Source organism: Salvia hispanica, chromosome 4, assembly GCF_023119035.1.
Source record: "Salvia hispanica cultivar TCC Black 2014 chromosome 4, UniMelb_Shisp_WGS_1.0, whole genome shotgun sequence".
Lineage (NCBI taxonomy): Eukaryota > Viridiplantae > Streptophyta > Magnoliopsida > Lamiales > Lamiaceae > Salvia > Salvia hispanica.
The window spans coordinates 20294742-20407388 of NC_062968.1; the positions used below are offsets into that span (position 1 = coordinate 20294742).

General features: G+C 33.7%; 15 protein-coding genes and 2 non-coding genes across 24 annotated transcripts; 6 read left to right on the forward strand and 11 right to left on the reverse strand.

Moving 5' to 3' along the window:
- Positions 1 to 2056: 2056 nt before the first annotated feature.
- Positions 2057 to 2800, forward strand: LOC125220600 (leucine-rich repeat extensin-like protein 3). The gene has a single exon (XM_048122753.1). The coding sequence runs from the start codon at positions 2057 to 2059 to the stop codon at positions 2798 to 2800; it is 744 nt and encodes a 247-aa protein (XP_047978710.1).
- A 7523-nt stretch (positions 2801 to 10323) lies between these two features.
- Positions 10324 to 10802, reverse strand: LOC125220601 (zinc finger protein AZF2-like). The gene has a single exon (XM_048122754.1). The coding sequence runs from the start codon at positions 10800 to 10802 to the stop codon at positions 10356 to 10358; it is 447 nt and encodes a 148-aa protein (XP_047978711.1). The 3' UTR covers positions 10324 to 10355.
- A 22294-nt stretch (positions 10803 to 33096) lies between these two features.
- LOC125217727 (transcription factor bHLH84-like) lies at positions 33097 to 34522 on the forward strand. The gene is made up of 5 exons (XM_048119250.1): positions 33097 to 33529; positions 33610 to 33849; positions 34105 to 34170; positions 34266 to 34331; positions 34410 to 34522. The coding sequence occupies exons 1-5, from the start codon at positions 33137 to 33139 to the stop codon at positions 34497 to 34499; spliced, it is 855 nt and encodes a 284-aa protein (XP_047975207.1). The 5' UTR covers positions 33097 to 33136; the 3' UTR covers positions 34500 to 34522.
- An 8382-nt stretch (positions 34523 to 42904) lies between these two features.
- LOC125224571 (2S seed storage albumin protein-like) lies at positions 42905 to 43346 on the reverse strand. Its single transcript, XM_048127990.1, has one exon. The coding sequence runs from the start codon at positions 43266 to 43268 to the stop codon at positions 42981 to 42983; it is 288 nt and encodes a 95-aa protein (XP_047983947.1). The 5' UTR covers positions 43269 to 43346; the 3' UTR covers positions 42905 to 42980.
- A 904-nt stretch (positions 43347 to 44250) lies between these two features.
- On the reverse strand, positions 44251 to 48222 carry LOC125221960 (vacuolar-sorting receptor 3-like). The gene is made up of 12 exons (XM_048124316.1): positions 47755 to 48222; positions 46722 to 47414; positions 46555 to 46643; positions 46398 to 46467; positions 46240 to 46323; positions 46084 to 46160; positions 45930 to 46011; positions 45730 to 45812; positions 45583 to 45649; positions 44978 to 45106; positions 44785 to 44894; positions 44251 to 44663 (listed from the first exon to the last, which is right to left on the reverse strand). The coding sequence occupies exons 1-12, from the start codon at positions 48062 to 48064 to the stop codon at positions 44565 to 44567; spliced, it is 1893 nt and encodes a 630-aa protein (XP_047980273.1). The 5' UTR covers positions 48065 to 48222; the 3' UTR covers positions 44251 to 44564.
- Positions 48223 to 52965: 4743 nt separating this feature from the next.
- On the forward strand, positions 52966 to 56023 carry LOC125218223 (dual-specificity RNA methyltransferase RlmN). Of its 2 annotated transcripts, none has more exons than XM_048119856.1 (8): positions 52966 to 53266; positions 53747 to 53857; positions 53964 to 54098; positions 54599 to 54703; positions 54904 to 55073; positions 55169 to 55268; positions 55357 to 55583; positions 55815 to 56023. In XM_048119856.1, exons 1-7 carry the CDS (start codon positions 53006 to 53008, stop codon positions 55573 to 55575), a joined length of 1101 nt encoding a protein of 366 aa, XP_047975813.1. In that variant the 5' UTR covers positions 52966 to 53005; the 3' UTR covers positions 55576 to 55583; positions 55815 to 56023. The 2 variants fall into 2 exon arrangements, with proteins under 2 accessions (XP_047975813.1, XP_047975812.1); XM_048119855.1 differs by having other exon boundaries at positions 55823 to 56023.
- Positions 56024 to 59610: 3587 nt separating this feature from the next.
- LOC125220602 (serpin-ZX-like) lies at positions 59611 to 60775 on the reverse strand. Its single transcript, XM_048122755.1, has 2 exons — positions 60350 to 60775; positions 59611 to 59970 (listed from the first exon to the last, which is right to left on the reverse strand). Exons 1-2 carry the CDS (start codon positions 60773 to 60775, stop codon positions 59611 to 59613), a joined length of 786 nt encoding a protein of 261 aa, XP_047978712.1.
- Positions 60776 to 62594: 1819 nt separating this feature from the next.
- On the reverse strand, positions 62595 to 65213 carry LOC125220603 (serpin-Z10-like). Its single transcript, XM_048122756.1, has 3 exons — positions 65159 to 65213; positions 64387 to 65102; positions 62595 to 62828 (listed from the first exon to the last, which is right to left on the reverse strand). Exons 1-3 carry the CDS (start codon positions 65211 to 65213, stop codon positions 62595 to 62597), a joined length of 1005 nt encoding a protein of 334 aa, XP_047978713.1.
- Positions 65214 to 65878: 665 nt separating this feature from the next.
- On the reverse strand, positions 65879 to 65950 carry TRNAP-UGG. The gene has a single exon. It is a non-coding gene; the product is annotated as a tRNA-Pro (tRNA).
- Positions 65951 to 67009: 1059 nt separating this feature from the next.
- On the reverse strand, positions 67010 to 67081 carry TRNAP-CGG. Its single transcript has one exon. It is a non-coding gene; the product is annotated as a tRNA-Pro (tRNA).
- Positions 67082 to 68427: 1346 nt separating this feature from the next.
- LOC125219763 (putative late blight resistance protein homolog R1B-16) lies at positions 68428 to 71492 on the reverse strand. 2 transcript variants are annotated; one of them, XM_048121818.1, is made up of 3 exons: positions 71104 to 71492; positions 68768 to 71035; positions 68428 to 68692 (listed from the first exon to the last, which is right to left on the reverse strand). In XM_048121818.1, the coding sequence occupies exon 2, from the start codon at positions 69813 to 69815 to the stop codon at positions 68826 to 68828; it is 990 nt and encodes a 329-aa protein (XP_047977775.1). In that variant the 5' UTR covers positions 69816 to 71035; positions 71104 to 71492; the 3' UTR covers positions 68428 to 68692; positions 68768 to 68825. The 2 variants fall into 2 exon arrangements, with proteins under 2 accessions (XP_047977775.1, XP_047977776.1); XM_048121819.1 differs by having other exon boundaries at positions 68768 to 71492.
- On the reverse strand, positions 70164 to 70574 carry LOC125220604 (putative late blight resistance protein homolog R1A-10). Its single transcript, XM_048122758.1, has one exon. It carries the CDS (start codon positions 70572 to 70574, stop codon positions 70164 to 70166), a length of 411 nt encoding a protein of 136 aa, XP_047978715.1.
- A 170-nt stretch (positions 71493 to 71662) lies between the features above and the next one.
- Positions 71663 to 75763, reverse strand: LOC125222908 (telomere repeat-binding factor 1-like). Of its 4 annotated transcripts, none has more exons than XM_048125789.1 (8): positions 75626 to 75728; positions 75471 to 75559; positions 74983 to 75145; positions 74663 to 74877; positions 74167 to 74251; positions 72722 to 72805; positions 72228 to 72578; positions 71663 to 72075 (listed from the first exon to the last, which is right to left on the reverse strand). In XM_048125789.1, the coding sequence occupies exons 3-8, from the start codon at positions 75130 to 75132 to the stop codon at positions 72052 to 72054; spliced, it is 909 nt and encodes a 302-aa protein (XP_047981746.1). In that variant the 5' UTR covers positions 75133 to 75145; positions 75471 to 75559; positions 75626 to 75728; the 3' UTR covers positions 71663 to 72051. The 4 variants fall into 4 exon arrangements, with proteins under 4 accessions (XP_047981746.1, XP_047981748.1, XP_047981747.1 ...); XM_048125791.1 differs by having other exon boundaries at positions 75471 to 75532; positions 75626 to 75705; XM_048125790.1 differs by lacking the exon at positions 75471 to 75559 and having other exon boundaries at positions 75626 to 75763.
- Positions 75764 to 77927: 2164 nt separating this feature from the next.
- On the reverse strand, positions 77928 to 79182 carry LOC125222909 (cysteine-rich and transmembrane domain-containing protein WIH2-like). The gene is made up of 3 exons (XM_048125794.1): positions 78992 to 79182; positions 78669 to 78912; positions 77928 to 78112 (listed from the first exon to the last, which is right to left on the reverse strand). Exons 1-3 carry the CDS (start codon positions 79047 to 79049, stop codon positions 78067 to 78069), a joined length of 348 nt encoding a protein of 115 aa, XP_047981751.1. The 5' UTR covers positions 79050 to 79182; the 3' UTR covers positions 77928 to 78066.
- Positions 79183 to 81121: 1939 nt separating this feature from the next.
- On the forward strand, positions 81122 to 85121 carry LOC125222907 (nucleobase-ascorbate transporter 4). The gene is made up of 14 exons (XM_048125788.1): positions 81122 to 81302; positions 81427 to 81524; positions 81624 to 81800; positions 81889 to 81989; positions 82077 to 82152; positions 82568 to 82627; positions 82765 to 82949; positions 83372 to 83468; positions 83677 to 83763; positions 83849 to 83907; positions 84015 to 84106; positions 84205 to 84282; positions 84395 to 84555; positions 84648 to 85121. The coding sequence occupies exons 1-14, from the start codon at positions 81203 to 81205 to the stop codon at positions 84864 to 84866; spliced, it is 1590 nt and encodes a 529-aa protein (XP_047981745.1). The 5' UTR covers positions 81122 to 81202; the 3' UTR covers positions 84867 to 85121.
- A 2618-nt stretch (positions 85122 to 87739) lies between these two features.
- On the forward strand, positions 87740 to 89562 carry LOC125219767 (cyclin-D1-1-like). Of its 2 annotated transcripts, none has more exons than XM_048121823.1 (5): positions 87740 to 88153; positions 88237 to 88323; positions 88407 to 88701; positions 88782 to 88891; positions 89003 to 89562. In XM_048121823.1, the coding sequence occupies exons 1-5, from the start codon at positions 87929 to 87931 to the stop codon at positions 89213 to 89215; spliced, it is 930 nt and encodes a 309-aa protein (XP_047977780.1). In that variant the 5' UTR covers positions 87740 to 87928; the 3' UTR covers positions 89216 to 89562. The 2 variants fall into 2 exon arrangements, with proteins under 2 accessions (XP_047977780.1, XP_047977781.1); XM_048121824.1 differs by having other exon boundaries at positions 88782 to 88931; positions 89003 to 89132.
- A 12686-nt stretch (positions 89563 to 102248) lies between these two features.
- LOC125185506 (protein SOB FIVE-LIKE 5-like) lies at positions 102249 to 103664 on the forward strand. Of its 2 annotated transcripts, none has more exons than XM_048082042.1 (4): positions 102249 to 102776; positions 102954 to 103025; positions 103128 to 103201; positions 103287 to 103664. In XM_048082042.1, the coding sequence occupies exons 1-4, from the start codon at positions 102435 to 102437 to the stop codon at positions 103312 to 103314; spliced, it is 516 nt and encodes a 171-aa protein (XP_047937999.1). In that variant the 5' UTR covers positions 102249 to 102434; the 3' UTR covers positions 103315 to 103664. The 2 variants fall into 2 exon arrangements, with proteins under 2 accessions (XP_047937999.1, XP_047938000.1); XM_048082043.1 differs by having other exon boundaries at positions 102253 to 102776; positions 103290 to 103664.
- Positions 103665 to 112647: the final 8983 nt, after the last annotated feature.

A 112647-nucleotide genomic window follows, 5' to 3' on the forward strand; every position in this document is an offset into this window, starting at 1 on the left:
ATCTCTAAATTTAAGGGTTTTAATTATGTTTCTTTTACACCGTGGAAATGGAGTTTTCTAACAATATAACTACATATCAAATATTAAATTTAAGGATTTTAATTATGTTACTTTCTTTTACTACGTTTGAGAAAATGGTGGAGTTTTGGGGTTAGAAACGAGTACACATGCTAGTTACAAACTCGAAAAAAAGCAGAGAGATGCAAATTATATATAAATTGGAAATTATAGAAGAAACGAAAGAAGAGTCGAGTAGAGGAGTCATCATTCGGCAAGATGAAATACGCTCCAATAATACTTATGATTGATATTTATGTGTTGTCCCCTAAAATAAAATGATAATTAACACAACAATTTGTGAAGGACCAAGAAACTACAAGGAAGATAAAGGATTATGTTGATATACTATATTAATATTTAAAAAATTTGTATATAAAACCCACTTATCGACAAATATATCATTTGGGAGGAGATGTTACCTGCTAGTCTTAAGATAAAGTTAAAAAAGTCTAAATCATGATTGGGAAAAATAGGTCACAAAAGAGGGTTATTTCAAAAGTTAAAATTTGTGGATAATAACATATGAGTACATGCATGTAACTCTTTTCAAGTAATAATCAACCTAATTGGATAATATGCAAGCAAGCTAATGCTGAGATTGCATAAATTTGACCAACATATATTTCAAACTAAAATTGACCCCCTATCTACCCATTATTCAAGCACGTGAATTAACATGTTACTTAACACCTTGGTCTACGCCTCCAGCGTGCCCTAGTGTAACAACTAAACATTTTCTTTAATTATCAACTATTTATATATGTTGTGACACCATCATGGATCCATTATAATGTTTAAAAACAAAGTTGTTAGACCCAAGTGCAAGAGAGGAAGCACCTTGTATCCTATTAACAAAATTTGTTACTATAATACTTATGTGCTTTGCAAAAAAAATTAAAACACGAACGTAATTATTTGAGATTTATGTTACATAATGTAACAGTTTCATAATATTTGAAGTTTTAAGAATATACTCCATTCCTTTTTATTGAATAATATCACAAGTGTCGAAATATAAAATTACTGATTGTAATATTACTTAACTCGTTAATATAAACCAACTAACCCTAGTTAATTATGTTCAATTGTGGCTATTCATCAATTCTACACACTACGGCCCAAGTGTTGTTTTTTTAATAAAAATACTCAATTCATTTTATTCCCGGTGGAACATTTCTTGTTCTTCACAAAAATTTATATTGTTTTGTCAATTAAGTAGAGAGAGAATAAATTAGATAAAATAATTATTTTAAAAATGTGTCATTGAAAATAGAACAGAGAGTATTGAATAATGATTTCTCATTTATTTTTTGACCGTGGTAATTAGAACTCTGTCTAAATGAGATGTTGTCCGACTCGATATATAAGCTAAATACTAAATACTAATGAACTCCGATTATTACTTAATTAATTGATGACCTCCACTTGAATGTGGATACAGCTCATTCAATCATATAATTTCAGTGGGGATAGGAAACAAAAGCAAGATTAAAAATTCCAAATCAATAAAAATATTACTCGTACCTGTCTCTAAAATTTTGTCACATATTTTCATTTTCATCCGTCCCATAAAATTTGTCACATTTCACTTTTTACTATTTTTTGGTAATAGTCCCACATTCTACATACTAACTTATTCTCACCTCACATTTTAATATAAAACTAATATTTTAAAAGTGAGACTCACATCCTACCAACCTTTTCAACTCACTCTAAATTACATTTCTTAAAACGCATACTTGGTCAAACTGTGACAAAATTTAGGAGACGGAGGGAGTAGTCTTCAATCAGTATATTGAATACCACCACTTGTTGGTAAAAAAAGCATATAGCTTACATAAGTGCTTTTGATTTTTCTTGCAAAGCATTTAGTCTCCTATAGTGGTTTAGGTGTGTACAAATACTATATATATATTTCCCATAACCCTAATCCCATTATCCACTTCTTTAAATTCAACTATTTGGAAAGTGATTAATCACTAATCCAAAGCTCACAATGCCCTCCACTAGAAGCATCAAGTTAGATAACTACTACTACTCCTCCCCTCCACCACCACCACCACCCTCCACTCCTCCTCCTCCGCCCCCGCCGCCGACATACAGCCCACCCCCACCCCCTCCTCCTAGCCCCCCACCCCCTCCCCCACCATGCTACAACAAAAAACACTGTGGCGGCGGCGGGGGCCACCATCACCACCACCCACCCACCTCCCCACCAACCGCGCCGCCAGAATACCCGCCAAAAACGCCACCTGGCGGCCCGGCTGCCCCGCCAAAACCCACCCACCCACCAAAACCTAGCCCACCAGAAAAGCCGCCAAAACCCGAAACTCCGGCATATCCGCCGGGAAAGCCGCCGAAGCCCGGAACTCCGGCGAAGCCGCCTAAGCCGGCTTATCCACCTCACTCGTCGCCGCCGGAATATCCACCATATCCATACCCTCACTACCCGCCGATATCCCCATCAGTCCCCCACACTCCGATCACTCCGTTCCCGCCGCCCAGCGTGCTGACGCCTCCCGGCGGCGGCGGCGGAGGGCACGACCACACGACGATCATCGCCGTGTGCGTCTCCCTCGGCGGCGCCTTCTTCCTCGCCTTCCTCGCGGTGGGGCTCTTCTGCTTGGCCAAGAAGAAGAAGAAGCCGGTCATGGTTCCCGCGGCGCATCCGCACGGAGGAGAGGGAGGCGGCCCACACGGCGGCGGCGCGGCGCATGGAGGCGGGCATGATTACAGTTAATTAAGCGTGCGATTAAATTAAATTAAATGTGTGAATGAATGTTTGTGTGTTTTCTCTCAAGTCAATGCTGTTACTTCTTGTGATTTTTTTATTTGTTGCATTGATTTCGAATAAATCTTCATTTGTATATGTCGTTTGGATTTATATTAGTAAAATGTTAATGTTGGAATTGTATTGATAATGTACAATATTTGATCTAATCAATTGCTTGTATTAATGGCACATATATAATACTCCTGTGTATTGACATTTTTAATATCCTGCGTTGATGAGTTAGCAGAGTCAGTAACTTAAGAAAGTTAGCATTTGATCACAACCCTAATACTCCATATATTCAATGTTTTTTGTCGATTTAAATGTCAGACGGCTTAGAGATTAGTAGTGTAATAAAAAATGTCGAACCTAAATTTGAAATTCCCTCTTAATTACTGCAAAAGAATGTTATAGAGGTATCTACTTCATTGATAAAATTTTCTACGTCTAGATATTTTTCTTTACTCAAATTAATACATTTGCATATTGCTCGTTTAGGCAACAATATAACACGCAACGATAACAATTTTCGAATTGATATGCAATTACTTAAAAAAGAATATGATTAATGTTTCTTTTGAAGATTTTTGTGTAGAATCTCATAATTTTAACAAATTAAATGGCAAATGGGCCTAAAAATACAATTGGATTGTGATTTCAGTCTTTATTTATTAGCGTCACTTAAACACATTTGAGATTTGCGGAGGTAGGCAATTATATGGTGGAATTATTTAATAAATTGATTATAACAAGATAACTAATACATTGTCGGGACATGTTTCAATGGTGAAGACTAATATTTTTATAATGCATTTTCCCCTCAAGGGCGGCATGTGCATTTTTGGATCTATGATCCAACGGCTTTGTCTATTGACTTTTTGTCACACACATTACTTGGAGCATTGTATTAGCATTTAAATTATTCTTTATATATACTTTTTAATTCTTATTTTTTCCACTATATATTGATTACGTGAAGCAAAATTACAAAACGATATGTTTTTATTATATATGTTGACGTGTTAATAAATTTGAAAATTCCAATTTTTCATGACTTAGTTAAATGAACTTAATGCCCATGAGTTTTTGGGTAAAGTGAGTACTTTCAATAGCAAATGTAGGTACTATGGTCTCATTAATATTTCTCTTTATCGTATGCATGCTATTTCTGTTCATAATTAATAATCCTAATTTTCTTTTATTTTAGCGTGGCTATGAATTTTAGCTATCTTCAATTTTAGGTTTAGATTTTTTAAACTAATTGAGAATTGAGATGCAATTTCAGCCACTCATTCAAAATATTTAATGAAATATTAATAACATGTAGTTTATGTCAACTGGGGGTATTATCGTCAATAGTTTGCACATCAAATGTCAACAACTTTATTCAATAAATACTTTTTTTAATTTTATTTTTTTAAACTTTTTTTTAATTTTAAAAAAGTTATATTTTTTTAATATTTTTTTTGTCAACTACATATACAATTCATGTCAACTACACATCAAATGTCAACAACTTTATTCAATAAATACTTTTTGACATGAATTGTACATGTAGTTGACGTTATATTGTGTAGTTGACATGAATTGTATAGGTAGTTAACATGTATTGTATACATAGTTGACATTATATGTGTGTAGTTCACATGAATTGTGTCTGTAGTTGACATGGATTGTACACATAGTTGACATTATATGTGTGTAGTTGACATGAATTGTATATGTAATTGACATTATATGTATGTAGTTGACATGGATTGTACACATAGTTGACATTATATGTGTTTAGTTGACATGAATTGTATATGTAGTTGAATAATAAAAAAAATAAAAAAATAAAAAAAGTTTAAAAAATAAAAAATAAATAAATTAAAAATATAAAATAAATATTTATTGAATAAAATGTACCATGATATTACCATTCTGCTCTTTCATATTTAATTAATCTAAAAATATTTTCAATGTAGCAAAATCTGGACGACTCATTTAATAAAAATAAGTGACTGATATTGCATCTCATTTCTCAATTAGCATAAAAAATCTCAATTAATCACACTCCTTAAAACACATATATATTCAATACTAAAATTATTAGTGATGAACGGATGAAGTAGTAGGATTATAATTTTACGTGTTCAATTTCTTAGTCTATGTATAATTTGATTTTGTTCCTTAGAGCCAAATATTTTGTGATTTGTTAATATAGAAAAGTAGGGACCACAGCCCCACCACTCAAATTCTTTGATTTAAATATTGCAATATTAAATTTTAAGATACCATTAATGTCTATCTGGATACACTGCATAAAGCGACAACAGAATAAACAGAGAGTGAAAATCATACAAAGCAAAGAATTAAAAAAGAACTAAGAAATATAGAATGAGAGGCGTGTCGTAGATGAGAATTGAGATCTATGATTAGATGGTTGCTAATTACTAGTATAAGATATACTACTACTACTACTGCTACATTCATTAAGAGTGGAATTAAAGTTTTTGTGTCAAATAATTGATCAATTACATGTGCTTTTCTTAACGGTAATAGTTATTAAACTAAATCAAGAATCAGAAAATTAAATCAAATTGCATATTATAATGATATAAATTAAATTTAAAAACATTTTGAATTTTCGAAAGTACATAGTCTCTCGTTCTTAAATACTCACAAAAAATAGAGCATTGGTGTATGACACGAGTTTTAACGTAGAATTGGTAAAGTAAGAGAGAAGAAGAAAAAGTTAGTGAGAAGTAGTGTTAGTGAAATGATGTATAGAGTTATTATTTGTTGAAAACTTTCCATAAATTAATGTGCTCTATTTTTTGTGGACGGCCAAAAATAATAAATGTGCTCTATCTTTTGTGGATGGAGGAAATAATTACTACTACTCCCTCCGTCCTATAAAAGTTGAGGCAAAACTTTTGGGCACGGAGATTAAGAATTTATATTAAATAAATAGGAGAGATGAAAAAAGTAGGAAAGATAAGAGAGAGTAAAGTAAATAATGGAATAAAATAAGAGTGATTAGATGTTTTGTCTTTTGTTAAAAAAGGAAATGACTCAACTTTGTTGGGACGGACTAAAAAGGAATACGACTCAACTTTTATGGGACGGAGGGAGTACTATTTAATTTTTTTACAATTTTGTTACATCAATATATCAAATTCTTTATCATTTCTGCAGTTTTACTAGTACTATTACATAACTTATCAGTTTCTCCAATTATAAGATATACTCCATTTATTATTAAAATAGGATAATTTATTCGTTCACGCTACATTTAATTATTTCTATTAAAACTCGCATTATTTCATTTATAGTTATTCTTTTTTTTATTTACTGATTTTTTGTGACTGGTTGCTGTTTTAACGTGCATCATCATTTGAGCCCAATCAACTTGTAGGTCCAAAACATAACTTTTATTTCTAATTAAGTGCATTACAAAATGGCCCAATTAGCCATTTTCATAAAATTATGTAAAATTAAATAGAGATGCCGTTTAACTAACAAAGTTCATACATTTAGAAAATTTAGTAACAATTACAAAAGAGTAATAACCTAGCTATAACGGGAAATATTTATTCCCCATTAAACAAAATGATTATCTAAAGTCTAAGCTCTTAATTGTATCACATCTTTGAACCAGATTATACTAAAATTTTGATTTTATTATAATAAAAACTATAGTAGTAATTTACATTTATATCCTACACATATTAATACATATAACTAAAATAAAAATTACAAATGTCACAAAACCAATTTTATAAGAATAGGCCCTTCATTAATGAAATACTACTACTTAGTAAATAAATTTTTGTCCCTTGCCACAATTCTTCTTCCACGTATACATCACTCTCAATTGCTTCGTTAAATAAATACTATCAAATTAATAGAGAAAATTTACCTATTTAATTTCCTTGAAGGAAAATCCTTGATGCTTTTGTCATTCCGTGTTGTATGTGTGTGGTAGAAAGATAAACAGACATGTTCAAATTAAGCTATATATAATAATTTATTAATAAGTATATTTGGTTTTGAGACAGCTTAACAACTTTGCTAATCTCCACAAGTAATTAATATATATACTTTAAATTTATTCACAAAACGCGCGTTCAGACATATATACACAAATTTATTTATTCATTATTGACATTCAATACTAGTCAAACTCTCCTTAAGTTGTAGCTTCCAAGTTTTATATTTCCCAATAATAAAAAATCATTTCACTCTAAAAAATGAAAATAAAGTCAATTGAAAAAAAATACTCTTAATTGAGCATGCCATAAAATATACTGAACTCAAATCTCTAATCCTCAATTTTAATTCAAAATCTCTTTATTTAATATTTAGACTAACAACACTGAAAAAAACAGTTAGTAATATTTTTTAATCTAGGACGCTAATTTATGTTTCTTAATATACTACCAACTTAACATTTCAAAAAGCATTTTTAGAGCATTAGTAATGGAGGAGCCCTTTCATAGGTCCCTTTTTTTTGTTTTTTATTTCCACGTCAACATTTTTGCACACTTTTTCTTATGGGCCTATCTTTCTGCAATTGAAGAGCCTATCACACTTTCTGTTTCATTTTCACGTCATCAATATTTTGTTTTAATTTTTTTTTCACTTCTATATTTAATATGTTATCAACTTAATTAAATTAAAATATAAAAATAATACTACAATAAATAAATTTTAATTGATCCCAAATATGTGACAACTTATTAATTAACTAGATGAAAACCTAAACTAGACCATCTCCAATCTATAGTCCATTTATTTAATAAAATTATTGGCTCACTAATAAGCCCAATAGAATTAATAAAATTAGTTTAAATACAAATTATGGTTACTTCTTCTTCCTCCTCCTCCTCCTCGAAAAACCGATCATAGGGCCGATCGTCGGCACTATCACCACAATGGAGGGCCGATCGACGGCCCTATGGGATCGGCCAAGGCCAATACAACGACTCTAATGGGGGAGTGGAATGGGGCGATGATCGACCCCTCTTCCACAATGAGGGGCCTATGGGGAAGCCGATCATATGCTCGATTGATCGCCTCCCATTGCTAAAGCTCTTATTGTTAGTGTCCCAACTAAAAATAGAGTGGGCAAATAGAAACGTTCTAAAAAAGCAAAAGATGAAGTTAATCTGTCCTTAATTTAGGGACACTTTCTTTTGCGTCCTAAATTATTGTTAAATTTTTAAGATTTTCCAACGCAAGTGTTCGTGTCTCAATTTTTGTGTCCTTAAAAGATACTCTCTCCGTCTCCCAAAGTTTTTCCCAATTTGACCCGGCATAGGTTTTAAGAAATTGTTTGACTTTGTATTAAATGAAGGTGTGTAGTGAAATAAGGGTCTCACGTTGAGGAGATTGAGGGTGTATTTAATGTCTATGTTTGTTAAGATTCCAAGTGAGGCAAATTTTTTGAGACGGACGAAATTGATAAAATGAAACAAACTTAGGAGACAGAGAGAGTAAGTATTTTTTTATAGTACAACTGTACAAGTAGAAGACATATAAGAGCATCTCCAATAGCGTCTAGCCCACTGGCTAGCTGATCCGCGTCGCTAGCCGGTCGGCTAGCCGAACTATTGGAATCGGTCAGCGCAAAATCGGCGAGAGAATAGGCAAGCGCACGCCGATTTGCGAGCGCTGGCCGATGATCTCGCCGATGCGCTGGCGGCCATTGTAGCGTGCCGATCGGCCAGCGCTATTTTTTAATTTTTTTTATGCATTTTTTTTATTTATTGCATTTTTTTAATGTATTTTTTTATGAATTTTTTTAATTATGTAATTTTTAAATAGGCACACAGAAGACGGGCTAGACCCAATACAAAATTAAGACCTAAAACAGAAACATGTCATAGCGTCGGGCCGGGGGCCTCTCCGCGCCCCCAGACCCCCATGGCAAGGGGGCGTTGCCCCCCTTGACCCCCTGACTCGATGACTGGCCGTTCGGCTAGCGGCAAACTATAACGAATTTAAGGCATACTAACATTTTTTAATGTATTTTTTTAATAAATTAATGAGGAGTTGAGTGGGGCGGTGGCTCGTGTGTGGAAGCCCGGATTTTTTTTTATTATGTAATTTTTTTTATTTTTAGTTAATGTACTTTTTTTTTATTTAAATAAAATTAACGAATTTTTTCCGTATATGTGTCGTAAATTTAATTCCGTATTTTGTGTTTAATTCCGTAAATGTAGTTGTTTTTGAATTATTTTTATTGCGGCTAGCCTGTGGCTGGCCTTAGGCTAGCCTATTTGAATAAAATGATGATGTAACAGGTGGAATTTTAGTGCTGATAACATGGCAGGGAGAGAGAGTGGTCAGTCTGTGGTTAGTCTATGGCTGGCCTAAAGCCATTGAAGATGCTCTAAGAGCACATGCAGCTAAATAAAGGTGACATGTAAAGCGCAATAAAAGAGAATTAGAAGTACCTAAAATTTACTTGATCAATATTTCAACAACAATAAATTAGGAGGCACACAATTGGTGGCTACACAACTTGTAACATCTTACGATTTTATCACGTGGGGTTTCTATTTTTCAACAACAATTTCAGTATATCTTCTAGCATATCATAATAATTCCCTATTTTCAAGAGACGTGTCACTGACCAATACAGTACTCCCTCCGTCCAATAGAAATTGACCCTTTAGGGTTGACACGAGTTTTAATGCGTAATTTGGTAAAGTAAAAGAAAATGAGAAAAAGTAGTTGAAATTATGTAGTAGATGGTGAGCCCATAAAATGAAAAAATAAAAAAGAAGTAGAAAAAGATTACTATAAATGGATATGTGACTATCTCTAGCGGACAAACGAAAAAGGAAATATGGCCAATTTCTATGGGACATAGAGAGTAATTTCGATTTCTTTTTATCTTCCATATACTATAGTTGCATGTTTGTGATGCTCACCAACCTCAAATTTTCAATGAAACTCATTATATTGCAATTGATTCAATCAAATCAACAATAGCAAAGAAATACTACTAATAACACAACATTAATAACTAATATCGACTCATTTTATTGACACAATAACTAATATCGACACAACAATAACAAATTCCATTAACTAATATCGACTCATTTTATCATTTTAGAACGATCCACAAAAGTAATACTCCCTCCGTCCCATTGAAGATGACTCACTTTCCTTTTTGGTTTGTCCCAACCAAGATGACCTATTACTTAAAATGGAAATACCTTTATCTCTACTTTATTTACTCTCTCTTACTTTACTCTCTCCTCTTAACACACAAAAATTAACTGCATAAAATCCCGTGCCGCCCAAGGAAGGGGTCATCTTCCTTGGGACGGAGGGAGTAATATATTTTGTTATTTTTGGATAATTCACAATTTAAAATACTATTTTTTGTTCTATATAATATTTAATACGACTGACCAATTACTATTTCTGTGTAACACATTTTTTAAAATCCGTACCGACTCAAACTGAGTTTTTGAATAGCGGACGGAGGGAGTATCTATTGGAATAAAGGCGGCAGCACACTCTACAGTACTTCTTCATCCGACGGCAGACTGTTCAAGTCGAGATCCCGGACGCGGCTCCTGGCCGCACTGCCGCCGATCACGCCTTCATAGTGCCTCCGCTTGTGTCCCCCGAGAGCCTGCCCGGACGGGAAAATTTTATGGCAAACCGAGCACTCGTGCCGCCTCCCGCTAGGGCTCAACGCGGAGCTATTGATTTCCTCGGCCGGAGCCTTGGCCCGGTGGCTGGCCTTGTGGCCGCCCAGCGCTTGGTACGAAGGGAAAGCCCTGCCGCACACACTACACTTGTACGATGAGGGAGCGGCGCCGCCGTGGGCGAGCATGACGAGGCAGAAGGCGAGATATTCGTCTTGGGATTGTTCGCGGCGCTTGGATTTCGGCCAGTCGGAGACGTCGTCGTCGAAGCTGATCGGCGGTGCCGCGGCGGTGGTCAGAGCGTCGAGAGCCATCTCAGTGAGTGAGTGATGAGAAATGTAGGGAATTTTGAGATATTTATATGAGTCAGTGAGAGTGTGGCAGTATTATCTAATTCTTTGAATTAAAAAAAAATAGGATTATGATTTAATTAATCCATACTGAAAAGTTAGACTGTGGACTCAGTATTTAATTCTATTTGAAGTCATGCTTGTGAAAATAAGCACGTGATATTAGGTAGTCATGTGCATTTAAAAACATTTAATTGTGATACAACAAAAATCTATAGTTTTGTTTGCATAATTTATGTATTAATAAATGCATAATAAAATTGATTTGCAAAATTAAAAAATGAAATATCACTTAGCGCGTGCAGTCTTTGGTTTTGCACACTGTACTTAATTCGCTAAGTACTAAATCAGTAAATTGTGTATGCACGAATTATTATTGCAGCAAGATCTGCCCTCTGTTGTCAACTGCACTATATTTTGATGGAAAAGGAAGTGAATAAATTGAGTGGGCGTAGAATTAGGGTAATATTTATATACGGATTATCAAGATTATCACAATGAGAGATAGAGAGGGGATATGAGAGATAGAGAGGGGATTATATGGAGTTTAGAATTTCCAAGTAATTAAAATAACTCTCTCATCAATAAATTAGAAATGATAAAAAAATTCAGGTGAAATAATTGCATTCATCGAATTAATAATTAAAGTAATGTGAATAATTAATTTACTCCTCCGGATTTTGTTTTGGGCAATTAAGAAAAAAATATAATTTGCAATCTGATTTGGGGAGTGTGAAATCTGATGGCCTGCGCGAAATTATATTTAGAGATATGTTTTAATTAAAGGATATATTTGGAATACAATGCTTTTTTCCTTTTAAGATTTTGATTTATTAATTCAGATTAATTATCTACGTGTGAGAGGGAAAATTTTAATTATTTTATCAAAGGAAAAGACCACAAATATTTTTTACTCTTTTGAATGAGCAGAAAACTGTGATGCAATTTTCATTGAATCATTTGTTACGAACGGCAATGTAAGAAAATTTTTCTATGAAAGTAGGATATATACATGATATTTATAAACTCTTGCTGTGAAATTTTCTTTTTATAACAATAATAAGTACTAGCAGATATTATATTTATAAACTAAATAAACACTTTCATATGGGTGCGTTAAAATGACAACACCTACTAAAATAACATCATACCATCATTCCTAGCCAATCATTTGTACACGTGGACGAGAAATAGCTGTCATGTAACAATCATAAAAAATGTTCAAAAGTAAATTTTCTCGGCCAACAATATCCAATACACTAGACAACAATTTACAGTATTTTTTTTCTCCGCCAGCAATATCCAATACGCTAGACAACAATCTATAGATCGTTGTGTAGCGTTTATACTATTGTTGTATAGCGTTTATAATATTGCTGGATACGTGCAGTGTCACTTTAAGAGGTGTTGTCATTTAAACACAAATCCACTTTCATATCTATAAAAAAAACTTCTTTGTATAGCAATAATAATAATTTCACACATAACATATATACATGTGTATGTTTGAAGAGTTCCTATATTTTCTTATATATAGAGAAGCCTAGTTTATATATAAAGTTTGATCTATTTTCAATAACAAACCTTCTTTCATGCCATATTTTCTTTTTAATTATTGAAGGTTGAGTCCTTTTTGAAAAATAAGAGATGTTAGTGAAATATAGAAATGTCTTTGAATATAAATCATCTGGAATTTTATATGTATCACGCACATATTTCAAGAATATTCAAACATTAAGATTTAGGTCAGTTGATTGGTATAAGAATAACAATCCATTTTTATTTAGAATCTGATAGCGTGAATTGCATTTGATTAGAAAAATAAAATGAAATAATCTTGTGTTACGAATCAGATAGTAAAATTTATACATTATCATAAGAGAAAGTCCAGCCTATTAACCAACTCATCCTGATCAATCTCATTTGATCTATAAATCAACTCATGTCAAAATACTATGTTAAGAGAGAACTAATCCATTTAGGTAGCGATTGGTATATAGATAATATTGGGATATAATATGAGATAAAGTTAAAATAGAATTTATCTAGGAGTGAGATGGATAATTGTAAGATATAGTGTGATCATAGCACCTTGAAGTGAGTCGAGATACATTGTCACATACCATGTTTTTAAGAAAAAAAACATTTATCGAACAATATATAACAATAAACATGACCTATAATAATCAGCAGTACGAGTAATAAAGAGAGTAAAGTAGAATAGAATAAAATATGTGTGATTAGACGCTTTGTTTTTTTGCCAAATAAGGAAATGACTCGACTTACTTGGGATATCCCGAAAATAAATGACTCAACTTAATTGAGACGTAGGAAGATGGTTGCATTTCGAAGTAATAGTACATGACATGTGATGATTTAGAGCTAATTAGATCGATTTTTGTAGTATGGGACAAGTAAAACCAAATCTTACTCAACCACTCGTCTTTCATTCAATAAATTCATTCTTATCTAGTGTTAATGAAGTCTATGATGATAGAATAAGAATAATACTTAACCACGGCTCTTTAATAATTCACACTTAATCGTTAAACAAGCTTACCCATATGAGAAACATAAGAGCTGACGTCAGCATGAAATGAAGGAATTAAGATTCCATAAGTGTGTGTATGTTAGTGACATTGTCCTAACAAATGAATAATGTATCTCATGGAGTATATACTAAAGATTTGAAAAGGAAATACATTTTCATCGCGTGACTCATGTTTAATCAAATAATCAAACTTTGTAGACATTCATACATTTTTTAATCCAGAAAACTAACAAGAAATGAGGGTTTCCAAATGAAAGCTCTCAAACTTTTTATCCATGTTAATTAGTATTATTTGATTATTTGCATTGTTGTATACAATTATTTTGATCCTAATTAATCTAAAACTATTATTAACATTATTAGTTCTATAGATTATTTAAAAATTCTATATGAACATTCATTTTATCGAAAATTTCGAATGAATGAATAAGCTTTGTAAATATTCATAAAAAAATTTCATCTGGAAAACTAGCAAGAAATGGGGGCTTCCAAATGAAAGCTCTCAAACTTATTGGTTTGGTCTATGTGAGCATTATTTGTTATATTTTATACTTTTATTTTGATTCTAATATCTCTAAAACTATTATTGAAGCTCATTATGAATGTCTTATGTATAAAGAACATAAATTAGGACTGTGTTTAGAAAAGAATTACTCCACCAAATATCTGGTTAAGGCTACTGGACTCAACTCCTCAAATGAAACAAAGCCCAACGAGGCCCAAATAATATTCTTATTTAACTTATGAGTTATGTAAATGTTAGTACTAAATATTGATGCATTTGTCATATTGCAATCATAATTGTTATTTATTTTAGTGAAAGACACACTTTGAAACCTGAATTATATACTAACCATAACCATACAAAAATAGTCTTGATAGGAGATGACACTAGTTTTATAACAAAATCAGAAAAATAAGAGATTAATTTTGGTGGATGATCTAAAATAAAAAATTATGACTCTTTCATCCAACAAATAGTATCGACATTTAAAGTTCCATTTAATTCTTTTAGATGGATGTAATAAATAATTCGGGTGTCAAAGTGTGTGTGGGAGAGACTGATTGAACTCCCAAATCATAACTTCCTTGTAATCATTAATTAATTTTTATTTGAGAATTTAACAAAAGGTCCTAAACAAAATTAAGTGTTAATACAATTAGTGAGAGCATTATCTTTGATTGCTTTATATCAGACGTCACGTTGAAACCATCCCTTAAAAGTTAAAGTCGGCACATCAAATATTTTGTCAAGGCTACTGAACGTTAGAACCCAATAAATAGGAAACCCACATTTATAAAGCCCAACAACAGCCCAAATATTACTATTTGGGGCTCTTATATAGTCCACTTACTTATATTTATTAAAAAACCTCTTTTTTTTTTTTTGACAGTCATGATAATGTCCGAATTAAAACAAAAATGTGAACGAGTCTCATGTCACTCGACCATACTCATTGGATTGAAAGATCATTTTAATTAGATATACTTGGAGTACTGGATAATATGTACGTGAATAGTTGTATGTATGATCATGTCCTCTCCTATGTCCTATAAACGGGATCGCCAAATTCTCTTTTAAAATACACTCTATAATTTCATTAGAATAACTATACATTCCTTCCGTTCAATTAAAACTGACTCATTTTTTTGGGATGTCTCACTGAAATATACTCATTTCCTCTTTTAGGTAAAAGCAACACACTTACTCTTTTTTACTTTATTCTTTCTCCACTTAACTTATCAACCATCAATTCCTTAAAACTCGTGCCGGAAAGAAATATACTCCCTCTGTCCAATTAGAAATGAAACGTTTTCCTTTTTAATTTGTCTCATTAAAAATGAAACGTTTCCTAAAATGAAAACATCTCTATCTCTACTTTTTCATCTCTCTTACTTTACTCTCTCTTCATTAACTCACAAAACAACACTACATATATAAAAACCTGTGCCGATTCCCTAATGTTGCATATTTAATGGGACGGAGGGCTCTTATAATGGGACATGATCAAAATATGGTAGGATATATCCTGCTATTTCCCGGCGACGACTGTGGGTGTGGAACTGGCTTGATCAACATGCCGTTGATGAAGAACACGTTCTATCCCACTGTCGAGAAAGCTGGTGGCAACGATATTGAGTGGCATTTCTGTTATAATAAAAACATATTGGGTATAAAATTGGTATAGCTGAAAAGGAAAATGAAATCAAGGATGTGATCGGTCGGAAGGAAAACCGGCACTTATGATTCTAATCAGCTGGCAACAACTTTTGCCATTGTCCATACTAATAACATGCTGTAGTACTATTTTCTTATAAGAAATTTAATACTCCCTCCGTCCATGAAAATTTGTCCCAGTTTTTCATTTTCGTCCGTCTCTCAAAATTTGTCTCATTTCACTTTTACCATTTTTGGAGTGGACCTCATATGCCACTAACTCATTCCTACTCACATTTTATTATAAAACTAATACTTTAAAAGTAGGACCCACAATCCACTAACCTTTTCAACTCACTTTCCATTACATTTCTTAAAACCCGTGCCCGGTCAAACTGGGACGAATTTTCATGGACGGAGGGAGTAATATATTATGAATGATTTAATTATATTTATTTAATCGCCACTTGACATTTGACACCGTCAAAGTGTATTTCAGTATCAGTAGTGAACTTTTTCATATATGTGAAAGGGAGCAAAACATATCCCATATCGGAGAATGAACAAGACTTGCAAATGTATAAATGGGCTACCCATACTCCATTAGTATGAGGCCTTTTGGGGAGTACCCCAAGAGCAAAACCGTGAGGGCTTTGCCCAAAGCGGACAATATCATACTAATGTGGAGTTCGGGCGTGCACCACCGAGACCCAACAGTGGTATCAGAGCCCTGGTTCAGGGCTAGGCCTGTATGGCTCGGGGTTCGGTGGTTGCGCTTGCAAGTTCTCCGATGTGACGGTCTCGACCAAGACCTGTGGTGACCAGGTGACCTGTAACATGGGGTAGACATGTGGTCTGTGGTCTGGTGGTCTTGGTTTGAGGGGAGGATTGAAAGGGAGCAAACCATATCTCACATAGGAGAATGAACAAGACTTGCAAGTGTATAAATGAGCTACCACTACTCCATTAGTATGAGGCCTTTTGGGGATACCAAGAGTAAAACCGTGAGGGCTTTGCCCAAAGCAGACAATATTATACTAATGTGCCACCGAGACCCAACAATATGCTTCTATCAAAATGTATTTCACGGTATATAAGAAAAATAGTCGTTGTTGACAATAGAAATTTTAATGCACAAAATTTTTAATGCAAAAATTGATAAAATAAAAAGAGAGAAAAAAAGTGATCAAAATGTATTTAATGATAGCAGAGATACAAAACATACTATAAATAGATAAATTGTATACTGATTTTGGCGGACAATACAAATTACAAAAAAATACTATGATTATTTCTTATGGACGGAAAAAATACTAGCTCCCTTCGATTATACAACTAACCTTTCGGCGGGTCTGATCCTAACGTATTACTACTATTTCTGTCCCTAAGAGCATCTCCAATGGGAGAAGATATATAGAAAATGTATATCCTCTATATGTCTTCTCAAAAAGTAAAATATTCTATTCTAAAAAAGAAATACTCCAAAGGAAAAGGGTATACCGAAAGGTAAATGATTTTTTAAACATAAAATGATAATAGTACAAAATGCATTAAAAAAATATAAAATGTGATACCTTCTCAAATACCTTCTCCCTTGGAGAAGAGTTTTTCATGAAATGAAGGCAAATATGGTAGTTATAAGATTTTACCTCTCCATTGATGGAGAGATAAAGATACCTATTCAAAATGGGAAAAAATATAATACCTTCTCAAATATCTCTCCCCTTGGATAATGATTTTTAATGAAAAAAAGGTAAATATGGTAGTTATATTAGTTTACCTCTCCATTTACCTCTCTCCTTGGAGATGCTCTAATAATTTGTCATCATTTGATTCGACACGAGTTTTAAGAAATATAATACTCCCTCCGTCCCATAAAAATTGAGTCGTATTCCTTTTTAGTCCGTCCCATAAAAGTTGAGTCATTTGCTTTTTTAATAAAAGACAAAATATCTAATCACTCTTACTTTATTCCATCAATTACTTTACTCTCTCTTATCTTTCCTACTTTTTTCATCTCTCCTATTTATTTAATATAAATTCTTAATCTCCGTGCCCAAAAGTTTTGTCTCAACTTTTATGGGACGGAGGGAGTATATAGAAAGTGAGTTGAAAAAGTTAGTGCTAAGTAGGCGGATCCTACTTTAATATGTTGGTTTTATAATAAAATGTGAATGAGAATGAGTTAATGGAATGCGAGATCCATTATAAAAATAGTAAAAATGAAAGGTAACAAATTTTCAGAGACGGACGAAAATGGAAATAAGTGACAAATTTTCAGGGACACGGGGAGGATGATAAATTTGATTTTTTAAGCTTGGTGAAAGATTAGTACTACTATTAGAAAGAGAATATTCCAACTAGGCCGTTTCAACGGCATCTTATTACTGTTAATGCTGAAACCATTTCTCCAAAATGTACAATAAAAGTAAAAATAACAAACACAAACAAAATGACAATAAATGACCTCATTTGGTTCCCCTTTGTATTTAGTTGTGCACGTATTATATAATAACAAAAATCCAACTAAACAAATACAAAGTCTATATAAACCCATAGAAACTTCATGATTTTGCAAAGAAAAACAAGAAGGAAATAGGGTTTTGGGGTAGCAAGAATGTCTAGAGGTAGCACAATATTATTTGCTCTTCTTATGGGTTTTGCAGTGTGGTGCTATGTTAGTAGTCCTCACTCCAATCATATCCAAATTGGAAATGATTTTATCTTGAAAGAGAATGGCATGAGTTTCCCAGCCACAGTTGAAGATAATGTTATTCACAGGAAATTATTTGGCTGCTGCGGTTGTCGGAATGCAGGAAGAGCTTGTGTGTTCTGCTGCTCGACTACTAGTGCCAAAAATGGGACCGTGTGATTAATGTTGTATGTGTGTCTTAATCCTAAATAAACTACTTATGTTGTTTTCTTCGATTGATCCGTGAATCAATCGAATCGAATCGTGTATCTAGTTGTGTTCAGTGGTTGTGTCACATTCTCATCAGATTTGTACTCACCTTGATGTATTGTGTTCAGTGGTTAAGTTTGTTGTGAGTTCTATCAAATTTGAAAGCTTATGTTTGGAATGTTAATTTGTTACTACTAAATAGACTTTGACTATGATGTTAATTCTTATACATTTCATAACTATACAATCCCATCATTAAAAAATAGGCGCACAAGCAATCAAAAACATAAATGAGACAAACCCAGTAATTATTTACCAAGTTCGATACTGTATGTATCGATTTACGTGTAGGGTTGCCAAGCTAGAGATTTTACCGTGATTTTCTAATGCAATTTATAGCAAGAGAACATTTTAGTGTTTGAATACTAATTAGCCATTAGTTAATTCCATTTATTATTGGTGCTTTAATCTTATAACTAATTCATTTCGATATCTTTGTTCTTCTCTGTTGTAAGTTTAATATCAAAAAAATTATAACAAAAATATGATTAATATTCCATATGAATTGATATTGATATTTCTAGTTTTATGATTAATGCTCAAGATGTATTGATAATATTCGAAGAATTAAAAAACTTTTCATCCATAGGTACAATTCTATATTACTATTTCGAATTACAAGTATATTACACAACAAAATGAAAAGCTCATAAAATGGAAATTAACATGGGCTGCTGGGCTTTGCATTTTTTACAATAGGATGGGGTTTCTATTGTTTTTTTGTTTCTCGATCGATATATTAGCTTTTGATTGAATAAAAAAAATTGATTTAGCTTTTGGAATACCCCAATAACCCCATTGCAAATCATTTTTACTAATAAGTTTAGGAAACTTAGGTTTGAGTCACATAGATATGAATCTATGATTGATAAATTGATCAGATTTAATCAAATGTTCGATATACATAACTAGGTCCATAATAGATAGCCCAATCCACACATAATTATCTTTTAATGATTTTTTAAGTTGAATTGATTATTTGATCATCCTCGAACCTACGTGACAAAATTACATAAATACTCTTAATTATACAATTATATGTGTTTTGTTTGTCCTCGATTTTGAAACATCTCTTATAAATATTGCCATAAGGTCCTATATGATTTTCCATTATTATTTGTTAGGTACCTCTTTCTTTAAAAAAATTGATAAATTTTAGCTTCCCCAAATCAACATTTTGGCTCCACCCCTGAATTATGTGTGATGGAACCATGATTTAAGCTTTGACATTTGTATGGGTTAATTCATAAAAGAAATTAATTAATGGATGAATTTTTCCCTATTTAATCACAAATTGTGCAAGTCAAATGGGTTTTGTCAAAACTATTTTAGTGTTTGAAATTGTGAATGTCAACCATTTTTAAATTAATAAAAACAGTATTACCCTTTCTTTTTTTTTTTTTTTTTTATAATTAAATCAAATATATTAACAAACGATTTATGGAGTCACTTTCTATCATAGGAATAAATAGTATTTTGAAGAAAAAACTAATTGAAAAGAAGAGGAAAATTAGAACAGGCAAGGTCTTTTACTCTTTTTTTCCTTTTTCATCTTATTGACCAAACTTTATTCTTTATACTACTCAAAAATTGAACATCCAAATTAAACTTTCTTGGTATATATTCTTATTAATAAATAGTCATCTAAAAAAAAGGAAATGAATATATGTTACATGCCATTATTAATAAGTGTCAATCATAAAGTTTTATTGTAAGATTAAATGTCTTAACTTGATCGTCAATTCGCATATGATCATCCATTGTTACTGATAAAATCAAATAGATATATTACTTTTCACTGGCTAATTGAATTATTTATCAAGACCTATATTTGATACGTTTCAGAAATTAAGTACCTCCATTTTACATTAAAATAAAAATTTCGCTATTATTGTAAATCCAATTTCGAAGGCAATGCAGTGACATCACTGATTCCGTCATTTTATGGTTTTTTAATTGTTTGACTTTTAGTTTTACCTATAGTATAATAAAAATATTTAACGTTCCTCGTTGATTTTTATAATAGCTCTTCATATTGCATGACTCAAACAATAATGCCATCTCATATTATTTGAAACTTAATCATAAATTAGAATATGAAAAGGTAATAAAAGAGTCGAAATGACCAGATAGATTGCGACATTATAATTAGAAAATAAATATTCAGAATAATATACAATTCATCAATCATTATTTTCCTAATAATTTGTTTTTCAGTTATTTTTCATTTGCTAATACACAATTATCATACTGGTGGAAGAATAAAATCATGTTGTAGACCTCACCACATCTTGGGGTATTGATTATTTTCTCCTAATTAAGTCGTAAGTAATGGACAAAACTACTGAATGCTCTTTCCTAAATTTAATTTAAATATTTATTTTTTTGTTTTATAAAAATATTTGAACTGTTTTTATACTGCTATCCTATACTCGTTAAATTTAGCCATAAGCATTTCTTTATATAAAAAACATAAGAGTATAAAGTGATCATCCATATATATATTCTCATGAATTGCATTCCCTCCTCCAAAATTAAACAAAAAACAATCAAATAGAGAGGTTGATAACATGTTTGAATTTTGAAATTTGTATGTCAAATTGGAAATGACATCATGAATATTTTTCCCCATTTACTATTACAAGTCGTTTCTTCGATTGGTTTTGTCAAAATTAATTTAGTGTTTGGAATTGTGAATGTCAACCACTTTTAAATTAATAAAAACAGGTTTGAATATGCAGTCCTTTTCTTTCATGCCATAGCAGTGGAAATATTATAGGAATAAGTTTTTAAAAATACTACTACATGCTTAAATAAACAGAGTGAAGAGAAAATAGAACAAGCAAAGGTTTTATTATGGATACATACTTTTGTGTTTCCTATACTCTACAAGATTCAAATTTCAAACTAGTTGTATTTCGCCATAAAGTTCTAAAGATTGTAAGAGATATATTATATATTACCTTTTTTTAACAATTAAATGTGAATGAAATACGACTGTTATAATACCTGAAATTAATAAAATCTATATTTATCAGATGCCACTGAAATAGAATATTTATTAGTATAAATTTAAGTTCTAGTACTACTCAATTAGTCAAAGTGTTGGCAACGCGGCAATTAGAGATGGTTAACTTAGATTAGTATTGTTATAGTCTTAATTTTTTTTTTTAATTGAGTAGCTGTTGGACTTAGAAAGCACAACCACCAAATTAAAACACATTATTATAATTTCAATAACTTACTATTAGAGATCGATAATGCATATGATGATGCATGCCGTTTTTCTTTCATTGTCTTTCTGTTAAGAAACCACGGAATCATATAAATGAACGAAACTCAGAGAGAGACAAATGAGATTAAAAAAAATATACTAATAATTAATTGTAACTATTTTTGTTTAAAATAATTAAGAACCTCATTTTGAAATATTTACCTCGATTTTAGTTTTTCAAATAGTTGTCATTGGAGTGGAGCAGGCCGGGGTGGCTAAATCGCCCAATCATTGATTTTATTTCTTGCCTGTAAAAAAGTTAATTTACATTATAAATGGCTTGAAACCAAAATTTAAATAGAGCATCATTTGTTGGAAAATATTAGACTGGCACATGGCAAACTTAATGTGCGTTGCTATTTTAAAGTGATTCTATTAAAGTGATCAACTAAAGTTTAAATTATGGGATAATTAAGTGTATTAATTGTTATGAATTTAAAGTGTAGATACAAAAAGCAACTTATCATTATAATAAAGAAGATTGACGCATAATAATATCACCAAATTTTCCAAAAAAAAATTCCATAAACTTTAAACTTGACCTATAATATCACGAACATAAATAGTAATTGAAATTTCACACCGACAACAAAATCCAGCTACATCTCCTTTGTCATCACATCATACTCCGTGTAAGATATGATTACGCTGAAAAATGATAGTAATGTTATTGCAAAATCCCTATAAGGAAAATATGATTATTAATCTAGTTTTAATGTAGCCGGATTTCAATCTTGTAATTGATCATTTCTATAATGAATGACGAACTTTACATTTCACATTAGGAACCTAAAAATATAATTTTACAATTTTTTTTTATTATATTTCTCTAAAATACCATTTAAAGTTAAACATCCAAAAAATAGTAAAATGTCCTATTTTTTAAAAATTGTTGGGGGCTATGAGTGTTTTGTCTACATATTTATAATCATATAAGTTGAAATTAATTAATACTAATTCCAAAGAATATACATTTAACTATAAAAAAATCTATATATTTACGCTTTGATTAAAGAAGACTAGATAAATATGATAGAAATGTCATATCTTGAGATAAATTTAGAAGTCGCGAGCGAAACAAAAGGACCCAAGAATTAGTGTTCTTTAAAGAAATGATCCAAATCGACTTTGTGTTATTTTACTAATATATGTGTAAAATATGATACTACCTCCGTCTCGCATTAGGAGTCACATTTATTTTTTCACTCATTTTATAAAAATGAATAAATAATTAAAATAGCGAAACACTAGTAAAGTAATAGAGAAAATAATGTAAAATTATCCAAATCGACTTTGTGTTATAGTTTACTAATATATGTGTAAAATATGATACTACCTTCGTCCTGCATTAAGAGTCACATTTACTTTTCTACACTCGTTCTATATTATTCTCTCTCTTACTTTACTATTTCTCCATTTTAACTATTTATTATCATTTTTATAAAATGAGCGTAGAAAAGTAAATGTGACTCCTAATGCGGGACAAAGGTAGTACTCTCTCTGTCCCATAAAAATATAAGCAATGAGTATGTCACGAGAATTAAGACAATATTGCTAAAGTTAAGAGAGAGTGGAGAATGATATGATAAAGTAAGAGAGAGGAGGAAAATGATAGTTAAAGTAGTGTCAGTGGATAGTGGAATGCACATAATTTTGTGGAACGGACGAAAATAAAAAATGCACATATTTTTATGGGACGGAGGAGCATTAATTTGTCCTTTTAATAGTAAGAAAGGTGTATATGCATAATTATTTTCTCATTTTCTTAATTTTTGTCTTTTGAGCGACTAACAGTTATATTTATGGTTGTTGTGTGAACTCAATTAATATGCCTTGCTACAATACTCTGAGAATCTGTTTATTGGATTGTGTGATTAATAGTGCTAATCATGATCATCGCATTAATTAGTTAACTTAATAATTTCTGCGGTATAAATCGTTGACTATAATAGTTTATTTATTTATTAAATACTCCCTCCGTCCGCGAATAGATATCCTGTTTTTCGATTTTAGTCCATCCACGAATAAGAGTCCCGGTTCATAATTACCATAAATAGCAAAGAGGCTCCACATTACACCAACTCATTCCACTCACATATCATTTAAAACTAATATATATAAGTGGAACTCATATTGCACTATCTTTCTTCCACCTACTTTTCTTAACATTTATTAAAACCTGTGCCGGAATGGAATGCGACTCCTATTCGCGGACCGATGGAGTATTTTTTAAATCTGACGGCGTTTGTTGTTCTAAATATAGGACCACCTGATTGACGTACAGTATAGGCATGTACTATCTTCAATTACATTGTACTACGTTGAAAACTAAGATGAATTTTTTCTGAAATATTTACACATGATAACATCGATCATTTACAGTTCAATTATAGATTAACTGTATAATCCTTTTTTTAGATGAAGTATATTTCATGGAATATTCCGTATTAGTTGACAATTTATCTGAACTAGTTAGAGGATCACGAGCTTGAGATATGCCATTAGTCTTCTCAATCTCTTTAATTAGGTTTGAGTTAATAATAACATCATTCTCTAAAAAATACAATGGATAACATTAATTTGAAATCAATAATAATAATAACATCATTCTCAAAAAATACAGTGGATAACATTAATTTAAAATCAATAAAAAATAGAAGGGGTGAAAAAACGTCTAGAAAAACTAGGAGTATATGAAAATCAGTGGCGGATCCAGGGAGGGACAGGACGGGGCGATCGCCCCTCATCGGCGACCCGCTACCTGGACGTATATTTTCCATAAACACCCCTTCTGATAGCTTCCGACGACACCCCTTCCCCCTTCGTTAGCTTTCTTTAAATTTTATTTTGCCTCTTTCGTTTTAGGATCCTGATCCGCCACTGATGAAAATTAACCCTTATTATTATTATTATTATTATTATTATTATTATTATTATTATTATTATTATTATTATTGTTATTGTTGTTGTTGTTGTTATTTCAACCCATGGTGTTACATGTTGGAACGAGACAATCATAGATCAAGGAATCGACAACAAGATTCAAGAAGGAACTAAAATAAAGAAGAATCAAATTAATAAAGATCATTGCAATACACAGAAAATAAAATCATTCCATACTAGTAAGAAACTTATAATTTAGAACATCCCGAATATGATGTATAAACTAATCAAACTCAATGTTGCAAGTTAAAAATATCAAAATGTCTGATACTCAATTTGAGAATTTGAGGAGTGTTTATATCAAACAATCAATGATAATAATGGAGAAAATAAAAAAGACTCAAATCAAATTCTGTACAAACATAAAATAAAAGAAAATATTTCCATATTTATATTGTTATGCAAGGTCATGAAAAATCCAATTCAATATAATGTAGTCCTTAAAGCATTTTCGAGTCTTTTATTTTTGGCATTTTATTTGTATCAATACATTTATCTAATATTGTCATAGATCTTTATAATTGTAGGACAAAAAATAGTTTACCATTCACAAATTATAAATCGATTCTCATATGAGCCTCTATCTAAACACACAAATCATATACTCACAATAGAGTCTCCAATTTATATTATCTCAATGTAATGATTTTAATTTTTATATACACACCTAATTTCATATAAATCTACATTTACTTGTTTGGTGTATAAATAAATTAACATTGCAAGGAAGAACATAAGCACGAACATAAGGCTTTTGGTCGAATGGATGACTTTTAATTTACATTACATTACTTTCAGTGAGATTTTATACTGATTTTTCATTTTATAATCGAAAATATCACTCTAATATTATTCCATTCTGAAATAAATTAAAACGAAAAATCTCAATGGAATCAATAGCATTAATTTGTCGTCTTAATTATTATTATAGGTGACAACTTCTAAAATTAGGCAACATGCAAAAGTCAATGTGTGTGGACTGTTCCACATTTAGGCTTTAACATTCTAAATTAGTTCCATAAATCTAAAGACAGTACTTATAATACATCTTTGATTAAAATATACATAGTTTGTAAATTTTTAATTGTAATCTTCACTAACAATAAAGTATATTTCACAGAATATGCCGTAATGGACAATTATTTGATCTCAAAATTAGTTGTAAAAAGATGTAGTAGGAGGAACACCATGAGCTCGATTCTTATTGCCATTAAATAAATTTATATAAATCGTGATCTTCTAAGTTAATTAGCGCACTGCATCAATGAGGGGCCAGCCTTTCACTGCTATTATTTGATCTTTTTATTTTTAGTTATCGATTATTTAATCTAAAATAGATAATATCATACACTAATATTGAGTTTTAATATGCATCAACTAATCCTCATATGTTACAAATAATGTTATAAATATGTAATTATCCGAACTAGTCATCTGAGTCCCATTATATGCAAATCCACTCCTTATTGCAGAATTGCAAAACTAGACTAATTAGGGTTTTTAGATCTAGTTTTTTATGGATGAGATGGGCAAATGTATAAATTATTTTCGTCTTCATCACAAGCCTATTTTACTTCAGCTCAGGACAAATAAGTCATAAAATATTAAGAGGATTTAACTTCATTCCAGTAGGTTTTTACTTCATTCCAATAGAAATATTACTTCATTCCAATTCATGCAGGATGTTTCGCGGACGGAGACATCAAGACCATCTCGTCGATGTTGTGATCGTCCTGAAATTCCAGCTATGACAACAAAATGAAGTGATAGCCTAATTGAATGGTATAATAAGCACATAAAATGATGTAATAAACTATTTGAATAAAGTATGTGTATAAGCATTTGAAGTCCTACTGGAATGAAGTAAAAACCTTGTCCAATGAAGTATTAACCATTTTAAATAAAGTAATAAATCTACTAGAATATAATGAATTGTATTTTTAAAAGTGAATAAAGTAAAAAACCAATTCAATGAATTCGAATGAAGCATGTGTTGAATTATTTCAAAACCTATTGGAAGTAAGTAAAAACATACTGTAGTTTCTAGGTATTACGTACTGAAATGAAGTAATAAACCTACTAAAATAAAGTAAAATGAGCTTGTAACGAAGACCGAAATAATTTACACATCAGCGAATTCTTATCAAAAAATTAGATTTAATAGCTCTAATTTGGTCTATAGTTTGATCTTTAAAATTAGTTCGACATTTATCACAACTCCTAATCTTTCTTATACAATATTTATATAAAAAGAGTATGGTTTTAAAATTGGTTTTACCTATTTTATTGCTTAATTACTACTACCTCCGTCCCATTAAAGATGACCCACTTTCCTTTTTGGTTTGTCCCAACCAAGATGACCCATTACTTAAAATAGAAATCCCTTTATCTCTACTTTATCCCCTTTCTCTTACTTTACTCTCTCCATTTAACACACAAACAAAATAAAGTTGCATAAAATCCCGTGTCGCCCAAGAAATGGGTCATCTTCCTTGGGACGGAGGGAGTGCTACAATGTAACCCCCCGTAATAAATGTGAAAACAGAGCACTGCGACTCCACTTTTGTTGACGGTGAATCATCTTAATTTTATCAGATAAAGTAATAATACAAACATATTGATTTGGTCATATTTATGTTGGATGTAAATTTATATTTGATCACAAAATTACCATCGACCATCTTAATGGCTATGAGCTTTATAATTTATTGATTTGTTGCTCGGACTTGGGCTGTTTATTCAACACCTTATGCCGGCGACCACCTTGGTAGGTACATTTTCTTCTATCTGCAAAACTATAACTATATTTGTCATAATAAGACTAGTACTCCTACTATAGTACATATTTTTTCAGGGATATGATCAGTTGCTAATTATTTGTTAACGGTTAATTATGTCAACAGTCTATGTTATACTCCATTCATCTACAAAAATAGATTAATTTTATCATTTTGAGTCGTCCACCAAAATTAGATTAATTCTAAAAATGGAAAATTTTAAACCAATACTAACCGTACATATCATTCTAAATGTGGACCCCATAATCCACTAACACTATTTTCCACCACATTTTCCTGTCTCTCTCTCTTACTTTACCAATTGTACATTAAAACTCGTGTCATTTACAACTTTTTCTATTTTTTATAGGCGGAGGGAGTAGATGTTAGCACGAATGCATTTGTATGTGAACTAAATTTTGTTGACATATACTCCCTTCGTCCCGCAATAGGAGTCATATTTAGTTATGGCATGGGTTTTAAGAAATGAAAAAAAATGGGTTGAATAAGTTAGTGGAATATATGAGTCTCACTTATATGTATTAGTTTTATAATAAAACGTGAGTGAAATAAGTTAGTGGAATGTGATATTACTTACTCCCTCCGTCCCAAGATAGATGTCACACTTGGGAGATGACACGAGATTTTAGGAGATGTTATTTTGTGTGTTAAGTGGTGAGAGAAAATATAATTTTATAATTGATGTGAGAGAGAACTTTTTCCAAAAGAAGAAATGTGACATCTTTTGTAAGACAAACTAAAAAGGAAAGTGTGACACCTACCTTGGGACGGAGGGATTACTATTTATGGTAAAAATGAAATATGACTCTTATTGTAGGACGGACCGAAATGGCAAAATAAGACTCTTATTGTGGGACGGAGAGAGTTCTTCGAGCTGACATGTAAAATAGATGTCAACACGAAGTCATTTATATATCAACAAAATTTTGTTGACATATAACATAGATTTTTTTGCAATATTATGACACTATTGGATATTTTACTGCAGCCGTTAGTCTAAACGACTTTGTTTAACTAAATCAAGATTTTACTACATTAGGGATTGGACTTAACAAATTAACTACCATGCACGTGCTGTTAAATAGGTAATGAACTGATGTTTGCTACGTCAACATGGGCCTGAAGCCCTCAAACTCTTTTAATGGCTCGAATATATGTATATATATTTAATCTAGTAGTAGTATTTTTTTTCTTCTTCTAATTTGTTTTGCATTTATAAAGCACAGATGCTTGTTTACGCTTTAACCTCACAGGATCAAAGAAACTTGGCATTTTTGGTGGAAGAGATAAAACTAGCATTGGCTCCTTTTCTCCATTAGTATTACTTTTTCTATCACCAATGGTTTTTGGATAGAATCCACATTCGCATATCAAATACACTTCAATAAATACTACCGTATCTAGCTAATCCTTTATAAAATCTAACATTGTACTCATAGAAGCCATATGTTTGAGCCCGAATATATCGTTGAAGGTACTAGACATGGATGATGTTATTCAGATATTAACGAGTACAAATGATTGCATATTAAAAAAATATATATGTGAACTGTTCCATATGGAAGTATTGAGATATTCTCATATAAATTGTCTCACATCTTAAATTTCAAATAAAAAGAGATCAAATTAAGTAGTGATCACTAATCACTTCTCTTATTGCAAATTAATTTTAAGATGGAATCTCACTTAGGTACACTGTGTTGTGGTATACCATGTGCATTGGAAGGTAATTTTATGTTGATTATGTATCAAATTATATATCTATAATCTATGCGTTTTATTGAGATGTCCTTTACATCATAAATTAGGTATTTCTTATATTTGTTAATTTTGTTATCAGACTGCGTCCGCCTTTCATTACAATTTTTTTTCATTAATTCTATAGAAACTAACAACTACTATTAATTTGTTTTTGTATATGAATAGTTGTATTGGGTTAACAGTTGATAATAAAATAAATGAAGTTGATTACTATTATAAGTTTGAGTTGGAATGAAGTGTTGTCATTATCTAATTCTAGCCATTGTGGGTAGATCAAGAATGTAATAATGCAAATGATTCGAAGACCAAAACCAAACGTGCAGGCCATTGTAGAATATTCTCCTCCCAACAACCACTGATTTTCTTTGCTTACTTCATCTTACCATTAATCTATGCTTTCAAAATCTAAGATTTTGGTAGCTCCTATCTCCTTTTATAATAATATTATTGCTAGTGTCCCATAAATTTATTCATGCATTATGCATGTTTTTTTAATGTCTAACGTCATTTTATTGAACCAAGATCGTGCGTTTGTTAATTCATCGCTCATCTGGCGACATCAATAATTAATAATAATAATAATAATAATAATAATAATAATAATAATAATAATAATAATTAGTAATAATTAATAATATATCCGTTTTGTTATTGTAGAGAATAAATAGTCACTAGGGTAGCTATTTTTTAATCTTACTTTTGTTACTATAATGATTTACAATGACAATATTTTTAGGTATGAATTGATCTTTATTTTACTTACGATTTATAAGTACTAAAATTTCTTAGTTGTGAAATGAATTTTATTTTGATTGTTTATTCACAATTTAACCATCAAACTTCTGGTCGTTACCAATTGATCGTATTTCACGTACAGTTTACTACCAAGTGCTCTTAATCTTAAATTAATTAATCAAATTCAAAGCTAATTCAGTGAATAAAGAGCAGATTATAAGTACTACTACTTTGAACCAAAAAAACATCTCTTTTAGCTATGAACCAAAAAAACATCTACTAAGTGAGATTACATATTAGTTTTGTTTAAATTTAATCCAAACCCAATACCATAATTTCTTAACATAGAATCACAAAATAATTTAATGTATATACCGCAAAAAAACAGAGATATACTTTGTTTGAGAGCCCCTATATGTAAAACATTGTTTAGGGTCATGTTTTAACATATTTACGGATATGGGATCCCAAAATATTTATAAGAATAAAACACTATTTTTAGTCATTCGTTCACAAATATTTAGTGTGAATTCTTCGCTAGAATATCAATGCCGCACCAGAATTTGATCAAACTTTATGAAAAGCGGAATTTCATTGTTTTCTACTTTCTAGTACAATTCAATTTCATTACGAATTAAGTTTATATGTCTAGTGCAGTATTGAGTATTCTCACGTTCTTATGAGCAAACACTAACATATCTGGTCTCCATTAACCCTAACATACACATGAATTTAATCTATTTCGTCTTGGATAAATTCTAATTTAAATAATACTTAAAAAAGCCGCTATCTCGGACAACCTCAACCCATATAGATCGGATCATTGACTAATATTATCGTTAATTTTGGTTCAGATAGTTTATGATTTAATATGATACTAAAAATATTTGGAAAAATAAATCTTGTTTTATTTTGTTTTTATCTATTGCTCAACAAAAAAATTTAATATAATTCCAATTAATAAATTACACTAAATTTAGGAATCTTCAAAAGTAGAATAATCGACTAACTTCATGGGAATGATGGAGTATTTCTTTTTTAGTTGGAACTATATAGACATTACAATATAATAGAAACTTATTGAGAGAACACATTATATTATATTGTTTATATTACATAAATATAAAATTGTTAATAGTTTTTACAATTATGAATGTTGAAAATGATGTAATCACATTTAAAAATGATCTCGACGCGTATTTGAAATCGAAGCAAGAAAATCGGCGAAAATCTTGGGTTCAATCGACCCTACACACACTTCAAGATTTTTATATATGTTTGAGGGAATTAGCAACTCGATTTCGTTTTTTCTTTTTTTATTTTCTTTGCTTTTTCCCAACATTTTTTATGGCTGACCTTTTTTTTTTTTCTTTTTCAGTGTGATTAAAGGACGTGTTTCTCCTATGTTTGGTTGCTGTCTAGTGATGTTAAAATTTTCATGGATCCAAAATTCTACTACTTATCAATTAATTAATATATTAGTGTAATGTAAAACGGAACTGTGAATAATCCATGAATTTGAGACGGTGATTTAATTCAATCTGGTGAAACATATGTTCAAAAGAATTTTAGTTGTTAAAATGGCTTGATGATGTAGGATAAAGTTTCAATATTTGAGGTAGAGGTGCCCACGGTTCCGGTTTTGGAAATTGCCGAACATGAACCAAACCGCGAGGGTGTATCGCAGTTACGATTACGGTTCCGGTTCCAAAACCGGCAGTTTTCCGGCGGTTTTTCACGGTTCTGAACTGCCAGTTTCTAGCAGTTTTTTGCGGTTCTGGCTAGGTTTCATGGTTTTTCGACAATTTTTAACGGTTCTGGCACGGTTTGGGTTCAAAACTTTTTGAACCTGAACCGAACCACAGTTCTAAAATCTGCGGTTTCGGTTAGTGTAATTTCTCACAGTCACGGTTTCGCGGTTAACCGCTGGAAATGTAAACCTTGGGCACCTCTAGTTTGAGGGTTAGTATTAAAAAGCTAATTAGTAATCAAATTTGACAATTTGTTGTGCTAATTAGCATTTGAAGTACTTATAGTCGACCAGGTTCAGTGAACCGTCCATTCTAAACGTGAAAGAAATAAAGTGATATAATCATATTATAAGTCTACATGGCACCATTAAAGGAATTCTTCTTAATAATTTGAGAGATACGATTAATGATAAATATTATCCAAGTTAATCAATCAATTGTTTGTTTTAATGGATTTTATTATTTTGAGCGTGTTTGATCAGTGTATATCTTCACATATATATTCAATGCTATCTTATCATTAGAACTTAGAAGTGAACACTCCTTGAATGCTTTGTTGGATAGATTGCATGTTTTTTATAAGTATCAGTAACATTAAATGCTCTAACCAAAAGGTGGTGAAAAATATTACTAAATGATGCATACAAGAAATAAAAACGGCAGCATAACGCTTCAAGACAAGATCTTCACAATAAAACCAAAAAACAGCAAGGTAATTATCATTTTTTTCAATAATGCTAAAAATTTGTGACAAAGTAGATTTTTTTAGGGATCAAACTATGATGGATAAACCCCAATCAAGGTTCAGAGACAGAAGCTAAGATGAAAAAGATTATGTCTGCTCATAGACGATATATTGTTCTTAATAATATCAGTCTCACACCCCCACGACCACTCATTAATTAATATATGCCTAATTAATCAAATATCATTTTCATTGGATTAATCATGGCCAGAATTGTTTATTAATTTCGAAAAAGACTTGCACGTTCTAGTTGCCAGGTGTCGTTCAGAAAACTCCAATCCAAACACCATATTTTGGTTAAATTTCTTGCCATCAACAATAATTAACCCTATGTCAGTTACTCATTTGATTAATTAGACTTCATTATATTCTTAATTATTCCTGTTTTGAGCTTCTTCAAGCGCCGAAAGGTTGCTTTAAAATCCTCCTCATTATTGCTTGAATAAGTCTTCTATGAGTTGTCATATTTTGTTACTATGATCATAATTAAATATTTGCACCAATAATTGGCTAGCTACAAGTGTATATAAATATGTACTTTTTTGTGATCAGCACAAGTCAGTTTTGTAAGTAACAAAAACTCCAATTAATTCTCTTCACTTGAAAACACAAGAATTGATATGGAATACGAAATGCCTCAAGTAGAGTGGAACGGAGTGATGTGCTCAGACGAGGAGGCCGAGTTCATGTCACAGCTTCTAGGGAACTTCACTCTCCCGAATGAGTTCCCGGCCACTTTCCCGGCTAGCCGGGGAATCGATGAGGCCACAATGTGTTCATTATCACAAGGGAGTAGTAGTGGCTTTGATCACTTCCCCTTCTCCAATCTCTCTCCACACACACCTACTTCTCTCCCTAACAACAATTTGATCACATTAATGGATTACTGCACCAATGACTACTTGAACCGGGACGCCAGCAACGAGAGCTCACAGTCGTCCAAACACGAACAAACGATGAAGGTGGAGGAGAAGATTAGCCACTCCAAGAAAAGATCTCGTGTTCCTTGTCAAGTAAGTGCTAGCTAGGTTAAAATGACCTAATTTTTGTTGATTGAATTTATTTTCTTACATTTAATTTGATGCAATGGCAGATTCCAAGGAGCAACAAGAGCATGAAATGCAGCAATGAAGATTACCCTAATATTAGCAGCAATGCAGTGGTTTGTAGAAAGCAACAGTCCTCGAGCAGCTGCTGCTCGGAAGATGAGTCGAATGAGGTCATTGGGACGACTTCCTGCTCCGGTTCCAAGGGCGGGCGGGCTCCCAATCCCAATGGCAAAACACGTGCCAGTAGGGGTTCGGCTACCGATCCACAGAGCCTCTATGCAAGGGTATACATTCTTCAGTGAACGAATAAAATATTCATTTTTCTAACGTAAAGAAAAAAAGGATAAAATTAGACGCTCTGGCAATTTTACCCTTACTATTATAGTAAGCGCAACTAATCACAAAATTTTAAATTTTATTTAAATTTTATGCAAAAAGTTATGCACACATTATGCAAAATTTAGAAAAATACAGCTCATACCAATCTTTTTTTCTGCATTCGCTCCTGTGCTAAAACATACATTGATTTACTCGTGCAGAAAAGAAGAGAGAGAATCAACGAGAGGCTCAGAATCTTGCAAACCCTAGTCCCCAATGGAACAAAAGTAAGGATTGCACAAATACAAATTCATATATATGTAAATGTAACTTTTTTTCCAAAGGAAATGAGACTAAAAGAAATTCCTATTAATGATCTTAGGTTGACATCAGCACGATGCTGGAAGAGGCTGTCGAGTACGTGAAGTTCTTGCAACTCCAGATTAAGGTATTTGCGAAACCCAAATTTTATCAATCTAAAACGACGTAGTTTTGTTTGGATTTGTAACACTTTCGGTTTATGCAGTTGTTGAGCTCCGATGATCAATGGATGTATGCTCCAATTGCCTACAATGGCATGGACATTGGACTAAACTTGAGACAACAATCTTCGTGAAGAATACATGATATGTCAATAAACATATATATAAAAATCTTTGATGGTTTTTTTTTTCTTTTTATTGCATGAAAATTAAATAATTAGAACATAACAGAAAGAGCGGCGGGTTGTATCTGAGTGCGGCTTATTATATTCATCATTCTTGTTTATTAATTGAAGCCAAAAATCAGTGGCTGATGTTTGATCTTGATGAATCGGACATTGTTTAAATTTTTATTTTTTTTATGGCGAGAGCCATGAAGATGGAATTGTATAGGTTGTGATTAAACAGTGGGATTATTCTTTTGTATTAAATTGTCACATTATTACATGTAATTATTTGTGTCTAGCATAATTGTGAACTTGTATTTCTCGATTGTGTGAGAGGAATTTGATTTTTACTAATTTATAGGCGCGAATATATATAAAAATATATTTCTAGTGAAAATGTCTACAGCATTGTTATCGTGCAAATGCATAATTAAATTTGAACTACTCGCTAAGCAAGGAATATATAATATAATGGCGGCTTGATAGGGGAGATTAGGGTTAATTGTTGTTCCTTTTCCCCCTCACATTAAAAAAACAAATAAACACTTCGTTTACTTTTCAAAATTGAAAATTTTGTCCCGAGATCTTTAGGGGAAAAAGTAAAACTTCGGGATTTAAAACATAAATAAAATAAATCGAGGACATTTTTTTAAAGACGCTAAAGTTAATTTGGGAATTAGATCCATATATTGATGGAAAATAAATCAGCAAATTTCCCACTATTTGAAATTCCAATTAAATCTTGAAGAAATTTTAATATTACACAAAACAATTTTGTTTATACTCATTAAAAGCATCATCGTTTTTTGTATTTACCGGTTTGATCGCATGCATAATTTGACGCGTCGCGTAGAATTCAATTTAGGAGAAAATCAAATCCGTAGTGGTCAAGTTTTAAGTGCGTGAAAAACACCAAATTCGGCCATAATTTATGATTTTAGGAATCATTATCCCTAAAATTAATTAACTATTTTTTTATTGAGAAAAAAGCAACAAATAGGTGTCAAAAACACCATGTTTTACATGTTTGTATCGTATATTATCACTATAACAAATTTATTTTAAGGACAAAAAATTAGAGACTTAATTACTTGCATTGAAATTTTTTAAAAAATTGTCAAAATTGAGGATGTAAAGAAAAGCTATCTTATGTCGAGGACACAATTGTCCACTACACCTTAATCTTTTATATTTCTGGAATGATTTTGTTTTTTTAATTTTAGTTGGGACATCAAATTAGAGTTTGAACTGACAAAAAAAATCCACTACACCTTAATCTTTTATATTTCTGGAATGATTTCGTTTTTTTAATTTTAGTTGGGACATCAAATTAGAGTTTGAACTGACAAAAAAAAATATCCTGTTTTTTTAATTTTAGTTGGGACATCAAATTAGAGTTTGAACTGACAAAAAAAATATCCTTAATCATTCATGTGCTATCTACTTATAACCCTTATGTCAATAGTGGAGATTTGAAATCTAATTGAACAAACAAGCGATATTTTTGTACAATTCTTCACAAGAACGATGTATGTAAAGACTAAAGACATGTATCGATGATTTAATCATTTTCCGATCGATCACTTGTAACTAAATAAAGCTGATTGAGATTGGAACTTGTTTAATAGAAAGAAGAAGAAAAAGGAAAGACAATAAAAATGTTGGAATCTGCGTTCTTTTGTATAGAGAAAATAAGCGAAAAAAGAAAAATACTTTAATATATTGCATTCATAAAAAAGAAAAACGAATAGAAAAAAATACTCCTATATATCATATTAAAGATCTTTAAATGATCTTTCATTTAAAATACACATCGTATTTTACCAGGAATAAATCATAGTATGAAAAAAAAATCTGTTTAAATGAGCTAGGAAAAATAACAAGAAAATTAGAGATGTAACTAATTGGAGATTTTGGAATTGTATATAAAAAAAATTAAAAGGAAGTGTTCTGATCATGTCGATGTTGTAACATTATTGTATAATACATCATCAATATAAAAAAGTGAGTTTAGCTAGGTTTAGCTCGGATAGGAATTCTGGGTTCATGTCGTCATTATTAGAATAATAAAAATTGTAACAAATCATGATACTATAAAATTAATCAAACATTCAATCTAGATTCAAATCTAAAGTACTCATTCAATTAATTCCAGACAATTTTGATGTCCACACACCACACTCACTATGAATCTTGGACCAAGTAGTTGATCAAATGGTATCTCATTAATTAAGATTGATTATTATGATACTTACTAATCAGACGCCAGATCTAATCATTCATCCATATTAATTCAACCACCAGTCCTTATACAACTATGAGGTTTAATTTTATTTGATCCACATTTGTACGTGCACGAACTTGTTAATTAAATACAATAATTTTGATTTAAAGGCGCAACAATTAAAAATCTGGGTTCTAATAAGAGCTAGGGCATCAAGCCAGGAGGGGGAAGCCCTGACAATTAAAGAGAACCTAATTTTCCCTGAAAATAATCGATATATAGATTTTTTTAAAATGTTACTGGAGGAAATGAACCAATAAGAATATTCGATCTGGTATTAATAAAGTATGAATAAATTCTTGATTCAGATTTGGACCCATAATACTGATATGAAAAAAGTATCTCTCCATGTACTCATATTTATAGGCTCTCTCATCAAGATCCATGTTTTAATGTATATAAGTACAAATCTACATACAAAAAAATCCGGCAACATGGGTTTGATTAGTTATAAAAAGCTCCACCATTGATTAATAAATTTCTACATTGATATTCTCTTCAAATACAATATCATTATAATGTATATGAACTACATGACCTTGATTTTAGGCATTGCTTAAATAAATTGGCTAATATTTACTATTCACTTTGAGTCAAATAGAAGTTGCGGACAGGTGCAGTATATGTCATTTTTATTGATTGGTAGTAGCCAATTGGCGTTGTTTAGGTCTTTCGTTTTGATTTTGTTTATGGTCTTAATTTTCTCTTTTCTTATTTTTGAGGTAATCAGATTATCCTTCAATTATCTTGTTTGAACAAATTATGTGGCTCGTTGTATGCTGCGGTATCAATACAATTTTTGTTTTTTGCGGTATCAAACCATACTTATTATGTGTTTTTTGGATTTTCATCATTTTTACCATCAAAACACCACACTATTAAACAAATGTAAGTACAAGAAAGTCAGAAAACGAATTTGGAAGAGGGTAATATATACTTATAAGGAAATATATATCAAAACAGTTGTGGAAACTAGATTCCATAATATACAAATGATTAGAATCCAATCTCATCATCAACTCCATTCATTCATACATAACTACATATCTCAACACATTATATATGTCAGTAGTAATCTTCAGATATCTACATATTCAATACGCAACAAGTGTACACTATCATGAGTTATTCAATTTAATAAAATCAATAACATCTTGAGAAGTTGCATGTTATTAAATGAGTTCCAAATTTTCCCCATAGATCCGTGGCATTAACAAATACTCCGTCCGTTCCTTTGTAATTGAAGCGTTATTTTTGGACACAGAAGATTAAGAAAAGAGTGTTTAGTTAGAAAATATTAAATGTGTTGTATTCTGTAATGAAAGGACATGACTCAATTATAATGGGATAGTCCAAAAATGAATATAACCCAATTACATTAGGACAGAAGTAGTAGACCATACTTCTATTAATTCATGTTTGACTCTCTCTTTCTATCTCTCTCTCTGTGTGCAAGAAGAAACATGCTATCACGATGAAGACACACTACCAAGAGAAGAAACACAAAAGAAAAAGGATTGAATTGATTTAGGAGGCACAAGCTGTCACATGCTACCAAATCTTTTTCTTATAGACTATAGTAGTAATAACCTCAAACAAAATACTGACTCAAACATGTCGCATATTAAAAGACATCAGGGTGATACTCATTCCAACTGTATTTCCAAAATATCATTAAAATAATATTATAAGTATACCTTCAAAACCATTGTTGGAGATGGAAGGACAGGTACACGAGCCCCCACATCACCCTTGCACAAGAACAATAATTCATGATAATAGTGCAGCACGATCGCATATTATTGAGATATTCACATATGAATTGTTTTCGCACCGAAAATGTGAAGTAGTAAAAGCTAACATGGTAGAAAACAGATCACCCATTCACACACGAACTATCACCATTTATTTTAGGATATTGAAACCGCACTCATTGGCGGACACAAGAAGAAGGGATAAGGGGCTTAAGCCCCTCCCAAAAGATATTTTTAATCATTTTTTCTACTACTGTAATTTTCAGATTGGTTGAAAATCTTGTTAAGCCCCTGTGAAAATGTGTCAATAAAGATTAAATTATTAAAAAGAAAATTTCAAATTTAGGGTGAATTCGGAAAGAAGATTCCGTTAAACAAAACCTAGTTTTTGTTTTCTATAAATAGAAAAAACGTTAATATGATAGAGCAACAATAAAGCATCTAAGTCCTTCCTTCAAGCGGCCGCACTAGGGTTTGGTTGATCTCCCCTTCACACCGTATCAAGCCTCTGTAAAGCCTAACGTGGTAGAAGAATAGATCAACTAAATATAGTTATAAAAACTCTTCATTATATTAAGAGATTAATTAACATGAATTTCACACCTTTTCAATGTGGGAGAGGATAACATCTCTCTTTGGATAACAACAAAGACAAAGAGTGATGAAAAAAAGATTATATTATGGAGATCTAGCTATTAGACTTAGTCTAATTAGATATGTCTCATCAATTCTATCTTTTAGTACTTTGTATCATATCTGTCATAGACTCAGGAACAAAAACCATTTTGCAATCACCAAATAATCCACATGTTGTCTTTCAAATCACAGATTTTGTTTCTCAAATTATAATCCTAAATGAATAAATCAATGGTGCTATGTAAAGTATGTTGGTGTTGATAGTATATTGTGTGAGTTCATTTTCTAATATGTCTGTAGGGCATTGCCTTATTGCATGTGGTGTCTATATTGGAAATCAAATTTTCCAGGACATGAAAGGGAAATACCGTTTACTATAAATGTCTTAGGACTCTGTTTGGTAGCATGGAATTGAAGGTGTTGAATTTTAATTGGAGCTTTTAATTCCAAATCCAACATTTGGCACCACAAAATATTTGGATTTTGGAATTGAATCAAAATTTCAAATCCTCTTAATTCCTCAATTTGAATTCTATATCCAAAGCAGATTATTTGGAATTCCAAGCAATTATAAAATTGGACAATTTCATACATTGCAACACACTACACATACACACACTGCACACACTCATGTTAGGATCGTCGAATGCAACATTAGTTTAATATTGTCCGTGCAACATTAGTTTGATATTGTCCGCTTTGGGTCAAGCCCGTACGGATTTGTTTTTGGGTCATTCCCAAAAGGCCTCAAACTAATTGGAGTTGGACAAAAATTATATACACCTTCCAACTTATCGAGACCACATCGGGACGCAGTCGACACGAACATGGGTCGTTCCAGCCCTGGCCCCTGGATCATCCAGGGCCCGACTCTAAACTCGAGTCTTTCAGGGCCCGACCCTTACCGGGGCTCATCCAGGCCCGACCCATAGCCACCTGGGCTCTGATACCACTGTTAGGATCGTCGACTGCAACATTAGTTTGATATTGTCCGCTTTGGGTCAAGCTCGCACGGATTTGTTTTTGGATCATTCCCAAAAGGCCTCAAACTAATTGGAGTTGGACAGGCATTATATACACCTTCCAACTTCCTTTCCACATCTGATGTGGGATGGGTTTGTACCCAACAACTCAGACCATACACATAGTGCACATACACAACACAATGTGTGCACACACACACGGCGCACACATTGCATACACACACATTGCATACACACACACACATAATTCATTCACATTTCACACACACGTATGACACACTGCACACAATAACACACCGTGCACACACTACATACACAATACACACTTAGAGCATCCGCAGCGGTGAAGGCTGCGGTGCTCGTCCTTCCGTGCCGCTGAGCACGGTGCCGTCCGCCCGCCGATGATGCTCGTCCGTCCGTGCCGCTGAGCAGCACACGTGGCGACGCCTGATTCGCCAACGGCATAGCCGTTGGCTTATTTAAATTTTATTATTTTTTTTAAAAATGCGAAATTAATTGAAAAAAATGTTTTTAAATAAAAAAAATATTTTCCCACTTCCCAAAAAAAATATATCCGTTTTCTTCCCACTTTTAATTTATTTTTCAATTTTTTTCTCCCAAAATTCACATTTTCATCTATAAATACCTCCACTTCAACACAAAAAAATCACATTCTCATTTATTCTATTATCATCTACATTCTCTCATCTTTTTTCCTCATACTCTCTCATGTAAATTCCCACCACACTACACAATGTCCGGCTCCGGCGATCACCCCTCCGGCAATCGTGGTTGGAACCACGATTGGTTCGACTCCGTGGCGAATTCCCTAGTCCGGAAACACAATTTACGGCCCCTCCTCAAACCCAAGGTTCGCAAGCTCCGGGTGGCTACCGTCCTTACCCGGTGCACGACCTAAACGCCTCCGGGTTCGGGTGGACACCCGAACCCGGATCGGGAGGGAGCAACGGCTCTACTCCTACTCCTACTTTTGTTCCTACTCCAACTCATCATGTTCGTGGCACCCGCACCCCGTACACTCCGGGTGAGATGATGGCGATGTTCAAAGCCTACTTGGCAGTCTCCGAAGATCCGGAAGTTAGCACGAACCAGACCGGGGAAACGTATTGGTGGCGTATCACTCGTCTGTACAATGAAACCCGGCCGGAGGGAACCATCTATCGCAATGATAGTATGGTGCGCAATTACATCTTCAGATGCAACGAGGCAATCAGTAAGTTCCAGGGGTATTTACCTCAAGGAAGAGCGGTCGGCGGGGAGCGGCACGAGTGAGCTCGACATCATCACTGCCGCATTGGCGACCTACCAACGCACGGAGTTCAAACCGTTCAAGTACCTCAATTGTTGGCAGGAGGGCCGCCAACATCCAAAGTATAGGGGCGGCATAGTAGCATCCTCCTCCAGCTCCTCTAGCAAACGGTCGAGGTTAGTAGCCCTATCCGACGGCGCCTCCGATGATGTGGCTACCCAGCTTGCCGAGCTAACTTGGGTAGCCCCGACGCCGGCCCGAGCAGTTCCCGCCGGCCGCAAGGAAAGAAGAAGGCGACGACCACCCGCCGCCGCGCCTCGACTCCATCCGCCCCCGCCCCCACCCCCGCTCCCTTTGTGCCTCCTCCACCCCCGAACAACACGTTGTGGACCCTCTTGGGTCAACTCTATTTGAACGATACGTCTAATATGACTCCGGATCAACTTGCAACACATGAGCAAATGATCCGGGGTCTCAAGAGGCAATTGGGGTTAGAGGACTAGTCTTCCACGGGTGTAATTTTTATTTTCTAGGATTTAATTATGTATTTTTATTTTTTAGTATTTTTATTATGTAATTTTTATTTTTTAGGATTTAATGTAATTTTTATTTTTTAATGTATTTTTATAATGTAGAAATGTTTTTAATAATTGGAGTATTTAAATTGAATAATAGAATGGTGGGACCCTTAAGCTTGTCCTTAGCTAAGAGCAAGGATGTGGGTGTTGTGCTCTTAGCTAAGGACAAGGAGTAAAAGTGGGTCCGGGCCCACTTCCGTGCTCTTAGCTAAGAGCACGGATGGAGATGCTCTTACACACTACATAGACAATACACGATGTGTTAGGATTTTTTTACAATACACGATATGTTGGGATTTATAAAAATAAAATTATTCTAGTTGCTTGTATGTTGTACTCCCTTCGTCCCATACTAGATGTCATACTTTTCTTTTTAGTTTGTCCTATAAAAGATGTCACATTTCCTTTTAAGAAAAAAGTTATCTCTCACATTAATATAAATATACTATTTTCTCTTTCCACCTAACATACAAAACAAACCTCCGAAAATCTCGTCCATCTCACAAGTGTGACATCTTTTATAGGACGGAGGAAGTATAATTCTAGTTGCTTGTATGTTGTATTATAAATTTCTTGTTTCTCCACTTTAGGAGATGAAATTTATTTATCACTTGGTTTGTCACATGTACACCCAATAGTCCAATACACACACTATACACATTACTCATACTACATGCACTCCACACACACATATAGGCATTAATCACCCACACAGTGGCCTGACGATTAAGTAGGAAAGAAGATGATGGAATTCTTGTGTAATCACGCTCGGTCGATTGGGTGTAAAAATGTGATTCTTGATTGAAAAATTGAATATTTGGTTTGTTTGATGGAATTTCGATTGCTGCGTTGTTGTTTTTTCTTTGATTTATGCCATAACGTTTATGTTTATTTGGAAGGTGAGTAAACACACAAAAAACATCGTCACCGATCTAATATTTGGTCAAACAAAGAGGAGGCGGAAGTGGCATTGGTGCTCGCCAAGGCCGCATCGGCGCGGGAGGGCGCGTGCCTGCTGGTAGACCTGCTCGGATTGGCCGGTCTGGTAGCGGCGTGTGCTCTGCTGCACCTGGCTGACGGCCTGCCTGATGGCCTCGCAGCCGCACTGCTGGCGGTCCATCTGCTTCAGCTCCTGGCAGCAGGCTTGAAGGTACGACTCGAGGTTGTCCTCGAAGTCGTTCCTCTGCTGCAAGAAGCGCTGGCCCGGCGCCCCTGCACCTGCTGCCTGCATTCATGGTGGTTCTCGTCGGAGAGCTGCTGCGAGTGCGGCCTTGGTTGCCATTGTTAAGATGTGAGAGACTGAGAAAGAAAGGTGAGTTTGTTGGTGGTGTTTAATAGAGGATTGGAAGGGGTTTTACGTGTTGATTGATGAGGAAGAGTGAGCCTCCAAGCTTACACATCGATTCACATGCAAATGTTGCCAATTTCCACGTCCTCGCCTATCTCATTTTCTCGTTTTCATTTGTCAAGAGACATATTCAGAGTTCATGACATTAGATTAGTGTTCAACGGAGTAATAATAACAAAATTTAAACAGATTTGAGTGCCTTTATTATGTTTTATTTAATTTTATTTTGTGTGTCATGACATAATAGAACAATTGTGTAATCGAAATCAACAGAAAAGTAAAGAGACGCAGAATTTACGTGGTTCACCAACGTTGTGTTGACTACGTCCACAGGCAGAAACGGAGAACATATGTTACTCATTCAGATTACATAGTTATGTGTCGTACTTATATATAAATAGGTACACGGACGACGCGCTAGGCCCAGTACAACAATTTGGGCCTAAAATATAAATATATCATAGCGTCGGGACCCCGTTCGGCTAGCGGCAAACTATACAGATTCAAGGCTACTAATATTGTGGAACCAGCTTATCTTACCATAAATACCAAATTTTTGATATACGGTTCTCTCTTTCGGTGAGGTAAAATAATAGTATGATTTTTTCTCATACTAAATTTTTGACCATATATGTTTAAGACTGAAAATGAACTTTGGTGTATATGTGAGTACATACGTAGGTTCAAGACAAAAATCGATTAAATTATCAAATTATCAGGTATATCAATTAATCTATCATCGCGCGAGCGTAACAATAAGCATCACACAGCTAGCACACTCAAACCCCTACTAAACTTGAGATGTTATGCATCAATTGTGCAAAAATACTTTAACATCATTTCATCTAATAAAAACACATTCATCTAAAAAAGTTGCATATTTATTAAAATGAGCTCCCAACACACCATTTAATCCGTGGCATATGGCAACATACATACCATTATTAACTGCTACACACTAATGCTACAACTAACAATGTTCGAACTCACCCTGCATCGACAAACATCCAAGATACATGCCACCCCGACTCAGGCATTCGCATACATAAACACGTCACAGTGATTCTCAACGTATCTATAATCAACAATTCGTTCCAAAACTGTATAAATTCGACCTTCAAAACCATTGTTGGAGATGCAAATCGAGCCCCCACATCACCGTTGCATTCAGAATCACGGTCAAGCACGATCTATATCTACGTGATTTGGTACTTCGTTCTGGCTGTCCAGAGGCATGTATTGGGCCATTATAGCCCTGATCTCCGAGTCCATATACGACTGAAGTGGAAAACATGTTATATTAGTAAGAGGGTTGAGATTCGAATGCGTTTCAACTACATAGTTCTTAGTCATGAGGCAGGAATTTGTGGGAATCTGATGGATAGATCGAAAAACTTACCCTCAGCCTCTGTTTGTACACGAGATAACCACCACCACCGGCCAAACCCAATACGATCAAAACAAGCCAAACAGCGCCCCAGCCATACTTCACCTCTGAGGCACTCGTACCTGCAGAAGAAATGATATACGAATGAAATAAGGAAAACTCGTACAGATAGATAGTAAAAGACAATTCTTGGAGTCGAACTAACTGATGCAGGTATCTTGGTCCCTCATATACAGCAGGCCGCTGCTACATGTGCACTCGTAGCTCCCCCATGTGTTTTTGCAGTTGCATTCGTTGCATTGGCAAGCTTTCTTCTCCTTACATTCATTAATATCTGTGTGTTAAAATGTAAAAGGTTATAAATTGTGAGGAAGTGTTTACTTTGCATGATAAATTAGACGCAATGGATTGAATATTTGAAGGCTAACATGAAAAACAAGAACAAAATTGCTCAAAACAGCATAGACAAAGCGATGAAAAAGACGATTTCTAGCAATCTAACAAGCTTAATCTTTTAAAATATGACTCACCAATTCATGTCTTTCTTTTTCTAGACCTCGTAAGTTACTCGGAAAAAAAAATTTGGCATCTCAACAGATTGCGTAAAATTTGTAAGGGATGTTAGTCTTGAATAATATTGAAGCTGTAATTTAATCGAAAAGATTGTAATTTCTAGCAAATATTGTAAATTCATTATCCAATTTGGTTCACATGGTTTTATTAGGTGGGGCATTATCGGGAAGAGAACCGTCTAGCATGGTGAACTGAGCTTCGAAGAAACATACGAATGTTGTGCAGATAGTTCTTTACCTTCACAATGTTTAACACCATCGCCTTTGAATCCTGGAGGGCATTTGCATTTTCCATCATCACTATCCTGTTAAAAATGTACTCAAAAAATTCATTCATACCCATTTTTAAGCTTCGGATGATGACACGGTTTGAAGGTTAACTAACCACACAAGCAGAGAAAGTGACCCCGTCTCTCTTTTCACCCCAGCAGCCTCCGTTATTTATTCTGCATCGCCCAGGCCCACTTGCTGCACATGCAGAACGAATGTGAATAGTTTTCGATGCTCAAGAGGGGAAGATAAGTTAGTCCATCCCAACTACTTGGTGTTCGGTAAACAAATAAACAACAATGATCCTTAACATACCAGAACAAGATCTGTAACCATCTCCCCTAAATTGCACGCCGTTAACTACTGGGCATTCACACACTCTTCCTCGAAATGTGTCCTGAACACCAAAAACGTAAGAAAGGGAAAAACTTGAGACAAAACAATGTTTATTTTTATTTAAATAAATCACCTTGCAAGCTGTGACATTTGCTGCCTTGTCTTCCCAGCAGCCACCATTATTGTGCAAGCACTCATTTGTTTCTACATCTGCAGCTAGAAAGTTTCAGTTTCGATTTCATAGTCATATCATCGCACTCAACCTTTTAATTACTCAGGAAAAGCATACCGCCATTTAAACAAACAGATGGCTCCGTAGTTTCTTCAAAACCAGCACATATAGCTTTCGAGACAGCACCTTTCTCCAACTTCCCTGAAAGCAGACACGTCAAGAGAAGGCGGTATTTGACTATCTTGAAGCATTTCTACATAAGGTTGCTAACAGACCTCGATACTGGCGATTGTTCACGACAAGGGTAGGCAAAATGGTTACATCGCCACGCGATCCTTTACCAATCTACAATTTTGGCATATGAAATGATTGTTAACAGGCAATAACATAATACAAAGACTATTTTCCCGAAAGAGACATGCAAATACTCACTTGAGCTTCTTGCTCTTCTTTCAGAACGGGATTGTCCGCATCAGCATCAGGGTCGCCCATGCACTTTTCGATTTTACTCAGATCAAGACCTGACATAGAAGCAACAATAAGATAAGTTCATTTTGTTTGTGGTAAACCATCATGTTTATAAACAGAGTGTAATCTACCTAAAGATTTGATAACCTCTTCGGCACACTCCTTGCCGTATTTCTTCTCCTTCATGGGGCATCTGATATGGAAGTCAGTAACATAGTCCCACCAAATCCACGGCTTTCGGGTCTCATTTGCCACTCTGAAAACACATAGCTGTCTCAAGTTCTCAAGCACCACATCCTTTCCATCATAACCAGAGCTGAAATCTTGCTCCGGGTCCGGAGCACAGTATCTCCCATGGTTGAGGCATTGCGACTTGCATTGCTTGCTCACAGTGAATGCCTCAGGGCAGTACCACGTGATATAGTGCGGAGTAAACTGAGTATAGCCACCTTGCTCGAGCATTATAGCTGCACCCTTAAAATCCTTCAAGAACTCCATCAACATATCACACTTAACCCCACACTCGTCATTGCTGTTAGTCCACAGTTCATACTCCACTCGTTCATCCGGATGGGGGACGGATTCCCTCCAGTCGAGGTTCACATTCACTACATCTCCATTACCAAGTGCTTTCTTTAGCTTCTCACCGAAACTCTTATCAATCAGCGCAGAAGGTATTGTTATATTCGCAATATACTCTGCAGCTGCACGATCCTCTTCGGGCGAGTCCATCGTGATCAATGGCTCATCGCGGTGGTCAGCCACTAGAACAGCAGCTGCGCCAGCATTCTGAGCATTCCAAACTTTCAAAGCAAAGAAGCAATCTGCAACAAAGAGTACAACACCATAAACTCCCCAACTCCTCTGTTCAATAAGCTAAACTAACTACAGAAAGTTCCTAAATCAAGAATGCCTCAGCAATCACAAGACAGGGAATCTTGAAATTACTTGGAACAGAAACTATCTCAACAATCACAAGGGTATATCAGGAAATAAGTTAGTTTTACCTAAATTAAACCGTCAAGCACAAAACTGAAATTCACATGAAAAACCCCTAAAAAGATGCGAAGATATGCATGATAATTAACTAACTCAACCTCAATTATAAAATATGCCATAAATTAAATACCAAAAAATAAGAAATTGAATAAAACACAGAAATACCTCCACGATCAACGAGAACAAAGGTGGGTAAAGCTCCAGGCTTGGACTTGAAAGAAATCCCAGAATCCTCAAATTTTTGGCAGCCCTTTCTATTATCCTTTGGATAAACCACAGTTCCAGCCATGCTTCCACCATATTGTGGAATCCCAAAGTTACCGATGGCACTATCGTAATTTCCCTTAATGCTTTCCGGGGATAGTACTTTCAGGCTGTTCTTCTCCACCAGAAACCGACCCATCGCTGATTCCGCCCAAATCAGAAGTAGAAAAGGCAGCAAGATTGCAGCTTTCGATCTTCCAGAACGCCCCATTTCCTGCAACAAGCAAAAATGCCAGGATTTTGGTTGGGTTCGTTCCTTTTTGGCTAGATTTCTTGCTAAAGCTAAAACACGCAGTGAGTGTGTGTTTGTGCGTGAGGTTTCTAGGGTGTGGAGAGTTGAAAATGGTGGAAATCCTAGAGTATAATAAACAGTGTAGATTTTGATGGAGTTGTCTGTTTCTGTCTTGATAGTGGAGCTAGAGACACGTTTTTGGTGATTCATGGATTAATTTATTTCCGCATTCAATATCTAATCGAACAACAACACGAATACAGTTGCGTTTTATGTTTTATCCAAACCTATTATCCCAAACAAAATATAGACGCCCGAAAAATGTTAAAATAAAAAACTATTATTGATCCTTTTAATTTTAAAAAAATAATAGCTTTTTTTTCAATTCGGGAAACAATGATAGAAGTTAGAACAGTTTTTTTTTTAATGGTAGTAATTGAAATCATTTTAAAAGTTTTGTTAGTTATTGGTTTTAAGATGATATTTTATACACTTTTTATCACTCCGTATAAAAATAAATGAGAAATTATTGTTGCTCCTTTTGTTTAAAATGTAACACATTTTTTGACAATATTTTGAAAACAAAAATCATTTTAATTCTGAAATCACAATCTTATCAGCTCCTTATTTATGTGTCTTTTAAAGATTTACTAGTTACTTCATTTGTTTTTTTTAATAGATGCGTCTTTTCTTTTTTTGCAGGATATTTAAAATTGTGTCTTAAGTGAATAGTGAATAAAATAAGATATAAGATTATTTTTTGTCAAAAATAAAAATAACACAATTATATTGGAAATTCCTAAAGTAGAAAAATAAATCAATTAAATGAAACGGATTGAATACTTTTTGGAGAGAGTATGACTCGATAATCATTGTACTATATTCTATTCTAGAAAATTAACTAATTAACAGCTTTGAGAATTGGACTTAATAGTGGAATGAATTTACTTCCCACTTTCAATTTATATAAATATTGTTGCAAATATTTTAGTTCAAACAAAATTTAACACAATATTCTAATTTTTTACATCAAACATAAATTAAATATATTATGGTTTTTTAAAGTAACCAAATACACATGTATAACTAAAAATCGAAATATGAACTACTCCCTCCGTCACTTTGATCGGGCACGGGTTTTAAAAATTGTAATGAAAAATGAGTTGAAAAAGTTAGTGAAACGTGAGTCCTACCTTTATATATTAGTTTTATAATAAAATGAGAGTAGGAATGAGTTGGTGAAATATGAGGTCCACTGCCAAAAATAGTAAAAGTGAAATGGGACAAATTATGTAAGATGGTCCGAAACGAAAAATTGGGATGAATTATATAAGACGGAGGGAGTAAGTAATTACCAAATTCGCCGTAGATTCAAATACACCACTCATAATAATAAGGCAAAAGAATTGGGCCCATCGTTCAAAACATCAAATTAATGAATTTGTTTTCTTTTATTTTCTATGAAAATGTAGTGACTCGATACCGACTGAAATAATAATCAAAAGCCTCAAAAATAAAAATAATGTTCTAAAACTGAACTATTGTATGGTCGAGGAGTTTGAAAGATACTTTTATAGATGTATATTTGTAGAGGTTGCTATCTCCACTTATGGATGTGATTGTTTCAACGTGTTTCTCGTGGGTATTAATCATGAGACTTACATCTTTTATCTTTAGAAAATGTCTAATTAAGTAAAAGATAAGTCTAAAATATGTACAACTACTAATATTCGGGTAAAACGTCATTTTTAGTCACTCTTTTCTTTAAAATTCTCTTAATTCCTTTAAAACAAGTTGATTTTTTAAAAAATTCTTAGTAAGTAATGTTAATTATAGTATACCAATCACAATTCACAACAAATCACCAATGACTTTATCATTCGTCCATAAAAATAGAATCTCCGAAATTAAACACATGTAATAATTGTCTTCCTCAATCAGTAACATTAGAATGATAAATTAAATATGAGCTCGACTGTGACACATCAACTCCTTTGCTAGTAGTACTATTATTACTCTCATTTAAATACACTATGGATGAGAGGAGAAATCACGTTCTCCACCTGCCCTATTTATTGAAAATGTACACATGAATTTTATTAGTAGAAAATATACTTCCTTCGTCTCAATGTAAGTTAATGAGCTCATTTTTTTAGGCACGATATATAATCCTCTTCGTCTCAATGTAAGTTAATGAGCTCATTTTTTTAAGCACGATATATAATCTCCTGCACCTAAAGTGGGCATAATTTAAATCTGAACTATAAATTCAAATCAGCAATTTCCCTCTAACGATTCAAATCTGCATTACTGTTGATCACAACATCCCACCAAAGAGATGGATGAGATAATTGCGAAAATTTGATAGCTTATAAATGGTGGGTTCATCACCTCAAGGAGTTGAGCAATCTCTCTGGAACGCAAGCCTCTTGAAGAGCATATCTGCAGCGGGCCTCGTGGCTCGCGCTGCCGGATCACCTCCTGTGCGTCATCAACAACCACTGTGTATACAAATTATGAAATCAATAATTTGTGTTAATGGATTACGATTGACTAAATTTGATGGAAACCGATCACACACCACATTGAGTCTTAATAATGTTTGTTACATTTAGGCCCATGAATGTTGGGCCAGTATTTCCTATATACTCTCTTTTCAGATTATTATCTTATCTCAAATTGAGACTATATCGAAAAACTTCACATTAATTTACATGTTGAAACATAAAATTTTAACATATACTCCTAGTATGTTAACATAATCTATAAAGGAAAATTCTAAACAGAGGTACTAATAAAATGTTTTCCCCTAAATTAGGGACACACTTGCGCGCTGGTGACCAAATTATTGGATGGGAGATTCAGAGTCCTACAATATAAATTTCTATGGGTATAAATCATTTTATAATGAATTACAAATATGTTTTTAAAATATATAAGTTTCATTTTCGATCTTAAACTTGTCACGAATAAAAAAATCTAACATAAATTTTGTTTAAGGTATAACACCACATCGAATATCAATTAGTGGATGGAAACATTGTATAATGTTGATTGCGATGGGATAACCTTGTTATACAAATCAAAGGAGTAGTTATAATTGTTGTTTGACTTCAATTTTGCTACAACACTGTTATTTAACACCACATGTCACACTTCAGGCACTATTTAAATGAATGGGCTAAATCGCTACCACTTAATTTATGATTAGTGCGTTCCAACTGGTTTCAAATTAAACATCTACTTTTCAAATCAATTCACAAATTTTTGGATATTGTATAGTTTCCACTTTCCATGCAGTTTCATGAAATTGGAAAATACACGTTTTAACATCATGTGTGCGTGTCAACGTTTTTTGAATACATTATCAGTAGCTGAGATAGTCTATTATAAAATATATTAGTGATAAAGTAATTTTGAAGAATTGTGAAACTCATATAGTAGTTGCTATTAGTAGAAATATTTATTTCTGGACTATTGTTTATACATAGCAAGTAATGAAAAATACAGCTATTAATATGATGTCAGCTGCAATTTGCAAGCATTTCAAATGAAACATGAGAAATTTAGCCGCCACATATTTTGTTTGTTTACCCTTTTATAGATCGCAGTCAGTCAAAATTTTTGAAGTCACATTGGGAAATTAAAATTTAAGCTTTCCCATTTAATTTATTTAGCTTCCTATTTTATAATAATATTTGTTGTAAAATAATCTCTCTTATTTTTTTTCCTCTGTATCTCTCGACCTTTTTCATTTTTCATTTTACTCTCTTTTTACTTAACTCACCTAATACAATTTTTCTTAATATCCGTACCGTAAAGAAACATCTTCATTACTATAAAACAGAGGAAATATCAAGTAACACTATTTTTAACTGTCATTTTCCTCATCTTTCTTAATTTACTAATTATATATTAATTCTTGTGCATCCATATTTTTTTATAACAGAAAAGAGCAGTAGTAGTATTAATTTTCTTATATGAAATTGTGTTAATGAGTGGAAAAGAGAATAAATACTTTGGCGGTACATTTTTGTAAAGGACATAGACGTCATTATGAAAAATGGTCACTACTATAAATAGTAAAAACTGAATTCATCAAAATCAGCTGCAGATCAAATCGGAATCGGGAGAAATGGAAGGTCTGATCCCGCTCCTCATCCGCGCCGTGAAGAAACAGAGGCCTCAGCACGCCTACCGCTGCCTCTCAGTCTCAGAGAATTCCGCCGGCAGAAGCTACCACCTTCTGCTCTCCTCACACCGCCGCACGCGATCCGGTTTCAATCCGGCCGAAGCATCGGAGAATTGCGCCGCTAGAGCCGCGTTGGAGGCTTCTCCTCATCCCAGTGCCGGAAATGGATCCAGGCGTCACGGCCGAATCTCACCCAGGGCTTGATCGGTTGAAGATGAAATCAAAACAGTTGGATTAGTCTTCTTATTTTCTTTTCTTTTCTTTTTTAATTATATGTTTTTGTTGCGAACAATTATTTATTTATGACCAAAATTTATGGAATCTAATTATATTTTTTTAATTCTGCAATGTTTAAAAATACCCTATTTTTTCTTGATTATTTAGGACAAAATATGTATAGTCTGATTTATTTTTATACCAATATCCATAGATTTTGTGTGTGGGATATAGATTTGCAAAACATTATGAATTTTGACTTTCAAATCTAAATGCAAAAAAAAAAAACAGATAATTGAAAAAAATATCAAATATTATACTATTAGTAAAAGTTGTGAGATTGATTATAATTGTAGTTCACCCATAACATAATTGTTTTTAAAATATGCCAGGTACATCAATTTAATTTGACGAATATACCTTCATGAAGTGTGACTACTTGAATATTTTGAAATAACAGAAAATAGGGTGAACAAAATCACAACCCTAATTTAACGAAGTAGCGCCGGCCGATGGCGTTCAAGTGGAAATCGGTGTTCGACGTTTCCGCCATTAAATCCGATTTCCAGGTAGCCGGTTTGAACCCTAACTTCATTCCCCAAATCTGGAAACACGTCTTGAAAAATCCTGATTGCCGATGGGATGATATCCCTTCTCTGCCCTCCGCGGCTTACCATCTCCTCCATTCCAAGTTCAAACCCTCCACTTCTACTGTCCATGCCGCCATAGATTCTTCCGACCTCGTCACCACTAAGCTCCTCATCAAATTGCAGGTTACTGCCATCAGTTTTGTTTAATTTGCATTTTTTATCAACTCTTCTGCTTATAATCTGTCGGAGCTCTACTGTGATTGTATATTTCGATTCACATTGCGTCTTTGCTCTGCTTGTTTAGATAGCTGGTTTTGAAAAGTAATTGAGGTCAAATCAATGCTTTAATGATTACGAATTTGATTAGTCTAAACAGACTTGAACTTTACTATTCTCTTATGATTGTGTTTGTATATGCTGTTATAGGCCTTGTTGGGATAAATCTTTGGTGTTTCCGGTCTATGTTCTGTTTGAAAAAACTGAGAATGAAAGTGTACTGAATTATAAGAAGAATCTTCCTTGGAACGCGATATGTTCGGTTATATTTTTTAGTAGAACATAGCCTGTATCTGACCTGAGTATGTTTACAAGACGGTTTTTGGTAACATTTTGTTGGTTGGTTTGATTCATGAATGTCATCTGGTTCTACTTTGTTGTTGCTAGAATGGAGAATTTGTGGAGGCTGTGATAATGAGATATGATACTCGATTGGGTAAATATGATGGGAAACCTCGTCTTGGTGGTCCTAGGTCAACCTTGTGCGTATCCTCTCAGGTAAATATTGTGGAACATGGAATCACAAATTTATAAGTTGCCTACTCTGTGTGCAGCTGAACATTTCTGTATAGCGATAATGTTTGTAATGTTGTTGTTATTGTAGGTCGGGTGCAAGATGGGTTGCAATTTTTGCGCGACAGGAAGCATGGGATTTAAGAGCAATCTGACGTCGGGGGAAATTCTGGAACAGTTAGTTCATGCATCGCGCATATCAGCTATACGCAACGTTGTCTTTATGGTATAAACTTTTTAAAATAACACATGTTAGCATCGCACTGAATTGTTTAGTGCTTTACTGGTAACTAACTGTTAACTCGATATCTCCTGACTTTCATGTGGAGGAAGTAACTGTTGTTATTTTGAAGTACGGTCAGAATTGTATACAACGGTTGATTATAACGAATCAGAAACAAATGAAAAGTCATACAATCACAAGTTTAAAGAGCTAGACACAAGTACTTGTTCTTAATAAACCAATTACTGGGTTAAGCAAGCAGCGCTTTAAGTTCTCTGAACTCTGAAGTTGAGTAGATTATGCTAAAATGTTTGTACGAAGTACCATGTAGACACTTTACCTTTCTGCAAACTGCAACAATGAGCTCAATATACTGCTTTAGTTATGTTCTTGCTTATCCATCAAAAGTCAAAGAAGATCATTCCATTTGTAATAGCTGTGATTGTTGTGTGGGCTCAAGTTTGAACTGATGTCATTTGTATATCATTATTTGTTGTGAGCAGGGAATGGGAGAACCTCTAAATAACTACTCGGCAGTGGTGGATGCTATCAGAGCCATGACAGCTTTTCCTTTCCAGCTGTCTCCCAAGAAAATTACTCTCTCAACGGTGCGTACTATTTATTCTCATGATCAATGTCTTTCATGTTTATCTTATTTTGTACTACCTATTTCTGGATCTCTTGGTTATTTTTGCACTGGGTTAGTTCCACGAAGTTTCTCATAATTGCATGGGAAGTGACAACTTGACTCGGTCACTTGTTAGGCACCATCTTTGCTTGATTTTGATTAATTGCAAATTGTGCATAGGTTGGCATAATACATGGCATTAACAAGCTGCAGAAAGACATGCCAAACTTGAATCTAGCAGTCTCACTGCATGCACCAGTTCAAGAGATCCGCTGTCAGATTATGCCTGCTGCTAGGGCTTTCCCTCTGGAAAGACTAATGAATGCATTACAAGAATATCAGACTACCAGGTGTCATTTTTTCTCAATTTGCCAACCTCTCATGACCACCAGATTTTTCATTTTTATTAGAGATGATTAGAGCAACTCATTCGATTTTTCTGTAGTCAGCAAAAGATATTGATCGAGTACATAATGCTTGATGCTGTCAATGATGAGGAGCAGCACGCTCACCAGCTTGGCAAACTGCTTGAGACATTGCAATCGGTAACCTTCAATGTGCTAAGTTGCAATATCTGCTCATTTTTTTGAGGTCTCATCCTCAGATCTAAGGCCATTCTCTGATTTCACGCAGGTTGTAAACTTGATACCTTTTAATCCTATCGGTTCTCTAAGCTGTTATAGTACCAGTGATGATCAGAAAGTCATCAAATTTCAAAAAATACTTAGAGGCACTTACAACATCCGTACAACAATCCGTAAGCAAATGGGACAAGACATAAGTGGAGCATGCGGCCAGCTTGTAATAAAAAAGCCAGATATCTTAACAGACATTGAAGATCTCCGTATTTGATTTTCCAGGTCAGATCATTTGAGTTCTTTCATACACACCTGATTAAGCATCACTAGATTCAGAAACTATTTCTGTTGGCCTTCATAAACTTCATGATTCAAACTTTAACTTGCATCGGTTTAGATGATAATGCATATCTAGACATTTCCTCCAAAGCCAGAATTTAATGTTTGATCGCATTCACATTTGCTCGTCTCTACTTTAGGACTGCCTGATATTGATATGGATTACTTGACTAGTGACACAGGACAAATATGCGATCTGGGCGCTTTCGTGCTCTGGAGTAAAGCATAGCCTAGCGAATCAAGAGTGAACTAGGTCGAAATCATTCCATGATCGATGAGATATTATTATGTCGATTATCAGTAGGCAATGTATCAAAAGCTTTCTTACTATCTCATTGTTGTCCAAGTTATAGGTCATATCTTAATCAAGTCATTTCATTTTATTTGCCGCAATATAATATAAACGACAAGACGATGAATTTTTGGAAAGAGATATCTGTTTACATCAAGTAAATAAATAGTTGATGTTTGAGCTAAAAGTTTGAGATAACCAAGGGTTGCAACTTAGAAATATACTTGCTATGTTAAAACAATAAACTAATAACAAATACCTACACAAAAAATTATATTCATCATACTAACATAAATTTTAATTAACTGAAAATATGTATACAAAATTAATATGTCAAAAATAGATAAATATGAAAAAAGTAAAATGATTTCATTCTAGAATTAATGGAAGAGTTAAAGGCCAAAACTGGTCTTGAATATATACCCATTTTATGATTTGGTCCTATAATTTATCTTTTGAATTGTTGCATCCTGAACATTTCAATTCGGATCACAATTGGTCCTACACTAACAATTGCATCAATTTTTAAATGGTTTTAACTCGATTTTGACCGATTTTTAAACGGTTTTAATCCGAATGGGACTGTTAAAACCATCAAAATTGGGTTAAAACCGTTTAAAAATTGATGGAATTGTTAGTGTAGGACCAATTGTGATCCGAGTTGAAATATTCAGGATGCAAAAAATTCAAAAAATAAAGTATAAGACCAAAATCATAAAATGTACATATATTTAGGACCAGTTTTGGCCATACTATTGATGGAAATAAAAAATTGATGGTTGATTGAACAATAATAACATGATTCATAATGTTAATATTCTTTAGACAAAAAGTGAGTAGTAAATAGTAACTTAAGATTTACTACATTAGATGAATTCTTTTCTTCTATAACAAATACTATCACTTATAATTATAGGACTCCGACCAGTTCAACTACATCAACTAAAAAAAGAATTATGATCAATACAATAAAAGATTTACAAAAAAATAAATAAAAAAAATTGATGAAAAATAATTGTTGTGTCTGATTGAATAATATTTAACCTATTCATAATGTTAATATTATTCACAACAAAAAAATTGCTAATAAATACTCTATCCGAGTATGAATTCTTTCCTTTATTCTGTTCCTGAAAAATATGAACTATTTCTTTTTTAGTCCGTTATTGAAAAGTATGAATATTCTAATTTTAATAGCATATTTTCTTTTTAATGCGGCGATACTCATTTTCCTTTAACAATACTTTAAAACTTTTTCTATGTATCTCTATTTTACTTTATCAATTATGTATTAAAACTCGTGGCCAACTAAATGTTCATATTTTTCAGAATAGGAGGGATTAATAATATCACTTTTATTATTCTGATTCACATTAGATGCATTCTTTTACGTATAACAATATATAATTATCGAACTCTAAATCGATCGAACTACATCAACCACATAAAAATATGTTACAACCTATTCATAATGATAATATTATTCACAAAAAAGTGCTAATAAATAGTAGTATCACTTATAATTAGTCGGATTCACATTAGATGAATTATTTTCATCTATAAGAATATCAATTACAGTCACTTATAATTAGTCGGATTCACATTAGATTAGGGGTGGGGAAACGGTTCTTGGTTAACCAAGAACTGAATAAATAAGGTCAAGGTTCGGTTTCGGTTAGTGGGTTTAGAATTTAGGCGGTTCTCGATTCTAACCGAGATCCGAAGGGTTAGAACTGAAGAACCGATAGTTTAGGATTTAATTTTAAAACTTAAATTATACTTTAAATTGCATTATTTGGATAATTTGTCATAGTTTGGTAATTGTGCATATATGCATTGTTTTACTCTACGTTTTTTCATTTTAATCCATTTTCATTGTAGGATGTTTTTCTTTCTTTTTTTTTTCAATTACACGAAATATATCTTTATTTATATTCTACTTAATTTTTGTCAAAATCAGTTTCTAGCGCAATTGGTAACCTATCATTCCTTCTTCTCTTCCATCCAAATCGAGACCTAGCAAACAAAATAAATTCTTTTTTTATTTAAAAATTGCAATTGATTTTGGTTCCTTCGGTGGAACCGAAGAACCTATAGGTCAGAAATTGCAATTGATTTCGGTTCCTTTGGTGGAACCGAAGAACCTATAGGTCAGAACCGATCGGTTCCTTGAGGAACCAAACAGACTAAAGGTTCAGATTCGGTTTCTGTTCTAGATTTTAAAAAAATGGGAGTCGGTTAGCCTACTAATCGGTTCGGACCGAATCCCCATTCCTAATTAGATGAATTCTTTTCATCCATAAGAATATTCCCTTATATTATCGGACTCTAAACAGATCGAACTACATTATCTATGTAAAAATATGATATAAGTATTGAAGAGAAACAACAATATCTTTAATTCCTTACTGTCACCCCACCACGTGAATGCACATATGTTCTACTTCAAAAATATTTATTGCTTTAAGATCTACTAACATGTTTAAAAATGAAATTATTATATGAACTTGTTGAAAATCCAACCAGTTTCGACCATATTATCTTTTCTGGTCAGCCTTAGAAATTTCATAAATAAATTGAAGTGCCAATAATCAAATGCTCTTCTTCTATTAGAACATTAGTATTTGGTTGATAATTAAGATTAATAAATAATTCCATCTTTTATGAATTAATAACGATTAGAATTGTTATATTCCATAAAACAATATTCTTAGTTTGGATCATTTCCTATTCTCATTCTAATGAAATATTAAAATACCAATAAATAAACTAAAATTAAAGCAATAATGACATTGGCCAATCATAAAGTTGTGGCCCTAAAACAATGAACCAACCCATTAATATGCAAGAAAATCAAATACTCCCTCCATCCCGGCTAAGATGACACATTCCTTAGCCGGCACGGGGTTTTAGGAGTAATTGGTTAATGTGTTTAATTGGAGAGAGAAAAGGTGGGTGGAAGTATTAAAATAGAGAGAGAAAGAAAGGTGAATATTTTAATAGGGGTGTAGAAAAAGTGGTTGAGTGTATTAATTGGAGAGAAAAAGTTTCCAAAAAAGGAAATGTGTCATCTTAGTTGGGACAAACTAAAAAGGAAAACGTGTCATCTTAAGCGGGACGGAGGGAGTAACATTTCATGAAAATGAAATTTGAAATTCATAGGAGGATAAACATTCCAAAATATCTAACCCCAATAGACTAATAGAGTAACAAACGCAAGCAGGCATGTCACATAATTTCTTAAAACTCGTACCGATATTCAAAATTTAACAAGCTTGCGGATTGAGCAGCTGGCCGACGAATAGAACTAGCCCGCTCGTGTCCTCTCTAATAGTGAAGATGAAAGGATGGTCGGCCACAAACCTCGGCCGCCGCACACTGGACTGGTACATGTGTTACACTGTTACAGCCGCGGCCTCGGTGCCCTCCTCATTCACCTCCACACACGCCTTGTGCAGTATCTCGTCAGCCGAGAGCTCCTCTCCGGAGATTCCTCCACCATCTCTCTCAATCCACCCCCCTCAAAAATACCCACCACTCCAAACTCCTTCAAAACCCTAGACACTTCAAACAAGAAGCCCATCTTAAACTTAGGCATGCGAAATTCCGCATGACCCATCTTCTCGTTGTCAGGGAGATGGCGCTCCACAAACCCGGGCTCAGAGCAAACTCTCTCCATCAAAGATGGCAGCCCGTCTTGGCATCCGGGAGATAGATGTACATGGAGAATCTGCTCGTGTCCCTGCCATGATGGTAAGGTAACTTCACAACTTTGAAGCCATCGAAGATGCCTATGTATTGCTTGTCCCGGCTGGTCATGAAGGGCACGCGAATAGAGCTTCCGTTTAAGAGGTGGAAATCTGCATCTCTTGTTAGATCTGCGTCGAATTCGTTGCTCCATGTTCCTTTGAAATAGACTGCATTTGTGAAGATGAGTCTTGTCAAGTCGAAGATTGAATTTGGTCGGAGTACTTCTGTGATGCGGCCATTTGTTGCCTTCTCACACCACAAGTTCACTTTTTGCCTAGCCTCTTCTGTCTTTGAAAGTATTAAGATACACAATTTTAGCATAACACTACAAAAAAACAATAGCGTTTGCGAGCAATTATGCATTAAAACACGTGTGGTTTCAAAAGTTTCTATTTCAAGGACTGAGGTAGTACTATTTTAGTTTATACAGTAATTAGCATATCGCATCTCCCAATTTTTTGTCTAACAAACCGAACTTCACCTATATATAATTATATATTATATCGGATGATAAAAAAGTACTCCATTTGTCCCATTAAAATTATCGCATTAAAAAAATGAAACGTTTTTAAAAATGGAAACAACATTCTCTCTGTCTTACTTTGCTCTCTCCTCAGTTAACTCATAGAACAACACGGACCACTAAATTGAGAATAAACTTGAATACCTGATACCAAAAATCAACATGTTGGGCAACTGCCTTGTAAGAATTCTGGACAATATCTCGAAAAGCCGGCTTGAGAGTCAGGCTCTGATCGACCCAGAGTCCATTCTTTGTTGACAAGAGGGGCCCACCGGCATGTCCCTCGGCGAAAATCGTGGCCACAATTTTCGAGTAGAAGGAACTAAGGTGTTCCACGCGCTCTGATTTGAGATAAGTGAGAATCTGGTCGCGCGCTGAGCCACTCGATCCGGCGGCGCATAGAGACAATGCAACGTGGATGGAGAGGGGCGAGACGACGACATTTTCGGTTTGGTTGTCTGCGGCGATCACGTGCTTCGCAAGGGAAAGGTAGCCGTCTGTCGCTTTCTTCACTAGTCGCTTGTTGAGAGAGATTTTCGACAGCCGCCGCAAGGGAGTTTTAAGAGGCATTATTGATTATATTATGAATATTGTTATCAAAAGGGTCAAAGGAATTTATTTATAGATGAGAGACAAGGGTAGGGTTTCTTGACTTGGGCATCACCCTACCGATTTACAATTTACTATATTGACTTCAAAATCTTGGTTGAATATTCATGAGCAACATTTGAAATTTGATTTAGTTTTATTCCATTATTTGAAAATAATTCGTGATGCTATTTTAATATCTCCAAATCTCCCTCGTCCACGGAATTCCAGTTGAAACCCCTGCCGTCGCGGCAGCCCCCGGTCGGTGGACGTCCCCCGAATCTGTTAACTGGAAAGGTTTCCTGGCGGCGTGATCCCCACACGGCCTTGCCGTTGTTGTTGTTGTAATTGTTGTTATTGTTGTAACGCTTCATATGAGTACTCAATGAAAGCACCCGATGTTAGGGACTCGGTCCCCTGAACGACGATCGGCGGCTCTTGCTCGGCGATCACGATACGACCAGCGCCCGGGTTAGGGTCGACGGCTGCTAGAGACGGCTGTGCGCGGGAATTCTCTCCCGTCGGGCAGCAGTTCTTCTAGGTTTAACGATATGTTCAAAGATAAGTTTGGGCAAATAATAGTTTTCATTCATAATAAAGTTTATGAACATAGCCCTATTTATAGACTAGTTTATGAACATAGCCCTATTTATAGACTAAGGACCCTAGAGTTGGTTTGACTCCTAAACCTAATTCATCTCGGGAAAGAACAAAAAAAAAAACCCGAAACAGAGCTTATAATTACGCTCGACTCATTACTGGAATTAAATAATAAAAATAAACTAATATCCAAAAATAAGAAATAAAATAAAAGGAAAAAATACTCCTAAAGCTATTTGGGAACGTAGTCGCTCAACAAGTCCGGCGGGCGACGGTTCCTCTTCGGCTTTGTTGTTGCGATGGACGGATGCTTCCCTTTCGCCGGTGTCATCGGCGTCTCTGCAGTCGCTACGTCCGTCTCGGCTGCCTTCGCCGGTGGCTGTTGCGGTTCCTGTTCAAGGGCGGTATCAAAGATGCACTTTCGATTATCAGTAGGCAATGTATCAACAGCTTTCTTACTATCTCATTGTTGTCCTAGTTATAGGTAATATCTTAATCAAGTCATTTCATTTCATTTGCCGCAATAATCTTATTTAAATCATACTAGTATCTTCTTGTATAATCTTCATTGGATATAATACTATAAACGACAAGACGATTAATTTTTTGAAAGAGATATCTGTTTACATCATGTAAATAGTAGTTGATGTTTGAGCGAAAAGTTAGAGATAACCAAGGGTTGCAATTTTGTTACTTGCTATGTTATATACTCCTTTTGCATAGCATGGAATGCACATATGTATACCATTTAACTTAGAGTAAAGGCTAAAATTGGTCTTAAACATATGATCATTTTATGTTTTTGGTCCTAAAATTATCTTTAAGATTTTTTGGTCCTGCACATATGGAAATTTGATCATTTTGGTCCTCCGTCAACATTTCCGTTAAAAACTAAGGGTCAACGAGTTTAATCCCAATTTTGACCAAATTAGACTTTTAATTTGGATTTTTTACTCCCTAATTAATTCCCTAATCTGGAGAAATCCAATTAGTCCGCCCTCTTCTCACCGTCGCCGTCGCCATCGAGCGCAAGCCACCCTCCTTCTCCATCTCACTCTCGCAGTCTCCGTCACCCACACAGCTGCCGTCCGCCGTTGCTGCCACTGCTTCTCGGTCGCCGCCGAGTTTGGTACGAGCAGCTGCGGTCAGCCACGATCAGCTCATCTCTCTTCGCAGTCCCTCCTTCATGCCGCCGCCTCCGTCACCGGCATCTAGCAGATCTCGCCATCCATCGTAGTTGCTGATCATCCAGCGCTGCCGCTGCTGTGCGGTCGTGATGCAGACTGAAGCCGCCGCCTTCGTCGCGGTCAGCCCCTGCTCCCCCTCGCTGCTCGCCCTCGCCCTCGCCGCCACTGCCGGACACGCACAGGCAGCGGCATCGCCTTCTTGTGTGGTGAAGAATCTGCCTTTGATAATCTGAACTTCTGTCCACTCTCTTGAGGGAATGTGTAACGTGAAAGTAATAGATAATTGCTAGGGTTTGCTGAAACTGATTTGGTTCCTAATTTTCAGGTAGTGCAGATCATGGCCTCATTGATTTTGTGGAACGGAAAATCTTGTGTTGGCCGTTTAATTTTCATGGAATAATTGGGTTTCTCCAAAAGTGCTATTTGCTATGATATGTGTGAGGTGATGTTGATAAAAAATGTTTTGGTCAGAATCTGAGCAGGAAAACGACGGCGAGGAGGAGTGATTTGGCGGCGAGGGCGCTGGGACTTTCTAGTGTGAGAATCTAAGCCGAAAACGGAGGCAAAGAGAGAGAAGGAGAGGGTGAGGAGAGAGACGAGGAAGGAGAACGGGAAGATGGAGAAGGAGGGAGGGGAGGTGCGGAGGAATGGGAAGAGGGAGTAGAGCAAGCGGAGGGAGAAGAGGAGGAGGAGGGAGGTGGCGGCAGAGGGTCGAGAAATGGGGCTAATTTAGTAAAATAATGAGGGAGTAAAAATCAGAATAAAAGTCTAATTTAGTCAAAATCGGGATTAAACCCGTTGATCGTTAGTTTTTATCGAAATTGTTGACGGGAGGACCAAAATAATCAAATTTCCATATGTTCAAGACCACAAAATCAAAAGATAATGTATAAGACCAAAAATTTAAAATGACCATATGTTCAGGACCAATTTTGGCATTTACTCTTTAACCTACTCCAGCATACGAAAATCATGTTTTATAACTTATTTAAAATAAATTGCACCACCAAGATTTACTTCAGTATATTTTTTGTATTACAATAGTTAACACTATATACGTTTTGACCTTTTTTTATCTATGTTAAAATTAAAGAAGTAGACATATTATAAAGAGAGAATAAAGTAAGAGAGTAAAATAAGTGAGAAGAAATGTGTTAACTTTTGATAGAAATGGAAATGACCCCACTAAAATGGAACGCACCAAAATACCATGATGACTCCACTGCTTCAAAATGGTGGGAGTAATATTTTTACATTTAACATTATCAAAGTCCACCAATACTAATTCGAAGGGAGTGTGTCTGTGTGTATGTAACATTGATCCTAACACTTCAAAATACAAAAACATTATCAAAGCCTCATATTATACCCTTTTCAGTCCTCCAAAAACAGACTTAATAATGGACGATACGAGTTTTAATACAAAATAAGTAAAGTATGACATAATGTAAATAAATAGAGTTGGTAAAGTATGATAGCAAAAGTGAAAGAAAAAGAAAAAATCAAAAATAAAATGGGACTAACTTTCTAATTTTATTGAACGAATGAAAAGATATACTCCCTTTGTCCGCCAAAACCTGACACGTTTTTATATTTTGTGTTTGTCCGCCGTATAAAGACGCATTTACCTTTTTTTCATTTTTAGTAAGTGGACCACATACTCTACTAACTTATTACACTCTCATTTTACTACAAAAGTACATTAATATATAAAAATGATACTCATGTTCCGCTAAATTTTCTATATAAAGTCAAATAATTTCTTAAAACTCGCGTCGAGTCAAAATGTGTATTTAAATGACGGACAGGGATAGTACTATTTAAACGAGCATGCGGATTGTGCAGCTGGCCGACGAATAGAACTAGCCCGCTCGTATCCTCTCTAATAGTGAAGATGAAAGGATGGTCGGCCACAAACCTCGGTCGTGGCTGAGGCCGCTGCATAAAGGACGCGCGAACGGCCACCCCTGTCACAGCCGCAGCCTCGGTGCCCACCTCATTCACCTCCACAAACGCCTTGTGCTGTATCTTGTCAACCCACAGATCCTCTCCATCCGGATATTCCTCCACCAGCTCACACACACCACCCCTCTCGAAAACACCCACCACTCCAAGCTCCTTCAAAACCCTAGACGCCTCAAACTCGAAACCCATCTTAAACTTAGGTATCCGGAATTCGTCAAGATCCACCTTCTTATGAAGGAGATGGCTGTCCACAAACCCGGGCTCATAGCAGACTCTCTCCACCAAAGATGGCAGCCCGTCTCTGGCGTCCGGGAGATAGATGTACATGGAGAATCTGCGCGTGTCGCCGCCATGAAGGTAAGGTAGCTTCAGAACTTTGAAGCCATCGAAGACGCCAACGCATTGCTCATCCCGGCTGGTCATAAAGGGCGTGCGAATAGAGCTTCCGTTTGTGAGGTGGAAATCATCATCTCTTGTAAGATTTGCGTTGAATTTGTTGCTCCATGTCCCTTTGAAATAGACAGCATTTGCGAAGATGAGTCTTGTCAAATTGGAGACTGAATTTCGTGCGAGTATTTCGTGGGAGCATTTCGTGGGAGTATTGCATTCTCACACCACGCATTTACTTCTTGCCTAGCCTCTTCTCCCTTCAAAGTATTAAGATACATAATTTTAGCATAATGCTATAAAAAACAATAGGTTTTGCGAGCAATTATGAATTAAAATACGTGCCGTTTCAAAAGTTTCTATTTCAAAGACATAGGTAGTACTATTTTAGTTTATACAGTAATTAACATATGCATCTCCCAATTTTTTGTCTAACAAACCGAACTTCACCTATATATTGATGTGCAATATTTGAAATTTTAGTTGTGGAATGCTTATCAAATCACGTACTACCAAATTAATTTAGTTCTATTGTGTTGTTTGAAAATAATTCGTGATGCTATTTTAATAACACCAATCAATATTATTCTTTCCTTTTATGTTTAGGGAAAATTGCTGCAAAAATTATGAACTTTTTCAAGATTTTCCATGAACGTTAAACATAGCACCAAATGTCATAAACTTTTTCAATCTTAATCATTTTCCCATGTTTCATCGGTTTGCTCTTATGTTTATAGTTTATGCCAATTGTGAACAAACTTGAAAGCATACATATGAAATTATGAATATTAAACCTTGGAATTGATCGAGTAAAATAAAGGACTCTGATTAATGGCAATTGTTTAATTATACCTAAAATAAATATAATTAGTCGAGTATATAGATAGTGAAATATATTAAACGGGATAGATACTTAAAAAAAAAGTACATAATATTTTCCAAAAATGGGGCATTCCGAGAATCGAACTCGGGACCTCTCGCACCCAAAGCGAGAATCATACCACTAGACCAAATGCCCAATTTATTAACCTTGCATTATACGTTTTGAAAGTAATTATTTTTATGACCCACAAACTATATCTCACAATCGTGCTTAATTAGTATAGTAATTTTATAATTCAAGAAAAAATTGCTTGTTTTACATAAAAGTAATTGAATTTTAAGGGATGAAAGTAATTTTAAGGGAGTACTTATTTTAATGAATAAAAGTTTCAGTTGTCTTGAATGAAATGCGTTTCAAATACAAAAGGCGATATTTCGAGTGATTAAAGGTGAGTGAATTTGGGTACAACTAATTTCAGGCATGGTGTGGACACCTCACAAGCAATGAGGGGAGTTTACTTTGATGGATGATAATATAGACAAAATATATTTGATAAATTATGACTAAATAATTGTTTGGCTTATTTATAAGTTTTTTATTAGGGATTGCGTTAGTGTGCTAACTAATTTACAGTAATAACTAATAACTTTCAATTATGTGTATTAAAATTATCAACACAAAGACATAATTATATCAATACAACATGTATCAACGCAACTTTAATTTGAAGTGATAAAATAATTATTCGCTTTGAGTGATTAGCTGCAGGCCAAACTATCATACATGGATCTAATCATGAAAAATTAATACTTGATTAAGTTATATCATTATATATTATTGATCAATTCATGTCTTGTCACTCATATGGACGTTAGTTATAAACTTCTAAGTTTAATTCAAGAGTGTATTATTTAAAACGGTAATGAGTTTTCAAAATTAGTTCCATCACTCAAAGTAAAGGCACACAATAAGCTTTATGGTTTCAAAATTAAAATGATGTATATGTATACCGGAGTACACAATCACTAAAAAAGGTTTTCTCGAAGTGAAATATATTAGCAGAAGGATTTTTGAAAAAAATAGTACAAACATAATTATTGAAACAAACTTTTAAGTAAAACTTAGTACTAAAATATATTTTTCCTTAATCATCATTAAATGAAAATCGACGTCTAAGAAACCCGCAAGCCGACTCGAACCGTGTTTTAATCAATCAGAAAAAAAAATGAAAATTAAAATAATTTAAAAATTAAAGGGGCATTCCGAGAATCGAACTCGGGACCTCTCGCACCCGAAGCGAGAATCATACCACTAGACCAAATGCCCAACTGCTATCTCTCAGCTATAGAAATGAATTTGAAGGTACGATGTTCACATTGAAATTTCTAGGTAAATTCGTTTCAAATAAAGTGTGGATTACGAAATGTGTTGATGGTGAATATGTATTTGATGTGTTTTTTGGAAAACTAATAGTCTATATATCCATTGAAATTTATAACTGTAAGTATCATTTAGTAATATAATCAAATGTACATAAAACAACGCTTACAAATAATATTTCCCTAATATCCTTAAATTAAATTAAAAGAATATATTTTTTACATTTTCAGGATATTATAAAATAACAAAAATCATACCCTTCAAATTAATAATTGGTGATATGTTGAAGTTACAGGAGAAAAAAAAAAGGATAATTACACCATGCATACAAAATGTTTTATCAATGTTTCAGAATTAAAATAAAATAAAATAAAATAATAAAGAAGGAAATTAGGAAAACTAAAAGAATGACGATGAACACCAACTAAGTCAGAATGCAGAAGAGCACAATTTAGAAGCACATGGCTGCTGCTATCATATTTCATAAGTACAATTTGTTTTTCGACAGAAACTATAAGTAAAAACAGCAAGTGGTATGTATTAATGGGATGTTTTCATACTACAGGGTATAATATTGGTTTTAAATAACAAGAATAACGGCGTTAAGTGATTGTTAAAGAATGTATTAATATGAGATACTAATTAAACTATTTGTACTATGTAAATTTTAAACTTTTTTGTACTAATTTGAAAGATTGATAAAAAATTTTGTATGAATTGTGCAATTAACCAAAAAAAAACAACAATTTGAGCAAAGAAACACAAGTTATAGTGGGCTTCATGTAAAAGCCCACCCGACAATGGATTTAGCCCAAAACCAACAAATTATACGTAAAACCAACTAATGAGGTAATTTATTTTTAATAGACAACATCTTTTAAGTCACTAGCATTGATATCTACGTATGATTTTCAAGCTGTATATCATATATAATTTCAAAATAAAGATTCATTGTGGAATAGTTGCATATAAATCCAAACTTCAATTTTTTTAGTAGATTTCTAAAATTGAAAGATGGACTAGAATATGAGCAATTTTTTATTTTTCCAGCAATTTTATGTCAAGGGAATAGCTTATTTTGCATATTGAATTGAAAAAACTGACATCACATATGTTTCTACATTTTCTAAGGAATTGTCGACTTGGACCTTGATTTCAAGCTCATATTGGTTTAATGTTAGCCCAAAAATAGTCATTGATTTATAATTTATGGAGTGCAATCAACACATCACACAATTAATCATACTCGCAACATTGACTTTTCATCAGCAAAAACTCAAGAGATAAGCACCAACACAAAATCTCAAGCTCAGAATGAATAGGGAATATCAAAATAAATTACAGAAATAATCACAATCTTGAAATGAATGCTATACTTGGAGGGTAAAAGACAACAGCAAATAAGTTCCAAAAACATACTTGGAGAAAAGAGTACATATTCTTATGGCACGGAGGGAGTAGCAAACAAACACAACTTCAAACATCTCGATTTTGTGGACTTTCATCTTCTCCTACTACAAGTAGACCTTATATGTGGAGCAATTCATGTAAGACTACCTACAATTTTATTAGAATTTTGATGTGAGGATTATCATTAAGATAAAACAAAGCCTAATAAGGTTGAGTTGTTACCTCACAAATTTTTCAGTGAACAATGATTTGAAGATCTTCGTTGCCGAGTTCCTGTTGCTCATCCTTTATTTTTTGAGCTGAATTCAACCACTGAATCACTACATTTGTACACCGTGATTGAGTGAAGTGTTGGTATGTCTCCCATGCATGAAGGGATCTCCTCCAACTCGGATATAGAGCGAAGAACAAGGTGCTCAAGGCGTGGAAAGTGGGCGTTGTCTGTGATCCAACAATCTATATAACAGCTCTCAATCAGCAAGAACTTGAGGTTCAAGAATTGGTCTTCAGATGTTTCCCACTCAGACCCAATGAAGGAATTCTTTTTCAGCTTGAGAACTTGAAGAAGGGGCAACGAACCTATTTTTGTATTCATGTCTTCCCATGGGAGCTTTGTATTTACCAATGCCAACTTCTTGAGGGAATACGGGAAGCTCACTTCCCGCATCAAATGGCTATCAATGTTATGACATTGAAGTTTAAGAGTTTCAAGTTTGTGGAGCCGACAAACATTTCTGAGATCATAATAATCTTCTCCTTCTTTTACTCTTGAGCCGTCTATTTTTCTTTCATAGTATAGCTTCAACATTCTGATATTGGGGATTCTTTTAAGCACACCCTCACCAAATTTGAGATTCTTCACACAAAAGAGTGTATGTAGGTTTTCCAACACCATATCCTCTTCGTCACTGAGAGGATCGGAGACACAATATGCCATCCCTCCATCGGCTATGACATGCCTAAGTTGAGGCATCTTCCAAATCTCGCAAACGAAATCCGCACTTGCATCACGTAAAAATAGTGTCTGTAAATTCCACAGAAAATAGACCGAAGAAGCTAATGAATGACAAGCATTCATTGCTAAAAGAATACGCAAGTTAACTAGTCCATGGACAATCTCCTGAAGATCTTCGTTCACTATAGATCCTACCCTCAATAATCTAAAACTATATGATAAACTCTTTGGATATTCCCCTAAAAAAGACCGGACCAGTGATGCAGATTCCAAGGATTGAAGGATTGGAGTAGAATATTCATCTTCTTCTAACATGCTTAGAATACGACGTTGAGAATTTATGCCCCGTGGAATGGTCTGCTCCTCCAACACACATAAGAATTTCAATTTTCGAGCTTCTCTCAAACATAAATCTCTCTCAACAGGTCATGCATTTTGAATGACTTTAGTTGCCCAAAATGCTTGCGTTGATCAACTATAAGCATATTTCTATCAACAAGTTCTTCTATATACCCTTTTGCTATCTCTTGCAAACACTTCCCATCAATTGGTTTTACAAATCCCTCCATTACCCATGATAGGATGCAAGGAAATACTGAAATCTCAGCATCTTCATGAAATCCCCCCATATCGAGAAAACATGGTTTTAAATAGACTGGCAAATTATTTATAACTCATGTATAATACTTGCAAGCAACTCTCGCTATCATCCAAATTTACACTTGAACTTAGATTTTCTTCAAAAATTCCCCAACTTTCTTTTGTTAGTTCAGACTTCGATAATAGTCCTCCTATGACAACAATTGCCAACGGAAGTCCTCTACAACCTTCCACAATCTTCTCTCCGACACTCTCCAACTCAAGAGGGCAACTTCCATCCCCGAACACAGTTTTGGAAAATAGGTTCCAACCAGCAGCCTTATCCAAAAATTGCATATCATGACCATTCGAGTAGTTAAACAGTGATGCCAAGTTCGATAGCCTTGTAGTCACTACTATTCTACTCCCATCTCTATTATCCGGGAAGAATCTCCTAACTCCATCCCATGCCTCAATATTCCACATATCATCCATCACGATAAAATACCTCCTTCCTATCAAATATTGCTACAAAAGTAATCCTAATTCATCTTCACTCAAATCTCCCAAATTTTTCTCATCTTTGTCTACTTGACCAAGAACTTGTCTAAGAATTTCCGGAGCATTAAACTTTTGAGAGATCGTAGACCATGCACAAAAATCAAAATGTTGTTGGACGAGTGGACTCACATAGATATTTCGAGCGAGAGTGGTCTTGCCCATCCCACCCATTCCAACTACGGGGAGAATTTGAAGATCGAGTCCTGCGCCAGTGATCTTATCTAGCATTCGCAACAAGACATCATCGAAACCAATCATGGCAACATTCTGAGCAGTGGAAGTAGATCTAGACGATCCTGCACCAAAGCTTTTGATGCGCAGCTGATTTTGGACTACCATCTTCTCTTTAAGCTCAATGTTGATCAAATTCATGTTTTCTATCACCTTCTCCAGATCTATTGAAAAACAAATGATCAGATCTAGTGTGTAACAAGCAAGTTAAATACATAAATTGTAACAAGACCTTGATGAAATTGGACGGAGGTGATGTTTTGCACATCATTTCTAGATCGAACAAGGACTTGATCATCACGTCTTCAGCGTGGTAAGCCGCTTCAGCAATTCGACTCTCCCAAACAACTTCTTCGGTGTAGCCCCTGTGGGGAGCATAGCCTTGGAGAAATTGTTGCAGGGAAGTAATTGCGTGAGTGAGAGATTCAAGCTGTTGCTGGTCGATGGAAATAGGAGGGTGTGGATGAGTTTGAAGTTGATCTATGATATTCATTAGAGAAACTAGAGCTCCATAAGCAGCCATTTTGGAGTAATTTTGAAGAACAGAGAAGCTTAAGCTCAATTCACCTGAGGAATCTGAGAAAATGAGCAACATGAAGACTGGAAAACTGTTTGAATAAAGTAAATTATGTATTGCTTTTTTAAATCATTTTTAGTTAACTATTCTTAATTAAATTCAAGAGTTGATGTAAGAGATAACAAATGCAGTAATATCAATTAAAAAAATATTAACACAACGTTATTTGTTGATATTTTTTGGTCATTATTCACTCAATCATGGAGTCATGATAGGCATTATTATAAATAATAATAATATTATTATTTTCATACAACAACAAAAAAGACATTTACCATCCATTTTAAACTAACACAAAGCAATGGATCCAAACACTGTGATCTCAGTTTTATCACCAGCAAGGTCTTTCTCCTTTTCTTTTCTGTTTTTTGTTTCCAGCAAATGTCTCTCCTAAGATAGAATGAATCAACATACAGCTAACCCCCAAAAAATGACGACGACAGAAGACAATGAGCACCGAGCTCGCCTGGAGGAATACCTCCCCCCTCCCTCATGTTATAGGCTAAATATCTGGTTGCCATATTTACATGATGGATCAAGTGCATGGAAGACAATTAACCAGGTTTCGTTCGAGAGAATCTGTAGTGATCAGATCGAACCCCATCACGCATGAATCATCTGTACATTCTGTCAAAACAAAAATGAATCATGTGAGGAGAAAATAAGGACAAAGTGGGACAAAATTAGCAATCTAGTGAAAATAAGTGAAAATACATGCAAAATGGTCAATTATAATATTATATATTGTGGAAGTAAACAAGAATGCCTTAATATCTCACCAGGTTGGGGGTGTTTCTTCCTTTCAGTGTCTTCATTGCCGCATCTGCAAAAGCCTGGGCTGCTTCTGCATCAGCTTCTGCAGCATCAGCCTCACGAGCAGCCTCTGCCGCTTCAGCCATTGCAGCTTCTGCTTCAGCGACTGCTTGAGCAGCAGCTAAAGCGGCTTCTTGTGGAGTCATACTCCTCAAATTAGCTAACTCAGCATCATCAATCTTAGATTTTGTGATATGATCAATGTCATCATGGACAATTCTTGGAGAAATCTTGGGCCTTCCTTCTGCAGAAACAGATGAATTCCATCTTCGTTCAGATAATGCGGAGGCTCCGGCTATTTTATACTTGCGTTTCATCTGTAAAACAAGAAACGTCCTCTAAGTCTCAGCCAATTTATAGCAGTGTAGATTAATTAAGATTTCAAGGAGTTGATTTGTGTGTCATGCTCAGAAATAGAAGGGGGAGCGCGAATAATTTGGAGAAATTAAGAGACAGTGACCTTAATAATTTTCCCAGTTGCAGCCATATGCTTCAACTTTGCAGACAATATTCTCTTAAAGTTTGGAGGAGCCCAGTATTGATCCTAGAGAAAAAGAAACTAGTATTGAGATTCGATGAAGATGGCAAATATAAACACAGTAACTGTAGCTTCCAATCAAGTCCACAATCAGAAGACAGCACAAATACAAACACAGCAAAGGTGTAGTGAAAAAAAATGGCATGCAAGTCCACAATAAGAAGAAAGTACTTGTGTGTGCTGCAACGCCCCTAAACAACAAATTTAGTGTTCCAAATCATAAAAAGTACTAGATCGTTAGTAAACTTAATATGCTGAAAATTATTAATTGTAATTCGACAAGGAAACTACAGAGCAATGATACATCTATATATTGTGTCTGAAAAAAAAAAGTAGCAGCTCCAGGACACAAGAATTGCTGTGTTAGATTAAGAATTCAAAAAGTATAGTGGCAGTGTTAGTCAGTTATATCAAATAAATTTATCCATTGAAGCATAAACACAGCTATGCTTATTATCATATATTAATCAAACCCCCCCCCCCCCCACCACACACACACACCTACCACTGTCCTGGACATATCAACAAACATAATGAACTTGTTTCAGTTTCTCAAAAAGGAAAAGCTAATTCACTAATTGTGTAGGAGACACAATGTGCACATAATCACGTTTATGATTAATGAAATAAAATATATAGATTGTCTCTGAGCCACATGAGGACTTCTACAGTTACTTATCATAAACAAACGGGATATCAACCAACTAGGAAGTACAGAACAAAATGAAATAAGTTGAAACTTGAAAGATATCCACCTTGATAATTTCATCCAAGCAGTAAAGAACACAGAATATATTTGAAGGAAATTCACTTGATAATTTTATCTCCAAACATTTACATATATGTTGAGAAAAATGTTTTTCACAAAAATTAAATCTAGGGGGAGATGACAAGAATGTGGTGACTGGTGATGAACACATGGCTACCCTCTTGTATTATAGAATGCACTTTGGGTCAATGCCCATGTACTGTTGGTGTGTGCATGGAGCTTGAATGCACTAAACACTACTAAACTAGAGCCTGATTGCAGTGCCGAATTGTTTGAGCCCATGTTTCTAGCCTAGATGGAATCTTAATGGGTTTAGGATTAGAGCTTGGTTGCTGTAACATAATAGTTGTTTCCCTTTGTGTTATGCATTTGAAAATTATAGTGAAAAACCCATGATTGGCATCACCCAGACATAGTTACATATCGTAATGAACTAGTTAAGTAATTATCATTTGTTCTTCATTGTTTTATCGTGATTTTGGGAGTGTTATTCCCAACATATAAGTCAATTGCAAAACACATACAAACAAGCTGCAAGTTTGCATCAACCAACAAACAAATGAACCAGTTCATGACATAGTAAAAAAATATATATCACCTCTATATATGTAGCTATTGATGTCTTGTTAGAGCCACCAGGTTCCCTCAGGTTGCTTATGGCCTCCATTATGAGATTGTCCAGCCTTCAGTGACAAAGAACATAAACATCCACTGTCAGTCAATCCCTGGCTTTTAGAACAGAGCTACTATAAAGTTATTAGAAACATGCAGAGCATGATTGGATGTTCAAATCACGGGCATGGTGTGTATAGAACAGCTATCTAATATGTAAGTACAGGTGACAGAATCTTTTGCTATTCCATATGCAGATGTAAGTGAAAAAAGGATATTCATGTGTAACTGATTAGAAGTAAATAAGAGTTAATCCAACTAGTCTATATACACAATTTTATCAAAAAGTAAAGCAAACATAAAAAAAAATGGATGAAAGAATGAACAACCAGATAATTTATGTACAGTTGTGACTCCACCTTGCCAGTTTTAGTAGGTAAATATAACTGAAAAATAAAAACTTGTAACATGAAATGTATAACCTCATGATAGATCTCTTTGGTCCATCATTTGGTGAAGAACCGCCCGAAGGATCAAGAGACCTAGCATCAACTAATTCGTCGTCACTTTGACTATAAGTGGACAACATAGAGCTCTCTCCATGCTTGGGGGTAGGATGCATCCTTTTTAGAGCTAACCGGGACCTCTCCCGCGAGCCCCATCCGTTTGCCATGACACTCATGTTCCTCCACTTGTCCTAACCAATACTACCATGAAATCAGAAACATCTAAATATCTAAAACTCAGAAACGATGTAAACAAACTTATACCAACAAAAGCATAGGGGAAAACAAAATTCTACCTTCAGATCAACATTGGATCGCAGATACAAAACTCCACTAAATTGTGGGTCCTTCAGAATGGTACGCCATTTCCCTGGCCCGTGCTTAACAACTCCAGCTTTAAGAGCTGCTTCTTCCTCTGGGGTCCATTTTTGCTTAGGTGCCCCCATTATTTTAAATTAACTGCATAAAAAAGGTTACAGAGCATTAAACAATATACTAATTGCATAATCTCAAGTAACTCACTTCAATTTAGTATAAAGCAAAGCAGTTCTATCCAAAAACCATTTATCAAATTTCCAGAAGGAATGGTCTTCAAATATCAAGCAACTTCCCTTTTTTCTATCATCTACAAAAGGGGGGGAAATGGGGGAAAACTACATCCTAAAAACAAACATTTATATTATCAGCTAGTGTCAATGATCAAATCCAATTAAAAGCTAACAACACCCATCAAGTTCCATAATTTAACACGGATCAAATTCAATTTTAATCGCAAGCCGATTACCAAAACTCAATCGAAGCCAACGAATTAGGACTGGAGGAGCGGCAGAAGCGGAAACCCTAACCCTAATTTCGCAAGAGAAATAGAAATTCCTGCAAATTGGGTTCAAATTGCAGCTGAAATCAATAATTAATCATCAAATGTACAAGAAATATCACCTCAATACGGCGATTGCTATGGTGAATTGGAGATCCGATAATCAAATGTGAAAGATGCAAATATAACTGCATGGGCTGAGGTAACCGTATTTTATCTTGAAAATCTCAATGATGACAATTTGCCAATAATAAAAAGTCATGTGAATTTTAACAAATGAATTACTATAAAAAAAAGAGTATAATTATTTAACCTTGAATATTTACACATTATGTACGTAAACATTAGTATAATTTGGATTAGGTAGCTGTCTCGACTATATTCCAAAATAAGCTAATTTATGTGTAATCATGGGTCATGATCCATTCAGATTTTTTAGGGTAATTGAGAAATGAGATGCAATATCAGGCTATCAGCCACTCATTTTTATTAAATGAGTGGTCCACATTTTGCCACACAAAAAATGGTTTTAGATTAAATAATTTTAAAAGGGCAGAATGGTAAATCTATTGCCATGTACTCCTCCTTCCTCAGCCCCGCCCCGATCCGCACACATACTCCCCCACCCACTCCAGCGCCTCCGATCTGATGCCCCTCTCCGGCGACGACGAATTCGAGCTCCTTCGCCACCAATCTGCTGCCGCCTCGTTCCAGAACTCCATCCACCGCGTCGTCTCCCCCCGCCGCCGTCTAGGCTCCTCCGATTATTCAATACAGCCGATTTCTCGATCTCGATCTCTCTGGATTGGTTAATTGAGATTTGATCGTGAAATAAACTCAATTCGCGATCGAAGAAATCGGAGAGGTCGAATCCGCAACAGAAGATCCGATTCTCTCACCACCCGCCGCTGCCGCTGTGCCGTTAATCGTCGGAACCAAATACCACACAATCGATGTGCACAGGATCGCGAACGACCTGCCGCAGATTGCCAGAAATAGCAGAATCAGCACCACCATCACCCGGGGAAATCAATTGAGGACGTCTCAGATCCTCCAGCATAAAATTCCCCTTGAATCTCAGCAATCTCTTCTTCTTCATCGTTTTCTCGCTCTCCGCCTCCGGTTTCGGTGACGGCGGTGGCGCAGCGTTGAAGCTGCGCTGATCGGTGAAATTCTTCACCGATTTAGGTAGAGATCTATCCTTGACCTTGATTACGATCGGTTTAGCGCTGTCGAAGTCGTTATCGTAGGCGAATCGGACGAAGGAGATGTCCTCGGAGCCTTTCTGCGTGTAGATCTTTTGATTCTTAACGTCGAGATTCTGGATTTGGACTAAGTTTTAGGCTATTGTATATGTGTCCTTTTTTATTTGATTTAGGTATAGAGCCATGTGATTTGATGAGAAAATTTTGGATTTCTATCCGGCTAGCTGATGCACTCTAGGTGTTTGATGATATTCCCCAGTTGAGACTACATGTATAATCAATATCAACTACATATACAATTCATGTCAACCACACACAATTCATGTCAACTACACACATATAATGTTAATTATGTGTATAATCCATGTCAACTACACATGTAATTCATATCAACTACACAGATATAATATCAACTACATATATAATATATGTCAACTATAAGTTGTTGACATTTGATGCAGACTATTGACATTTGATGCTATTGACGATAATACCCCTTAGTTGACATAAACTACACGCTGTTGACGTTGCTTGAAAATTGTGAATGAGTGGCTGAGATTGTATCTCAATTCTCAATTAGGTCTAAAAATCTCAACCTAATATGACCCTATAATCATATGCTATGAAATTAGAAGTTGTTTTAGTTATTCCTTTAGTAAAAAAATATTTTAAAGACCATAAAAATGAGTGAATTTTTTTTTTTTTTTCAATCTGATCATTTATTTGTTATTCACTTTTAATGTATTTTAATAATATTTTTTTAATTTTATATTCAAATACGTGTTACGAGTAAAATTTTGAAATTTTAAACTCCTTTTTTCAGTTTTTGCTAGCAGTATTTTATGGGCCTAATGCTTAATGGGTCACCAACAAAAACACAGGTCGATTATTAAGAATTAATTAGTATTTATTTATTTTATTAAATTTGATCTAATACCAAGAAACAATAGTAATTTTCTTCAAATTACTGTGTAAATGGGACGGATGGAATATAAAATTAGTGAATGAAAACTTTTGTGCACGTGTCATTTGAAAAAAAAAAATAGGTATGTCCATAAAAGTATTATTCGTATTTAGATTTTTTTTAGTTTTAACTTAAAAGGAATGGTCTTGTGAAATTGCTAAGCAAGATGCACATTTAATATTATATAAACAAACTATTACCAATAAATTAAAGGAAGCTGTAAATGTGAAATTAATGTAAACAAATGATGCATGATCTCAGCATTCCAAATTAATCACAGTGAAAACTTGACTGATAAAAAAATTAAGAGCAAATTAAACAATGATTATTTAAGTAAATAAGAATATTGGAGTGTAGCCTTCAGTTTCACTGCATTTCATTTAACATTCCTTCACTAGAAGCATGCATCCAGCAGGCAACAGCAGCAAAGTGCAGCACAACTGCACAACACAACACAACACAACACAAATGTGATATTCGGTTTGATACATCAAACGAGACTAGAGTCCTATACTTAACCTCGAGATAATGCTGCATAGGAACATTAGTCTTGGTCTTCACCATTTGACACAAAATTTCTCATAAAACACAACCAAAGTTTTTAAACTACAACTACTTGATTAGCTTATTGGAACAATATATTGCTTCAAACATACACATAATGATTTTATACACACAACTAAAAATTCCAACTCCAAACATATTTATAAACTTTCAATTGTTCATATTTTTTAGATAGCCCACAAATTAACACGCATGAAATGTCGGCATGGCTTAAACAACCGATGCACTAAATATTGACGCGAACGCATGAAATGCCTGCATGGCTTAAACAACCAATGTTGTTGAATGTCCATGTCTTTTAGCTAGCCACGATGACATTAATTTACTAAAATTTTGACAATCCGCGCTAAAAAATATAGCTAGCAAAAAAAAAAGATGCATGTGATTAATTGGAAACAAAATTTTCAAAAATCAACGTTAGATGCAGCGTACCATCCTTGCAAGAAACTGTCGCCGCCATTAGGCTTATGGTTGTGGTGGTGTGGCGGTGGCGGAGGAGCGTATTGTGGGGGGTAGGGGTGGTACCCCTGCGGCTGGGGAGGGTACCCTGGGGGTGGGTACCCCTGGTGTGGGTAGGGTTGGGGTGGGTACCCCTGGGGTGGGTAGGGTTGGGGCGGGTACCCCTGCGGCGGATATCCGCCCTCCTTTGGATATCCTTCTGGGGGCGGCGGATATCCTAAACATTTATTATATAAAATCAAAGCCAAATTATTTAAAAATTCAAATATAAAATAGGAAAGAGATGGAAAGCATGCCTTGAGGAGAAGGAACGCCGACCGGCGGCGGCTGATTATTCTGATTGTAATAACTCATGATTTCTGCAACTCACCGAACAATTATCTCGTTTTTCGACAATTTTTGTTCTAATTAGGTAAATCTGAGAGAGGGATTGTTTGCAATAGAAAATTGTTCATGCAGTTTTAGATTTGGACCCACGATAATTTCGGTTGCTCTTTTTTTAGTTTTGTTAGTATATATGTTCTTTAATTGTTCATTTATTTTCATGTTATAAGTGCTTAATTCATAGTAGCAAGTTTACTATTTATGCTGACTTAGTAATCTTACCTGAATTCAACTAATTTATTGGAGTACCAATTCTAACTGTTTTAACACTTTAATTATACATATAAAATTATTAATCAATCCTTACAAATGGAAGTGCAAATACTATAGACATATAATTCTTTGTCTACACAAACTTTTATAATAGTACAGTAGTAAATTAAATAGTGATACGAATAGATGGTGATTTTGAATTGAGACGAATAGAAAAAGATCGAGAATTTTGCAGGTTGGTAAACTTCTTTACGACTACTACATTTGAGTGTTTGAGAAAATAGGCTATTTCCACCTAAAAGTTGTATGTAGTGTAGAAATAGTTATCATTGGATGATATTGGAACTCTTGTACAAAAATTAATTGGTCAAAACATATGCGATTTAGATTAAATTTTTATTTATGATTATTGTTACATATTGTATATATTATCGAAATATTTGACCAAGTCATAACCAATATAGACAATTTGTGACAAATTGTAATTTTTTTAGGAAATACTACTCTACCTGTGAATAAAAAAGGCAAGGTGTTGGGTTGGTGAATTAGGTCATCCAATGTTGAGGGCTTATTGATAAAGAGTCATGTTTGCTCACCACATTGGTTGCCTTCTTTCATCATTTCTCAACGTCTTAACTTGCCCATATTCTCTTTCATTTTTCACAACTTAAACAAAACACAATTCTTTTTTCCCAAACATATACTCAGTCCTTATTTGCCATTATGAAATAATGCTAAAATACTATAAATAGAAATGATGAAGAAATAAATAATACTACTAGCAGTAAAAATTAATAATGGTCCCTTTGCTTTTATATTATCTGTGAAGGCTACGAGTAGGATCAGGTGTATATCCGCCACCAACTCCATCAATTTCCTAAGATATTGTCTTTTACATTTGATTCTACTATGAATTACTCCTTCGTCTGCTAATAAGAGTCTCATTTCTTTCCGATAAGAGTTTTAAACAATACTACGAAAATTGATGGATAAAAATTAGTAGAATTTGGGTCCCACTTATTAGTTTTAATGAAATGCGAGTGAAATAAGTTAGTGGAATGTGAAACCCTATTACCATCTACAGTAAAAGTGAACCAAGACTCCTATTTGCGGACGAATTAAAATGCAAAATGATACTTCTATTCGCGGACGGAGGTAGATAAAACTGAATATTAATTCCATCCTATTGTTCAATTTTATAAATTAGATAAGATTGAATCTTATAAGTGAATATAGAGTATTCAATTTGATTATAAATATCTGAGTCATCTGACATTAAACCTAAAGATAGTATTCGTATGGAATTTTGTTAGTTTATCAATCTTAGCTTTTCCCTATTATAAATGTATTTAACTAGTCTCTGAGTCAATTCAATTCAATTTCAAGTAATTTAAGGACAAATTAATCTTGAAGATTAGATATCCCACTAAGCATAGCATTGTATATTACTCTTTCACCATTTTCAGTCCATTGTGTTGGACACGATTTAAAAAAATGTAAAGAAAAAACGAGTTGAAAAAGTTAGTGAAATGTGTATTTCATTTTTATATATTAGCTGTATAATAAAATATGAGTAAAATGAGTTAGTAGAATATGCGACTGACTTACTATTTATAGTCAAAACTAAAAATTGATAGTAAATGGAGGACGGACGAAAACGGCAAAATTGGAAGTAGTAGTAAAATAAGGCTTTGAAAATGAAGTAAAATGGTTGAAATTCATGCATGGTAGAATATACGAGTAGCTCATAACTGGTTGAAGCAAGCACAATTGTGTGTCTACATATTGTTTGTATATATATGTGTGTGTGTATAGAAACTAGTGAGAAAGAGAGAAAGCGCGCGAAAGTGAAGTAAAGGAAGGAAGAGAGGGCTTTACATTCCTCCTCCTTATCGATTTACAGAGAGAGGATGACTGTGGCGGCGAAGGTAGCGGTTGAATTGGGGCCTCACCCCGTCAAAGAGCAGCTCCCCGGCGTCGATTATTGCGTCAACAGCAATCCTTCCTGGGGTAATCCCTCTCTCTCAATCGCAGAAACAGAACATTCAATTCAGCTCTCTCTCACCCATCACATGCATCTAAATTATGATCATCCCTAATTAACTTCATACGATTTTGTAAAATTGTAATGCAGGTGAAGCTGTGATTTTAGGATTTCAGCACTACTTGGTAATGCTTGGAACTACTGTGATAATTCCTACTATTATTGTTCCTTTCATGGGTGGAGGCAATGTTAGTATTTCTCTCTAATCATTTTCATTAATTAGCCGTAGTTAGTCTTAAATCCTGTGAGGAAATTCAAGCCTCCTAAGTTTGAATCATCTTTATCAGGTGGAGAAGGCTCAGCTGATGCAGACTTTGCTGTTTGTATCTGGAATCAACACACTGCTGCAGACTTGGTTCGGGACACGGATGCCAGTAGTGATAGGCGGTTCGCTTAGGTTCCTAATTCCGTCTCTTTACGTTGCCTTCGCCCAGAGATATTTAATATTTATCAATCCAAGAGTGGTTAGTTAGTTCATGATACAACTGTCATGTAGTACTACTAAGGATCGATGTAATTGTTAATTGATGGTTTCTGCTTTCGTTGATTAAGAGGTTTCTGAGAACAATGAGGGGGATGCAAGGTGCTCTAATGGTCGCTTCAGTGCTTCCGATGCTCCTTGGTTTTCTTGGCATTTGGAGAATTGTTGTGAGGTGGGTGATAAAACATGAAGTAAGCTATTTTTTGGTATCTTGTAAGATAATGGATGACTAAATCCAGATAACCGTCTAACTATACAGGTTCCTGAGCCCTCTTGCTGCTGTGCCTTTGATAGCTCTTGTTGGATTTGGTCTCTTTGAACAAGGTTTCCCACTGGTATGAGAAATATTGTCAAATAAAATGTCTTTATGTTTACGAAGCTGTTCTTAATTTTCTGTTCAGCTTTGAACTAAAACTTTTCACCCATCAGTACTCTGTTAAAATCTATATGGAATTGAATCTTAACATGTATGACGATGTGCAAATTGATGCGAAACCTCTTCCGTTCATGCCCCAAAACTTTTAGATCAAGATATCGTATAATGGTCTTATAGGTGTCGTTATATGTGGTACAAAGAAATAGTGTTTCTCATATGGAGTATTGTAGGAGGAGGATGACTTCATGCTCATACATTTTAGTATATGAAAGCATCATATTCTTGATCTAAATATGATTGATTTGGAACTTTTGAAGCAAGCAAAAGCACCTAACAGATTCTTGTTTGTTGATTTTATTGGTTGATGTTTGTAGCTTGCAGAATGTGTGGAAATTGGGCTTCCGGAGCTAATTATTCTTGTTTTGTTATGCCATGTAAGTAAACATAATTTGTAGTAAATGTATTCACTCAGTTTCTTTCTCTTCAAGGATGTTATGTTGTACTACAATATATCTGGCATCCTCGTCCCAATTTTATACTTGGCTCATACATTACATAATATGTGTTTCAGTACTTCCCTAGTTTCTGGAGCTTCAAGCGTCCCATTTATGATCGTTTTGCTGTTCTAATATCTGTGGGTCTGGTGTGGGCTTATGCATCCCTTTTGACAGCCGCTGGTGCGTACAGGAATAGGCCCTTAAACACCCAGTTAAGCTGTCGTGTTGATCGTTCTGGGTTTGTAAGTGGATCATCATGGTAAGTAGAGTTTTGTAATGTTTATTTCATCTTCTCAGTACTATACTTTTTTTTAGTTTGCATAGCCTGCTCTAGTTTATCTGACATTCTAGTAGTGAGTGCAATATATCTGAAAGCTTGAATATGAAGTAAGAGGACTTCAACTAGTTTTCCCTACCTATTTCTTCATGACAAACGTAAGCCTAAAACTTTTGCTGGTGTATCTCTTCCCCTAATAAAAGCCTGTTGAAAATATCAATTCACCAGCTTAAAGATGGCCTTTCTGAAGTTGAGATCATTTCGTATATTTTTTCTAATAAAAAAAATTATTGAAACTGGCTGTATCATGGATGTATAAAAGCATTACAAATGCAGTTGCCTGTTGAAATTAAGTACTACTCCCTTAACTGCTTTCCAGTGCTTAATAATAGCTAAATTTGCAGGGTTAGCATTCCCTATCCAATTCAATGGGGTCAACCCACTCTAAATGTCGGAGAAGTTTTTGTCATGCTATCAGCTGCTTTTGTTGCTATGGTTGAGGTTTGTATCGATTCTTTATACTATATTTTTTTGGAAATATCCTCTTTGTATAAGTTTGTGCATAAAACTGTGTCAAGTGCTTATTTTGTTAACATTTTTTATAAGTGATAATATGTTGATGAAAAATCCTCTCTTTTTGTCCACATCTGTTTCTGTCCTCCTTGAGGTATCAGTTTTTCATTTGGTTCCCTTTTATTTTCTTCTACAGTCAACAGGGGCATTTATCGCAGCATCCAGATATGCGAGTGCTACGCATATACCATCTTCTGTTATCAGCCGAGGAATCGGCTGGCTGGTAAGAAGAGACTTAACTATACATCTTCTGGCTTGCAGTTTCTCAACATAATTTTTAGCCTAACTATTATATCTATGAGATGCAGGGATTTGGCATTTTCCTGGATGGTTTATTTGGAACAGGAATCGGATCAACCGTATCAGTGTAATGCTGCTAACCTTCTGAAGAAACAAATAAATCAACTAAGATTCTGAATGCTTATATTATTATTTTCACTCAATGGCTATCTAATTCATTCTCTCCTCTTGCAGTGAGAATGTAGGTCTATTAGGTCTGACACGAGTTGGAAGCCGGAGGGTGGTTCAAATATCAGCGGGGTTCATGCTCTTCTTTTCAGTACTGGGTTTGTTATTTGACACCCTCTCTAATACATTCCTCGATGATCACATGATACATTTTGCTCTGCATTTTTATACTCATGGTACAGTCTTCTATAAACAGGAAAGTTTGGAGCCATTCTTGCTTCCATTCCCTTGCCAATTGTAGGAGCTCTGTATTGTGTCCTGTTCGCTCTCATGTGTATGTCTACCTTCTCCCTAATAACACAGATCGTGTAGTATGCCTCTTCCTCGACCTAAATAATCATATTGTATTAATGTAATGCATGTTCATGGGCAACCATGTTTGACAGCTTCTGCTGGTCTGGGCTTACTGCAATATTGCAACCTCAACAGCTTCAGAACAAAGTTCATTTTAGGCTTTTCTTTCTTCATGGGGCTTTCGGTTCCACGGTATTTCACTGACTATGTTTTAACTTCTGGGCGTGGTCCTGTTCACACTCATTCCGTGTGGGTACGCAACTGATATCCACGACTCGCTTTTTTTTTTTTCCCAACTTCCTCTTACAATTGAAGGAATTATGCCTAACTTGTATTCTTGCGCAGTTCAACAAAATGGTTCTTGTCTTCTTCACTTCTCCGGCCGTGGTGGCAGGTTTCATAGCCATGTTTCTCGACCTTACCCTTGCGCGCAAGCATGCCAACACACGTCGAGACAGCGGCAGGCACTGGTGGGCTAAGTTCAAGTATTTTGACAAAGATCCAAGAAGTGAAGAGTTCTACTCTCTTCCATATGGACTTTCCAAGTATTTCCCTTCCTACTAACACACTCTTATTCATCCAAGTTAAGAATGTGAGATGCATAAGATCTTAGATACACCATGGGAAGTGGATCAAGAATTGGCTTTGTTTAATTCAACCAATTAGCCATGGAGTATATGTTTATAGTATACTTATATCAATGTAGCACTTAGAGTTAAGAGTAGCTCTCTCCTCTAATGTATAATTAGTCGATCATACATTTCCTTTTTCATGAGATATCCTACCATGTTATAAACTAATAAAAGTGTGTTTGTATCACCTTTAATCTTTAACACACTATCATGTAGATTGTGTAGTGAGACACACACATATTTATTGATAGAGATGTCAATTCAACTCGAATTAAATTGGTTGTTCTAAATAACTATCATGTCAGTATGGACTAGCATGAACAATAAATTTCTTGATCTTGATAAGTGATGCAGTTGCAGCAGACGAACTTGAATAAGTCACAATTTTGGAATGATTTGAAATAAGCACATGATCTGATAAATCAAACTCATAACTCCATTGGAGGAGTACTGGTGCATCATGATTTTTGGCCATCAAAGATAGTTTGAATGAGGAAAAACACCATTTTACTATTTTTTGGATTTTATGTTATTTTTGGATTTTATTTCATAGTTAAGACCTCATATAAACAGTCATTCTTACAACTTACATGTCAATTGACTTAATTTTTGCATTATGTCAAAAGGGAATGACTGTAAATGCAAGTGTATATATGTGTCCTTATTGCATGCATGGATATAATAATTGGTATCATCAATTTTTGTAGTGAACATACGAAGAAACTGAGTTTAAATAGTTATCAAGTACGGTATCTTCGGTTCTATTGGAAATTACCGAACTGTAATTATGATCATTTATTTCAACAAGAAATGCATTTCTTCATCTGCAAGTACAGAAAACTGCATAGTAATCCATGGGAAAAATGTAATAATAAAGAGAATGTTCAGTTCAGTCAATGTAGCTTTGAAGATATTACTTTCGCATTGAAGTAACCACTGTAATACTATTAAAAATTGATCTTCTAGATCAACAACTTATACTACTCCATATAAATGCATATTTATGCCTTTCTTGGAACATTATATCGAAAAGATCCCATATGATAAGTACTTATATAAGTGTTTGATCGATCTCATTTGTATCGCATTTATGTCTTCCTCAGTCCCATTAAAAATGAAACATTTTCTTTTTTTTATTGTCTCATTAAAAATGAAACGTTTTTTAAAATGAAAACAACATCATTTCTATTTTTTCATGTCTCTTACTTTAGTAGTATCTCTTAATTATCTCACAAAACAATACTAAATAAAATCTTGTACTGAAAAACAAATGTTTCATTTCTAATGGGACGGAGGGCGTATATACTAGTATAAATATATAATACTCCCTTCATCTAGGAATGTATGTCTTATACTAGATTTCATTTTTAATCCGTCCGTCCATTTAATTTATTTTTTACAGTATGAACTTAGCATTGTAAAATGAGTCTCATAGGCTGGTAGGCATTTTACAGAAAATTGCTAAATGTTTGGGCATGGAAGTATCTGATTAAATAAAAAAATAGATTTGAAAATAGAAAAAATGACCAGTTGGGCACATGAGCTGTATTGAAAGTTGTAAGTAGTTCAGAGAGCATTGAAAATGAAAATAAATAAGCAGAGTTAGTAAAAAGTAGCAAAGACCAGTCAATTGCGAATATCAAAGTACACTATATTTCTTTAGTCGAAAATCAGTTTTTTTATATAAATTAGAAATTCTTTATACTCCATAACATTAATTTTAAACTATATTTCTCGTAACGTGTATTTAATTCGTTTGAATTGAATTTTAAAACCGTTGCTTGTCATATTATAGAATCATCTTATTCCTTATAATAAATTGAAAAGCCATTACTACTTACTAGGAATTCAACTTACTGCTCACACATCTGATTTTTCTTTTTTCCTTTTTGGCGATGACTCAATACATTTTAATAGTAATATATTATAGAATTATGGAGTAATTAAATATGTATAACATCTTATGCATAATTAAGATCAAATATGAACTCTATTTTGAGAATTTTAAAGACATCTATTTACAAAATAGTGAGATCTGTACATTTGTGTATTGTGTAACATCAATCTATAGATTTGAGTTTGACATGTCAAGATGCAGGAATAGTGCTTATATGCGGTAGAATTGACAGATTGTAAAACAAGAGAAATGAAATGCAATTATATAAGTTTATTTAGCTTCAGAATCAAGGAATGGCTAAATGAATAAAAGTCATAATGTCTTGAAAATATATGAAATGATACAACCCTACCACCGAAAAGTAAATAATCTAATAAAAATAAAACAGATCGCAATAATAAAATATTGAATGCCTTTGTAGATTGACACGAGTTATAATTAAGTACTCCTAATGTTAAATATTGTGTGGATGAGTCATGAGTGTGAAAAATAGATCCATTTTATGGTTGATGAGGTATTTACTGAATCATAAATACTGGGAAGTATGTGAAAAAGTATTTAATTTTTGTGTAAATAAGTTGATATAATATTGAGCTTGAATTCAGTTTTAGGATTCATAATCATGCATTAATGAAAATAGTTAGGAGTATATCAAATGTTGGGTTAAACTCGAACAACTTGGGACTCTATGTTGATGTGAGCTCGAGACACTTCATGCTGTTTCCACGATCACCGCCTTAATTTTGTCAGTACTTTGAAAATTATCGACGTGACAACCAAAATCACACGTCGATTAGATAATGAACTTGTAACTTCAGCCGTGAAATCGCTATTTCGAGCGTGATTTTATTCATGATGGTACAAAATCAACTATATAAGCTAATTTTATTTAATAGTAGGATAAAATTGTGTAGGGGTCGGATCCAAAATCCCAGTAGTTGGCAAATTTAGTCTGTGATGAGTGAGGCCCATTCACAAAAATGGATCTTCAAATTTCGCGCAGCTACTTATTTAGAGAGAGAATCAATTTCCAAATCAAAGCAAAAGCAAGAGAGAAAAATAAAATGTCTTCACTCCTCCACAAATCATAAACCGCCATGTGTCAATCCCTACCACCACCACCACCAATCCCCCTCCCCCGCCGCCGCTCCTCCGCCGAGATGTCCCCCGCCGGCTCACTCAGATCCGATCAATCCGCTCTCATCGCTCGATTGCTCGATTCTGAGCCCCGCCATATGCCCCACCCCGATTACATCCGCTTCTGCCATAACCGCCCCATCCACCTCGCCTCTCGCCAGGATTCCATCAATTCCATTCTAAAGGTATGGCTTAGGGTTTAGATTCATACCTGTAGAGTTTGTTGAATGTTGATAGCGATTGATTGAGCAAAAACGATTGATTATAGGTACATTCGCATTTCGAATTCAAACCGGTCACGGCTTTCCTCTCCATCAACTACTTGGATCGCTTCCTCGCTGCTAATTCGATTTCGGTAATCGATTCGTTTCTCTATCCACACTTCGATCGGCGCCGCAGAGCTAATAATATATATATTTTTTCCAATCGAAAAATTAGGAAACCGGATGGCAGTTCCAGCTTCTATCAATCGCATGCCTCTCTCTCGCCGCGAAAATGGAGGAATTGCACGTTCCATGCCTTGTCGAGCTGCAATCGCTCGAGCGCACCTACATTTTCGAGCCGAAGACGGTACAGAGGATGGAGCTTCTAATCCTGACGACTCTCGATTGGAGATTACGCTCCGTCACACCGTTTGATTACCTCGATAACTTCATCTCCATGCTTCCTTCCTCCTCCGCCTCCGCCGCAAATCACTCCGTCGCCTCCGATATAATCCTCAACACCAGCCGCGGTAAAAACTCAAATCGCATATAACCGTCGAAATTTTCTCATCAATGTCGATCTAAACCCTCGTTGTATTGGATTGATCAGTGGTGGACTTCATGAGGTTTCCGCCGTCGGTGATTGCAGCGGCCGCCGCGATATCCTCCGGCGGCGCGGGCGCAGATCTGCCCGATACGTTCGATGAGAGAATAAACAGAGTAAGATTCGATTTCGCGGAAATATTATTGGAAATTTGAGGTAGTGAAATGGAATAATCACATTCTGCAGGGGCTAAAAAGGAAATATATACTGATGTCGTTCTTCTCCAGGAAATGGTGAGAAGCTGTCATCAACTAATGGAGGAATATTTGTTGGACACGTGTCTTTCATCCGACGGCCTCAAAGCCGCGCCGCCGAGTCCCCACGGCGTCCTCGATGCGGCGGCTTGCGCTAGCTGCGACACCAATTCCGAAAATCAAGCCGGCTCCGAGCCGCAAAACAAGCGGCCGAGATTGTCTCCGCCGGATGTACAGGAATCGTAACCGTAGATAAGCATTAGGTATTCTTCTGTTTTCTGAAAAAAAAATAACAAAACAAAACAATTCTTTTGAAAACAAAGGATACTTTTGATTTAATTGGAGCAATTATTTCCATAATTGGCTGTAAAAAAGGATGGATTTTTTTTTTAATTGGATTCAATTGATTGCCCCTAATTTTGAGACTTTTACTAAAGGGGGCTGTGTACTCCAATAATTTTGGTATGAGTATTTTTTCTTTTTAGTTCTAGTTTTCTATTTCATTTTCTTTTTTAGCATAATGGTGGTGGTAATGGATCTTTTTCGTGTGTTTGTATGTGCTTTGTTAATAAAGATTTTAGAGCGTTGTTATATATTTATAGATAAATCTTGAAATATGTTTATATAGAATGAGTGATGAATAATGTGGATAACAGATTTCCAATTCAAAAAAGAAAAGAAAAGAAAAGAACAATTCCATCCAAAATTCTTAGGCTCTGTAGTCTGTAGTAGGAGTACTAAATTGGTTATTTTAATTTCCATTCTTTTCAATTGGATTTTTTAACTTAAAACATATGCCTATCCTAAGTTATTTCTTTTGATTTTTTTTTTCATGAAAATTAAATTTTTTGTGAGTTTAAGTCAAAAAAAGAAGTAGATAAGTGGATAGAGAAAAAAATAGGAGAGATAAACATACTGTATGACTTACTTTGTGACATCCAAATTAAAATTACGAATAGCTTAATTTGGGATTGGTGGAATAATTGAGTAGCTACAAACTTATTAAAGAGTATCACTAATGGTTAGTAATTTTTGTCACCATATAATGATGGAGTATGACTTATGAGGAATCGCTTACTTTGGAACTGATGGAATAATTAAGTAGTTGCAAACTTATTAAAACATCAGTAATGGTTAGGAATTTTTGTCACCATTTAATAATACGAGGTGAAAAAGCAAATAATAATACTCCATCAGTCCCATAAAAATAGTCTATATTTTTTTTCGTCCGTCTTATAGAAATAATCCATATTTTTTTATGACAACATTTTTCTCCTTTGCTTTTATTTTATGATTTAAGGATTCCACTATCCACTACACAAGTTCAAGTACTTTTCTATTTCTATGAGGCGGATAAAGTATGACCTTGTTTCCTGATTTAATTGCAAGTTAGACATCTAATTATAGTACAACCAAAAAATACTCTTGCATAACATATTTGCACCATTTTAATTGAATTATGATGATGAATCCACTACTATCAGTATTTATTGGTAATTAGTATGCCAATAAGATTGAGGAATAATTATTATTACATGTATTCAACCAGAGACAAACTACCCAATCTTTATTCATGTGTGTGTTATGTTTACAAAGGACTTTTTTTTCTAATGTTCTCGTGTTTTAAAAAAGTTTTCGTATTTCTCTATCAAAGTAATCTACTCAATAGACTTTGGGCCTGAAATCTTCTGTATACATTAATTAACCGACAATCCAATCTTAATTACTTAAAGTCCTAATATCTTAGTATGGTTCACATATTTATTACTACGACTTGGACTATTGGACTAGTATTAGATTATTAAATCAACGATATACAAATTGTACCCTATAGGCCCCCATTTTTTTTATCATGATTTAATAGAAGTTCGGACAGAACCCATAGAACTTGTTGTGTGTCGAACTAAGTCTACGTTAGTTCCAATAACCAGCCATTTATATAATATTTATGTAATATCCCTTCATCCATGAATCATTGTATTATCAATTACTCCCTCCGTAGCCGATTTGTCACTTGTCTATCCAAATAATTCAATCACTCTATTTTACTTTATTATATGATCAATCCGATCATATTCAATTACTTTAATTAAATATATCCTTGAAAGAAAATTCCATCAATGCTTATCAATTACTCCCTCCGTCCCCGATTAAAAGTCACACTTTTCCATTTCGGTCTGTCCCCAATTAAGAGTTACACTTCATTTTTACCATAAATAATAAGTATGTCTCACATTCCACTAACTCAATTCACTCATATTTTATTATAAAACCAATATAAAAAAATGGGTCTCACATTTCACTAACTTTTTCAACCAACTTTTCTTTATATTTCTTAAAACGCGTGCCCGGTCAAAGTGTGACTCCTAATAGGGGATGGAGGGAGTATTTTTAATTACAAATTTTCTAGCAATCTTCAGTACTTTTGTTGTGAACGTTGTATACAACATCGTATGTATCCCGCTTCTCTCTTTGTTCGCGTTGGAGGCATATTTTTTCAATAATATGCAACTTTTCTGCTATAATTTTTTTAGTTCAATAATTATGAGTTATGACTATTGTGCTTCACAAGCATGACAAATGTAGCCCACGTAAGTCAATATATTAATGCACGTACGAATCAAGCAACCGAAAGCAAATAAAATTCCAATTTTCCGCAGCGGTTGCAAAAACGCCGTCCGTCTGTGCCAGCGGCACGGCGCTGTTCTTAAATAAGAGCACGTCTGTGTCGCTGAGCAACCTTAGGTGACGTTGTCTGATTGGCCAACGGCTTAGCCGTTGGCATATTCAATTATTTTTTTAAAAAAAAATTGAAATTAATTTAAAAAAACTTTTTTAAATAAAAAAAAATATTTTTCCACTTCCCAAAAAATTATATCTGTTTTCTATCCACTTTTTTTGATTTATTTTTCAATTTTTTTCCCCAAAATTCACATTTTCATCTATAAATACCCACACTTCAACAAAAAAAAATCATATTCTCATCTATTATATCATCTACATTCTCTCATCTTTTTTCTCCTATTCTCTCATCTTTTTTAGCTTTTAATTATGTATTTTTTTTAATTTTCTAGGATTTTAATTATGTAAATTTTATTTTCTAGGATTTTAATTATGTATTTTTATTTTTTAGGATTTTAATTATGTAATTTTTATTTTTTAGGATTTTAATTATGTAATTTTTATTTTTTAGGATTTTAATTATGTAATTTTTATATTTTTAATGTATTTTCATATTGTAGAAATGTTTTTAATAATTGAAGTATTTAAATTGAATAATAGAATGGTGGGACTCTTGAGTTTGTCCTTAGCTAAAAGCATGGATGTAGGTGTTGTGCTCTTAGTTAAGGACAAGGAGAAAAAATGGGTCCGGGTCCACCTCTGTGCTCTTAAATAAGAGCACGAAGGGATGCGACCATCTCCACTACTTTCAATTATACAAGTCGATCTGTTTTTTTCCGTATAAGTATGTTGTGTCATTGTTATTGACATACATTGGACAAATATCATAATGTATATGGTTGGGGTCAGTAGCAATATTGAAGAAAATTATGTGGTTTTGATTTTGCAGTGTAAATTTATGCATATTGGTCAATTGAGTTGGGACCCTATCACAGCTAATTCACTACTCAAAATATACAAGAAATTTAGTGAATCATTATTAAAGCATAGTCAGTGATGGATTTAGGGGACCGGATAACCGATTTGATAACTTCTACAAATTTGATACGTATTAATTAGAAATTAGCACGTTCAATGCGAACAATATTCAGAATACGTATATAAACATAAGACGATGTACAGCGATTCGAACAATATTCTTTTGATAAAATTCATAAGAAGTAAATAGGTGTTTGAGTTATTCTTTATTAATTAGTACGGACTACTAGTATTTATTTTGTTGGGACCAATATTTCTATCTTCTTCTTTCTTTAGGTTTATGGTTTATGGCTATGGTCCATGTGAAATGATGATCTGATGCTGTTGGAGTTGGAGAGGGTCATGTATAATTATGAGCTAAGTGGTGACAAAACTATTTCTTTGGTATTTTAGATATAATTAATATTAAACACGTAATATTCAAGGGTTGGAAAGACTACTCCTTTTTTCTATTATCAATAGTATCCGTAATGAAATATACGAGTTTTAATGTAAAATTGAAAAATGATGTTACGGCATGTCAATTTCGGGACAATTTTATTGACCATTTAAGTACCGAAATATTTGGCCCAAGGTAGATTTGCATAGTTTCGTAAATGATCAAAACCAGTCTTCTAATAAAATTAAAACTATGAGTCATAGTTTATAGTGTACTCAAATATATTTTTTTGTGAATATAAACAGAAATACTATTAAAAGGGATCCAATATTTTAAATGGAAGGCGTAACTAAGTGGACTTCAAAATTTGACAGGCCCAACATTCAATTGGGCTGATGAACCATTTGATTTTTGAATGACAAGAGTATTACTATAAAAAAAATTCAAGAATCAATATAAAAATCTTATTTTCGTTTTTATTTTAAGAATCAATATAAAAATCTTATTTTCGTTTTTATTTTAATCTCCTGAATGACAAAACAAATCAAGTAGAACTCTAAGTGTTTGCAAACATTTAAATACTTAAAAGTTTTGTTCTTTAAAAATCAAAGCTTGTAATCGCATTCATAAGGGTGTCGTTCGATTGTTATATACTCCTAGGAGTACAATTTAGTTAGAACACGAGTTTTAAGAAATTGTTGTAGTGTGTAATTATTGAAGTGAGGTATTGGTTATTGGAGTGTATAACAATTGAGGTGAGGTAGTGGAAAGTGAGACCCTTCTAACTTTTTGTATGTTTAGGATTTTGTTTTGTTTTAATATTTCTATGAAAGTTATGGCATTTGATTGTAAATTTCATCAACAATGAAGTTAAATTTTATGTCCAAATATAATAAATTCTAAATATGACTCTTAAACTGGATTGGACGGAAATGACAAAACATGACTCTTAAACTGAGACGAAGTGGGTATAATTTATTATTATATTATAAGATTATCCATTCATTATTAAGTTGCCGGACTATTTTAGTTAGAGCCTTGAAGAGGATTGATTATGACTTATTACCATGATTATCCATCTAAAATTAAATAATAATAATAATAATAATAATAATAATATAACATTTCAAACCAAATAGATCCAAGATATACTAACGAGATAGAAAATAATGTTAATAATATTAATTACAACCCTCGTTGTATACTACGAACTACTTTAGGACCATAATATTGCTATGGAACATGGGTAAATTCATTACAAAAATGATGTACTGTATTCGATAAATTGAACTTTTTGTTTTTTTTCAAGAAAATTCAAACTTATGACCATGAATTCATTAGGATAATGTTGAACCAATTATACATCTTCATGATATTTGATCTCAAAATATTAGGTCCAATGTCTATATAATATTATTTCCTTGTGCATTTCCTCCTTTCGACACATTAAATTTAAATTTAAAATATTTGCAACTCCATAGTTTTGTTTTGTAAGCTAAATAGGAAATGAATAAAGTAAAAGAGTAATAAAGTAATTGTCTTTATTTTTGAAGTTTTTTTTGGACAACTAAAAAGAGAAAAAGGTTTTTAATGGAACAGACAAAAATTTATTTATTATGAATATTTATTATTTTCTTCGTCTTTAAAAATAAAACCAATTTGTAAATAATACTTCCTCGGTCCGCCATTAGAAGTTTCATTCCATGGCGGCACGAGTTTTAAGAAATGTTAAAAAAAGTGAGTGGAAAAAAGTTAGTGGAATATGAGTCCCACTTTTACATATTAGTTTTAAATGAAATGTGAGTGAAATGAGTTAGTGGAATGTGAGATCCTATTACTATTTATGGTAAAAGTGAATCGGGACTTCTATTCGCAAACGGAGGAAATAAAAGTTTTACTCCCTCCGTCCGCGAATAGGAGTCCCGTTTTTCCATTTTGGTCCGTCCACGAATAGGAGTCCCGGTTCATAATTACCATAAATGGTAAAGAGGTCCCACATTTCACCAACCAATTCCACTCACATATCATTTAAAACTAATATATACAAGTGGGACCCCTATTCCACTAACTTTCTTCCACTCACTTTTCTTAACATTTCTTAAAATCCGCACCGATAAGAAATGGGACTCCTATTGTTGGACGGAGGGAGTAATAGATAATTAATAAAGTGAAAGAGAGAATTGAAAAGACAGCGAAAATAACGTTAGGAAGTTGGATCCACGTTATTAATTGTTTAAAACTTTTTCTCTTTTCTTAGAACTTGTCCAATTTTCATGGATAATTTAAAATACTTAAAATTAAATCAAATTTTTTGGTTAGATTAAATATAAAATAGTACTACTAGAAAGAATATTTTACTTGGTGCGGCGAAGGTACAAAAGTAAATCGTACGGCGTACTTAGGTCTCCAGATACGACAAAAGTATTATCATTGCTGTAATTGGGACCCACGCCACGTTGCGCAGCCTGCACCGCCATCACTTCAGTTTTCCTGTAACAGAATTCACACAATTCAATTATAGTAAAATTAAGAAATCTATCTACATAAGCGGATTTAGTGAATCTTAAAATGAAGTTAATGACTCACTTTTAACAGCTGCTTTATAAATGTTCCTAGAAAAAAAATTACGACTACAATTTAATTTTAACCTAACCTGACCCTTATAAATATTAGATTAAATTCTCATACTTTTATTAAAACTCTCCCGCAAAAGAAACAAAGAATAAAATATTTTGATTAGAGTTTAACACAAAACTTAAGAAACTCCTTCCAAAATAGAACAAACTTAATTCCTTTAGTTAATTAAGATAAAAAGAAACCATTGTTTTTACTGACTCTTAGTAATTCCTAACTTGAAAAATCATATCCTTGTAAAGAGAATAGAACTAGTTCAACATATGAGTGAGATATTCGCATTTGAAATTCCAACATGTATCTTTACCATAACATTCTTGTCCAAGCAAAGACAAATATGTGCTTACAAAATCTCTTTTTCTTTGTATTAACTAGATTGTAATTAGCACATTATTCTTTACTTACACTTACCACAACCTAAGTTAATTCTTCCATTAAATATATTTTAAAACCTAATTACCGTAAAAGCAGCAAGACAAAAATATCAAGTCATTTTGTCTAGAAGGGATCAATCATGTTTCCAAAAAAAAAAAAAATACTCTCAACTAAATTGGGTCACTTCCTTTGGATCCGAAAATTAAAAAATTGTGTTGTATAATAAATTAAATAAAGGAGAGAAAAAAAAAAGGATAGATAAGAAAGAGTAAAATGATGATAGAATAAAGTAAGAGTGGTTAATTAGATGTTTTATTTTTTTTTGTCAAAAAAGAAAATGACTCAATTTTGTTGGTGCGTCCTATAAAAAATAGGACTCACTCAACTTAGTTGAAACTGAGGGAGTAATAGTAAGTATTATCAAAATAGAAAGAAAACGACGAAAGATCCAATCACGTTCAATTTCAAAAAACCCTAAATACCAACAATCAATTCACCAAACTTGTCATATGCCAATAATTGGATAAAACGAAAAAAAAGAAGAACAAGATTCAAATGTAAATTGAATTAGAAAGAAATGAATAAATGACAAGGGCGTGTTTGATGGTAAGGAAACGCTAGAATGATTGAAACACCGGAAATTAGGAGACAAGAGAGGGGGCCAATTCCTGGCAACCAAACATACCCTTGTCTAATTCATGGGTCCATTTCTGAGCTGGATACGACAATCGAATTTTTAATGCCACAACTCAATGTGTATGGAAACAAATTATCATATCTTTGTGACCATTTTTCTTTACATGATTCCATAATTTTTGTTTCTGTTACAGGTTCATTGTAATTCCACCTACCCCTTTTTTATTATTTTATCCCATTTTCCAAAATTATCATATCTTTGTGACCATTTTTCTCTATCATATCTTATTTTTTTGCTACAGTTATAATTATGCATTTAATATTTGTAATTTAATGTTAGTCAAACTACAATGCTTAGTTGGGTCAAAGTTATTTTTAAAAATGTTGACCGTTAAAATTTGACGGATCGTCAGTTTTGGACTGATTATGGTTCGAGTTGAAATGTTTGGAATGTAAAAATACAAAACATAATGTATGAGACTAAAATCATAAAATAGTCATATGTTCCCGACTAATATTAACCTTTACTCTAAAAAATATAGTACTAATTCGTTAAATGAGTACGCCACACTAATAAATAGCCCACAGAAATGGTGAAGCCAAACGCGTTTTGGGCTAATTTTTGCAGCACCGATACAGTAATTTTACTACTACAATATAGTTTTTCATAACTGAAAATTACTATTATTTTCAATCTAAAATAATTAGAGAATAAAAAGATAAGACATAGTGGTAGTTCAAAGACATATTACAATATTTTACATTTTCAAAAAACCTAACCGGTGAATCACATTTTTTAAGACCCAAATTTGGAGTTAGTCTATAATACTTAAAATCATTTTCATATCTAAAGCGGATGAAGCAACATTATTTTTTACAACAAATAAATGATCAACCTTCGACTTAGGTGATCTACAATTCCAACAAGAAAACATACACATTAAATTGTTTATATTTGCTGTCTACATTTACTCCATAAGACACCCAATTTGTCATACAATCTACCTGTACATACATGTATGTGATTGTATTATTATCCATTTGTAATGATTAAGGAATACTGGGTTCTTCACTATTGACAAATCCACATGCAAAAGCAAATGCTACCTAACACTATAATCTTTAAATACTAGAACTAGTAGTATTTTTTTTAAAGATTAAATATATATATGCACTTATAATTCATAAAAATGGTTCGAATGCCTATCCATACACATTATACTTTAATCAATTAAATCCCTTTTCATGTCACGCTGGGCTTTCCAATTATAGTGCTTATTAAAGTTGTTGTGCTATATTATATAAGTATATGTGTAGTTTCAACAAAATATATATAAATGAGAATTTCAATCCGTATGCAAGTACTACTACAAAACTAACCCCACAGGTTCCCATCACGATATGGGGACAAATTTAGTAGCTCCATTAATTCTTTAAATTTCTATTGAAAAAAATCAATCTTTATATATATGCTCATATTGTTATAACCTAAAGTTAATGCTTTTGTTTTTCTACTATAGTTTTAACAAAACAGTAGCATGAAATTACATATGATTAATTTTGTGTATCATATCATTGAAAATATTTTATTATTATTATTATTATTATTATTATTATATTATTATTATTATTATTATTATTATTATACTCTATTTTATCTTGCTTTCCTCTTTCTTGCTGTGGAGACTTCCATTTGAGATACACAGTATTCTACTATTACGTAGCTCATCTTTTACTATAGGTAGTAAAATATGCACAAGAACTTTGAAAAAAATTAAACTAAAATTCGATATATTATTCTAAGAAAAAAATTACTACTAATATATTTGGGAAATGGGAATAACAACTAATTTGCTATAAAATAAAAAATTAATGATATTGTCGTACATTAATATAGTATGAATGAATATAATTAAATCAAAAGAGTATGCAATAAAAATACCACTATGGTGATAGTATTAATTAAGATCATCGGCCACGTGGTGTATATCGAAGGTCACACCGCACATAGACCAAAAAAATATTCGAACAACTTAGAATTATTCGAATATAAAATTTAGAAAAAGTCTATTAATTAGTTTAATACTCCCTCCGTCCCACATAATTTTACCCAATATTCCATTTTAGTCTGTCCCACATAATTTTACCCATTTCATTTTTACCATTTTTGGTAATGGACCACATATTCCACTAACTCATTCCTACTCACATTTTATTATAAAACCAATACTTTACAAGTAGGATCTATATCCCAATAATTTTTTCAACTCATTTTCTATTATATTTCTTAAAACCCGTGCCAAGTCAAATTGTGTAAAATTATGTGGGACAGAGGGAGCAGTAATTAGGATAATTAAATCGTAGTGAGATGGAGCATATATATAGTGATCCGAGGGAAGAAGCAAGCACATGATGGCAGGCAGCATTTGGCTTTGACTGTGACGATGATACCAAAGCCCCATCAAAGTATCATGCTCGCTGCACACCATGACTATAAATACTACTACTACTACTACTATTAATTATAGTATTTGATTCAAGTTATTAGCATTGTAATAATCCATGCCTCCTTGCCAGATAAGATCATTGTTTCTTTGGAAATCAAATTTTGTTACACTTTTATTGATGGGTACATGTGTTTGCGCCATGGAAATCGAGCATAGAAACAATTCAAAACATAAATAATATAGTAACAAAAAAAAAATAATGAAATCAAAATATATAAAAAAATAAATATACAATCTAAACCACCGCATAAGGAAAGCAAGACATCCGTAAGAAAATATAGAAAAAAAAAACAACAGATATTCTAACGTCTGGCAATCTCAATCATCACAGGTAAGTAATCTAACAATAACCTTAAAATGAAACAGATTTTTCACACAACCACCAAACCAACAATTTGTTAAACAACAAAAGTATAGCCTTAAAGTACCTTCAATTGAAATCTACTCCACTAGGTATTAAAAGCAAAAGGATTTAATCAATTTGAAAGTGAAACGAATTTTGTTGACCTAATAAGCTTATAAGAATCATTCAAGATGTAACTATATTTACATGATTGTCACTTGACATTAGACACAATTCTGTTTGGTTAAACTACATCAATTTTTTATGAATAAACTCAAACACAATTTGACTGTCAAGGGTAGTATTTAGTAGCATATCAATTTTTTTTAAAAAGCATCACTGTATATTTGTGTTCTACTAGTAAAATAAGCACTCCTTCTGTTTTTTTTAGTTTAATTATTTTTTCATTTTAGTAAATTCTTTGATATTTGAGTTATGTACATGATAATAATTAATTCACTTTTTTTTTCTTACTTTATTCTTTTCTACTTTATTCATTTTTTTTACTTTATTTTTTTTACACTTAACACATTAATAACCATTTCTTAAACTCCATGCTAAAAAAAGAGAAAATGTTCAACTATAAAGGTACGAAGGCAGTATACGACTATACGCCAGTAGTACATATTTAATGTTGGTTGGTATGACACAATAAAAAATTATTAAAAAGGGAAATCTGATGGAGGATAAGAATGAACAGGATCTGAACATTGGAATGAGTAATTAAGCAAAGATCACAAGCCCAAAACTAGTTAATTAACTAATTAATACTACTACTACTTAAAATTAAGAGAGACATTTATAAGATTGAAATGTGTGCGCACGTGCATACATGTGTGCTCATCTGTTGGAAAATTCTGAATCGCCATATGCACACGTGCCGACATGTGTGTGTGAGTGCGTGTTCAATTGGAGTTGAAGGCATGTGAAATCAGTTCACCAAAATTTACATAGTCACACACTATAATAAATCTGAAATTATCACCCAATTAGTTAAATCTAATCTCTTAAAAAAATAATACTATGTGATGATTAAGTACAGTGCATTATGGTACACAATTTGTTAGTTTAAGTTTAATGACTTCTAAATTAGGCATGCAGCATGCTAAATTCCCAAGAATCTGATGCTTCTAGTTTAACCTCAATTTGCATTTTAACATAATTAATTACACAATTAAGAATTTCCCTATATCATTTTTTTTAAACATATAGTGGTCAAACTGACCTAGTTTTTGACTGACCCATATGTCTTTTCTTGATCCCTTTTCTTTTTTTTAATTAATCGGGTTACAATTAGTCATTACTAAATCGGGTTAATCGGGTTACACATACTAATTAATCGGGTTACATAGTACACATTACACATTAATTACTAATTAATAGGGTTACACATTACAAGAGAATGCACACTTCTAATTAGATAGAACAATTTGTCGAATATAGAAAGAAAATGCTTATGGACAATCCAAATCGAAAAGAATTGACAAATTAACGATTATTTATAGATTGTTAGTCGCTCTGATATCACAATAGAATAACTAATCCAATAGCAGGATTATTGTTATGCATTGCATAATGGTTCAATCTTCTCATTCGATATGTTACATGCATCAATTATTTATAGGATTTATTATTATGACAATTATGATGTATAAATAAATTTATTCAATTATTGATCATTTCCTTTTTTGACTTGATCTCTTCTTGATTCTGTCCTCGATTCTTGACATGTTTCCCCTTCATTCTGCAACAACACCGAGCAAAAGTTAGAGAAAAGAAGATTCGCATTTAGTTTGGGAAATGAGTTGTTAGAGAAATGGGTGAATATATAGGTAGGAAGAAGTAGAAGATGCAATAATATTAGAGAGGAAAGGGTTGTATGTCCAAATAGTGAGGAAAAGAGAGTGAAGATTGTACCCTGTTTTGCTATGAGAGTACACTCTACCCAGCTGTCTTGCATGTGATACCCTTAATTCCCATACATTCCCCTTCTTCACATCCCACCTCACTCTCCCAATGTACCTATCTAATCATGAAAGTTACATAATTGTCCTTCATAACTTAATGATTCCCCAAAAATGGACCCAAATTGCATCCTATCTAAATCTCCATGCCAAGATGTAGTCTTGTGTTCGATGATCTGATCGTTGGTATATACAGATTCAAGATCAAAATTGATTTAAACGTTTTGTTTTGTGTGAGTGTGAAGTGGAAGATTACCAAATCGTCACGCTTAACTCAGTGATTCCCCCAAAATAGACCTGTATTGCATCCTATCTACATCTTTTAATTAAAACAGAGTATTTTGTTCGATGATCTGGTCGTTACTATATCCAAATTCAAGACCAAAATTGATTTGATTTTTTACAACATCTGTTTTATGTGATTCCAAACTCAGTCTCGATACGAGTAGGACAGTTCGACAAGTCTGACGCTAATTCACGTATTACAAGATGTGGCACCTCGAAGTATCTAACTGAAATCAAAGTTACTTAAGTGTCCCTCGTAACTCAGAATAATAAATCCGAATTGTTGTGTGCAAGTGCAAAGTGTCTACGGATACAAGTACGACAAATGTTTTTGTAAATGTGACACACTAATAAGCTTAGTTATGATGGGACAATATGCCCGCAACGGTAACGCAGTTAATTCAAAAGGGGCAGATTTGCGAGAAGTATGATTGGACAATATATAACTGGCCTACCTATTAACCTCAAAGGTTGGTGTTAATTAAACTCACATCAAACATATCCATTACCCACTTGAATAGTGCCAAAAAACTCTCATTTTCTCTTGTATTTATCCTCAAATCTACTACTCCCACAAACCTAAGAAGATCAACAAACAACCACCCTCTCCCACACATATATATACACAACATAAATAGATCAAACAGTATACAATACCACAAACAAGAAGAAGAAGAATACAATGAATTACATATTCGAAAATCAAGAATGCAGCAGCGGTTGTGAGTCAGGCTGGACTCTCTACTTCCAGCAGTCTTATAAAACGGAAGACGATTCGCCTGAGCCCCGGACGAAGAGATCTACCGAGGAGGACGACGAAGATCTGTCTATGCTGTCGGACGCCTCGTCCGGGCCGCCTCAGGTGCATGAGGAAGAAGGCAGCTGCTATGATAACTACGCTACGCTTTCTCAACCGTCGTCGGAAAGGAAGAAGAAAAGGGCAAATCGATGTCGGAAAAAGGTGCCGGAGCGCTCCTCTTTGCTCGACGACACTGCTAGCTCGTCGCTTTACGGCTACTGCAACGTGAGTTTTTTTTTTTTTTTTTCACAAACGACACGAGTTTTAATGAAACACTGAATAGCGTTGCTAAAATAGACCGAAAAAGTTGTTAAAGTACTATTACCAAAATAGAAGTTGATTTATTTTAATGATTATATAAAATGGAAAAATAAGACTAAATTTATATGTATGTATATGCAGAAAACAAGAAGGCAGGCATCAGTGGAGAATGTGGTGGAATATTCACAAGGCTACTCCTCAACTCAGTTTGAGGTATGACAAATTTCTACTTTTGATTTAAATTTTTTTGTTTATGGAAGTGACATGAATTTTCTTTTGTTTATTTATTTATTTAATTTTTCTAATTATGTGCAGGTGAGACCTACATATGTAGAGGAGCATTATGATTTCTTGCAGTCTGGAAACCAACAACTTCTGCAGCAAAACCAGTTGAGTTTTTATTATGCTTTTTTAATTACTAGATCTATATATTTTTATTTACTAGTAGTAAATTGGATTTGGTGTGAATCTTAGCAGGTGGTTTGAAGGTAAAATGTGGTGACTGGTGAGGCAATGAGATGATGTAATAATGTTCAAAAAGGATATGTTTTTGCAAAGGCAAAAATGAGTCTTGAAAAGGGGATTTTGTTTCCTTTTCTTCTCTGTTTCCCTCCCATTCTTTTTGTAGCTCTAATGCAAGTGGAAACAGCTTGAAAGAAAGAAAACAAGCAGAAGAAGTGGAATTTCATTCTCAATATTTTGTACTAATAGTAGATTCAAGATTTTCTAGTATTAGAAGTAATGACAACAATTATTTGTTTTTAATGTTAATATTTTAATTTATATGTAGACAGCCCCTTGTGCTCCCTTTTGCTGCGACATTGAAGATCTGTCTAGAATTTGTCTTTATGGCAGCAATTAATTAAATATCCAATTTTATGAAGAAATATACTCAATGAATACAATTAAAGGTAATGAGCAACTAATTTTCATGTATTAAGTTGGTTATATAGGTTGGATATGTATATAATTATATTAAAAGAAAATGTAAACCCAAACTTTGATAAAAAGATAATAATTCTACTTTTAATAGTGTTAAAAAAATTATTGGAAACAAGGATAGAGTGAGTACAACAAGGGTAACAATAATTATTGTCAGAAACCGAGATTTATTAAATCACATGAAACAATATATAATTGTCAGAAACTAGGATTTATTAAGTGGGCCAATTATTATATGTATATATCTATATCCACATGAGAGATCTTTAGCATGGACCATAACAAGTAAGCATGCATTTGTCTCTTTTCCAAATTTCTCCACTTTCTTTATTTCACAAAATAGACCTATTTAGGACATCATTAATTGAAATAAAATTAAAAGCCTAACAACCCATTTATTTAGTTTGACAAACCCTACTTCTTTATTTTAAGACAAATGTCTACCCTTGATACTTTTCCACTCTAATACAAATAAAAAGAAAGAAATATAGTTACTCTCGCCGGTAGAATTGATGAGCTCGTATCCACATAAAACACTGAAGTGAAAAAAAACAACAATAAAACTATTAAACAACAACTACATGCACGAAACAAAATCATCATTCAATCATAAATACGTAAATCGAGAAATTTAACCAGGACAGGAAACTCTTCGAGGTGACTAAAAAAACCAACGAGTCACCAAATCATGTTACAAGTCACCTAACCATATTTTATGTGTTTTAATTTATGGTTTTGAGACATTATAATGTAGAAATGAAATGATCATATGTAAAGATAAAAAGATTTTGTAATCCTAGGTGATGGGCAGTCAGAGATGAGAGGTAAAAGCCAAAACATATGTTGGAATATTTCATATGCATCTTTCTGACTCTTTTTCAATGTGTACAGATTCTGCATCAGATCTTCCTCACCCATTACAAACATCCTTTATCTTATTTTGGTATTATTATATTTTACTTTTGTACAAAATTATTTTTATTAGACCATCCTCAGTTTTTTTTTTTTTTTTTTTTAATTCTAATATGCTAGCATCTAACAAGTTGACTTCAATGTTTTTCATTTTCTTTTTTTCCTTCAATTTATTATTTCCATAATATTTTTAGGTAAATATATATCTACAAGAAATGCTTCCTTTTTCAATTTTCCATCTATACCTCCATCCCAATTCCCAACAGAGCAATGAATACACAAAAAGATGTAGTAGAAAACAAAAACCCAATAAATATAGATGATTGGATTGTTCTTTGTTTGTAGTGAATCATCAAAAGCGTATGGAGGGAAACATTTTTGTCCTTTCAACACCCACCAACACATTTACCGTCCATCCCCTTGTTAAAATGAAAAGGAACAATATTTAAAATAAATAAGTAAGTTTTTTTTTTACCAAAATTTTGCAAAAAAAATGAAGAATTTCACCTAGGACTGTTCCCAATAGTGATGACAACACTCTTCTTCTCCATATCTCTGCAGTTGCCAACTAATTTTCAGAGGTGTACCAATTACTTCTAACACCCTCTTTATTTTCTTGCAGCCCCTTGTGTTTTGCAACATTTAATAGTATATGGTTAAATTGTGCCTAAATAATAATCATTCATTGTAAAATCAGAATTTGGTAAAAGCTTGTCTATTTAGACACAATTAATCCTTGCTTTTAATTCGTCTTGGATTCAAAGGTGGACGTACATTACATGTACAAGTATAGTACATGAATAATGATGGCAATAATAATACATACTAGTATTTTATTTAATTTTGGATGCCAATTTTATGGAGACAGCTGGTGCAGCATCATAAAGGGTGATGGCATGTAACATATAGGAAATTGATGAGATGATGAATCAAGAAAGGACCACAAATGAAGAAGGTGAATATGATTGAGCAAAGTAGGAAACAAAATAAGAGAAAAATAAATAAATAGTGGGATTGAATAAATGAGATTAGATACAGTGCATGATGTGTTCAGACCAACCATGCATAAGCCCATATTCCCCATTGTTCAACCCATAATAAACCTATCCTGTTTTCATCAATTTGAAATAATTTTTTCTCTGTTTTCTTTTGTTTTTGTCTACTCCTCCAATATATATTCAGACTCCAATTCTTCCCCCTTTACCTTGTGCTGCATTTTCTGCTATAATCTTCTAACAATGATTGAGCCCATGAAGATTTAATGAATAGTAGATAACACGTAATAAAAATAGGATTGCATGATTACATTTAATCAAACTTCATTCTGATATATTCTTAGATGCTCATATTTGTATATATATATGCTTGTTTTTTGTTGTTAATTTACATATATGTAGTATATTCTAGAACACCATTTCTGAGACGTTGGATAGTTGTTTTGTCCAGCTGTTTTGCTAGGAATGATGTATACATATTGTATAAATATGAAAGAAAATACAGTACAATATTTATATAATTATATACTATCTCAGTCCACCAAAAAGTGGTAAAATAAGAAATATGTATAGGGAAAATGCGTAGTACTATCACTTTTTATTGCAAATTTAGCAGATCAATTTTGGACATTAGTATGTATATTATCAAACTAAAGAGTTTGTAGTGAAGTGATAAATGTACTTATAACCAAAGGTCAAGGGCTCGAATCCCACTAAGGTCAAATCCTCTAATAGGGGTGAGCAAAAAAAATCGAAAACCGAATATCCGAACCGAACCAAACCGAAATTTTGAAATTCAGTTCGGTTTTTTCGGTTTTTCAGATCGGTTCGGTTTTAAAAATATAAAAGTTATGATTTTTCGGTTCGGTTCGGTTCGAGCAAAAAAAAAACCGAAAAACCGAATTATATTTTAAATATAATATTATATATTTATTCTATTAATTTAATATATTATATCATATATATAATATATATTCTTTTAATATATTTTATATAATATGTATTATATATATTCTATTAATTTTATATTATATATATTGTATATATAAAATAAATTAAATATTCAGTTTTTTAGTTTTTTTTTAAAATTTTGGTTATTTCGGTTTTGTTCGGTTTTTGATGTTCAGTTTTTCGGTGTTTCGGTTCAATTCGATTTGTAATTTGAACTAAATTCGATTTTTCGGGTTTGGTTCGCTTTCGGAAAAAAACCGAACCGAAACCCGAATGCTCACCCCTATCCTCCAATGTGGGTCTTTATAGGTTTGATGATATCCCTTTGGTTAGGTTATAAACACTTGATGGTTTGATCACATGACCTTAATCTGGTTAGGCTATAAACTTCTCTGCCACTTCACTATGAGATCTCTTCTGAAAATGATATGAATTTCAAAAATAATACTCCTTCCGTCCCATAAAAATATGGACAATGTATATTAGGAGCGTGGGGCCGTATTAGGAGTTTCAAATAAGTGTGGGACCGTCCCACTTAGGAATTTTAAATAATTTTTCTAAAAATGGAATACACATATTTTCAATTCGGACATAACAAATGCACGTAACTGTAGTAGGGAGTAGTACTACTATTTTCGATGGAAAACTAAGTGCATTTGTACAATTTGTGAGATAATAAAAAGGAACTAATTTAGTAAGCGAGGTTTGTAATTAACACTAATCGCAGAATGGTTAGAATACCTAAACTTGCTAAACACATCTCCTTCACTAAAACAACATGGCTTCTCCTCATCAATCCTCCCAATTCTCCCCACTCCTCCGCCGTAGCTGCTATCCGCCGCCGCTCTCCTCCACACAATATTCCCCTCGGGGTCAACATCCACCCTCGCGCCGCCACCTCTTCCACCCATCGAAAGCAGCTGCATCAGATCACGAATATCCTCACCGCCGATATTCATCTCCTTTGACTCCTGAGTAGTTTGAGGAACGGTGCAGTTTACGACAGTACTGCGCCCACCGCAGTTGCAGAGAGCCTTACTGTAGATTTTTCTCGCTCTTGTAACAACTCCGATCTTACTCGTCTTCTCAATTTTGGTCTTTCCCGACATACCTGATCTGATTCTGCATCGATCACAACTCAATATATATATAGTTGATTGTCACATAATTTATATTTGTTAAAATGCGTATAGTGTGGAATTGTATTGTGGATTTTTTTGGTTTGATCGATGATGTGAATGATTGTGTTGATGATTTGGATTAGACGGCAAGGCCACAAAACAATCCGTGAGAAGGGATCAATTAATTTGATTTGTTTATGAGAGAATAAAATAATAGTAACAACGTTATAAGATGTATCGACATTTTAAACTATAGTTGTTATAATATGGGTTGGGATTTTCGTCTAATAATTAACATATGTTGTTTATTGGATGTAAGTAAGCTGCGCATCTTAACTTGGGCCGTGAGGACATGGGCCACAATTTTGGGCCTAATAGATCTCAAATTACCCACCCTAGATCTTCTAAGCACTGGGAGTAGTATTTTTACGATTGTTTGTAGTTCAATTTGTTTCTGATCTTTGATTCTACTAGTAGTAGTTAAATTCTTTTGGATATGTAACGGTATCGACGGCGGAGGCGGCGGCGGCGGTGGTGGTGGTGGTGGTGGTGGTGGTGGTGGTGGTGGTGGTGGTGGTGGTGGTGGTGGTGGTGGTGGTGGTGGTGGTGGTGGTGGTGGTGGTGGTGGTGATGATGATGATGATGATGATGATGATGATGATGATGATGATGTACTCCATTAAATAGCTAAAATGTACTACCTCCGTCCCCCAAAATTTGCTACACTTTAATCCGACACGGGTTTTAAGAAATGTATTGGAAAGTGAGTTGAACAAGTGGGTGAGATGTGGGTCCTACTTTTAATGTATTAGTTTTATAATAAAATGTGAGTAGGAATGAGTTAGTGGAATATAGGGTCCACTACCAAAAATGGTAAAAGTGAAGTGTATCAAATTTTCAAGGACGGACCGAAATGGTAATATGTATCAAATTTTCAGGGACAGCGGTAGTAATATTCTTAAAACTGGAAAAAAGAATTCCTAAGAAAAATTAAGATTCAGAATCTTTGAAAGTATAACTTATTTTTAGGATTCTGATTACTTTTTCTTGCGGATAATAAACTTTATTTCTTAGTCTTAAATGATACTCCCTACTACATTATTTTTATAAAGAATATATTAAGTTTTATCAATTAATATATTTAATTAATTTTTTTTTCTTTCAGTTAAAATTTTCAATTCTCTTCACTTTTCCATTTAGTACTTACACTTACATTTTCTTTCTCCATTAAAAGTGTATTTCTCCATTAAAGTGTACTATATTAATCAACAATTCCAAAAATTACGCGTCGACTAGAAAATATAGCATCTTACTTGGAACGGAGATGCATGAAAGTATTCAAATAAATTAAGTCCTACATATTTAACCAAGAGTTGTTCGCAATCATTTATAGCCGACCATAAACCAGTTCTCTCATTAATATTTTAAATATACGTTTTTATCTATTATTTATTAATTGAATTACAAAATTTATCCCTATTATAATCGATCATATCAAAACTAAATAATTTTACGATCATATTATTAACAAAAAGCCCTAGCATATGATTCATTACAAAGATGCTTCAAAACGCAAATAATGGGCCAGTAATAAGGTAAAGTATCGTTATAAGTCGATTTTTTCAAACCAAAATAAAATACTAGGAATTCCGTTCTTTAAAATAAAAACTATTTTAATTTTAGATTATCCTTAAAAATAAACTTTCTAAACTTTCCATTTTATCGCGTGGACCATATAATTCATTAACACCACTTTCACTACTTTTTCTGTACCTCTCTCTTACTTTATCCATTTTTTTTTCTTTTCATCTATTACTTCACCAATTTTTCTCTTACTTTACTAATTGTGCATTAAAACACGCTATGTTTAAAAAGTTTCTACTTTATCCGTCCCTGAAAATTTGTCACTTATTTCCATTTTTAAATTTAAATTGTTTATCAAAGTAATACTCCATCCGTCTCATAATAGATGTCACACTTTCCTTTTTAGTTTGTCCCACAAAAGATGTCACATTTCCTTTTTTAGAAAAAGTTCCCTCTCATATCAATTATAAAATTATATTTTCTTTTACCACTTAATAAACAAAATAACATCAATCTCCACAGTGTGACATCTACTATGAGACGAAGAGAGTAGTACGTACCGATACCGAAAAGTATAGAACAGTAAAAATTGAATTGAATAGCAAATGAGTAGAAATCATGAACTCTGCATTGGAACTAGAGTCGTATTGTACTTTCTACAAATTTTACATGAGTTTTTAGATTAAAAAAAAGAAAACAAAAGACAACTAGCAACACGTTACCTTGGAATTTCATTCCCATCTTATACTCCCTTCGTCACATAAAATTTGTTCCAATTTAACTCAGCACGAATCTTAAAAAACTGTTTGATTTTTATATAAAATGGAGATGTGTAGGCCATTGCTGTGGGCAAAAGGACAGCATTTGATGTTGTGCCCAAAAACGAAGTAGTTTCATCTTTAATACTCCTCTAGCATTTTCTTGCAAATTTGTTAATTATTAATCCATTTCATCTCGTTTCCTTCCTCCTCTTTCTCCCTTTTTTTTTCTCTTCTCTGGTGGAACATCTTTTTTTTTTTCCCCAACCTTTGTCTTTACTCACCAAATTTAGTTTCTGAAAGATGAATTAATTTTGCATATTTTATTTTCATTAGTTGTAATTAATTGGATTGATTGTTTTTTTTCCTTTTTCCTTTTCTATGTAACCAAATCTTATACTCTGGAACATATTGGATCAATTGTGATTAACTTTTTCACATTTATTATGTAACCAAATCTTATATTAGTACTCCCTCCATTGAAATGTTGTCAATATTGAGCTTGACATGGATTTTAAAAAATATAAAGAAAAGTAAGTGAAAAAATTAGTGAAATGTGAGTTCTTTATTTATATAATACTATAATAGAATGTGAGTGTGATGAGTTAGTGGAAAGTGAGCTTCATTTACCAAAATTAAAAATAAAGCAAAGTAGACAATATTTTGCGGAATTATTGAAATGACAAAAGTGAATAACATTTCATGGATGGAAGGAGTAGTACGGAACATATTTCAGTAGACATTTCATTGATGGAAGGAGCAGTACGGAACATATTTCAATAGAGACGTATCTAATGACAACTATCAAGATGGAAACTGATGGAAACCGAGATCAATAATATTATAATGTATTTTTGATACAAATAAAAAGTGTGTTTCAATTTATTTTTGTATTTAGTCACTCAAGTATTGTAGTATTACAGTGTGATTTTATATCTTATGTCAACTATTAATTGGGTATTTAGTTTTTATTAAGATAATTTGGTGGTACTCCATAAGTTAGAGTTGGTAGTATTAAGCACAAGAAAAAAGATTTAAGAAAAGATATGAAAAAAGATTCCATATAATATGTCCATAGATAAAAGCAAGTAAAGTCAAAGAATTAATAAAAGTAAAATGACGTGAATTAAGTTGCTGTAGTGACAATTTAAGATGAAACTACGTTGTTTTGGGGCACAACATCAAATGCTGTGTTTTCTCCTACAGTAGGGGATCCTTCCCCCGATATGTAGTGGAATAAAGATCCCAAATTAAGGAGATTGATTAATTAAAGGATGTATTTAATGTCTAATTTTGGTAAGATTCCAAATGGAACAAACTTTGTGGGACGAACGAAAATGGTAAAATGAGATAAACTTTGGGGACGAAGGGAGTAACACTATGCAGAGTGCTTCTGCACACATCGCGGACATCACGAGCCCCATATGTAGCACACGCATGCGGTGTGAGACTAGGCTTTGTTAGTATTTAATTGTTATTACTTCATCCGTCTCAATAAATGTGAAATATTTATATTTTCGCACGAGATTTAATTTAGTACAGCTATTGTTTTGTAAGTTAAATAGAAAGAGAATAAAATAAATATGATATTGTTTCCATTATAGAAAATGTATCAATGAGATGCATCGCGCACGTCACGAGCCTTGCATGCAGTCAGGGGCGGAGGCACGATCGATGGGGCCCTGGGGGCCCTTGGGCCCCTCACACATTTGAATACTTCGTGTATATAATATATGTATGCATAATTGATTATATGAAATTCTGGCGCAGTTGGATCAAATCTTGGCCTCTTGCCCAGGATGGCACAAGTTCGACCTTCCTTGGAACATTGCTATTTTTTTGAGTTTGTTTCTTAGTTTGGTTCATTTGCGCTTTATTTATTAATAATATTATCTCCGTCTCGCTTAACATGACACACTTTCCTTTTTAACATTGCTATTTTTTTGAGTTTGTTTCTTCTAGTTTGGTCCATTTGTGCTTTATTTATTAATAATATTCTCTCCGTCCCGCTTATGATGACATGTTTTCCTTTTTAGTTTGTCTCAACTAAGATGACACGTTTTCCTTTTTTGGTAACTTTCTCTCTCCAATTAATACACTCAACAATTTTTTCTCACTCCTATTAAAATATCCATCTTTCTTCATTTCTCTACTTTAATATTTACACCCACCTTCTCTCTCTCCAATTAAACACTTTAACCAATAACTCCTAAAATTCCGTGCCGGCTAAGCAATGTGTCATCTCAGCCGGGACGTAGGGAGTAGTAATTTTGTATAAATAATTTTTACTTATGATTATAAATATATAATAAATTTGATTTTGAAGCTATTGACGTATTTTGTTTGTGGCTTTTTTCTAGTTTTTTCATATTCATTTATATTTTATAGATTTTCTTACATTAGTAACTTTTATTGATTTTTCACTAGTAATTTTATATACATATCCTTTTTAATTTATAATCATAAAAGAATGATTTTTATAATTTAAGAAAATAAAATATTTTTTTGATTTTATAAATATTTTATAGTATTATATATGATAATAAAAATAAATTTTAATGTGATTTTCTTT

What these genes read in the sequence shown, in the direction of transcription:
- LOC125220601 (XM_048122754.1), bottom strand. Translation starts at nt 10,802, where the DNA reads ATGGCTCTCGACGCTCTGACCACCGCCGCGGCACCGCCGATCAGCTTC.
- LOC125222909 (XM_048125794.1), bottom strand. Translation starts at nt 79,049, where the DNA reads ATGAGTTATTACAATCAGAATAATCAGCCGCCGCCGGTCGGCGTTCCT. An exon ending in CGGCGTTCCTTCTCCTCAAG is followed by an intron (nt 78,913 to 78,991) that starts GCATGCTTTCCA and finishes ATAAATGTTTAG; the next exon opens with GATATCCGCCGCCCCCAGAA. An exon ending in GACAGTTTCTTGCAAGGATG is followed by an intron (nt 78,113 to 78,668) that starts GTACGCTGCATC and finishes TGTGTTGTGCAG; the next exon opens with TTGTGCTGCACTTTGCTGCT.
- LOC125222908 (XM_048125790.1), bottom strand. Translation starts at nt 75,132, where the DNA reads ATGGGGGCACCTAAGCAAAAATGGACCCCAGAGGAAGAAGCAGCTCTT. An exon ending in CCAAAGAGATCTATCATGAG is followed by an intron (nt 74,252 to 74,662) that starts GTTATACATTTC and finishes TTGTCACTGAAG; the next exon opens with GCTGGACAATCTCATAATGG. An exon ending in CAATAGCTACATATATAGAG is followed by an intron (nt 72,806 to 74,166) that starts GTGATATATATT and finishes CTTTTTCTCTAG; the next exon opens with GATCAATACTGGGCTCCTCC.
- LOC125220600 (XM_048122753.1), top strand. Translation starts at nt 2,057, where the DNA reads ATGCCCTCCACTAGAAGCATCAAGTTAGATAACTACTACTACTCCTCC.
- LOC125220604 (XM_048122758.1), bottom strand. Translation starts at nt 70,574, where the DNA reads ATGGATGATATGTGGAATATTGAGGCATGGGATGGAGTTAGGAGATTC.
- LOC125219767 (XM_048121823.1), top strand. Translation starts at nt 87,929, where the DNA reads ATGTGTCAATCCCTACCACCACCACCACCAATCCCCCTCCCCCGCCGC. An exon ending in CCATCAATTCCATTCTAAAG is followed by an intron (nt 88,154 to 88,236) that starts GTATGGCTTAGG and finishes GATTGATTATAG; the next exon opens with GTACATTCGCATTTCGAATT. An exon ending in TCGATGAGAGAATAAACAGA is followed by an intron (nt 88,892 to 89,002) that starts GTAAGATTCGAT and finishes GTTCTTCTCCAG; the next exon opens with GAAATGGTGAGAAGCTGTCA.
- LOC125222907 (XM_048125788.1), top strand. Translation starts at nt 81,203, where the DNA reads ATGACTGTGGCGGCGAAGGTAGCGGTTGAATTGGGGCCTCACCCCGTC. An exon ending in CTTTCATGGGTGGAGGCAAT is followed by an intron (nt 81,525 to 81,623) that starts GTTAGTATTTCT and finishes CATCTTTATCAG; the next exon opens with GTGGAGAAGGCTCAGCTGAT. An exon ending in TTCACACTCATTCCGTGTGG is followed by an intron (nt 84,556 to 84,647) that starts GTACGCAACTGA and finishes ATTCTTGCGCAG; the next exon opens with TTCAACAAAATGGTTCTTGT.
- LOC125185506 (XM_048082042.1), top strand. Translation starts at nt 102,435, where the DNA reads ATGAATTACATATTCGAAAATCAAGAATGCAGCAGCGGTTGTGAGTCA. An exon ending in CGCTTTACGGCTACTGCAAC is followed by an intron (nt 102,777 to 102,953) that starts GTGAGTTTTTTT and finishes ATGTATATGCAG; the next exon opens with AAAACAAGAAGGCAGGCATC. An exon ending in ACTCCTCAACTCAGTTTGAG is followed by an intron (nt 103,026 to 103,127) that starts GTATGACAAATT and finishes AATTATGTGCAG; the next exon opens with GTGAGACCTACATATGTAGA.
- LOC125219763 (XM_048121818.1), bottom strand. Translation starts at nt 69,815, where the DNA reads ATGTTAGAAGAAGATGAATATTCTACTCCAATCCTTCAATCCTTGGAA.
- LOC125217727 (XM_048119250.1), top strand. Translation starts at nt 33,137, where the DNA reads ATGGAATACGAAATGCCTCAAGTAGAGTGGAACGGAGTGATGTGCTCA. An exon ending in CACAGAGCCTCTATGCAAGG is followed by an intron (nt 33,850 to 34,104) that starts GTATACATTCTT and finishes TTACTCGTGCAG; the next exon opens with AAAAGAAGAGAGAGAATCAA. An exon ending in TCTTGCAACTCCAGATTAAG is followed by an intron (nt 34,332 to 34,409) that starts GTATTTGCGAAA and finishes CGGTTTATGCAG; the next exon opens with TTGTTGAGCTCCGATGATCA.
- LOC125221960 (XM_048124316.1), bottom strand. Translation starts at nt 48,064, where the DNA reads ATGGGGCGTTCTGGAAGATCGAAAGCTGCAATCTTGCTGCCTTTTCTA. An exon ending in AAGAAGAGCAAGAAGCTCAA is followed by an intron (nt 46,468 to 46,554) that starts GTGAGTATTTGC and finishes CCAAAATTGTAG; the next exon opens with ATTGGTAAAGGATCGCGTGG. An exon ending in TGTACAAACAGAGGCTGAGG is followed by an intron (nt 44,664 to 44,784) that starts GTAAGTTTTTCG and finishes TTTCCACTTCAG; the next exon opens with TCGTATATGGACTCGGAGAT.
- LOC125218223 (XM_048119856.1), top strand. Translation starts at nt 53,006, where the DNA reads ATGGCGTTCAAGTGGAAATCGGTGTTCGACGTTTCCGCCATTAAATCC. An exon ending in AGAAAATTACTCTCTCAACG is followed by an intron (nt 54,704 to 54,903) that starts GTGCGTACTATT and finishes AATTGTGCATAG; the next exon opens with GTTGGCATAATACATGGCAT. An exon ending in CAAGAATATCAGACTACCAG is followed by an intron (nt 55,074 to 55,168) that starts GTGTCATTTTTT and finishes ATTTTTCTGTAG; the next exon opens with TCAGCAAAAGATATTGATCG.
- LOC125224571 (XM_048127990.1), bottom strand. Translation starts at nt 43,268, where the DNA reads ATGCAGGCAGCAGGTGCAGGGGCGCCGGGCCAGCGCTTCTTGCAGCAG.
- LOC125220603 (XM_048122756.1), bottom strand. Translation starts at nt 65,213, where the DNA reads ATGTATCTTAATACTTTGAAGGGAGAAGAGGCTAGGCAAGAAGTAAAT. An exon ending in GCAAGAAGTAAATGCGTGGT is followed by an intron (nt 65,103 to 65,158) that starts GTGAGAATGCAA and finishes CACGAAATTCAG; the next exon opens with TCTCCAATTTGACAAGACTC. An exon ending in GTTTAAATAGTACTATCCCT is followed by an intron (nt 62,829 to 64,386) that starts GTCCGTCATTTA and finishes CATTCCCTCAAG; the next exon opens with AGAGTGGACAGAAGTTCAGA.
- LOC125220602 (XM_048122755.1), bottom strand. Translation starts at nt 60,775, where the DNA reads ATGCCTCTTAAAACTCCCTTGCGGCGGCTGTCGAAAATCTCTCTCAAC. An exon ending in ATGTTGATTTTTGGTATCAG is followed by an intron (nt 59,971 to 60,349) that starts GTATTCAAGTTT and finishes ATACTTTCAAAG; the next exon opens with ACAGAAGAGGCTAGGCAAAA.